General features: G+C 36.9%; 9 protein-coding genes, 1 non-coding gene and 3 pseudogenes across 11 annotated transcripts; 6 read left to right on the forward strand and 7 right to left on the reverse strand.

Moving 5' to 3' along the window:
* Nucleotides 1-12,487: 12,487 nt before the first annotated feature.
* On the forward strand, nucleotides 12,488-14,479 carry LOC125224414 (heat shock cognate 70 kDa protein-like). Its single transcript, XM_048127817.2, has 2 exons — nucleotides 12,488-12,701; nucleotides 12,773-14,479. The coding sequence occupies exons 1-2, from the start codon at nucleotides 12,488-12,490 to the stop codon at nucleotides 14,461-14,463; spliced, it is 1,905 nt and encodes a 634-aa protein (XP_047983774.2). The 3' UTR covers nucleotides 14,464-14,479.
* Nucleotides 14,480-15,909: 1,430 nt separating this feature from the next.
* LOC125224425 (heat shock cognate 70 kDa protein pseudogene) lies at nucleotides 15,910-17,888 on the reverse strand (annotated as a pseudogene).
* Nucleotides 17,889-19,493: 1,605 nt separating this feature from the next.
* On the reverse strand, nucleotides 19,494-21,638 carry LOC148931438 (heat shock cognate 70 kDa protein pseudogene; annotated as a pseudogene).
* Nucleotides 21,639-24,077: 2,439 nt separating this feature from the next.
* On the forward strand, nucleotides 24,078-24,854 carry LOC125224445 (heat shock 70 kDa protein-like). The gene has a single exon (XM_048127846.1). It carries the CDS (start codon nucleotides 24,078-24,080, stop codon nucleotides 24,852-24,854), a length of 777 nt encoding a protein of 258 aa, XP_047983803.1.
* Nucleotides 24,855-27,592: 2,738 nt separating this feature from the next.
* LOC125207815 (heat shock 70 kDa protein 18-like) lies at nucleotides 27,593-37,504 on the reverse strand. The gene is made up of 3 exons (XM_048107316.2): nucleotides 37,459-37,504; nucleotides 37,146-37,378; nucleotides 27,593-30,604 (listed from the first exon to the last, which is right to left on the reverse strand). The coding sequence occupies exons 1-3, from the start codon at nucleotides 37,482-37,484 to the stop codon at nucleotides 27,813-27,815; spliced, it is 3,051 nt and encodes a 1,016-aa protein (XP_047963273.1). The 5' UTR covers nucleotides 37,485-37,504; the 3' UTR covers nucleotides 27,593-27,812.
* A 7,235-nt stretch (nucleotides 37,505-44,739) lies between these two features.
* On the forward strand, nucleotides 44,740-45,281 carry LOC148931439 (uncharacterized). The gene is made up of 2 exons (XM_089064786.1): nucleotides 44,740-45,172; nucleotides 45,274-45,281. Exons 1-2 carry the CDS (start codon nucleotides 44,740-44,742, stop codon nucleotides 45,279-45,281), a joined length of 441 nt encoding a protein of 146 aa, XP_088920912.1.
* Nucleotides 45,282-46,878: 1,597 nt separating this feature from the next.
* On the forward strand, nucleotides 46,879-48,335 carry LOC125202728 (uncharacterized). Its single transcript, XM_048101172.2, has 3 exons — nucleotides 46,879-47,412; nucleotides 47,836-47,937; nucleotides 48,091-48,335. The coding sequence occupies exons 1-3, from the start codon at nucleotides 46,888-46,890 to the stop codon at nucleotides 48,175-48,177; spliced, it is 714 nt and encodes a 237-aa protein (XP_047957129.2). The 5' UTR covers nucleotides 46,879-46,887; the 3' UTR covers nucleotides 48,178-48,335.
* Nucleotides 48,336-58,709: 10,374 nt separating this feature from the next.
* LOC125223431 (heat shock cognate 70 kDa protein-like) lies at nucleotides 58,710-63,645 on the reverse strand. The gene is made up of 2 exons (XM_089064001.1): nucleotides 63,432-63,645; nucleotides 58,710-60,386 (listed from the first exon to the last, which is right to left on the reverse strand). Exons 1-2 carry the CDS (start codon nucleotides 63,643-63,645, stop codon nucleotides 58,756-58,758), a joined length of 1,845 nt encoding a protein of 614 aa, XP_088920127.1. The 3' UTR covers nucleotides 58,710-58,755.
* Nucleotides 63,646-69,716: 6,071 nt separating this feature from the next.
* On the forward strand, nucleotides 69,717-76,740 carry LOC148931440 (uncharacterized). The gene is made up of 4 exons (XM_089064787.1): nucleotides 69,717-70,190; nucleotides 75,789-76,283; nucleotides 76,405-76,503; nucleotides 76,657-76,740. Exons 1-4 carry the CDS (start codon nucleotides 69,717-69,719, stop codon nucleotides 76,738-76,740), a joined length of 1,152 nt encoding a protein of 383 aa, XP_088920913.1.
* A 2,937-nt stretch (nucleotides 76,741-79,677) lies between these two features.
* Nucleotides 79,678-87,161, reverse strand: LOC148931441 (heat shock 70 kDa protein 18-like; annotated as a pseudogene). Its single transcript, XR_016135538.1, has 4 exons — nucleotides 86,948-87,161; nucleotides 81,640-83,157; nucleotides 80,063-80,194; nucleotides 79,678-79,912 (listed from the first exon to the last, which is right to left on the reverse strand). The product of XR_016135538.1 is annotated as a heat shock 70 kDa protein 18-like (transcript).
* LOC125202947 (U6 spliceosomal RNA) lies at nucleotides 85,670-85,770 on the forward strand. Its single transcript, XR_007173273.1, has one exon. It is a non-coding gene; the product is annotated as a U6 spliceosomal RNA (small nuclear RNA).
* A 16,931-nt stretch (nucleotides 87,162-104,092) lies between the features above and the next one.
* On the reverse strand, nucleotides 104,093-108,636 carry LOC148931442 (uncharacterized). The gene is made up of 4 exons (XM_089064424.1): nucleotides 108,118-108,636; nucleotides 105,931-106,425; nucleotides 104,571-104,702; nucleotides 104,093-104,414 (listed from the first exon to the last, which is right to left on the reverse strand). The coding sequence occupies exons 1-4, from the start codon at nucleotides 108,574-108,576 to the stop codon at nucleotides 104,331-104,333; spliced, it is 1,170 nt and encodes a 389-aa protein (XP_088920550.1). The 5' UTR covers nucleotides 108,577-108,636; the 3' UTR covers nucleotides 104,093-104,330.
* Nucleotides 108,637-109,973: 1,337 nt separating this feature from the next.
* On the reverse strand, nucleotides 109,974-112,593 carry LOC125224464 (uncharacterized). Its single transcript, XM_089064675.1, has 4 exons — nucleotides 112,049-112,593; nucleotides 111,011-111,502; nucleotides 110,437-110,478; nucleotides 109,974-110,279 (listed from the first exon to the last, which is right to left on the reverse strand). The coding sequence occupies exons 1-4, from the start codon at nucleotides 112,514-112,516 to the stop codon at nucleotides 110,190-110,192; spliced, it is 1,092 nt and encodes a 363-aa protein (XP_088920801.1). The 5' UTR covers nucleotides 112,517-112,593; the 3' UTR covers nucleotides 109,974-110,189.
* Between the last annotated feature and the right edge of the window lie 7,566 nt (nucleotides 112,594-120,159).

Raw genomic sequence — 120,159 nt, forward strand, 5'->3', positions numbered from 1 at the left:
GTGTGTGTGTGTGTGTGTGTTGTGTAGTGTTGTGCTTGATGGCTAAATATTCTTGTATGACATATGATGATAGATCTAGGGTTGAGATGCTAAGGAATATATGTATGTATGATAAGTGTGACTTGAAGTTAATAAGTTATGAAGATTTAGATGAGTCGATGGGAAAGAGAGAAGTAACGAGACATGCATAAGTTAAGAGTTGTAATTGAACCTAATTTGTGAATATGTACCTATGTGAATTTAAAGGTGAAACCTCGGTTGCGAAGCCAGGTAACGAAAAAGCGAAACTACTTGAAAACTAAGCAGTCGAGGTGGGCTTTACTCTCAAATACTCTCTTTTATTTTGTCAAAAAAAATTATCGAAGCTATAAGGGTGGTTTAACTGTTATGCCATGCCTATGTTTGTTTTATTGTGAGATTGTGTGCCTGATGCCTAGTTTGTGAGTTCGCTCCATTGGGCTATAGGGCTATGGATATGATTATACGAATTCGGGTCTGAGTATGGGCCGCAAATCCTACCAGGCTGTGTACACGAGGGGATCGGGAGCTGTCCTAGCTAGTCGGCCGGTCTCGTGGGTGAAAAGCGTGGCCACGCTTTCGTCGCACCATGGAAATATTGTGATATGTGATTGTGGAATTTGATGAGAAAATGGGGAGTTATTTTGACTGGCTAGTCTATGAAAATATATTTTGTGATACTCGTGATATTTCTCTTATCTGCTTAAAACTCGAGTTCACTTGGTAAGGGTGGCATAACTTATAAAATGTTTTGCCAACGAGCTTACTGAGTATTTCAAAATACTCAGCCCTGCATGTGTTTTTCCTATGTGCAGGTTGAATGATGACGAGCGGTGGCGGGTGTTAAGCAGCTTAATTAATTAATATGGATATGTTGAACTCTAAGTGTAGTTGTGTCACCATACATAGCTATGCTTTTCTCTTGGTCGTTTTCCACTAAGTTTTGATACACTCTGATATTGATTCGGTTGATTGGCACTCTTCTTCGTTTTTGAGGCCTTATACTCTTCTTGTGACTTTATCTTGAAACCTATGTCATACTCTTAAGTTTTGATCGTTGATTTATGAAACTCCCTTTTTGTTTACCTGTTTAAGTTTAGGGTTTTAGGTTAAGTTGTTGCATTAAATACTCTGATATTTCTTCCAATTCTTTTGGTCGGTACTCTTTAAATGGAACCTAGCCTACGTATTGATTTCTTAGAGTCGGTTTTGGGTAACAGCCGCCGCATTTATTGTACCCTAGGAGGGCGGGCTGTTACACTCCAATCCTTGGATTTTCATCTTTTTTCTATACACAACTTTCCTTACTTTTCTCTTTTTTTTTTTTTTTTCTCTTTTGGCATTCTTTCTAGATCAAGCACAATTTTAATTTTTCTATTTCACAAAATGCACTTTTTACAATTTTTCTATTTCACAAAATGCACTTTTTACATTTAAGCAGACTACGTTACTTTATATATTTCCTTCTTATCTCTCTAATTCATTCACAAAATAAAAGAAAACAAGAACTATACTAACCCAATTAATTGTGCCCATTAATTTGGCTACTAAAGAATAGGTTTAAAGGTTCAAAATTGGCTCGAAAAGGTAAACGAGATCTGAAAAGCGTTAAAATTTTGGGTAAAAAGTTGCTATGAAAGATTGCCTAACGTTTTCCCTTATCAACTTAATCACTATGTAAACTTAGACAGACGATGAGCAAGTTCTCGAAACATATACATGCATGTAGATAAATCAGACAAGAATGAATTAAAGCTCAAATCTCACTAGGTATAAGCACGATTCAAGACGAACAAATAATTCACTAATTATGCACATTTTCACCAAACTATCAAACCAACACGTTAAGCCATACTTAATCATAGATGGAAAGAATTTAATATCATTGGCAACTCAATCTATACATGTGTGCATAGATTGAGTTTTTCATGCTAAGTTCAGAACATGTTTTTTTTCACCTATGGATTATTTTTTAAAGCAAAAACAACCTAAACTCACGGTCCACCACGTCATTCCCTAAAAAACTTAATTACAACTAAGTGTAGAATAAGTTTGTAGAGTCGGTTGGGACGTGAGTAATCTACAAAGGCATTAAGGATACCTAGAAATTTCACGTAATTACAAAAATTTGACAAAAGTAAAAAAATTGCGGCTGGAGTGCAGTGAAAGGCCAACAGGCCACCGAGATAGTCCAGCGGCTGCTGGGAAAGAAACAAAACCATTCTAGAGAGATGCTAGAGGATCACTGGAAAAATTCCTGTAGCTACGAAAATTTCAACAACACAAAAACAAAATTAAACAAAAAAAACTGCAACTTAAAGCAAAAAAGTGTTCAAACATAAATATTAAAAATTGTCTCCAACAAAACAAAGTAAAATGATACAATGCTCATTTAAAGTCATAAGCTTGACTCTTTAATCTTCATTCTTAAGGAGAACGGAAACGGGTGCTAAGCTCGTTGAAGGAACCAATCAAATATGCGATATCGCCACTCATGGTTTGGAACTCCATTGGAGCCTCGGTGGCCATCCTTTGGAGCTCGACTATTTGTTGGCGTTGTTGCATTTCTTGAAGCCTTTGAGCCTCCCAAAATTGTTGTTTCCCGTCCGCCAATCACCTTGAGCCGCCCAATATTGACGGTTGAAGGCATTTTCTTGTTGTTGCTCCACCAACGATTGTCCCAAGTGTTGGGCAAGTTTTGCATATAGGAGAATGTCTCTTCTAAGTGGGAAGTGGTGTCATTCTCGAACTCTTGATTGGTCATTAGTTGACCACGACGGCACTGACTCTCAACTTCCGCCTCTTCTCCTTGATGGACTCCACCTCCTTGAGCATTAGATTGCTCGTCCCCCTCTTAATAATTGTCAATTGCATCAAAGATGGGGTCTTCCTTGGGGTCAAAGGCGGCCATGCACGACAGGATGTTCCTTTCCTAAACTGCCCTTGAATAGGAGTTGCTTCAATGGAACGTGTAACACCCTCCACCCGATCGTCCGCCGGCCGAGTAGGCGATGTCGCAATTCTGGTACCATAAAATATGGCGACTTTAAATTTTCATTTTCTGAATCATTCAGAACCAAGTCTTTAAATCAATAATTTTTTTTTTATAATTACAGCGGAAGTAACTTAGAATAATATTCAGTGCCCACATGCCACAACTAACAATTCAAAACATCTATTACTAACCGAGGTTAGTGACCCGCCAAGGATGCAGCGCTAAGACAAACACGAAGAAAAATCGACCGGTGTTCTCCAACGCCGAGTAACCTGTAGCACACTCAACACTTTAGGCAAAATTATCTTCAAGCAAATAATCATACACCTTAAAATTCTAAAATAATTCTTATTATCATTATATTTTCCAATCATTACCAATTATATCATATTATTGTCTTATTAATTTCTAACATAAATTGGACAGCATTTCTCCTATAACCATCATATGCCCAGAAACCAACAAAGAGTAATATCAATCCCGGAACATATCAACAATCATCATTCTTAATTTACCAGATTTATAATCATATATCACTTCATAAACCAATAGGATAGAATACAGCGTAAAATGTCTATCACCAATTATTATTCACACGCTAACACATATATAGATCACCAACATTTTCACATAATCAAATACATAGCCCCATTAAGTGCTCAGTGACATACTAGGATACACGAACCAAATCAGAGACAGAATCAGAATCTCGGAGTCAGATGCAGACGCGGATTTTTTTCCTCGAGAGGACTTCGCACAGACCACCCATTTAGGGTGCAGACAGATAATGATATCAGACATATAAGAACAATCCTCGCTTCGGTTATCTAAAAGACGAGCGATCCCAGATAATGCAGCGCTGATGTCCTATGGCATGCCAATTGTACCCACATAATACACTCAAGCACGGGGCGCATACACAGTCAAGTATACTTTATTTCAGACGGTCTCAAACGTAACACATCATCATAGACAAATCAGACATTATCAAAGACATATCACACATAGATCAGACGTCATCACAGACAGATCAGACATATACACCTCATCAGCATATATAATATATCATATTCACTTTAAAATCTATTTCCACACTTATCACGTCATATTTACAGTCACAATCGCATTTTCCTCTTTTCATAGCTCATTACCAAATTATTCAACGATTAATCTTATTTTCATATTTTACAACCCTAAATCACATTAAAGCACACAAGAAAATTAGGCCATTTAAGTGCAGAGTATGCTACCTGGATGACGTTTATTTTCCAAACCTTTCCATTCGACGTTTCTTCTTTCGCCGATCCATTTTCCTTTCCTTTGCTAACATTTGGGTCTAACTACCTCATAGCATTATGACACACATTAATTTACCGAGAAATAGTAGTACGATAAGTGACTCAACTTTATTTTACCCAAATAATACCCGCAAGTGTACGGGGTTATTGTAGCAATAGCAAGCAAGAGTATATCGTATCCTACAGAGACAATTAAGTGTAAACCTAAGTACCACGAACAAATTTCAACTACTATCCAAACGATCGAGAATTTTGGTTTTAAACTACCAACTACTAAAAGCATATAAAATAAAAGATTAAAATAAAGCACTTAAACAAGAAAACAATTAAGCAAGTTGTAGAAAATGATAGAGAAATATGCAGAATTCAAGGATCCGATGCGCAACTCATAGCCTAACCCAATTGAAACCGATTTACCATTTAAAGTCTCCAGAATTGTTGAATCAATCACAAATATAGATTAAACCCCTCCCGAGGTGAGAAATCCGTAGACTAGGTGTAATAATTGAAGTCCCCTTCTAATTCTTAGACCTAACTCCTAATAGTTCGATTAGATTAAAGATCCCACTCAAAACCTCAACTCTCCCGAGTTTTATTGAATTAAGGTGTGAATTGTTCTTCTTTCAAGGTTAAATATTTCATCTCCCGATTACTCTAAGAAACCCTACACTCCCAATTGGTGATCAAGCAATTGTTAGGAAAAGGCACAAGAATAATTCAAACAATTGCAAGAGCAAGATAAAAACGAAGTCAATTGGATTAAACTATGAATCAATGCATCTTCACCAAGAATTCTACATAAAAGATGTTTAGCTACTCATGTTCATGGTAGAAAACAAATAGAAACAAGGAAAAACAGTGGAAATCATGATGCGAATCGCTTGGCGGAGGAATTGAAGCTTGAATCTTCAATCTTTTTCCAAGAGTTCTTCACAAAGAGAGAGCATGTGTTTTGTCGCTTGTAGAGAATGCCTAGAATTGACCTAATCCTTCCTTCTTATTCCCCTCTTCAAAAATAGCGTTTCTGCTTTGAAAAACGTCAGATTGACGACCCAGCCGGGTGTAATTAATCCACTGGAAATTCACCCGGCCGGGTAAAAGTTTCTGGACTCTCGCAGGCTTAAGAATGCCACCCGGCCGGGTGGAATTATAGGGTAATAATTCACCCGGCCGCGTGAGATTTTCTGGATAGCGCAGTGTTCGTGTAAAACGGCCATAACTTCTTCTATGGAACTCCGATTGAGGCGTGTAAGATACCCACGCGAAGCTCTTTCGAAGACGAAGAGATTGATATGCATTAGAGGCTTATTGGACTTCAAAATCTCCAGTAAAATTGTCTCAAACCAAGGCTGCTGCACATCCACATATTTTGTATCTTTTCCTACACATTCTTAACAAAATGGTCTGCATACCAACATAATAGAGAAGTAGATATAAACACGCCTAATAATAGAAGAAATATGCTCAAATTCATACAAAACTACCCTCTAAAACCATGTAAAATTCAAGTATGTCAATAAGCTAAACTCTTCTCTTTATCCTCGTCTAATATCCTAGATGTAGAATAATTACATGATTCACCAATTAACTTCTAATGTAACAATTACATTGTAATGATATCTCATTAACGTTATATATTCATTCAAAAGGCTTTAGAGGTGTAATCTAGTATTTTCAAATATCCTCGGAAGTCTAGTTTACAATGCAACAGGATTCACTTGAAAATTCCCGATGATTTGAGACATATCAACATTTTCCCCTAAACTACCAAAACTGAATAGTTTCTGGCAACACTATCAAATCAATTGTTATAAATACTAAAAGTACTTGTAAATTTTTCATAAATTTCAGAAAGTGCCTAGACACCTTATAGTCAATTTAGAAATTGCTTCATCAAATTTACCTCTAGTTCAAGCACTCGTTCAAGCACTCTGAAAAATTCAGATAAAACTCAGAAAAACTGGTTGTGTTACGAAGATTTTGACAGTTATAGATGTATTTTTATAACAATTTATTGATGTATTAAGTGAATTCCAAAATTCGCCAAATTATTCAAGGCATTACTAGAATCATCAAAGTTGTTTTAAACATTGTTAAACCAAAGTTTTCACCTTTCTAAACATGCTTAATAATTCAAAATAGAAGGCGGCAGAACAGGGAGTTTCATTCTCCTCAAGATTTTATCTCAAACTCTATCCCAATTCATGTTTAAATCAACTCTTAAATCATTTATTTCATCTATGTCACGACCGCACTTTCTAAGGATAGAAAGCCCGGTTGATCGCGACTAGGGGAGGATGAAAGAAGCGGGGAAGAAAGGGGGAAAACTGTGACACAACTGAACTTGAACTGAAATAACTTGGAATAATATATATCAGAGTGCATAATACAAAGAGTGTAAACTCGACTTTTACATTGCAGCGGAAGAGTCAAGAGCAGATGACATTGTGTATGGAGGCACAACGCATCCAAGTACTATTCCATCGAAGAATCTTCATTTGTCTGTGCTCAACATCGCACGCTGTCATCACCGCTCAACCTGCACATTTTTAAAACATATGCAGGGTTGAGTACTTGGTGTACTCAGTGGACACGTGCTGAAATATATTTTACTGAAAAGAATACTGTTTTTGTCAAGGCACTACTGAGTGAGCTCGGGGTTTTTAACTTAAAAGACCGAGGACACTAACAGCATTTCTATATAAAAACTGTGACTGTAGTCTATTTTTCCTGTATCATATCTGAAACTGAGTGAACCGGGTATGTATGGGCTGACCCCACTTACAAACCCGCATTCACTAATTCCTGGTGAACCGAAATTGACGAACTTCTGGTCTAGTAGGGACGTCGCCCTTGCTAGACAAACAGATAGGCAAAGTTCAAAACAAAACTTGGCAAGACAAAACATACTGATAACTAAAATAGCTGAAAGTATTCGTACTGAGAATGTAAATAACTGGAAGCATTCATACTGCAAAACATACTGTAAACATAAATAGCTGAAAGCATATCATATAAAGCTCACGTAATATCATTTCATAATAGTACTTCTCATAAAAACTGTATAGTAACTAGAAAGCCCACGTAAATACTTCTCGTAAAGAACTGTAAACATACTGTAAAACTATTCTCTGAATTTTAAAGCCCAAAATAATACTCTTCGTAAAAACAGTAAACATACTTTAAACTAAAAGCTAACAAAATACTTCTCATAAAACTGTAACATTAAAAGAAAGTCCGCCTTGTTCGCTTAATTTCCCTAACTTGAATTTCTCGCTCTGATCTCACGGAGATAGTCCTTTGAAAAACATATCATAACAACATACTAATTAGACTCGAAACAATATCTCTTTAGAATGCATGCCTCCTATTAAATTCCTTTTATTCTTTCATTCATCTTTAGAGAATTTCTGAAACTCGCATATTAATTAGATTGAGGAATTTAATTAAAAACACTTCTCTAATAAACTTATTTATTTCTGTGACTTGAGAACGTTGTCTCCCTCTTTCCTTCTATTTCCTTAGCGGCCGCCCATGGCATCGCGGGGCAATGCCGGTCGGCCCTTCGCGTCTCCACTTTAACATTCTCCGTTTCTGGGCTTAATAAATTATCGCGCATTTAACCGGACTTCTAGAAAATTTTCCATAATTTCCAGCCCAAGCATATATTAATCGGCCCAACATCTAAATCCTACTATAACACTAGCCCACTTCCTTTATAACTTGGCCCAACAAAATGAGCAACCCACTTATACTCACTCCATCGGTCCTTCTCCCCCAAAATCACTGAAATCCCTAAGAGCATCTCCAAGGGAGTAAGGTAAATTGAGAAGGTATATTTTTCATTTACCTTCTCAAAAAGGTAATTATACCTTCTTAAGAAGTAATGTACTCCAAGAAAAGAAGGTAAATTAAGAAGGAAACTAAAAATAACTAACATTTTACCCTTTCTATCAATAGTAGGTAAAGATACCTTCTCAAAATGAAAGAAGGTATAATACCTTCCCATTTACCATTACCATTGGAGCATCAATTTTTTTGAAGAAAAGATAAATATGGTAGTTATTTTCCTTTACCTTTCCATTTACCTTCTTCCTTGGAGATGCTCTAACTCCTTCTTTCTTCTCTCCCCTTTCTCTCCGCCGTTGACTTCTCTTCTCCGGCGAACTCTCTCTCCAATCTGAAATTTTTAGATCGGAGAGCCGGAAGGCAGCGCCTCCCTCCTTGCCGCTGTTGCCTCCCGTCCTTTCACGGTGACTCAGCGCCGTCGCTGACATCTCCGGCTGAGGCAGACGCTGCTCGGTCCGCTTCGCCGACCAGCGCCGCCGCCGCTGCTCTCCGTCGCCCTTAAGGTTGTATATTTGTTTGAAACTTGGGCAGTAGCTATGCTGGAGACTTTTGATTATAGTGTTTTAAGGTTGTGATCTTGGAGAGAAAATTTGCTCACTGGAATGAGTCTTTACATATATATGGTACTGTAAATTTTGCATTTTGAACATGGAAAACTGAAGTGCTGGTCTACTTTTCTGTGCTTCTATCGGCTGAAGTTTTGTTGTAAAAACTTATAGTTACTGTGTTGTGGTTTAAAGTCTATCATGATGTGCCTAATATTTGATGTTCTAGAATGGATGTGGTGATTACCTCTTTGAGTGGCTGGCGGATTTGGTTCAAGCTGGTGGTGCAAGAGAGCTCCTTTACTCCTTTCCTTACTATTACTCTTTGCTTACTCTAACTCTCCTTACTCATTGTTAAACTCTCTCCCTAACCTCTATTCTTTGGCTACTGAATTTTGAAGTGGATTTGTGGTGAGAGGATGGAACTGGCTGGCTATGTATTCATATATATAGAGGCCGATACAAATGTTTGTTGGGATTTGGTGTGCCTTAATCTCTGCCAAAGAGGGATCTTGTCCCCTTGGTCTTTGTTGGTTGTTTCTGGTATGGTTAAGGAAGTTTGCCCTTTCTTAGCTTCTTACTAGCTGCCATGACAGCCTTTGTAGAGTGTACTCTTGGCTTTATTGGAGCTGATTAGGTATCACTTTGTTCTCTTCTTGTAGCAAATCCTTTTCATTGTGATTCTGCAGCAAACTTTAACTGGAATTTGGCTCCATATGGGCACCTAGTACTTAGCTAATAACTCCCATTGTTTGATTGTGGCCGGTACATATGCAAGAATGCAAGTGCTAATATATGGTGTGAAGACTTGCAGGATTTGACTTGCTCTCTTTGGTGAGTCTTTGGTCTCCTATTGTTAAAGAAGGGTTGTTTCTTTCCTTGTAATAGTAGTTCTTTAATTTTTCTTGTTCCTTAGCCATTAAATCTTGTTGTTATCTTGTAGGTGAGGGAATGGCTTGGCTGCCACGTTGCTGCCCGACACATGGGCTCGCTGCCCTGGGCTCAACGGGCTGGTCGGACACGGGCCGTGGTTTGGGCTTTGAAGTGGCTGATCTTCTAGTTCTTGGGCCGAGAATAAAAGAATTTGGGCTCAAGAGAAATTAGACAAAGCCCAACACTTGTACTTTACCATTATGGACTTGATTGCTTATTTGGACTTCAATTCTTTTGTACTAAACGAAATTCGAAAGTTTCTCTTGATCGATCTTAAATGTCCAATTCTCCTCTGATCGTCTTAACGGTCACCTGTAAAAAAAAATTTGTCTAGCCATTCGGCGTCCCTTTTAGAAGAGCTTAAAAGATGTAAAAATTCGGGGTGTTACAATCTATCATTAACATCTAACCATCAAAACCATAAACCCTAATATCAAAGTTCATACCATGTCACTTTAACTTTGAATTAAACTATCAAGACATGTTTTACTACGTTAAAATGTTACGTATTCGACAATTTATCGAACATTAAATCACATGATATAGATTTATTACTATGAAGGTTGAAATTTCCAGATTCTATAACTTTAACATACCCCAAATTTCATGCTATAAAAATAGTACGGATAGAAAGAGCTTACTCGATTTATTAAGGCTTATGCGATCGGACGATCGGTACATGAAAATGGGGAACGTGGCTAGAAATTGAACCTCGCGGTTCCTTTCTCTCCAATGGACCGTGAGTTTCTCTCCAAGAATGAGGTTGGGGATGAAGTTTTAAGTATATAAAATAATATCAACTCATCACTTTAATATATGGTATTGATATTGCACAAGTGGCACAATTCCAATTAAACACATTTTACCTTTCCTTTATCTAGAATTTTCCTTTAAATTCAAGGCATATATTGAAGTCAAAACATGTCCAAGATTCTAAAAATTTCGTGCCCTATGATTTAAACAAGATAATTTATTTTATTCCATGTGCAGAGATGATTTTGCCCTTCTACCGTATTATACTTATGATTTCCGATTCAACTCCAATTTTCTTCTCAGTCTCACCACATTATACTTCTAATAGTACTTTATTCCTTATTAAAAAATATAAACTATGTTTCATCACCCCTCATTAATTATTTTACTTAATTGGCCATTTTCGTCGTCGAGACAATCACCGAAAACATAATATACATGTTTTACACTTCTTAATATAATTTCTTCTAAACTCTCCATTTCCAACATTATACTATTTTCTAACACTTAATTTTCATTTAGTCACTTTCTAATCATATACTTTAATATTTCAATTTATTTCCTTCTCGATTTCGAATTAATATGCAAAAACATCTTACAGATAATTTATACTAGTTTCTAATATCTTTTCCATCTTTATAAGTCATGTACTATTTCAAAATCTCTACTCTCACAACATTTTAATCATATCATTAATTCTCACAATTTTCAATATCGAATTATTCGACATGAGTCTTTATTCTCCGGTTTCCTAATCGAAAAATCAATTTCCGACCAAGGTCATTTCTTTGGGGTGTTACAAAACCTCGGTGGGCTTGAGTGTTAAGCTTCCACATGGTTTGGTTATCCCACGTGTTAGTGCTCACATCCTTCTTGGAGATGCGATCGACGTAGGTGGTGAACAAAACTCCAAAGTTGATTCCCCTTTTTGTACGAAGGCACCACATAACATCAAGCTCGGTTTGGGACACTCCACCACCATCTAGCAAACATCAACTATGTCATAGCTTGGTGGAGGTATCGAAGGACGGGGTTGCGAATGGACGTCTACTTGGCATAGCTCGAGTCAAACTCCTCTCCATCTATAGTGAATGTTCTTCAATTATTAGACTAAAATGCTACTACCGCTATCCCACATTAAGTGTCACATTTAGAAGTGGGCACGAGTTTTAAGAAATGTAAAGAAAAGTGGGTTAAATAGGTTAGTGGATTATGAGTCTCACTTATATATATTAGTTTTATAATAAAATGTGAGTAGAATTGGTTGGTGCAATGTGGGGTCTACTTACTATTTATGGTAAAAGTGAAATGTGACTCTTATTGTGAGACGGACCAAAATGGCAAAATGTGACACTTATTGTCGGACGGAGGTAGTACATTAATTTACTAAAATTACTTAGCACTATAAAATAAGTATGAAGAAAGTAAAATGGATTATGCATCGCACGAGTGTGATAATAGTTTCACTAAGGATACGATTCACAGTTGAATTTTTCACTTTACTTCATTTTTCAGCATTTTCACACACAAGTATATCATCACTTATTCTAGTGGTCTACAGATATGTAATTTAGTTTTATTATTATTTAAATTTGAAAAAAATAGATCAAATTTAGGGATTTAGACAAACTATCAATATATTGTATGAAAAATATCAATATAATTCTTTTACTGTGTCAACACAATTTAGCATTGACATTATATAAGTACTACTCTCTCTGTCCGAAATTTATAGTCCCATTTTGACATGGCATGGGTTTTTAAATTATTTGACTGTGTAGTAAAAATTGGAAACGAGTTAGTGGAATCTAGATCCCACTTTTATAGGGAGTATTTGATAAACACTAGCAATTAAAATAAATTTTCGTATTTGTGAATTTATTTGCTTGGCTAGGGCGTCGGTTAGCCTATTGCTGGATTGTGGGAAGTCCGCGCCCATGGTTGATGCTCTAAGGCATTGGGATTTTTTCTTTTTTTATTTATTTTGAATATGAAATAATTAATCCTAATTAAAACTAAAAATCTATTTAACAGGTTCAGAGAAGTCCTAGTTGATTGTTTGACAGTTTCAAAGAGCTTCTAAACGGTTCGCATCAATGGCCGGAAAGGGGGGTGGAAGGGCGATCGGGATCGATTTGGGCACGACGTATTCGTGCGTGGCAGCATGGCAGCACAACCGCGTCGAGGTCATAGCCAACGATCAGGGCAATCACACCACACCCTCTTGTGTCGCTTTCATTGACAACGAGCGTCTCATCGGAGAAGCTGCCAAGAATCAAGTAGCCAGTGCTCCAACTAACACAGTCTTTGGTTTGTTTTTTCTCTTCTGTGCACTTATTATCGCTTCGAATTGACGTATTAATTGTTACTTTGCTTCGCAGATGCAAAGAGGTTGATTGGACGTAAATTCAATGATCCAATGGTTCAGAGTGACATGAAACTCTGGCCATTCAAGGTCATTTCTGGTGCTGACGACAAGCCTATGGTCACGGTAACCTACAAAGGAGAGAAGAAACAATTTTCAGCCGAGGAGATCTCTTCAATGGTGCTCTCCAAGATGAAGGATATCGCCGAGGCCTATCTTGGTTCATCTGTGAAGAATGCTGTCGTGACCGTACCTGCTTATTTCAATGACTCTCAGCGCCAGGCAACCAAGGCTGCTGGAACGATTGCCGGCCTAAATGTTGTAAGGATCATCAATGAGCCTACTGCTGCAGCCATCGCATACGGTCTAGATAAAGGGGGTCTTGTGGCTAAGAATGTGCTGATTTTTGACCTTGGTGGTGGCACGTTCGATGTGTCTCTGACCACTATTGAGACCGATATCATTGAAGTGAAGGCTATTGTGGGCGATACTCATCTTGGGGGGCAAGACTTTGACAGTAGGATGGTGAATCATTTCGTAAAGGAGTTTGAAAGGAAAAATGGTAAGGATATTAGTATGAATCCGAGAGCTATTAGGAGATTGAGAAGTTCTTGTGAAAGAGCCAAGAGAATGCTTTCTTCCACTTGCCAAACTAATATCGAGATTGAATCTTTGTTTGAGGGGATTGATCTATTTTCAACCATCACTCGTGCTAAATTTAATGAGCTCAACATGGATTTGTTCAACAAGTGTATGGAATTGGTTGAGAAATGCATGAGTGATGCAAAGATGAAGCGGAGGAGTGTGGATGAGGTGGTGCTGGTGGGCGGGTCGAGTAGGATTCCGAAGGTGCAGGAGCTGTTGAAGGAGATTTTCAATGGGAAGGAGGCGTGCAAGACTATTAACCCAGATGAAGCTGTGGCGTATGGTGCTGCAGTGCTAGCTGCCAAGTTGAGTGGTGAAGGCAATGAGAAGGTGCAAAATGTGGTATTAGTGGATGTTACTCCTTTGTCTCTTGGTGTTTCAATCTATGGAGATGTGATGAAGGTAATTATTCCAAGGAATACACCAATCCCAACAAGGAAAGAGAGGAAAGATTTCTACACGACATATGACAATCAGACCAGTGGAAAGTTTGGGGTGTATGAGGGAGAAAGAAGCAAGGCAACAGACAACAATCTGCTAGGTGAAATCAGAGTCCAAGGCTTTCCTGCAGTACCCAGAGGCGTTGCTAAAGTCAATGTGTGCTTCGACGTTGATGAGAATGGCATCTTGAATGCGTCAGCGGAGCACATAGAGACTGGATTGAAGAACAACATCAGCATCACCAAGGGCAGGCTTTCTGAGAAAGAAATAGAGAAGATGGTGAAAGATGCAGAGAAGTACAAGAGGGAGGACGAAGAGTATAGCAAGAAAGCTGAAGCGAGGATTGCTTTGGAGGACTACGCCTACAACATGAGGAACAACACCAGATGTGCAGCCGGGATAGGAGCCACCGACAAGAAGAAGATAGAGAAGGCATTCGAGTCTACTATTAAATGGTTGGAGTTGAACAAACTTGCAACGGTTGATGCTTTCAAAGAGAAGATGGAGGAGATTAAGCTGATTTACAATCCCATCGTTGCCAAGATGCACCACAGTCCCAGCCCAAGTATTAAGAAGCAGATTAGTAGTATTAAGAAGTGGATTAGTAGTATTAAGAAGTGAATAACGATCACATCGTGTGCATGGTCTCTTTCTTTTTATTTTACTGTTGAATTCCTTACAATTAGTAAATGATATAATTAAGTATACTTGTTACTTTTAAAATTATTATTATAAATTAAATGCAATAATACTGTGCTTGAAATGGCAACAGATTTCGCACTATTTTCTACAGCCTTAGCTAGGGTTTTATGACTTCTTCGAGGGTTACAAGACTCCACGTTTTCAACCGAGAAAATGGAGGCAAATATGATACTCTCTCCATCCATGAAAAAATAGTTTAAATCCTAACCCCAATCATGGAGAAGTCGCTGCAAGGATCGCTTGCCGCCACCCACGGTTGTCGACTCCGGACCGTCGTTCTCTAAATTGAACCTTTTTTAATCTATTTGTACACAAAAAATTGTCTCATTTTTATATTTTTATTGTTCTCATACTGAAAATCGAAAAGTTACTCTTTAATATATTACTTACTCCACCTTTTATGTTTTTCTTATTTTATCAACATTTCCTGTTTCTTTCTTACTTTATCCACATTTCGTATTTATCTCTCATATTTTATCAATTTTGTATTAAAACTCTGTTGTCCCTACTTTTTTCTTAACTTAGATCCATTATATACTAATACTCTTTTTGTTCCACTCTAAGTGACATTTTCTTTTTTTTTTTATGTCCCACTCTATATGATACAATTCCTAAAATATGTTTATCACAATATAGCCTAATTTATCAAAATCAGATAATTAACTTTTTTTAAATTAAAGGGAATCCAGATAGTAAGAAAGCTCCTTTCAATTTATTGCGTACCTTTTATATGTTTCTCTTATTTTAGACTTTATCCATGTTATCTATTTTCCTTTCATATTTTACTAATTATATACTTACCTAGATCTGTTATATACTAGTACTCCTTTAGTCTCACTCTAAGAGTGATACTTCCTCCGTTCTCGAATAGGAGTCCCATTCCATTCCGGCATGGGTTTTAATAAATGTTAAGAAAAGTGGGTTGAAGAAAGTTAGTGGAATATGGGTCTCACTTGTATATATTAGTTTTAAATGATATATGAATGGAATGAGTTGGTGGAATGTGGGTCTCTTTACCGTATATGGTAATTATGAACCGGAGCTCCTATTCGCGGACGGACCAAAATGGAAAAACGGGACTCCTATTCGTGGACAGAGGGAGTACATATTTTTTTTTTGTGCCATTCTAAATGACAAAATTGCAAAAATAGAAATATCAATCTCTCTTACTTTTATACTTTACTTCTTTTTACTTGACTCATAAAATAACACTATATAAAACATCGTTTTGAATAAAAATATGTCACTTAGAGTTGGACGGAGGAAGTAATAAGTATTTTACTCACAAAAAGAAGAAAAATAAAATTTCTAAAAACAAAGCTTGAATTAACCAGAAAAAAGGAAACCAGCCAAACAAATCTTCCCTTAATCCACTTCTGCAATACTGGGACCACCAGAGTGCACGGTACTTTGGTGCATCTTAGCAACAATGCGATTATAAATCAGCTTAAGTTCCTTCAACTTCTCTTTGAAAGCATCAACCTTTGCAAGTTTGTTTGACTCCAACCACTGTATAGTAGACTCGAAGGCCTTCTCTATCTCCTTCTTGTCGGCTGCTTCAATCCCGGTTGCACTTCTGGTGTTGTTCCTCATGTCGTAGGCGTAGTTCTCCAAAGCACTCCTCATACCAGCCTTCTTCCTAAACTCCTTGTCCTCCCTCTTGTACTTCTCCGCATCCTCAATCATCCTCTTGATTTCTTCCTTAGAGAGCCTGCCCTTGTTGTTGGTGATGGTGATCTTTTTCTTCAACCCAGTACCAATGAGCTCCGCAGATACACTCATGATACAATTTGCATCAATGTCGATGCACTCTTTGATTTTAGGAACACCTCTGGGCGCCGCTGGAATGCCTAGGAGACTGAATACTCCTAGCAGATTGTTGTCTGTTGCCTTGCTTCTTTCACCCTCATACACCTTAACTGTTACACAGGTCTGATTGTCCTTCCCTGTGGTGAAAATTTTCTCCATCCTCGTTGGTATGGGTGTATTCCTCGGAATAATCACGAGCATCTCATCTCCAATGCCTGCAATACCAAGAGACAAAGGAGTAACATCTGAAAGAACCACATTCTGCACCTTTTCGTTGCCTTCACCACTCAACTTGGCAGCCAACACTGCAGCACCATACGCCACGGCTTCGTCTGGATTAATGGTCTTGCACGCCTCCTTCCCATTGAAAAACTCCTTCAACAACTCCTGCACCTTCAGAATTCTACTCGATCCGCCCACCAGCACCACCTCATCCACACTACTCTTATCCACCTTTGCATCACATAGGCATTTATCAACCAGTTCCATACACTTGTTGAACAAATCCGTGTTGAGGTCGTTAAATTTAGCACGACTGATGCGCGAAAACAAATCAATCCCCTCAAATAGCAATTCAATCTCAATTGGGGTTTCCAAACAGGAAGAAAGTATCCTCTTGGCTCTTTCACAAGCTAATACACCTCTTGTCAATAATGGCTATCTCCGTCAATAATGGCTACAGTCACATCAAACGTGCCACCACCAAGGTCGAAAATCAGCACATTCTTAGCCACAGAGCTAATACACCTCTTGTCAAGACCGTATGCGATGGCTGCAGCAGTCGGCTCATTAATGATCCTCATAACATTAAGGCCAGCAATGCCTCCGGCATCCTTGGTGGCCTGGCGCTGAGAGTCGTTGAAATAAGCAGGCACGGTGATGACAACGTCCGTGACAGTTGATCCAAGATATGCTTCGGCAATATCCTTCAACTTAGTGAGCACCATTGAGGAGATCTCCTCGGCAGAAAACTGTTTCTCCTCCCATTTGTAGGTTACCGCGAACATAGGTTTGTCGCCAGCCCCAGGAATGACCTTGAACGGCCAATATGCAATGTCTCTTTGAACCGTTGCATCACTAAATTTGCAACCAATCAATCTCTTCGCATCTGCATAATTCAAGTAGTTGGAATAGGGAGAGAAGAGAACATAACAAAACTAAAGCGCAAAACAAACAATGCATTAAATCAAGAAAATATACTAGTGCTTTGATTTGGTACTCATGACCCAAGATGAAAAGAAGAGAAACAGTATAAACATATGTATAATGATAGGAAGAGTAATGAAAGTCACCAAAAAAGTGTTTAAAAGTATACACTTACCGAAAACAGTGTTGATGGGATTATTGGCGACTTGATTCTTAGCGGCGTCGCCGATGAGACGCTCCTCGGCTGTGAAAGCTACGTAAGAAGGGGTGGTGCGGTTGCCTTGATCGTTTGGTATAATCTCAATGCGGTCATGCTGCCATGCCGCCACACACGAGTATGTCGTCCCCAAATCGATCCCAATTGCCCGTCTATTTCCATTGCCAGCCATTAATGACGGTAGCAGTAAACTGCAGCTCTGCAACTAAAAGAAAGCAAAACGCCTAAAATATTAAAAGGTGTGTGTAACGGAGAAATGTTTTAAAGGAGTGTGAAATCGGATAATAATATTTTATTTATTCATTCTTGTTTCATATTCCATATATATTAAAACAAGGAGTAAGATACCAAAAAAAATCTTCCAAAGAAAATAAAACAAATTTAATGCATATTTATAATACTCCTTCCATTCGATCGTAGTAGAGTCATTTTGCCATTTTGATACATTCCTTAATAATAGACTCATTTCCATTTATAGTAAAAGTCAACACATTTTTCGACACCTGTTTTACTCTCTCTTACTTTTTTCTCTCTTTATCTCTTTACTTTTCATTTTCCACTTTATTCTCCTTTTACTTAACTCAACTAATACATTTTTTCTTAATTTCTGTGTTGAAAAGAAGCACCTCCATTACTATGGTACCGAAAGAGTATATGAGATGAGATAATAAAAGGTATTCTTAAAAAATAAATAAAGTCTAACCAAACTAAATCAATTCAAATCAAATCAAATCAAATCCAATCCTAGAAAAGTAATTCTCGTCCATTTAGTTAGCGCAATGGGAGTTGTACCAATTAATTTTTCTTATCTCTTTTTTAACGCTAAAAGAACAAATTTTACTTTTGTTGATCTCAAAATATTGGAACTGCGTAATTTTCGTTTGAAATAATTAATCTTAATTTTACTAAAATCTAAAAGATTCATGTATATCTTTACTTTTAGAAACTCTATCAATCCCATAATTAATTAATTAATTAATTAATCAACCCTAGGACTCCTTTCAACCTATGCTACTTGACTCTCCTTCTAAAAGCTTATACTTTTAATTTGTTATTGCATTAATTTGTCATACTTCTAATTTGTTATTGCATTTGCATGGATAGTGAGGAATCAATAAATATTAAAGACGCTAAGATCTTCTACTAACGTTTATGTCAGTGGGAGTTGTAGCAATTAATTTTTTCTTTTCCTTGTTCTAGATTTGACGAAGGGTATTGTCTCTTTCCTTTTATTTATCGGTTGGATTCCTTTTTGATAACATGTTGTCAAATGGTAGAGTGGTTAATGCTTGAATTCAAGTCAACCATGGCATGGCTTCGTTCACTTATAATATCATTTTTTTTTCATATTTCCATGATTCAAAATTTTACAAAATTCGTCCATAATTTAGAGAAATAGCACAATGAAATTCAATTAAAAAAGACAAAGAATAAATCTTATAATAGATTTTATTCGATATGTATTATAGATGCTAGAATTTTCTTTCATAATCCTATATCATATTTAAAGCCATGGGAGTTGTTAGCAATTTGTTTTTCATTTTTCTTTAACAGACATACATTTTCGTTTGGAATAATTAATTATAATTAGCACTAAGTAGACGTTGAGACATGACATTGAGCAAATAACTCCTAGAACTCCTTTCAACCTGCGTTACTTAATAAAAATCAATATGATAAAATTAAAGATAACAACACGCAGGATCATCAAACTTCAAGTAAACATGAAATAAAATCTTGATAGATAAAAGTAAAGACACATCATCAATTTAAATTCTTAATCCATATAGGTGATGATGGGACCGAAAACATACTCGAGCTCTTTCATCTTCTTTTTATAATCATCAGCATGTGCATGTTGATTGAAGTGTCGCCACTGTTTAAACGACTCGTAAGCATCCTCTATCTTCTTCCTGTCTGCTGCTCCGCGCTTGGCTGATCTTCTAATGGCTTTCCTCATGTTGTAGGCGTAGTCCTGCAAAGCATTCAACGATGCAACCTTCTTCTTATACTCCTCATCCTCCAACTTGTACTTCCTTGCATCCTGAATCATGCGATCGATTTCAGACTTAGACAACCTACCCGTGCTGTTGGTGATGGTGATCTTGTTCTTCAACCCGGTACCCATGTCCTTTGCTGACACGCTCATGATACCATTCGCATCAATGTCGATGCACACTTTGATTTTAGGAACTCGTCTGGGCGCCACTGGAATGCCTAGGAGATCGAATTGGCCTAATAGGTTGTTGTCTGTTGACCTGCTTCTTTCACCCTCATACACCTTAATTGTTACACAGGTCTGATCGTCCTCACTAGTAGTAAAAATTTCCTCCCTCCTCGTTGGGATACATGTATTCCTCGGAATAATTACTGACATCAGATATCCAGTAACTTGAATACCAAGGGACAAAGGAGTAACATCCAAAAGAACAACATTCTGCACTTTGCCCTTGCCTTCACCATTCAACTTAGCAGCTAGCACTGCCGCGCCATGTGCCACAGCTTCATCTGGATTGATGGTCTTGCACATCTTCTTCCAATTGAACATCTTCTGCAATAGCTCCTGTACCTTTGGAAGTCTACTCGATCCCCCAACCAACACTACCTCATGGATGCGGCTCTTTGCCATCTTTGCATCTCGCAAACACTTCTCCACCTGCTCCACACACTTGCTGAATAAATCAATATTAAGTTCATCAAATTTAGCACGAGTGATAGTAGAAAAAAGATCAATCCCCCCAAACAGGGCTTCAATCTCAATTGTGGTTTGAAAAGAGGATGAAAGGATCCTCTTTGCCTTCTCACAAGCAGTCACCAGTCTCCTAACCGCTCTCGGATTCCCACTTATATCCTTCCCCGTCTTGCGCTTGAACTCTTTTATGAAGTGTTTGACCAATCTGTTGTCAAAGTCCTGGCCTCCAAGATGAGTATCACCGGCAATAGCTTTCACTTCAAAGACTCCCGCCTCAATAGTCACCAAAGACACATCAAAGGTTCCACCACCAAGGTCAAAAATCAGCACATTCTTTGGGACAAATCTAGTAGACTCTATATCAAGACCGTAAGCAATGGCTGCAGCAGTAGGCTCATTGATGATCCTCATAACATTAAGGCCAGCAATAGTTCCGGCATCCTTGGTGGCTTGACGCTGTGAGTCGTTGAAATAAGCAGGCACTGTCACCACTGCATCCGTGACAGTTGTTCCAAGATATGCCTCAGCGATATCCTTCATCTTAGTAAGCACCATTGAGGATATTTCCTCAGCTGAAAACTGTTTCTCTTCCCCTTTGTAGGTTACCGCTATCATAGGCTTGTCACCGGCGCCTGAAATAACCTTGAATGGCCAGAATTTCATGTCACTGCGAACAGTTGGGTCACTAAATTTGCGACCAATCAGCCTCTTTGCATCTGTATAACAGGAGTGTGAAACATTTCAACTAGTTGAATGGAGAGAAGAGAAAACAACAAAATTTAAAGAAATAAAGAAATGTTACATAAAATTAAGAAAATAAAATTGTGTTTCATTGGATTAGTATTGTCTGCTCCTGCCACACACATACACAAACCAATATTGGCTCTTCAATGCTTACAAATTAAACACACAATAAGAAGTTAACACAATTATTATGTATGGCATGATAATCAAGTTGCAATAAGAAACATGTGAAGTTACCATTTACTTTTTTCCAGAGGGAAAAGAAAACTGACCGAAAACAGTGTTGATCGGATTATTGGCAACTTGATTCTTAGCAGCGTCGCCAATCAGGCGCTCAACGTCAGTGAAGGCTACATAAGAAGGCGTTGTTCGGTTACCCTGATCATTCGGTATGATCTCAATGCGGTCGTGCTTCCATGCTGCCACACACGAATACGTCGTCCCCAAATCGATCCCAATTGCACGTCCTTTCCCCTTTCCCGCCATTTCACTACAAGTAAATGAAAATATCAAAACATATACACTTCAATAGTAATCGAAAAACGTGTAGCTCTCACGAATGAAATCAAAATGCAGCATACCGCGAGAGATAAGAACTTAGAAGTGTGTTTTGTAAAGAAGAGTAGATGCAACACCTAATTCGAAAAGAAGCCCTTATCTGATATGTTCGGCTAGAGCACTTAAGTAAGTAGAGTAAGGTCTTCTCTTTGTCTTCCATCGTCTCTCCATCTTCCATTGGATCTTCAAGTCCCCCCCTCTCCCACCATCAGCATCTTCTCTTCATCTTCCCAAGTGTAACTGTAACAATGCACAATAGAAAACATTTTAGGATTAATTTGTATCCCTTTATTTAACACACAAATGAATATGGAGTATATTAGACCAGCGTTAGCAAATTAATTGTTTGCACAATAGAGAATATTTTAGGATTAATTTGCATCCCTTTATTTAACACAGTAATGAATATGGAGTACTCATTATTAGACCAGCGTTAGCAAATTAATTGTTTGCACAATAGAGAACATTTTAGGATTAATTTGAATCCCTTTATTTAACACACTAATGAATACGGAGTATATTAGACCAGCGTTAGCAAATTTATTGTTTACCAAAAATTTATAGCTTTATTTTTAAAACAGTATAGATTGTACTACTTTCGTCTCCTAAAAATAAGAACTTTTGAAAGAGCACCTGTTTTAATGTAAATTGGTTAAGTACTCCCTCCGTCCCGCTTAAGATGACACGTTTTCCTTTTTAGTTTGTCTCAACTAAGATGACACATTTCCTTTTTTTGTAATTTTCTCTCTCCAATAAATACACTCAACTACCTTTTCTCACTCCTATTTAAATATCCATCTTTCTTTATCTCTCTACTTTAATACTTACACCCACCTTTTATCTCTTCAATTAAACACTTTAACCAATAACTCCTAAAATCTCATGCCGGCTAAGCAATGTATCATCTTAGCTGGGACGGAGGGAGGAATAGATATAGAAAGAAAAATACGTTAGTAGAAAATAAGTCTCACCTCGTTAGAGAAAGAAATATCCTAAATATAAAGTTTTAACTTTTAAAGAACGGGCAAGAAAAAGAGTTTCTGTTTTTAGGGACTTATGGAGCATTTCATCGTTGTATAGTTAATTTTATGTTTCAGGTTTGTTTAGATTAGATTTAGATGTCTGCTTTCTTTTTTCTTTTTTTTAGGATGCTTGTTTTAAACCATAAATATATATGATATTTGGATTCGAAAAATAATATTCTCTCGTCTCATAATAGTATCACATTTCCTTTTTTTTAAAAAGGTCTCTTTTACAAAAACATAAATATAATATTTTCTCTTAAAATCCGTGTCGATATTAAACGTAACTCCTATTGTGGGACGGAGTTAATATTAATTTAGTGCCAATATCCACTTTTTAGATTTTGAGTTTAACAAAACCTCATATTAAAATATTAAAGACATAAATTTGGCTTATCAAAGATATATGGAGTTTATGCATGGTTGAGTAATAACATAGGTATCATTGTATAATTATAAAAAAATAATAAACGTACATACAACACATAAAACTTATTTACACTAAAATACATTATGTTTAGCAATAAGAATGTAGGAGTAGTATATTTATGCACTCGCATATATATAATAGAATTAATTAAGATGGAAAAGGTACCGAGTATAAGAAGGCATCAATTAAAGGATTTGTTTTGATATAGAATTCTTTTTTTTTTTTGGACTTTATGTATGTATTGAATACATAAATAAATAAATAACAGATTCGCATTAATTGTTTAATTCTGATCGCGTTACCATGACTAATTTTTCTCTTAACTCATTAACTCATCTAAAGCTCATGGTTGTTGATTAGGAACTCCGAAAAACTTAATATGAGTTGTAATTTCAAAAATTTTGTGATATTATAAAAATACTTAATCAATTATAAATGTAAATCGAAATATTGTCCAAAATCTGTAACTTTTCTTACGATCATAAATGTTGACATCTTGTTCGCGAGAATTATGAAATTTCTATTTTTAAAATTTCTCAAGATTAATGTTTCCATCAAAATCGATTATAACGTGCGTCTTCTTTCATTGTTTGATTTGGGGAGTTATGGTAAAATTGTTTTATTTGTAAATTTATTTTTCGTTTTCTTCAAAATCTACTTGGATTGGTCTGCTAATTGAATATCTTGGAACTACATATACTTTCGTTTGAGATAATTTATTAGAACTTACCTAATTAAAAGATTCAAGTATATCCGCGTTGAGTTATTAAAATCTATCTCTCCCATGATTAACAAATAAATTAAATCTTTAAATATAAATCCTAGGACTCCTTTTTTACATGTGCACTATTTAACTCTCCATTGAATAATATCTAGGTTTTTAGATCCTTGTTCAAATTTTCACGGTTTGCATCAATGGCCGGAAAAGGGGAAGGCGATGAGAAGGTGCGGAATGTGGTTGTTTCGGATGTTACTCCTTTGTCTCTTGGTATCGGAATGAATGACGGTCAGATGTCCGTATACATTCCAAGGAACACACCAATGCCAGCAAGGAAGGAGAAAATCATAAAGACGGTTAAAGACAATCAGACGAGTGCAATGTTTGCTATTTACGAGGGCGAAAGAAGCAAGGCGACCGAGAACAATATGGTAGGCCAATTCTGGCTCAAAGGCATTCCAGCAGCGCCCAGAGGCGCTGCTGAAATCAAAGTGTGCTTCGGCATTGATGAGAATGGCGTCATCAATGTGTCAGCGGAGCACTTAGGGCGTGGAGTGAAGAACAGCATCACCATCGCCAACGACAAGGGCAGGCTGTCTAAGAAAGAAATCGAGAGGATGATTGGGGATGCGGAGAAGTACAAGAGGGAGGACGAGGAGTATAGGAGGAAGGCTTATATGAGGAATGTTTTGGAGAACTACGCCTACGACATGAGGGACACCACCAGATCTGGAGGAGGGAGGATTGGAGCGGGCGAGAAGGAGAAGATAGAGAAGGCTTTCGCGTCTACTATGATATGGTTGAGGTTGCACAAAGCCGCAGAGGCAGAGGCAGAGTGTTTCAATGAGAAGATAAAGGAGCTTAGGAGGATTTACTTGCCCATTGTTGTGAAGATATACCTCAGTCCTAGCAAGCAGAAGTTTGTTACTATTAAGAAGTGGATTAAGAGTTTAAGTAAATGCTTGGCTAAGTAGTAATGGAATTTACTCAAATGATATGTACACTTGTTTGTTTTGAAATTATTAAGATTTAAATGCAATAATATTGTTAAATGAGTAATGATAATGCGAAAAATCCTTAATTACATAAAGAAAGCAATAGAAGGATACAAAATTTATAATGAACTAGGCTCTTTGTGTCTTTCTCAGCCAACTTAACCATTTGAGCTACAGTAGTTCTCTTTTCATTAACCATAATTAAATATAGTCCTTAAAGTATATATTCTGCATCTTTTATTTTCCGTATTTCACTTTCTATTTTTGATGACAAAGCAACGGTGAAATTTTGGGTCCGAATTTCTTTGAAGAAGGCTATAAAGTATTGAAGATGAGTGATAAGAGAGGAGCAAAATATTTCATTGGGAGTGACAAATTTTGTGACGTATCAGATTGGGCCGGTTTAGTTTTGATAAGTCCATTGGCCCAATCTACCATTTCGGCTAGGCCCATTTGACTATCCAAGTAATAAGTTATGTACTACCTCCGTCCCCCAAAATTTGCTACACTTTGACCCGACACGGATTTTAAGAAATGTAATGGAAAGTGAGTTGAAAAAGTTGATGGGATGTGGGTCCTACTTTTAAAGTATTAGTTTTATAATAAAATGTGAGTAGGAATGAGTTAGTGGAATATGAGGTCCACTACCAAAAATGGTAAAAGTGAAGTGTATCAAATTTTCAGGGACGGACCGAAATAGTAATGTGTATCAAATTTTCAGGGACGGAGGTAGTATATATTAGTCCAGCATTGTTTTTACGTGTTTTTCTAGAGAAATTACTATCGACATACTACTTGTTTATAAAAATGATAAGAATATAATGGTGTAAGGTTTAGTATCATTCACAAACAGGCATAAAATTTTATGAATATAAATGAAGTTGCAAGAATTCAAAAGGTATAGTAGATCTACTACTCCTTCCGTATTACTACCTCCGTCCACGAAAATTCGTCCCGGTTTGACCGGGCACGGGTTTTAAGAAATGTAATGGAAAGTGAGTTGAAAAAGTTAGTGGATTGTGGGTCCTACTTTTATATATTAGTTTTATAATAAAATTTGAGTAGGAATGAGTTAGTGGAATGTGGGGTCCACTACCAAATATAGTAAAAGTGAAATGGGACAAATTTTGGGGGACGGACGGAAATGGAAAAGTGGTACAAATTTTCGTGGACGGAGGTAGTAAAAAATAGACACATTTGAAAAGGCACGGATGGTTTTAATGCACAATTGATAAATAAGTGAGAAGAATTGGTAAAGTAAAAGAGAGGATAAGAAAAATTACTAAAACAAGAGAGAAAGAGAAAAAGTAGTGAAAATATAGTTAGTTGATTGTGGGGTCCATGTCCTAAAATAGAAAGATTCTAAAATTTCTATTTTTAAGGAACAATCCAAAATAAAAATAATTGCTATTTTTAAAAAACGGAGGGAGTACTATGTATTACGGCGATATCTATGTAAATATATGCGTGTCGTATTTTACTTTAGAGTGTTAACAAAATATTTCCATGTGTTATAGTTGCTTTGAATAATTATTTATGTTTGAATTTTCTATATCTGACTTAGAAATACATGTATTATGTAACCTTTTACTTTCCGAATGATTTTGATTCCAGGTACAAAATATTTACTTTTCGATATGATTTTGACTTTGATTCCATGTACAAAATATTTATCTAACCAGTTGAGAAATTTTGAAACTTAATGCTAATTTTTTATTCAAATTTTGAAAGGTGCAGGATAAATTAAAATTTGATCGAATTCCGTGATTTGCAGACAATTAACTACTCCCTCCATCCTATAGAAATAGGTCACTTAGGATTGACGGGTATTAATGTATAATTGGTAAAGTGAGACGGAAGAAGAAAAAATAGGTCACTTAGGATTGACACAGGTATTAATGTATAATTTGATACACTTTGACCCGGCACGGGTTTTAAGAAATCTAATAGAAAGTGAGTTGAAAAAGTTGGTGGGATGTGGGTCCTACTTTTAAAGTATTAGTTTTATAATAAAATGTGAGTAGAAATGAGTTAGTGAAATATAAAGTCCACTACCAAAAATGGTAAAAGTGAAATAGGACAAATTATGTGGGACAGCCTGAAATGGAATACTGCGTCGAATTATCTGGGATGAAGGGAGTAAATTTCAGCACCAGCTTTTTTAAGTTTCTTATTCTGTCACTAAACAACCCTGAGGTATAACCACTTTCCGATGGCGTTGTGAGTGCTCTTATCAATATATATACACTAAGGTTGAAATAAGATATTCCCCATATCCCATATAAATAGGCTATTTTTTTTCATCTCTCCCATATAAATAGTCCATATCCATTTTTGGTAATATTTTTTTCATTCTCTTTTACTTTATTATTTATGGACCTATCATCCACTATACAATTTCGATTAAAACCTATGTTAATCCTAAATGGACTGTTTCTATGGGGCAGAGGGAGTATATAAGTTACTATCTTCGACGCACAATAAGAGTCACATTTTATCATTTCGGTCTTTTCCACAATAAGAATCACATTTCACTTTTACCATGAATGGCAAGTAGGACCCACACATCACTAACTTATTCATCTCACTTTTCTTTACATTTTTTATATCCCGGACCTACATAAAATGTGACTCCTATTATGAGACGGATGTAGTATATGACTATGATAATAAAGAATAAATTCCGTATACTCTAAAGTAAAAAGAGGAAAGAAAGATGAAACTAACAAAATAGATGAAATTATAATTAAAAATATAGGAGTATTAAAACAGACGAAAATAAACTATAGTCAAAGCCAATATCGTGGAGTAACACATAAGTCTTAAACCAAACAACCTGGAAATCATCACACAAATACAAATACTGGTATGAAGTAAAGGTAGACAGTCTGGAAACGGTCCAGACCATGTGATCCTGCGAATCGTCACTTTTCATTCTTAATTCATCTCGGCGATGATGGTATTGAAAACAGTCTCAAGCTCTTTCATCATGTTTTCATAATCAGCAACCTCTGCATGTTTGTTGGACTCCAACCACTTCTTAAAAGACTCGAAAGCATCCTCCATCTTCTGCTTGTGTTTTGATTCGAGCTTGGCTGCACTTCTAATGGCGTTTCTCGTTTTGTAGGCGTAGTCCTCCAAGTTAGACCTGGCCTTAACCTTCTCCCTGAACTCCTCATCCTCCTCCTTGTACTTCGTTGCGTCCCGAATCATCCTTTCGATTTCTTTATTAGACAGTCTGCCCTTGTCGTTAGTGATGGTAATGGTGTTCTCCATTCCAGTCTCTATGTGCTCCGCTGACACACTCAAGATACCATTCTCATCGATTCCGAAGTGCACTTTGAATTCAATATCACATCTGGGCGCTGTTGGTAGGCCTTCGAGTCTGGATTCACTTAGCAGGTTATTGTCTGTTGCCTTGCTTCTTTCGTCCTCATACACCGGCTCACATACTAACGTCCGATCTCCATCAACTTCACCACTCAAATTGGCTGCCAACACTGCTGCACTATAAGCCACAACTTCGCCTGGATTAATGGTCTTGCGCACCTCTTTCCCATTAAAAAAATTCTCCAACATCTCCTGCAGCTTCGGAATTCTACTCGACCCCCCCATCAGAAACACTTCATGGACACTGCTTATCTCCATCTTTGCATCACTCACGCATTTCTTAACCTGATACATACATTTTTCGAATAAATCCATGTTTAGGCCCTCAAATGTAAGACGACTTATAGTCGAAAACAGACCAATCCCATCCATCAATGATTCAATCTTAATTTGGGCCTCGGTAGCAGAGGAAAGATCCCTCCTGGCTCTTTCACAAGCCTCCCTCAATCTACTCATAACTGTTGGATTCCTACTAATATTCTTACCAGTCTTGCTTTTAAACTCTTTCATGAAGTAATTCATCATCCTGTTGTCCATGTCCTGGCCTCCGAGATGAGTATCACCAGCGATAGCCTTCACTTCAATGTCATTTGCCACAATCTTGACCACAGACACATTGAGCGTGCCACCACCAAGGTCGAAAATCAGCACATTCTTTGCCACAGAGCGAGTATCCCCATTAACATGACCATACGAAATGGCTGCATCAGTAGGATCATTAATGATCCTCATAACGTTAAGGTCGGCAATGGCTCCAACGGCCATTGTTTGATTGCAATGAGTCTCATGCTCATCCATCTTGTTTTTATTATCAGCAACCTCTGCATGTTTGTTGGGATCCCGCCTCGTTTTCAAATACTCGTAAGCATCCTCCGTTTTCTTGGCTACATTTCTAAGACCGTCTTTCACTTTGTTGGCGCAGTCCCAGTTAGACCTAGTATTAACCTTCTCCCTAGGCTCCTCATCCTTAAACTTGTTCATCTTCTCTATTTCTTTCCCAGACCGCCTGCCCTTTCCTGTGTAGTTGGTTATGCTGATGTTGTTCTTCACTCCAGTCTTTGTGTGTTCCGCTGACACATTCAAGATACCATTCTCATCAATGTCGAAGCAAACTTTGATTTTAGCAACACCTCTGGGCGCTGCAGGAATGCCTTTGAGTTTGAATTCACCTAGCAGATTGTTATCTGTTGCCTTGCTACTTTCACCCTCATACACCAAAAACGACACAGTGGTCTGGTTGTCTTCTGCCGTGCGATAAGTATCCACCCGCCTAGTTGGGATTAGTGTATTCCTTGGAATACATAACATCTGATCTCCATCAACTTCAATACAAAGGGACAATGGAGTAACTTCGAAAAGAATGAGCTTTTGCACATTGTCATTGCCTTCACCACTCAACTTGGCTGCCAGCACTGCCGCACCATGAGCCACAGCTTCATCTGTATTAATGGTCTTGCGCACCTCTTTCCTATTAAAAAACTCCTTCAACATCTCCTGCAGCTTCGGAATTCTACTCGACCCCCCCATTAGCAACACCTCATCAACCTCGCTCTTCTCCATCTTTGCATCACTCACGCATTTCTTAACCTGCTCTATACATTTGCTGAATAAATCCATGTTGAGTTTCTCAAATGTAACACGACTAATAGTCGAAAACAGATCAATCCCATCTATCAATGATTCAATCTCAATTGGGGTTTCGAAAGCAGAGGAAAGACCCCTCTTCGCTCTTTCACAAGCATTCCTCAATTTGCTCATAGCTTTTGGATTCCCACTAATATCCTTTTTATTCTTCCTTTCAAACTCTTCCCTGAAGTGATTCACCATCCTGTTGTCTATGTCCCGGCCTCCGAGATGAGTATCCCCAGCGATAGCCTTTACTTCAATGTCATTTGCCACAATCTTGATCACAGACACATCGAGCGTGCCACCACCAAGGTCGAAAATGAGCACATTCTTTGCCACAGAGCGAGTACCCCCATTATCAAGACCATACGCAATGGCTGCAGCAGTAGGATCACTAATGATCCTCATAACGTTAAGGCCGGCAATGGTTCCGGCATCCTTGGTGGCCTGACGCTGAGAGTCATTGAAATAAGCTGGCACAGAAACAACTGCATCTGTGATAGTTGTTCCAAGATATGCCTCAGCGATATCCTTCATCTTAGAAAGCACCATTGAGGAGATTTCCTCAGCTGAAAACTGTTTCTCCTCCCCTTTGTAGCTAACAACAATCATAGGCTTGTCAGTAGCATCAGTAATGACCTTGAATGGCCAAATTGCCATGTCACTCTGAACAATTGGGTCACTGAATTTACGACCGATCAACCTCTTTGCATCTGTGTAAGAAATAATTGAATTGGATAGAGATGAGAAAACAACAATGTTAATAGCGCAGAACAAACGTAACATAAAACCAATGAAATAAAATTGTCGTCGGATTGGATTAGTAGCATCTGCTTCAAACACATCACACTTATTCAATGCTAATTTAACATTGATAAAAAACTATCGTTCCTCATACATATATACCACTCTATAAAAAAGTCAATATTGAACTTTATTAGAAATGAAATATTCATGATTTCATCCTCTTAAAAGTGAGAATTTAGCACATCCTTTCACGGGTGGGCCAGAATGAACATGGACTTCCACGCGTGGGTTAGACAAGATAGGAGATCTATTATCGATATGGGACGGAAAATGAACATCCGTCGAGCCCACCCAAAGGGTGTTAAGATATGCCAGATTCCACCAAGTATACAAATGGAACCTAGCCATACATGTCCTCTGATATATCTTCTAAATCGTCCACACTAACAAATCCATCCTCCTGCCCAAAAGAGGATTTTAGTAAATAACCAAATATGATACTTGGGCTAAGGGTCAAGTTGGTAATTTTTCTTACATCTCCCCCTCCCGGAGCCCAAGTATCATATACGCCCACAAAATAAAGAGCTTTGAAGACTAGAAGAAAAGCTCCCAGACCTAACAAGATTAAGTGAATACCTAAAATTGTGGTCATTTTATTTTTATCATACTTCCACTCGTGAGGTAGACAAGAAGGTGGGCCGGATTAAAAAATCAGGCGGAATGAATATCGAATATCCACTTGTTCGATAGCCAAGCGTGTAGGTCAGAATGAACATGGACTTCCACTCATGAGGTAGATAAGCGTGTAGGTCGGAATGAACATGAGACTTCAACACGTGGGTGATAAACTCATTATTTTGTAGTTTTTTATTTATAGATTGACAGGGATGTGATCATATCATAACCCATATTTATGGTGATAACCTAATAATCCTCATTTTATGGACGAAAAATATCATTTTATGGAATAAAAGTATCATTTTATGCATGTTGAAAAAATATCATTTTATAGTGTATAAATATCATTTTTAGTAAAATGATACTTTTGACCCATAAAATGATAGGGTTATTAGGTTATCACATACATATGAGTAATGATATGATCGCACCCCTAGATTGACATATATATTGTCGAATTTAATAGCTTGAAACCTTGAAGTCTATTTTTTTGACAATCATGAAACAATTGTTAAATGACGAGTTTGTTGAGTATATGTTAGAGCATCAGCAATGGCGGATGTCACACCGACGTCGGACCGGCGTACCCATCGTCCGTGCGGGACGTCCACTATTAGGTCGGGAGAGATGGACGCGGACGTCCCCGGCAGACGAGCGGTATCCGCAGGCAACCGTTAACGTCCGTCGGGACGTCCGCCATTGCGGTGCCACGACGGACGTCCCGATTTTCTATTTTTTTTAAAACTATATACATACGGCTCGTTGAACTTCATTTCATTCGCACCACTTGTATTAACGAGTTTCTTTTCTCTCTCTCTATGTTTCTATCGGTATATCCAAAATGGCTAGTGGTGATGGTAGTGGTAGTGGTGCGAGTGGCAGTGGTTCGGGTGGTAGTGCTGACAAGGGGGAAAATTAATGAAGAGGTGCGGGCTTATTTAGAAGGAGACTACGGTTTTAAGTTGCAATCTACACGTTGTGTGCTACGGGAGAATGCATGTTTTTATATTTTTGATAGCTTAATAATTCTTGAGACTTGCTAATCTAGATTTTTTTAAAATTTAATTTTGTTTTCGAGCTTAATTTGTGTTTGTGTTCTTTGTGAATAAGAGGACATACACGTTGTTTCTAGAGGAATATTAGAGTCCATTAATTCGAAGCTCTTTTGGTTCTTATAGATAAATCTTGAAATGCAAAAGTGTTTTGCTTTGGGCTGAGATATGTTGTGTTATACTCCTTCCGTCCCGGCTAAGATGACACATTGCTTAGCCGGCATGGGTTTTAGGAGTTATTGGTTAAAGTGTTTAATTGGAGAGAGAAAAGGTGGATGTAAGTATTAAAGTAGAGAGATAAAGAAAGATGAATATTTTAATAAGAGTAAGAAAAAGTGGTTGAGTGTATTAAATGAAGAGAGAAAGTTTCCAAAAAAGGAAATGTGTCATCTTCGTTGGGACAAACTAAAAAGGAAAACGTGTCATCTTAAGCGGGACGGAGGGAGTACTTGTTTATCTTGAGATATGAATGTCTTTAAATGTGATAGTTTTTTTATCTATGGGATGATTAAGTGTGTTGTGAACTTAGAGTGCCTAAAATGTAAGCCTAGTTGACCGCGCGAACCGTAATTCTAAGTTGAAAACTTACCCATTGCTTTTCCGAGCAATGAAAACGTACGAGAATCTAAAAATATGGGGCGAAAGAACGAGGCAAGGGGATCGAGAGTGGAAATGGAGGTCAATGGACAATTAAACTTTTCTATTTCTTGGAATTGCGCGAAACGTTGGAACAAGCTTAATTTGTGAACCATTTTACTATTTCTTATCATTTCCTTGAACGATGAGAACAAAAAGAATACGAGGAAGATCTCAAGAAGAGAAAGATACCAAAGACGAGGTGATGTTCAAACGCGGAAGAGGGTACAAGACGAGAAGAGATGATGCTAAGCGAGGTAGCTATGCAATGACAAGAGATCGTATTCGCAATTTAAATTAGTATAGTGTAATCTTGCGTAAACTAGAACGTGGCGGCATGACGGAGATGATCTTGATACCCTGCTGAGGAGCGCGAGGATGATTACAATGTTTTATGAGAATAATGTTGGTGACGTGACAAGAATACGAGGATGATACTACTTTCAACAAAAGTTATTAATTTTAACGATACGAGGAGGTTACTTTGAAATTGGAAGACGAGATGATGGAGAAATATTATATTGAGGATGTAAGCAAATTTCGGGACGAAATTTTTGTTAAGATGGGTAGATTGTAACACCCCGATTTTTTTCTACCTTTATATTTGTCATCGAAATGACATCGTTGTGCATCTGAATTTTTTTCTCTTTAATTTCTTTCGTCGAGAGAATGACTTTACATTTTGGGCTGAAACAATTATTCTTTCATAGCCCAATTTGAAACCCTTTGTTATGAGCCCAAGACATTTATCAATTTTTCAACTTTGAGCCCACTTTGAATATGCAAGAATTAAACGTGAGATTACTCTCACCCAATTTGTGTTCCATAAAATCCGCTTCTGATCGGTTTCTACCTCCCCATGATCTCATGCAATCTGTTTATACCTATACATATCTCTCTCCATGACTCCACGTTTAATCAGATTCAATCAATTCCAAGAAAAATCAGAGAGTTAGAAATTAGAGAAAGAGAGATGGTAGGCGTTGTGTTTGAGAGAATTGGATGGAGGGAGAAGAGATGACGACGGAGTGGTCCACGGGCTCAGCGACGGCGGGGTGCATACGGAGCCAAAGGCGGCGCGGCGCCAGCTCTGTGCTGGCAGCAGCGACGACGGCTGCACGGCGGCGATTGGTTCAGACGGAGAGGCGACGGCGCTGCAATTTGGAGCGTGGTGCAGCGGCGCAATGGCGACGAGTACAGATCGGAGAAATTGAGAGATGATGAAGGAGGGACGCGAGTTCTCTTTCAATTTTGGATCAGAGATGTCGATAAATCTGAGAGAGAGGTACGCCATGTGTAGCAGCACTGATAGAATAAAGCGAGAGAGAGAACGGAGAGTGAACCGGAAATGGAGAGAGAGATCGGCTACGCAGCGGGTGGCGCGATGGTCTGCGTGTAGGCGACGAACACGGAGAGAACGGCGATGGCAGCAGCCCTGTGTGGAGGAGCTGCTCAACGGAGAGCTGTAGAAGAGTGAGCAGAGAGGGGAAGACGTTCAGCGACGCTGCGTCTAACCAAGGAGAGAGAGTAAGGAGTGCGGGCTGCCGGCGATGGAGATCGAGCAGCAGCGTATCTGTCGGTATACAGTGACAGCAGCAACGGTGGGGGCCAGTAGCGGCTGTTCTCGTCAGCCCCGACGATGGAAGTACCAGCAGGCAGTAGGAGACGGTGCTGATTAGTGACAGAAAGAGAGATGAGAAAGATGAGAGCTGATTTGGAGGTTTGATAGAGAGAGATCGAGAAGAAGAGAGAAAGACATAGAGCTGAAGAAGAGGGAGAAGCCAGACGGAGGGGGAGCTGAGTGAAATGAGAAGCAAGGGGACTTAAAATCCCATTTTGGGAGTTCACTGATCGTAAGGCCTATTGTTTGAGATGGATTGGAGCTAACCTAGTCTTTGGGCCGGAGTGTATTAAATCAATGGGTGGCTTCACGCACGTTTTTCGAGAACGGAATGGAACGCAAATTACGGTGTTAAACGAACGAGGTGGGCTTTATTTTTAAATAAGGGCAGTGCCCTAAGTATATTTTTATGTAAAAATGAATATTTGTCATGCCGTGTTTTGTTTTATCTATGGAACCTATCTTATGTGGCTTTTGCCATCTATGGATAATCGAATTCGGGTCTGACTAGGGCCTGAGTCCCTACTCAGGCTAGTGTACACCAATGGGGATCGTGAGCCGTCTTTTGGGTCGGCCGGTCTAGTGACTTGGAATATGGCCACATTCCTTGTTATCAATGGATCAGATATGGTAGACATCTATGGGAAAATGGTTGATCAACCGACTTTTATAATGGAAATGATTTTAGTGTCTCGGGCATTTTCAAAGTTAAAACCCCGAGGGCACTCAATGGTGGCATAATAAATACTTTTTATAAAATATTTTCGGCATGAGTCCACTGAGTGCATCAAGTACTCAGCCCTGGATTTCTTTTTTTAAAAATGTGCAGGTTGAGCTATGACGAGCGCGGTGGGTGTTGAGCATAAAAGTGAAGAAGATAATAAATAAAAGATTCTGAATATATTATGTCTTCATACATAGTATAATTCTTCTCTCGAATGCTTCCGCTGAATGTTGTTTCTTTTGAATTCATTCATTGATGAGATATTGTTAATTTAAGGCTAGAAGGAGACTTCAGTTTTAAGTTGCAATCTACAAATTGTGAGGAGGCAAGATTTGACTTTCCTGATAGCATTTTATGAATGAATGTTGATTGTACCACACTAATCGGGAGATTGGTAGTTTAATTTGATGGAGGAGAATTTAACACCTTAACCAACGATACTCGAGAGATTTGAGCTTATTAGCACTTGTTCATTAAATTATGGAAGGAGAATCTATAAACTGAGGAAATTGATTGAACTTATATGTGTTTTCGAATCCATAGGATTATGCTTCAACTGTTCTTTTATTTGCTTATGCTCAAAATCTTAGTGAGTTAGGAAACAAATTCTTTTATTTATGTAGATAGTGAAAACAATTGAGTTGTAGTAATTTGGTTTAATTCATTAGGCAATATTGTTGGGTATAGATCTAATCGAAATAGGGATCGCTCTTATGCTATATTACAAATGAGCCACTCAGTCCTTTAAAAAATCTCGTAAGGGGAAGGGTTAATATTGGATAAAATTTAGAGAGATTTTAACAAAGCACAATCCTTTTACTACATCTAGAGAAAGGTTTTATTGGGTAAGGGGCTTAGGGCTCCCAACTTGTGTAAAAAAGACCCATATTGTATTTGCTCATTTATTTACTTATATGGGTCGATGGAAAACTTATAAATACTCCCTCCGTCCCTGAATAGGAGTCCCATTTTTACATTTTGGTCCGTCCACGAATAGGAATTCCGGTTCTTAATCACTATAAAGGGTAAGTAGACCCCACATTCTACTAATTCATTCCACTCACATATCATTTAAAACTAATATATACTAGTGGGACTCATATTTCACTAACTTTATTCCACCTACATTCCTTAACATTTCTTAAAACCAGTGCCAGAAAGAAATGAGACTCCTATTGGGACAGAGAAAGGGAAGAGAGAAAAACGTGTTGATGGAAAGTTGAGAGAGAAGAGTGTTCTCCCAAGTTTCTGCATTGCAAAGTCTCGGTTATTTTTCCTGATAGGAGGTCCAAACGTTGTCTGATCCACTTGAAATTTTAACTAGAGGTATAAGACTCGTAGCTCTTCATTCTGACTGAAGAAAATTAAATCTGAACGGTTAGATCTTCACTTATAAATTTCTGAATGTGACTGCAGTTTCTTGAGGATGTTTATTTCATATTTTTTAAATTGTATTGATTATCTATTCCCTTCATTATGTTGTTAAGGATTAGATATCATTGTAACTTCTTGGTTGTATTCTCTCCTCGGTTATAGTGGATTTGATAGATCGGTGGGTCTCGTGGTTTTTATCTCTTCACATTGAAGAGACTTTTGTGTTGATATTTTCTATTATCGCTTCTCATTATCATAGGTGCTATTATATTCTGCACCTATCATATTCTTGCAACTGGGGATGTTTGTTTATCCGTTGCGGCCATTCCTCCCAACAGGTTTACCTCTCCTAATATCTATATCTGACGAACAGAACAAACACAATATGATGACAGCGATGGAAAATAGAAGAGAAATCTGACCGAAAACAGTGTTCAAGGGATTATAGGCGAATTGAGTCTTGGCGGCGTCACCAATGAGCCGATGGGAGTCGGTGAAAGCGACGTGAGACGGCGTGGTGCGGTTGCCCTGTTCGTTTGGTATAATCTCAATGCGGTTGTTCTTCCACGCAGCCACACACGAATATGACGTCCCCAAATCAATCCCAATAGACCGCCCTTTCCCCTTTTCCGCCATTAATGATTCTAAAACAGAGCTGCAGTAAAAAATAAAACAGAAATATCAAAACGAGTGCTACAAATGGCTGTCGTGAAAATTTCAAGAGGTACATAATACCGAGAGCCGCTCGGTGAGAATGGCATCCTAGGAATCGTTGTGGATGTTCCAACAAGTGTGTTTTGGAAATTGGATAAATGAATTGAGAATAGCTCTATAAATTAGAGAAAAAGTAGAGGGAACATGTCGCCTGCCATACCATTATCCTGTTTAAAAAGTACAACTAGTGAGTAAATTTTTTTAATGAACAATAACGTTGGTGAATAAATTTTTAAAATAATAGAGTAATTCTAAATCTCAAATGTTTTCATATAAATGTAAATGCAAATATGCGGAAATTACCGATTCATTAGTACTCCCTCCGTTGTACTCCCTCTGTCCCACTTTAAGAGTCCCGGTTTACTATTTTTAGGTATCCCACTTTAAGAGTCCCGGTTGAAATATTTCATAATTGGTAATAGGCCTCACATTCCACTCACCTTTTTCCACTCACATATTATTATAAAACTAATTAATTATAAAACTAGGACTCACATTCCACTTTCTTTTTTTCACCAACTTTGTTTTATATTTCTTAAAACTCGTGTCTAACTCAACCGGGACTCCAAAAGTGGGACGGAGGGAATATTAAAGATGACTCATTTTCTTTTTGGTTTGTCCCAATTAGGATGATCCATTACTTAAAATAAAAACACATTTATCTCTCTATTTTATTCCTTCTCTCTTACTTTACTCTCTCCACTCAACTCATAAAATAAAACTACATAAAATCTCGTGCCGTCCAAGGAAGCGGTCATCTTCCTTAGGTCGGAAGGGGGAGTAAGAGAAAGGGAGTCGATTTTAACCGTCTTTCTCAACCAATTAAATAAGTGATGTTATATTTCAGCACTTATCTCTATTTTCAGTTGTCTTACATTTATTGGGGTAGTAATTTTATTTTTCTATCTAAATAATATTAGAGCTGGACTTGAATCCAGAGGCGAATTAATAAAAATAAGATATTTCCATAAAATAAATATTAGTATTAGAGGATAGAGGAAAATGATCTATATAAAAATGCATCTTAATACAAAATTACATACCACATCGTAATCCTAGGTAGGCGATCTGATGGTTAATAATTAACCAAAAACACAGAAGATCATTATTAATTAGTTTTAAGTAATTTTATAAAATACGAATTAAAAGTTATTTTTAGATCATTTCGGGTCATCTTTACTAAAAATGACCTAAACATGCTCTCCGTACATTTTGGTTCTGCGTTTTGTATTTAAGGTCTCGTTTTGCATAGATCAAAATCCATATATAACATTTTTATAAAAAACTACTACTCCGTCCACAACAAGAGTCACATTTTGCTATTTCAGACTGTCCTATAATAAGAGTCACATTTTGCTATTTAAGTCTGTCCCACAATAACAATCACATTTTATCGTTATTATAAATGGTAAGTAGGTCTCACATTCCACTAACTCACTTCACTTATATTTTATTATAAAATTAATAAAAAAAGTGAATCACATTCTACGTAATCTTTTCTAATCCACTAGTTTTACATTTCTTAGAACTCGTACCTATACCATACATGAATCCTATTTTGGGACGAGGATAGTAACGTAACACTAAAATTGCATTTACCATTTCAAGCTTCAACTATTTAATTAGTCACTTGCAAAGTCTTGCGGAAAGAATAATTAATTGGTGATAGCTTCGGAATTGACATGCAAATTAATAAAATTAGTTAGTGATGTCAAATAGACTTAAAAAAGAAAAAACAAATAAGTCACCAAGCTCGATCGACCAATCACACAATAGCACCAAGTTGGACGGTTTCAAATTTCAATAATATAATTATAATTGCCCGGTGACTTATTTGTTTTTTTTTTTTTAAGCCTATTTGACATCACTAACTAATTTTATTAATTTGCATGTCAATTCCGAAGCTATCACCAATTAATTATTCTTTCCACAAGACTTTGCAAGTGACTAATTAAAGACTTTGCAAGTGACTAATTAAATAGATGAAGCTTGAAATGGTACATGCAATTTTAGTGTTACGTTACTGTCTTTTTCCCACGATAGGAGTTATGTATGGTATAGGTACGAGTTCTAAGAAATATAAAAATTAGTGAAATAGAAAAGTTAATATAGGATGAGACTCACTTTTTTATATTCGTGTTATAATAAAATGTAAGTGAAGTGAGTTAGTGGACTGTAAGATCTACTTATCATTTATGGTAAATGTAAAATGTGACTGTTATTGTAGGACAGACTGAAATAAAAAATGTGACTCTTATTATGGGACGAAGGTAGTAATTTTTTATAAAAATGTTATATGTGGATTTTGATCTATACAAAACTAGACCTTAAATATAAAACGCAGAACCAAAATGTACGGAGAGCATGTTTAGGTCATTTATAAGTTTATTTGTAGGTCATTTTTAGTAAACATGACCTGAAATGGTCTAAAAATAACCTTTAATTCAAATTTTATAAATGACCTAAAACTGATTAATAAAGATCTTCTGTGTTTTTGGTTAATTATTGACCATCAGATCACCTAATCCTAGGGTTACGATTTGGTCTGCATTTCGATATTAAGATGCATTTTTGTATTGATCATTGTCATATATGCTCTAATAGTAATACTACCTCTGTCCCTGAAAATTTGATACATATTACCATTTTGGTCCGTCCCTGAAAATTTGATACACTTCACTTTTACCATTTTTGGTAGTGGACTTCATATTCCACTAACTCATTCCTACTCACATTTTATTATAAAACTAATACTTTAAAAATAGGACCCACATCCCACCAACTTTTTCAACTCACTTTCCATTACATTTCTTAAAATCCGTGTCGGGTCAGAGTGTAGCAAATTTTGAGGGACGGAGGTAGTATTTAATTTATGGAAATATCTTATTTCTGTTAATTCGCCTCTAGATTTTAGTCCAGCTCTAATATTATGTAGATAGAGAAATAAAATTACTACCCTAATAAGTGTAAGACAACTGAAAATAGAGAAGTGCTGAAACATAACATCACTTGTTTAATTAGTCGAGAAAGACGGTTAAAATCGACTCCCTTTCTCTAACTATCTTAATCGGTCATTTCCGTATATTTGCATTTACATCTATAGGGATGGTATTCAAATTCTTTTCATATCTTTTGTCTTTTTTCCTTCTTAATTCTAGCCCCACAATCATTAGAAAAAATTAAACTAGTTGATTGGGGTATTTTAAAGAAATCTTATCCATTAACCAATGAGGTACCCGTACCACAATCATAGTCTGAATAAACAAATTGATACAATCGAATAGGAGTATTATGCAACACTTGGTCAAACTTCTCACTATAATCACCCTATCAATCACTAATATGCATTGAATCCTACAAAGTCAACATTTAATTTTTAGCTTTTCAATATTCTGTCCTTTTCACTAGTGTATGTAATCTCTCCGTCTCCTAACAGATATCACACTTCAGTGCACAAGATTTTAGGAGATATTATTTTGTGCTCCCTCCATTCTGAGGTAGTTGAGTCATTCATTTTTGCACTCGTTTAGAAAAAAATGATAATACATAGTTAAAAATGAGAGAGAATAAAGCATGAGAGAGAATACCTGAAGAGAAGAATCTTATCTACATTATTCTTTCTCTTACTATACTATTTCTTAACTTTAAATATTTATTACTCCTATCATTTTTTCAAAACGATTGTAGAAATTGAAATATCTCAACTACCATGGAACAAAGGGAATACTGTGGAAGTGATGAGACAAAATATAATTTTATAAAATATTACTCCCTCCGTCCCAGAGAAGTTGGCTCACTTTCCTTTTTAGTTTGTCCCACAAAAGATGTCACATTTCCCTTTTTGAAAAAAGTTCTCTCTCACATGAATATAAAAATTATATTTTCTCTCTCCATTTAACACACAAAATAAAACCTCCTAAAATCCCGTGCCATTTTCAAAGTATGCCAACTTCTCTGGGACGGAGGGAGTAATTTAAAAGAGAATTTAAAAAAAAAATAAAATTGTAACATTTTTTTTAGATAAACTAAAAAAGAAAAGTATTACGTATATTATGGATAATATGGGACAGAGAGTATTTAATTGCACAAAAATAAGACAGAAATGAGACGAGCACCAAATTGCCGGTTGTGGAAGTGGCAACATAATCAATCTAAAAGGTTTATTTTTAAAGGACCAGTGCTAAATTTTAAAATTACATGCAAGGTGGTGTTGGATCTAAACTCTAAAGTCTGCCTATTGGTAGTTATTACACCCCAAACGTTGATTGTGTCAATTTAGTGTCATTAATATTTCTCATATACTATTATTTTAACTTCTAAAATTTCAATTTGTATTCCAAAGTTATTATAAGTGGGTTTTTGAATGAATTTAACGTATAGAATATATTGTCACTTCTATTATTTATTATTGACCACCATTAGAGTTGATCAATTCAAAAGTAGGATATACTATAATTTCTTTAAAAAGTTGTTTCTGATTCCCGAAACCCATTTGTCTGTAATTTTACTTTTTCCGCCATGACATAAGAATAAGTCGACAGCATTTTCATGATTATTCGTCGAAACTCGAAAGGAACTAACAAGCTCAATACTCGGAAAATTAACAACTTAAAACTTAATTCGTGTCATTTAAATTTTAATGATGAATATATAAATAGATGGAGAGATCTGAATACACCGCTCCCCTTCTCCTAAGAATATAGAAATAAATTGCTAAAAAATATCATGAAATTTTAGTCAATTTCTTACCCATTTTGCAACTTTTTAAAAATTGTTAAAGATGGTACATGTATAATACTAATTAAATACATAATCAACTAAGTTCATTAAATGACATCGTTTAAGTAATCAAACAGTTTGTTTGCATAATATTTATCATCTGCACGATCATATATAATTTCTCCAAAATTATACTAAATTATTAAATAATTAAGAAAAATGTCAATATTCTGATATAATTATTTTTTTGAAATTATAAATATACCAAACACAAAATTTAGTTTTTCTTTTTTCAATTTGCCCTAAAAATGTCATTTTCAATTTCTTTACCTTGCCGATTTCTGGCTTCAGCCAATTACCTACTACAAAGTTTTCAGTGACTCGGTGTATATAATAATTAACTGACGACAGCTTCGGAGTTGAGAAAATTAATAATTCATGTCAACTACAACTACGCTTAATAAAGCTTTTTCTTATTAGTCTCACTTATGCAATTATAACTATTCGTTGAAATCGTCTATATATGTGTTTGCTCGATCGAGCTTATAAAAAATAAAGTGACCCTTCATTTGTTAGTAATTTTTTTCTCACAAAATCGATGACCGTTCCCTGTTTATATCTTACGGTCTATAGTGACTTAGTCCTATTCAGAATGTCCTAGAAACTAAATTCTATTATTAAAAAGTCTAATTATTTACGCTAGTAATATTTTTAAAATATTTACAACAATTTTGGATTGTTTAAAACTAAAAATTTTCTCTCACTTATTATCTCTTTTACAGCCCTTAATAATGAATTAAAACAACACTACTCCCTCCGTCCCATAGTAGATGTCACACTTTCTTTTTTAGTTTGTCGTACAAAATATATCACATTTCCTCTTTTGGAAAAAGTTCCCTCTCACATCAATTATTAAATTATATTTTCTCTCATCACTTAACACAAAATAACATCTCCTAAAGTCATATGTCATCTCCTAAGTGTGACATCTACTCTGAGACGGAGGGAGTAATTATTGTTGGTTATACACAGTGTTTCAAAAACTGGACCGGACCGGCCGGTTGGACTGGTTCGGTCGCGAACCGGTGCCTGTCCGGTCCGGTTGAGCATGTAAAACCGTTGGAATGTCGAGCCTTTTTGGACCGGTAAAACTGGGCGGTTTGGCCGGAAACCGCTAGCCGGTTTGACCGGTCAAGACAACAATTCCTACTTTTTTTTTTCCTTAAACTCGCCGGAAGCAACGCCGTCGGTTCACCCCTGCACCAACTTTGTTCCGCACAGAGCCCCCTACCCCCACAGGCCCACTGAACCCTACAATAGGTGAGGCCGAGGCAGATTCGTGGTGACGTATGCCCAAAAGAAAGAGCTTGAGGTATGTCATGCATGGAAGAAGAGGTGAAAGGGAGATGAAAAAATTCTGAAAATTGTGATTTCAATAGTTACTAAGACGTGGAAGGCGGTTTATCAGAATAGGAGTGGATGGTAGGTTGGCAGGTGCGTCAGTGGTTTGGAGGGGAGCTAGGATATTTTTATTTGGAAATTTATCATTTTTCTCACTTCTAATGCACCATTTATTTATTTTTAAATACTGATCTTATTGGTTTATTGATAAATTTTTAAACTTCTTTTAATAATAATAATAAGTTTATCTATATTTTAAACTTATAGTTTACTGGTAGTACATTTTAATTAATTATATATTTTTTAATATTTATAATAGTATTTTCGTTGGATCAGTGGTTCGACCGGTTGGACCAGTTGAACCGTGAACCAGTAGTCTCGTCGGTTCACTCACCGGTCCGGGTTTTAAAACATATCACTCTAATACTTCTTCCGTTTCTTAAAAATAACAACTCTTTTCTTTTTAGTCCGTTTCTTAAAAATAGCAACTTTCAAACTTTTCATTTTTGGAAATCTTTACACACTTATACATCAATTTATTTACCACTTATACCATTTACACTCTCTAATAGAGTGGATCCCATAATCCACTAACATTAATTCCATTACTTTTTTCTCTCCCTTTCTCCTACTTAACCAGTTTTTTCTTCATATCTCTTATTTTACCAATTTTTTTTTCTCTCTCTCTCTCTTTTACTTTATTAAATTTTGCATTAATACGTGTTACTCCCTCCGTTCCCTCATAGTTGAGGCGGAACTTTTCGGCAGGGAGTTTAAGAAATGAATGTTGAGTGTGTTAAATAAATAGATAAAAAAGTAAGAAAGAGAAAAAGGTAGAGAGAATAAAGTAAAAAGTGAATAAAGTAGAGAGAATAAAGTAAGAGAGAGTAAAGTAAGAGAGGGGGAAAAATTACTATAAATGGAAATGACTCAACTATGAGGAAACTTTCCGAAATGGAAAAATGACTCAACTATGAAGGAACAGAGGGAGTATTTCAAATATCCTTGTTTTTAAGAAACAGAGTAGAAGAGAAACGGCTTAGTTTATCAAATTTTTATATATCAGTCTTAGTATCTTCGCATATCATTCCAGCTAGTGGACAAATTTTGTAGGTCAGTTTAGATAATTATTTTCTATCACACATTCATTTTAACAGAGAGAGAGAGAGAGATATGGAAGGAATGAGAGAAATCGCGAGATCCTACTACGACAGAGCAAGCGACGCCGAGAAGATATCGATCGAACAATCCTTCGCAAAACTCGACGTCGACAGCGACGGGAAGATAAGCCTGGCGGAGTTCAAGAAGTCGGTGAGCTTGTGGCTATGCGCGGATGCCGTGTTCCAGAAACTTGACAAGAACGGCGACGGGTGCCTCGATTTCGATGAGTTTCTGTGCCTTTACTACATGGAGAAGAAGGTGGCCATAGGCAAATGCAGCGGCTGCTCGGAGCTGCTGGTGGGGCCCTACTTCTCTTGCTCGCTTTGCTTGGGAAGAGGCGAAGATACGTACGACCTCTGCTGCTCTTGCTACCGCCGTGGCGCTGAGTTGCCGCATGAGCACTCTGTGCAGAACATGATGGATCATCACTCTCTGCTCACGCTCCTCAGGAATCGTACGGCTGAGGATGAAAAAGTCCAAAAAAAGGTATTCATACACAAAATAATGTCTCACGAGATCCTTAAAGTCTCATTTATTTTTTTTTTATCTATTTAGAATTATAGGACCTCACATCAAATCACTACACTTATATAACACGTGTTTTAATGTGCAATCGATAAATGATAGACAAAAAATTAACAAAGTAAGAGAGGATAAAAGAAAAAAATAGCTAAAATAAGAGAGAAAAAAAAATAATTGAAATAGTGAAAGTGGATTATGGGGTCCACTTCTTAAAATAGAAAATTTAGAAAGTTTTTACTCCCTCCGTCTCAGATAATTTGTCCCAGTTTTCCATTTCAGTCCGTCTCACATAATTTGTCCCACTTCACTTTTACCATTTTTGGTAGTGGACCCCATATTCCACTAACTCATTCTTACTCACATTTTATTATAAAACTAATATATAAAAGTAGGACCCACATTCCACTAACTTTTTCAACCCATTTTTCATTACAATTCTTAAAACCCGTACCCGGTCAAAGTGACCCGAATTATCCGGGACGGAGGGAGTATATTTTAGGGACGGACCGAAATTGAATTAGTTTCTATTTTTAAAGGACAGAGATAGTTTAAAGACACATTTATAAAAAATGAGACTCACGTGGGTGTGTCATTTTAAATCCACTAATACTTCCATCGTCCACCAACATCTGATAAATTTTGTCATTTTAGATTGTCCGTTATTTAAAGACACATTTACCTTTTTTCTATTTTTGATAAATGCTCCACTAACTCATTACACATATATAAAAAATGAGACTCACATGGGTGTGTTAATTTCAAAACCAATCTTACATATACAGACTAGTAATGTACATTATACTCTCTCCGTCTCACTTTAGGAGACCTGGTTGAGTTCGGCACGGGTTTTAAAAAATACAAAGGAAAGTTGGTGAAGAAAGATAGTGCAATGTGGGTCTTACTTTTATATATTAGTTTTATAATAAAACGTGAGTGGAATGTGGGGCCGATTACCAATTATGGAATAATCCAACCGGGACTCCTAAAGTGGGACACCCAAAAATAGTAAACCGGGACTCCTAAAGTGGGACGGAGGGACTCCTAAATGTACTCCCTCCGTCCCTGATTAAGAGTCACACTTTTCCATTTCGGTTCGTCCCCAATTAAGAGTCACACTTTATTTTTACCATAAATAGTAAGTTGGTCTCACATTCTACTAACACAATTCACTCACATTTTATTATAAAACCAATATAAAAAAATAGATCCAACATTCCACTAACTTTTTCAACCAACTTTTCTTTGATATTTTTTAAAACTCGTGTCCGGTCAAAGTGTGACGCTTAATCAGGAACGGAGGGAGTAATATTTTTAATAATGTACATAATTCATATATTTTTTACGTATATTTATTTATGGTACACAAAATGTACATGGTTTGATGTTTAGACAAAAGATATGATTTTGATAGACACACATTCATTAACTTTTTCATTCATTTATTTTATAAATCAAATAATTTATGCGTCTTTAATTGCCGGAAACAGAGGGAGTATTTTTCTATCACTTCACTTCACATTTCTTAAGACCATACTGATATGCCCAACAGCCCAAACACATAATGAAACTTAATCAGAGCTGAGGTCATAAACTATGGTGTAACTAACACAGTACTAATGTAGTCTCAACATTTGTGTGAGAATATTAATGATGTTGTTGGAACATGAATTAAAACAGAAAGGAATGGAAGAACTACACGTAATCGCAAAAGCCCATTACCGAGCAGGATCTCCACAGGTCAAAAAATTAGCAAGAGAATTTTACAAATCCATGGACACAGATGGAGACGGTCAAGTCGATCTTTCCGAGTTCATAGCCTTCATGAAGCACGAAGGCTATTCCTTCATGCAAAACCGTTCTTTCTTCGACAAGCTTGACCTAGACAACAGAGGCACCCTAGACTTCTATGATGTCATGACATTGTATTACATCATTAGGAGTGGCCGCCCCTTCTGCGACTGCTGCGCTGAATTCATCCCCGGAATATTCTTCTCCTGTGTCGACTGCTTTAAGAATCCGAAAACCTCATTCCATCTGTGTTGTGATTGCTATCAGATGCGGAAATGCAATCATAATCACGACGGCCGGTCTCAGTTTCTGGACAATTATGCATTTTTGCAAGCTATGAGAGATCCGGAGCTTGCACATGCGTCGGGGGTAAATTCTAATGAGGTAATGTTGATCTTATTGCTGGAAATTGAAACTAGAAATAAAGATATAACTATCTCATGTTAGTGTAAAGAGAATCTAAAATCACAATATAAGTCTTATGGTTTCTCCTCATATCACAAATTGATTTTAGGATGGAATCTATGCATTTCTATCATGGTATCATAGTTGATCGTAGACTATGGATTAAATTAAACTGACCATGCATAGATAGGTTTTCAATTTGGGATCACTAATTGGTTTTTGTGTTCCTATCACTTATATACTCTTTCTGTCCATTAAAAATAGTCTCATTTTGCTGTTTTGGAATGTCCATAAAAATAATTAAAATATGAGTATACAGTACGTAATATTCGATTCGAATTTATGAATAATGCAGTTCGCTTTTCCCTTTATAGTCGGTAAATCTCTTGTTTGTGGCTGCAGGCTAGGAATAGACCCACAAATTCCATGTTTCCATTACAACATGAAGGCACTGTAGTTATGATAGAAAATGCAATTGTTCAAGCACCACCAAAACCAAAGTGGGTAAGTACGCATAATTTGTTTTTATTTGAATTTTGGAACGAGAAATATTATAGATATGAAAATTAGTTTTATGAAAATGATATAGTATATGCAAGCAAAGATAAAATGAAACTCAATTTGATTAACACATTGCTCTTTGTTGATGCATCTCAGAATAAAAGGAAGGCTGCATATTATTTACTTGACACAGCAGTCAAATTCGGGGCCTTTTCCACCTTCAGCTCCTGCACTATTTTGTGAATATATGAGAGAGCAAAATAAATTCATAAGGAAGAAAAAGGTGAAAAGTCTACGGTGATCTTTGGTACCGATGACATCCTTTGGGCTTTTTATGTTTGCTTTGTTATATCATTTTTCTTTTTTTGTTTTTAATTTGCATTCATGAACTACCTGCTAGCTGCTAGCTGCTGTTGTTTGTTCTCGTTGCTTTTGGAATTTTTTGTTATGAGACTGATGTCTTGTGAACTATTTCTTAAATCTGCATCGGGCCAAATTGGGACAAACTTTGGGGGACGGAGGGAGTATAAAGGAAAATGGATAGAAAAAGTTAATGGAATGTGAGTCTTACTTTTTTATACTCCCTCCGTCCCGGCTAAGATGACACATTGCTTAGCCGGCACGGGATTTTAGGAGTTATTGGTTAAAGTGTGGAGAGAGAGAAGGTGGGTGTAGGTATTAAAGTAGAGAGATGAAGATAGATGAATATTTTAATAGGAGTGAGAAAAAGTGGTTGAGTGTATTAATTGGAGAGAGAAAGTTACCAAAAAGGGAAATGTGTCATCTTAGTTGAAACAAACTAAAAAGGAAAACGTGTCATCTTAAGTGGGACGGAGGGAGTACTAGTTTTGTTGTGAGTGAAAATGAATTAATCGAATGTGGGTCCATTACCAAAAATAGTCTAACGTAAGTGTGACAAGAATTGGCCGATGGACCGAAAATGAAAGTAGTGACAAGTAATGGCGGATGGAGAGAACATTTATCATGGCCTTTAAACATAATTAAATGTTAATCAAAGTTGAGGTCATAAACTATCATTAACACGTATTGTAGTCTCAACAGTGGCTGATATTACACAAGTGTTACAGATTTTAATGCAAGAACAAGAAACCCTAGCTCTTGAAAGGATCTAAGCTATCAAGTCTTGTAGTCTCCACAACCTGCACACTTAAAGCACAAATTAGCAACAACAAGTAAGATCCTCTCGGATCTAAAGGAAATTACTAATAAGAAACAAGAACATCAAATAGATTAAAGAGATTGGCTCAGAACCCGCCAAACCACACAGCTGGACTGGTTAGAGTGCACCCTCACACCACCGATGCCTTCACCACAAGACCCCTTCACACCGGATCAAGTTCAACCGAACACAACTCGAAGCAGAACACTCAATCACCACAAATCCTAGGTTTTTCCAGAACACAAGCAATCGAAAGGATTGCTTTCCCCAACACTCACAAGAGGTTAATCACTCCAAGAAACAGTGATAAACCACATAAATCAACCGGAGAACTCGTCGGAGAAGAGAGGGAAACAAGAGAGAATTCGGCACGCGTCGAGAGAGAGAAGTCAATGAACAGTGAGGAGCCTAACCGGCTCCCTCTCGTATATCAACCACAGCCCTAGATCCAACGGTGTAGAAGCAAGAGCCGAGAGAAGGGACACATGGCAGCATCTAGAGGGTGTGAGTAAGTAATTGGGCTCAACCCAAATAATTTCACCCGGGCCTAAATAAAAGATGCAACCCAAATAGAAGTCCACAATTATCCAATATACTCTACCTTGGACTTTATTCTGATAAACCAATCATGTATGACAGGCTAAGGTACAACTTATCACAACCTACAAGGTAGTTCCCTTAGCACCCAGGTTCATTAGCATTTTGGAAAACCACCAGGTTGCCTTTAAACACCAGAGGGGCTGACACCCATTTGTCTAAAGGACTTCATGCTTTCAGCTACCTACCACCCTTACCACAGCTGATAAGGTGGCTAAGGTCTTTCCCCGGGACATGCAACCTATCCTAGATCAAAGTGCAAGTATTTAATGTAGAAAAGAAGTTTTTCTAATGGTAAGGGCTTGGTTCCCATGTCAGCTAGGTTTTTATATGTATGTACCTTTTGAAGAAAAACCTCATGTTTTTCTACAATATCTTTTATGTTATGAAATCTTACATCTATATTCTTTGTCCTATCATGGAATACATGATTTTTACAAAACTGAATTGCAGATTGAGAATCGGAAAACACAACAGGAGAAGATTTCATAAACTTAAGTTCAGAAAGCACTCCCTTTAACCATACTGCCTCTTTCATTGCTTCAGTGATAGCAATATACTCTGAGTCAGTAGTAGACAAGGCCACTATGTGCTGCAATTGGGATTTCCAACTCATACAAGATCTACAAACTATAAACACATAGGAAATAGGTGACTTCCTCTTGGCCCTATCATTAGCATAATTGGAATCCACAAAACCAGTTAGTAAAATACCTTCATCACACTTAGAATAGCATAAACCATACTTAGCAGTTAGCTTCAAGTATCTCAGAAGCCATTTCAGAGCTTCCCAGTGAACAGGACCAGAATTAGACATATATCTACTAAGACAAGAAACTGATGAATACACTAAACATTAAACCCCCCCAAAAGTGATAATTAAACGGGGATGGAGGGAGTAGTATATAAATTGATGAATATACTAAACTTTAAAGCCCCCAAAAAATTGAATAAACCATGCTGTTATACGCTTATTACGAAATTGGTGTATACGCATGAATGTTTAGAAATGAACAAGCAAGACAAATCAAAATGTGTATAAATTGATTGAACATAAGCACCATAAAGACAATTAGTCTCCACTAAAAATATAGCAAAAGTCATTTTTTAATACGATTAAGTGTCGTATTCTTTTTTATCCTAAATTATATTTATAAAAAAATTTAAACACAAGTAATTGTGTCTATTTTTTGTATTTTTAAATGATAATTCACCCATCTCATAAAAATAAGGACTTTGAGGATGAATGTGTTTTAATGCGAAATTTGTAAAGCACGCCTCATAAAAGAAAAAAACTAGCCAAAAGTTTAAGTGAACTATTTAATTTTATGGAACTTACAAAAATTGAAAAAAAAAAAAGATTCGGAAGGAACGTTTTTTGGAACATTTTTCGATACATTTGTATTTCCTATGTCTGTTAGCTCTCATGAAGTCTTCGATCGTCAAGTGTATAACCAAAAAAATGTACTACTATAAAATACAATTTGTATTTGAATTGGTAGCTCTAAAGCGATACATTTAAATTTTCTGTCTGATAGCTCTCACGAGGTCTTCGTCAAATGTATAATGAAGAAAAGTGTAAAACACAATTATTTGTGATATTTGAATTGGTAGCTCTCAACTTGATACATTAGTATTTGCTATGTCTGGTAGCAAATGTTGGAAACAGAGAGTAGAGTACAGCAAGAAGAAAGAAATAAACGTAGCCTTTGTGTATTAGAAGAATGACTCAAAAGACTTATTTATTCGATTGAAATGAGGTGCTATTTATAGGCACTCTACACAAGAAAAATGCAACTGCTAAACTGAATATAGCTAAGAAATAGGACCACTACGGAAACAGAAAATAGCTAAACATTAGGAATTTTGAAAACTAACAAAGACTAAGTCTAGATAAGTCTTGAGCTGTGAATTAATGAGTCAACGATCTTCATTCAACACTCCCCCTTATTCATAATTGCACACTCCGAGCATATTTCTGAACTTGACGTGCTTCTCCAAAGACAACGACTTGGTGAAAATATCAGCCAAGTTCTCAATGCTGCTGCAAAACTTCAAAGAGATGACCCCTTCATTAATCAAATCTCTTATGAAGTGAAACTTAATATCGATGTGCTTCGTTCTCCCGTGCATAACTGGATTCTTTACTATCGCAACAGCTGATTGATTATCACAGAAAATTCCAGTAGCCTTCTTCTGCTCCTGCTCGAAATCAGCCAATAACCTTCTCAACCACACTCCTTGACAAGCTGAAGAAGTAGCAGCCACATACTCTGTTCTGCAGTCGAAAGCGTTGTTACTCCTTGCTTCTTCGAACTCCATGTCACAGCTCCTGACCCGAGATTGAATACGTAGCCTGAAGTACTTCGCCTATCATCCACCGAACCTGCCCAATCACTGTCCGTGAACCCAACCAACTCAAAATCAGCAACATTTGAGTACCAAATACCAAAATTTTGAGTTCCAGCTATGTAGCGAAGAATCCTTTTTGCAGCTCCAAAATGTTGACGTGTTGGATTGTGCATAAATCTGGAAACCATACCAACGGCAAAGGCAATATCGGGCCTCGTATGCGTTAAATAAATCAAACCTCCAACTAGACTCCGAAAGCTTACTGCATCAGCTTCCTCCGTACCATCTTTGAGCTGCAACTTTTCAATCATATTCATGGGAGTAACTGCAGCTCTGCAATTCGTCATGTTGAAGCGTTTGAGAAGATCATCGGCATACTTTTTCTGGAAAACGAACACTCCATCTTCTCCTTGCTTAATTTCCAATCCAAGAAAATAATTAAGCAAACCCAAATCTGTCATCTCAAACATATTCATCATACTCTCTTTGAACTCAGTAATAAGAGAGTTAGAAGATCCCATATATATTATATCATCAACATATACACAAACAAGGAGCAAGCTACCGTTACTTCCCTTCTTTGCATACAACGTAGGCTCATTAGCACTTCGTTCAAATCCATTTTGCTAGAAAAACGAATCCAGCTTGTTGTACCACGCTTGCGGAGCCTGCTTCAAGCCATATAAAGCTTTCTTCAACCTATAGACCTTATCCTCCATGCCTTCAACAACAAATCCTTCCGGCTGCATGACATAGACTTCCTCCTCCAAGTGTCCGTTCAGAAACGCAGACTTGACATCAAGTTGATAGATAGGCCACTTAAGATGAGCAGCCAAAGACAAGAACATTCTCACGATTTTGAAGCGAGCAACCGGAGAGAACGTTTCCTCGTAGTCGATGCCCTGCTTCTGCGCATAGCCCTTGACAACCAAACGAGCCTTGTATTTCTGCACACTCCCATCTGCATTATACTTCGTCTTGAACACCCACTTCAAACCAATAGCACTCTTATTTTCCGGCAAGTCTTCCAGCATCCAAGTTCCATTCTTTTCAATTGCTACAATCTCCTCATTCATTGCATTCTGCAACTTCTCTTCTCCAGCAGCATCATGGAACCGATTTGGATCCGCAACCATAAGAGCAAAAGTACATCTATCATAAAGTTCAGTTAGAGACCTATAGCCTCGTGGAGGGGGTGTTTCGAGAGATGAACAACTACTTAATGAAGGTGGTGTATTTAAGTTTGGAGGATTTATAGGGCTGGTATGAGGCGTATTTGGAGAAGTAGTGTTTGGAGTAATATTTGGTGAGTTTATGGGGCTGTTTTGTGGTGAATTCGGAGGGCTGCTGTGCAGCGAATTCACACCAGAATCTGCATCACTCGTGTCCAGCGGGAAGAGAGTATATGGATCATCTTGCTTGCTCTCCCAATCCCACCAGCATCTTCATGAAAAACAACGTCTCTGCTGATAATAACTTTTCCACTAAGAGGTTTATATAACTTGTATGTTTTAGATTGAGAAGAGTACCCAATGAAGATACACTTTTCAGATTTCACGTCAAGCTTTCGACGATGTTGAGAGCTCACCAAAGCATAAGCTACGCATCCAAAAACCTTTAGATGGCTCACCGTCGGCTTCGTACCTCCCCAAGCTTCATATGGTGTGCGATTTTGAACAGCTTTTGTAGGAGATAAATTCAGCAAGAATACGGCAGTAGCAACAGCTTCTGCCTACAAGGAGTTGGGGAGATGCTTCGCCTTCAACACGCTTCTCGCCATCTCTACAATGGTGCGATTTTTCCTCTCCGCCACACCATTCTGCTCCGGCGTATAAGGTGCTGTCAACTCTCTGCGTATTCCATTAGTCTCGCAAAAATGATTAAATTCATTAGAGCAAAACTCACCACCCCTATCTGTACGAAGAACCTTGATGCTCTTCTCACTTTGCTTCTCCACCATAGCCTTGAAATTCTTGAAGTTCTCAAAGGCTTCGGATTTATTTTTCATAAAATAAACCCAACTCATGCGACTATAATCATCGGTAATTAGAAAGAAATACCGACTTCCACCAATCGACTCCGTATTTATAGGCCCGCACAAATCAGCATGAATGAGCTCAAGACAATTAGAAGCTCTCCACGATACACCACTAGGAAAGAATTTCCTCCTCTGTTTCCCATAGATACATCCTTCACATAAATCAAAATCATCAAATTTAGGCATCCCATGAATCATACCTTTCTCGCGTAGAAGCTTTAATCCATTGGTGTTGAGATGCCCATATCGTAAATGCCACAGCCTCTACGCCTCTTGCGTGCTAGAAACAAGAGCGTATTTCTCCACATTTGATATTCGCAGTGGAAACATTCTATTCTCCATCATGCAAACCTTTGCAATTATTTGCCCAGATTTTTTTTCTTTGACGACACAAACGATCATCAAACACCACCATATATCCAGTAGATATCAATTGCCCAACACTCAACAAAATATGTGCCAAGTGTGGAATAAAATAGACATTATAAATGAGTTTGGTGTTACCATGGCCATCCTTTACTGCAACAGTACCTTTCCCCTCAACTTGAATAGATTTGTCATCACCTAGCCTGACTTGAATCTTGTGAGATTCATCGAGCTCTTTGAACATCTCCTTGTTGGAACACATGTGATTCGAGCAACCACTATCCACGAACCACGCATCATTCGGCACATCCACGGCGTCTGCAACCGCCATGAATAACTTGTTATCATTCGCCTCTTCTTGGACGCAATTTGCTTGTTTTTCCTTCGACCAACAATCTGCTTTCACGTGCCCATATTTGCCACAATTATGACATTGAATTTGGCTCTTATCGCCTTGCTGTCCACCAAAATATTGCTTTGCATCAGATCGACTGCCACGACCTCGACCTTGGCCACGCCCGCAACCTCGGAAACCTCCTTTGCCTCGTCCTCTTACTGTAGAGAACTCCTTTTGATTGGAAAATTCACCTTTCACTTGAAAAGCTTTTTCATCAGACTTTTCAAACGATCAGTTAATCCTTGACTCACGAGCTTGAAGAGATCCCATCAGTTCTTCATATGAAAAAACCGATAGGTCCTTTGATTCTTCAATTGCAGCTACAACATGATCAAACTTTGGAGTCAAGCTTCTGAGCACCTTCTCAATGATGGTCTGATCCGTGATCTTATCTCCACAAGATCGCATTTGACTGACAGTTGCCATTGCCCTCGACAAAAAATCAGCCACAGATTCTCCATTCTTCATGATCAGCGTTTCAAAGTCACGTCGAAGTGATTGCAATCTCACGACGATGACTTTTGAATCTCCCTTGAATTCTTTCTGCAAAGTTGACCAAGCTTGCTTCGAGGTGGTCGCCGTTGCAATTCTGGAGAAGACGCTGTCGTGCACCGCTTGCTGGATGATCGCCAACGCCTTTGAGTCTTTCTTCTTATTCTCCTGCAATCTGTTCACCTCATCGGGATCTGCATATCCCTGCTCCACGAAGTCCCATAGATCTTGAGACCTCTGCATCCGAATACTCCAATATTTATAGCTTCTCTTTTGAAGACTGGAATGAGTGGTTGTGTAGCACTCATCGAACTTCCGTTGCTGGCCATCGTAATTGAAACCAGCTCTAGATGCCACAAATGTTGGAAACAGAGAGTAGAGCAAGAAGAAAGAAATAAACGTAGCATTTGTGTATTAGAAGAATGACTCAAAAGACTTATTTATTCCACTAATATGAGGTGCTATTTATAGGCACTCTACACAAGAAAAATGCAACTGCTAAACTGAATATAGCTAAGAAATAGGACCACTACGAAAACAGAAAATAGCTAAACATTAGGAATTTTGAAAACTAACAAAGACTAAGTCTACATAAGTCTTGAGCTGTGAATTAATGAGTCAACTATCTTCATTCAACAGCTCTATCATGAGGTGTTCGTCAAGTGTATAGTGAACAAAAGTATAAAATACAATTTGTGATATTTGAATAATTGAATTGGTAGCTCTCAAGTCGATACATTTGTATTTGCTATGTTTGTTAGCTCTAGGTCTTCATCCAGTTATAATGATAAAACATAATTTGTGATTGTTGTAGCTCTTGTTGAGTTAATTAAACTCAATTACTTCAAGATTAAGAAAAATGATGAAGCTGCTGCATCACCACCTCATAATAAATAGTAGTGAAAATTTTGTGACTTCTCATGGCTGAAAAATACCAGATTTGCAGCAGGGAGGATTGCAGCGGGCGAGAAGGAGAAGATAGAGAAGGCTTGGTTGAGGTTGCACAAAGCGGCAGAGGCGGAGGCAGAGTGTTTCAATGAGAAGATAAAGGAGCTTAGGAGGATTTACTTGCCCATTGTTGTGAAGATATACCTCAGTCCTAGCAAGCAGAAGTTTGTTAGTATTAAGAAGTGGATTAAGAGTTTAAGTAAATGCTTGGCTAAGTAGTAACGGGATTTACTCAAATGATATGTACACTTGTTTGTTTTGAAATTATTAAGATTTAAATGCAACAATATTGTGAAATGAGTGATAATAATGTGAAAATTCCTTAATTACATAAAGGAAGCAATAGAAGGATACAAAATTTATAATGAACTAGGCTCTTTGTTTCTTTCGCAGCCAACTTAACCATTTGAGCTACAGTAGTTCTCTTTTCATTAACTATAATTAAATATAGTCGTTAAAGTATATACTCTGCATCTTTTATTTTCCGTATTTCACTTTCTATTTTCGATCACAAAGCAACGGTGAAATTTTGGGTCCGAATTTCTTAGAAGGCTATAAGTATGGAAGATGAGTGATGATGGAATTTTTAAAGGAGCAAAATATTTGGAAGGGAGTGACAAATTTTGTTACGTATCAGATTGGGCCGGTTTAGTTTTGTTAAGTCCATTGGCCCATATTTAATCTACCATTTCGGCTCGGCCAATTTGACCTATCCAAGTAATAAGTTATACAATGGTTCAGCCTTGTTTTCACGTGTTTTTCTAGTGAAATTACTATTGATATAGTATTTGGTATAAAAATGATAAGAATATAAATAAGGTTTCATTTCATTAACAAGCAGGGATAACAATTTATGAATATAAATGAATGAGGTTGCAAGAATTCAAAAGGTATAGTAGTACTACTACTATTTATTATGCCGATATCTATGTAAATATATTAGTGTCGTTTTTACTTTAAAGTGTTGCTTTGAATAATTATTTATGTTTGAATTTTCTATATCAGATTTATTATGTCTCTATTTGTTTTCTAAGCACCTGTAACCTTTTACTTTCCGATATGATTTTAATTCCATGTACAAAATATCTACTTTCCGATATGATTTTGATTCCATGTACAAAATCTTTATCTAACCAATTGAAAATTTGTGAAATTTTCTAATTCGTTATTCAAATTTTAAAAGATACATGATAAATTATAATTTGATACAATTTATAATATTACCTTCGAACTCATAAATTGAAAATCATGGATATGTTAATAGGGGTGCGTTAAAATGACAACACTTCTTAAAGTAACACTATATCACCATTTATAGTCAATCATTTGTACACGTGGACGAATAATCAGTTGCCATGTGTCAATCATAAAAAATGATCAAGGGTAAATTTTCTCGGCCAACAATATCCAATACACTAGACAACAATTTACAGGAATTTTTTCTTGCCCAGCAATATCCAATACGCTAGACCGCAATCTATAGATTGTTGTCTAGCATTTATACTCTTGTTGTGTAATGTTTATAATATTGCTGGATACGTGGTGTCACAGTGTCACTTTAAGAAGTGTTGTCATTTTTACACAAACCTATGTTAATATGGACAACTAGAAAAGCCTAGCCGCTCCATGAGATAACATGGACGTCTCGCCATGCGACTACATTATTTCAACACCGCTTCTTTAAGTTTCTAGTTATGTCACCGAACAACCCTAAGATATAACCACTTTTCCGATGGCGTTGTGAGTGCTCTAATCAATGTATATACACTGTGCTTGAAATAAGATACTTCCTTCGTTCTATAGAAATAGGCTTTATTTATTTTTTCGTCTGTCCCATAAAAATAGTCCACACCAATTTATGTTAACCTTTTTTTCATCCTCTTTTACTTTATATTTATGGTTCATCATCCACTACACAATTTCAATTATTTTTCCTCCTTCTCTCTTACTTAACCAATAACGCATTAAAATCTGTGTCAACCTTAAATAGAGACATAATAAGAGTTACATTTTACTATTTCGGTTCGTCCCACAATAAGAGTCACATTTCACTTTTACCATAAAAGACAAGTATAACTCATAAACCACTAACTTATTCATCTCACTTTTCTTTAAATTTTTTATATTTCTGACCCATACCAAATGTGACTCCTATTGTGGAACGGACGTAGTGTTTAACTATGATAATAAAAAATAAATTCGGTTGAACTTATATACTCTAAAGTAAAAAGAGCAGAAAGAAGAAACTAGCAAAATAGATGAAAATATAATTAAAAATATAAAGTATAAAACAGACAAACATAAACTATAGTCAAGCCGATATAGTGGAGTAACACTTAAACCAAACAACTTGGGAATCATCACACAAACACAAATACTGGTATGAAGTAATGATAGACAGTCAGGAATCGATCCAGACCATGTGATCCTGCCAATCATCACTTTTCATTCTTATTTCGTCTTGGCGATGATGGGATTGAAAACAGTCTCAAGCTCTTTCATCTTGTTTTTATAATCAGCAACCTCTGCATTTTTGTTGGACTCCAACCACTTCTTGAAGGACTCGAAAGTATCCTCCATCTTCTTCTTGTGTTTTGATTTGAGCTTGGCTGCACTTCTAATGGCGTTTCTCATTTTGTAGGCGTAGTCCTCCAAGTTAGACCTGGCCTTAACCTTCCCCTTAAACTCCTCATCCTCCAACTTGTACCTCATAGCATCCTTGATCATCCTCTCTATTTCTTTATTAGACAGCCTGCCCTTGTCATTGGTGATGGTGATCTCATTTTTTAACCCAGTACCCAAGTGCTCTGCTGACACATTTAAGATACCATTTTCATCAATGTCGAAGCACACTTTGAATTTAGCGTCACCTCTGGGCGCTGCTGGAATGCCATGGAGTGTGAATTCACCTAGCAGATTGTTTTCTTTTGACTTGCTTCTTTCACCCTCGTAGACTGGAAAGCTCACACTGGTTTGATTGTCATACAACGTGAGGTGAATTTTCTCCTTCCTTGTTGGGATTGGTGTGTTCCTTGGAATAAATACTGACATCACATCTCCTACAACTTCAACGCCAAGTGACAGCGGAGTAACTTCGAAAAGAATGAGCTTTTGCACATTCTCATTGCCTTCACCACTCAACTTGGCAGCCAGCACTGCAGCACCATACGCCACAGCTTCGTCTGGATTAATGGTCTTGCGAACCTCTTTACCATCAAAAAACTCCTTCAACATCTCCTGCAGCTTAGGAATTCTACTCGAGCCCCCCACCAGCAATACCTCATCAACACTGCTTTTCTCCATCTTTGCATCACTCACGCATTTCTCAACGAGCTCCATACACTTTTTGAATAAATCCATGTTGAGGTCCTCAAATGTAACACGACTAATTGTCGAAAACATATCAATCCCATCTATCAATGATTCAATCTCAATTGGAGTTTCGAAAGCAGAGGAAAGACACCTCTTGGCTCTTTCACAAGCATTCCTCAATCTCCTCATAGCTTTTGCATTCCCACTAATATCCTTACCAGTCTTCCTTTCAAACTCTTTGCTGAAGTAATTCACCATCCTATTGTCCATGTCCTGGCCTCCAAGATGAGTATCGCCGGCGATAGCCTTAGATACAATGTCAGTTGCCTCAATCGTGGCCACAGTCACATCAAACGTGCCACCACCAAGGTCGAAAATCAGCACATTCTTTGCCACAGATCTAGTAACCCCATTATCAAGACCGTACGCAATGGCTGCAGCAGTAGGCTCATTGATGATCCTCAAAATATTAAGGCCGGCAATGGCTCCAGCGGCCATGGTGGCCTGTCGTTGAGAGTCGTTAAAATAAGCTGGCACCGTTACAACAGCGTTCTTCACAGTTGATCCAAGATATGCCTCAGCAATATCCTTCATTTTAATGAGCACCATTGAGGAGATCTCCTCTGGAGAAAGCTGTTTCTCTTCTCCTTTGTAGGTTACCGATATCATAGGCTTGTCATCCGTGCCAGGAACGACCTTAAATGGCCAATATTTCATGTCACTCTGTACCGTTGGGTCACTGAATTTGCAACCGATCAACCTCTTTGCATCTGTGTGAGAAATAATTGAATTAGATAGAGATAAGAAAACAACAATGTTTACAGTGCAGAACAAACGAAACATGAAACCAAGAAAGTAAAATTGTGGTTGGATAGGATTAGTAGCATTTGCTTCAAACACAACACAGTTATTCAACCGTCGCTTGCTAATTTAACTTTGATAAAAAAAAACTATTGTTCATCTTACATATATACCACTATATAAAAAAGTCAATATTGAACTTGAAATGAGTCATTTATTGATAGAGACCCCAACATGGCGACACCGCTACCAGACTACGAGCAACTCAGCCATGCAGATGACGGCAGCATTGAACAAGAGGCAACGATTGACCAAGTCAAGAGGAAGAGCTGAAAGCACCATTCGCAACAAGAAGGACCGTCCGAAGCGTGTGACATCGAGGCCAGCGCATTTCAAGCAGTGGCGGATCTAGGGGGGTAGGAGGGGGCGGTCGCCCCCTCCGTGCCACTAATTTCTTCTTATCAGGACGTAAAATTACCATGTCCGCCCCCTCCATTAGCCCCGACGTTGCCCCGAAAATGAAAAAAAAATTGTCATTTTCTCCCTAAACCAACCTACTAATATATATTTCGCCCCCTCCATTTATCAATCCTGGATCCGCGACTGATTTCAAGGATTACACGACTTATTTTGAAGATAGAGATGAATTAGTTGTTGAGTTATTTTATTTTATTATTTGTTATGATTTTATTTCCCTTTTGAACGCTTAATTATTTAGGATAGATATTGATAAATCTTTTCGGGTTTTCTTCTTAATTCTTTCCCGAATTGTAGAGTCGAATCAAGCAGGGTCCGATCACTATAAATACTAGAGATCATTAGAGAGTCAAAATATCGAGAATTGAGAAATAAAATATCTTCTTTCTCGAAACCCTAGATCTTCTCAAACCCTAGCGCGACTTGGGTGTTGATTTTTCGTTTCTTTTCACAAACAAAGCATGTGCTCGATCTCCAATAGGCTCTCAGTGCCCATTATTCATTCCTTTAAATATGAGATTTTAACACGCTCTTACGCATAAGGGCCCGAATGAACATGGAACTTCCACACATGGGGTAGAAAAAATTAGAGATCCATTATCGATATGGGTCAGAATGAACATCAGACGGAATAATCATTAGACTCCCACTCGTGAGATAGAAAAGCATTTGGGTCGTAATGAACATCGAACTTCCACCCATGAGACTTCAACACGTGGGGTAGACAAGTTAAGAGATACTCCCTCCGTCCCAAGGAAGATGACCCCTTCCTTGAGCGGCACGGGAATTCATGCGACTTTATTTTGTGTGTTTAATGGAGATAGTAAGTAAGAGATAGGGAATAAAGTAGCGATAGAAGTGTTTCTATTTTTAGTAATGAGTCATCTTGATTGGGACAAACCAAAAAACAAAGTGGGTCATCTTCAATGGGACGGAGGGAGTAGATACAGATAAGAGATACACGCCCTTGCACACGTGGGCCGGATTGAGTATGAGACTTTCAAAACGTAGAATTGGTCAGTTTTGATTATTTTTCATGCAATTCCATCCCTTAAAAGTAAGAACATTTGGTTCGGCGCGGGGTTTAAGCATAATTGGTAAAGCAAGAGATAGATAGATAGAAAATGATTCTTAAGTATTGTTAGTGGAGAATGAGGCTCACCTTGTTAGAGAGAAAAATGTTTCCAAAATTATAATGTTCATACTTTTTCAGGGACGAACTAAAAAGGAAAGAGTTCATATTTTCCATGGACAGAGGAAGTATATTTTTTTAATCGTACGTATATTTCTACATTTTAGTATTTTGACGTGTTCTGTTAGATATATGCAAAAATAGACTTGGAAAATGAAAGAAAGAAGGTCGAAAAATGAAGATTGGATCAAATGAATCAAGTCAGCGGACCGCTGAGTTGTTAATTTAATTCTAGGAGACTTCACTTTTAAGTTGCAATCCACAAATCGTGAGGAGACAAGATTTTACCTTCTAAATAGCATTTTATGAATGAACGTTGATTGTACTACTCTAATAAAAAGATGAGTAATTTAATTTGATTGGAGATGAAATTGACACCTCAATCAATAATACTTGAGTTTATTAGGAGTTGTTAATTTAATTCTAGAATGAGACTTCAGTGAGTTGCAATCTATAAATGAACATAGAATAGATGTTATCGAACCCGTAATGTTTTTCTTCTACTGTTCTGGGTTTTCATATTTTATTTGCTTAATCTATGATTTATCAGAGTTAGAAAATGGATTCTATTCCCTCCGCTGAGAAGTATCACTATTTTCTTTTTAGTCCGTCCCTGAAAAGTATGAATATTCTAATTTTAGAAATTCTCTTCTATCTAATGAGTTGGGGCTCATTTTCCACTAACAATACTTAAATAACTTTCTTTATCTATCTCTCTTACTTTACCAATCATGTATTAAAATCCGTGCCGAACACTACTCTTTAGGAACGGAGGGAATATTAATGATTATCTAGATATAGTGAAAATAATTGAGTTGTGGAAATTAGGTTTAATTCATTGAGTACTCCCTTCGTCCCACAAAAGATGTCACACTTGTGAGATGACACGGGATTTTAGGAGGTTTTGTTTTGTGTGTTAAATGGAGAGAAAATATAATTTTTATATTAATGTGAGAGAGAACTTTTTTCAAAAATGGAAATATGACATTTTTTGTGGGACAAACTAAAAAGGAAAGTGTGACATCTTTTGTGGGACGGGGGGAGTAGTAGTATATTTGCAGGTAAATCTAATCCAAATACCATATTAAAAATAAGTCACTTACCCTCTTGAAAGGTCTGAAAGGTCTTATAAAGGAAGAGTTACTCACACTTACACGTAGATGAGACACTATCATTACCAAGTGAATGACAGAAAAAAATTTGGAGAGATTTTAACAAAGTTTGTAACTACTTCTGCTCAATCTTTTTACTACATTTAAAGAAAGCTTTACCTAGCCTAATATATCTGTCTGACGCAAAGAACAAAACAACATGGCAGCAATGGAAAATAGAAGAGAAAACTGACCGAAAATAGTGTTGGAGACATTATTGGCGACTTGAGTCTTGGCGGCGTCACCAATGAGACGACGGGAGTCAGAGAAAGCAACGTAAGACGGCGTGGTGCGGTTGCCCTGTTCATTTGGTATAATCTCAATGCGGTCGTGCTTCCACGCTGCCACACACGAATATGACGTCCCCAAATCGATGCCGATACACAGCCCTTTCCCCTCTCCCGCCATTAATGGTTCTAAATTAGCGCTGCTACAAAAAAAAAACAGATATGTCAAAACGAGTTGTTCAAATGACTGTTGTGAACATTTCAAGAGGTACACAATACCGAGAGCTGCTCGGTGCGAATGGCATCCTAGGGATCGTTGTGGATGTTCCAACAAGTGTGTTTTGGAAAATTGGATAAATGAATTGAGAATAGCTCTATAAATTAGAGCAAAAATAGAAGGAACATGTCGCTTCCACCCACCTGCTGCATACCATTCTCCGGTTTAAAATTACAACTAGTGAGTAATTTTTTTTAATGAACAATAACGTTGGTGACTAAATTTTTAAAATAATAGATTAATTCTATATCTCAAATATTTTCATATAAATGTAAATGCAAATATTCGGAAATGACCGATTAAGAGCTGGACTTAAATCGAGAGGTGAATTAAATAAGTGATCAATACAAATGTATCTTATTATAGAAATGCAGCTCAAATTATAATCCTACGATTAGGCGATCTGATGGTCAATAATTAATCAAATACACAAAAATTCATTATTAATCAATTTTAGGTTATTTTATAAAATTTAAATTAAATATCATTTTTAAATCAATTTAGGTCCTCCTTCCTAAAAATACCTACAAATAAATTAATTATGACCAAAATATGCCCTTCGTGCATTTTGATTTTATATTTTGTATTTAAAATCTAGTTTTGCATATATAAAAAACTATCATAGCACAAAAATTGCATTTACGATTTCAAGCTTCAACTATTTAATTAGTCACTTGCAAAGTCTTGTGAAAAAGAATAATTAATTGGTGATAGCTTCGGAATTGACATGTAAATTAATAAAATTAATTAGTGATGTCAAATAGACTTTTAGAAAAGGAAAAACAAGTAAGTCACCGGGCAGTTATAATTAATCATTGAAAGCGTCCAACTTGGTGCTTTTTAGTGGTTGGTCGATCGAGCTTAGTAAAATGGAAGTGTCCCTAATATTTGTTCGAAAGTCTAAATATGCAAAAACTCAAGAGTTATTTAAATTTGTGAGCTAGCCTGATCAATCAGCTGAAATTGGAGGGTAAGAGCTGAAAATTTATAATTTGGTTGGAAATTGGACTGAATGTTTGGATTGATAAGAGCTGAAAATTTATAAGGTTTTTTTATTTGTTTTCCGTTTGACATTTATTACACCCGCACATTCAAACCAATCCTCCATATATTATTTCTTTTTCCTCTGATAAATATATATTCTTATTAACTCGTTTTTATTTTACCATAAAAACTATCTACAATATACGAGATTATTGAAATAAAAACAAGTAAAAGTATATATTGTGTCTCACAAAGACTAATTGAATCAATTTAATTAGTAAAAGTATATACGAGATTATTGAAATAAAAACAAGTAAAAGTATATATTGTGTCTCACAAAGACTAATTGAATCAATTTAACTACCATAAAACTAGTTTTAATTACTATTTAGACAATCAAAAAGGATTTTTAGTTGTAACTACTTTAACGCAAATGAAAATAAATTCATATAAAATAAGAATAAATAAACAATGATGGGATGTGATAATATTAAGAAAATATAGAATTTAAGGATCTGATACACAATTCCTAGCTTATATCCATTTAATTCCCCACTTCATTTTTGTGTCCCTAGAGCTATTAGGTTAGTCACTTAGCTAGATTAAACCCCTACCTCCCCAAAGGTGAGAAATTCGTAGATTAGAAGTTATGATCAAAGTCCCTTTTAAATCTCTATCTAACTCTCAAAAACAATTAAGACTCAAGACCTCACATGTAACCTCAACTCTCCCGAATGGGATACTAAATTTTTATTAATATAATAATAGATAAAAAAATTAAAAAACCTTCAAATTTATTAAAAAATATTAAAATTTTATATTTAGTCAATATAACTAATTTTCATCATTATTTATTATATTGATAGCTTATTAATTTCATCGGTAGCAACCTTGATTAGCTGGCCTAGCTAGCCTGAAACCAGAACTTTTAGAGTTAGGGTCCAATTTTTATAACCAGAAAAGATCCCATCCCGATTACCGCACCGATTGACTCCAATCTGAGTAGGGTTGACACGAAACCCAATGGACCCAATTGACATCTCTAGGCATAGCCACCGCTCTAGTGGGGGTTTGGCCGGTGTCATCCTCCTAGATTAGACAAGAGTAGTTTTGTGGGTTTTTTTTTTTCTTCTGATAAAGCGTTAGTCCACTAGAGAGGCTAATATTTATTGCAAAAAAATTTATTGATGGTTTAAAAAGTATCGTTGATGGTATGCCAAATCAAAATAAGGATGCAAAATGAAAGTGCAGGTAAATTATTTTTTGTTGGCGCATGTTAAAAAGCGTCTAATAAATTATTTTTTTACGCTTTTTAAAAGGAGGCTCTGCAAACTAGAATTGGGTAAAAAATCACTCTTCATCCCCTACTCGTAAGTTTTTGTTTCCATGAATTTACACCATTGTAGAAACAATAATTGAAACACCACCACGAAAAAGGATTATAATTATGTCAACTATGTCTTGCTAAAATTGGATAAACCAACTGTTTGTCTTATGTAAAAATGAGAGTATAAAAATTGGATAAACTAGCTGTTACTCTTCTACAAGAGTGATTTACTATAACCAACAATTCATCCAACTCCATTTTATAATTAACAATTGGATAAACTAGCTGTTTATGATATAGTAAAAAAAATGAATGATTTTATCATTGTAAACAAGTAGTAATGTATGATTCATTACCAAGGGCTGTAAAAGAAATAATAAGTGAGATAATTTTTTTAGTTTAAACAATCCAAAATTGTTGTAAATATTTTTAAAATATTACTGATGTAAATAATTAGACTTTTTAAAAATAGAATTTAGTTTCTAAAACATTCTGAATAGGTCTAAGTCACTGTAGACCGTAGATGTAAACGGGAATGGTTATCGATTTTGTGAAAAAAAAAATTAGTACTAACAAATAAAAGAGTCGCCTTATTTTTTATAAGCTCGATCATCGAGCAAACACATATTTAATTGGACGATTTCAACGAATAGTTATAATTGCTTAAGTGAGACTAGTAATAACAAAAGCTTTATTAAGCGTAGTTGTAGTTGACACGAATTATTAATTTTGTTCACTCCGAAGCTGTCGTCAGTTAATTTTTATATACACCGAATACTTTGTATGTAATTGGCTGAAGCCTGAAATCGGCAAGGTTGCATATATAACTCCATGTTTCTTACGTAAACTTCCAATGAAAAATTTGAAAATGACATTTTTAGGGCAAATTGTCATAAAAAATAACTGAATTTGGTGAAATTTTGATATATTTATAATATTAAGACAATAATTATATCAAAATTTTGATGTTTTCAGAATTACTTAATAATTTAGTTAATATTATGCAGAAAAATTGTTTGACGATGTCATTTAATACACTTAGTTAGTTAATTATGTATTTAATTATTAGTATACATGTATCATTTTTACAAAGTAGCAAAATGGGTAAGAAATTGACTAAAATTTCATGATATTTTTTAGCAATTTATTTCTATATTCTTAGGAGAAGGGGAACGGTGTATTCAGATCTCTCCACCTATTTATATATTCATCATTAAAAATTACTCCCTCTATTCCCTTATAGTTGGATCATTTTTTCATTTCGGAAAGTTCCCTCATAGTTGAGTCATTTTCATATATAATAACTTTTTTGCTCTCTCTTATTTACTCTCTCTTACTTTATTTTTTACTTTATGCTCTCTACTTTATTCATTTTTTACTTTATTCTCTCTCTTATTTTTAATCTATTTATTTAACACACTCAACATTCATTTCTTAAACTCCGTGCCGAAAAGTTTCGCCTCAACTATAAGGGAACGAAGGGAATAAATGACATTGATAGGATCCTATATTGTAGGATCTCCAATAGTTATCTTTTAATTCACCAATTCTTTCCATATATTGTTATTTTGTTCAATAAGTTAGCGTATTAGTATACTAGTATTATAAATAAGATAGATTGTTATCATTTTATCATTTTATCAATTAATGAAATATTTTCTCCACTAAAGATAACGTGTGTTTTCCAATCCTAATTTTGGCTCTCTGTCTGACAGAAGAACCGGCACACAGAGACACTCGAAATTCCCTCCGCTGATCCTAATTAGACACCGGAGTATTCTATCAGCTGCCGAGTTATCTACCCGACGGGAGAGACTCCCGCGCGCAGAAAGTCCGCCATCGCCCGCCGAGCCTGTTGGCCGCCGGAAATTTATTTCCACCGTCGAGAAACTCGCCGCCGGTGCTTGTTCAAGGAAACACCCTTAACAGACACGAATAACACTATTAAGTTGTTAATTTTCCGAGTATTGAGCTCGTGAGTTCCTTCGAGTTTCGACGAATAATCATGGAAATGCTGTCGACTTATTCTTATGTCAACGATGAAAAAGTAAAAGTTACAGACAAATGGGGATTCGGGAATCAGAAACATAGTAATTTTTTAAGAAATTATAGTATGTCCTACTTTTGAATTGATCATATCTAATGGTCAATAATAAATAATAGAAGTGACAATATATTCTATACGTTAATTCCTTCGAAGACCCATTGATAATAAATATAAAATACAAATTTTAATTTAGAAGTTAAAATAATAGTATGTGAAAAATATTAATGACACTAAATTGACACAATCAACTTTAGGAGTGTAATAACTATCAATAGGCAGACTTTAGACCCAACCCCACCTTACATGTAATTTTAAAATGTAGCACTTGTCCTTTAAAATAGTCCATCTTCTTAAAACCTTTTAGATTGATTATTATTGCCAGTTCCACAACAGATAATATTGTGCTCGTCTCATTTAAGACTTAAGAGAGTACACATGCATTTGTGAAAAGGAAAAAAAATATTGAAAAGCTAAAATTAAATATTGACTTAGTAGGATTCAATGCATGTATATTACTAATTGTTAGGGTGATTATAGTTATAAATTTGACCAGGTGTTGCATAATATTCAATTGTATCAATTTGTTTATTCAAACTATGAATTTTTCCAGAATAATGATTGTGGTACCTCATAGGTCAATGGATAAGATTTCTTTAAAATACCCCAATCTTTATCATTTTTTCTTGTGATAGTTGAACACAAGTCATTCGATTGTCTATATGTTGCAATTGTCTAATTGATAACAATTTAGACAAAATTTAAATTGACACTGTATGCTACGGGGCAGTGATAAAATGTAAACTTTTATATTATATAAACTCAAAACCCTTCAACACAGCTTCAATACAGTTTCGATGCAATATCAACATAGTGTAAAATTTTAAGATTTTAATGTCAACACTATATCAACACAATATTAACACAACATCAATCATTGACTACTGTTGAAATTCTGTTGACATTTTCATGTCAATACTTTTTACTGTTGACATCTTTCAATAGATCAGATCATAGTTTTAAGTTTGTACAATATTTAGAGTTTTCATTTAATCACATTCCACATATGTAGATTATACGGAGTAATATGTTTTATAAAACTATATGTTTAAATATTATTTTATCACTCGTCCCACCCAGAAGATCAATTTCTAGATCCGTCGTTATGAGGAATTATTGTTTTTCGGTTATTGGTCTTTGTAAATATACTCTGTATAATGGTTCGATACAAATATCACAAAATATGTTGATTACGCAAGTTAATTTCAATTGATAATAAAATAATATTAGCAGAAAATATTAATACTTCGTTGACCTCGTATTAATATTATGTTGACATTTTTGTTACCTTATAGAAAGTTATATTGACATTTTAAATATAAATATATAAATGTCAATATAAAGATATAATTATTAACATTTTTAATATACTAAATTAATTAGTTTGCAAATTAGCATAATATTTAGAGTTAAAATTTGATTAGATCCCTATTATATTAAATTAACTAACACTAGTTATATTCGCATTCTATCAAGTGGGCTAATATTGTAAGTCGAATCAGAAAATGCTGATATACCCTATTAAATAATGTTCTTCATCACACATCGTTTGAGAGAGACATGGATGGAATGAGAGAGATCTCAAGATCCTACTACGTGAGGGCAAGCGAGGCTGACAAGATATCGATAGATCGATCCTTCGCAAAACTCGACATCGACGGCAGTGGCAAGATAAATCTGGTGGAATTCAAGAAATCGGTGAGCTCGTGGCTGAGCGCTGACGCTGTGTTCGAGAAACTCGACGAGAACGGCGACGGAAGCCTCGATTTCGAGGAGTTTCTGTGCCTTCACTACATGGAGAAGAAGGTTGACATAGGCAAATGCAGCGGTTGCTTGGACCTGCTGGTGGGGCCCTACTTCTCTTGCTTGCTCTGCTTGAGAAGAGGCGCCGATACTTACGACCTCTGCTGCACTTGCTACCGCCGCCGGCGCGGTTCGTCGCATGAGCACTCCTCTCAGTACATGGTGGATCATCACTCTCTGCTCATGCTCTTCAGGCATCACATCGCTGACGACGAAAAAGCTCGGAACAAGGTAATCTCAGTAATAATCACCAACTAAGCCCACTTTTCATTTTTCCTCGTAACCTTAGGAAATACTCCTTCTGTCCTCAAACAAGAGACTCACTTTGACTTGTCACGAAATTATTTTTTGAATATTTAAAAATTTAAGCGAAGAGAAAATAAAGTATTTCATGAGAGATAAAAATGGTAAAGGAGTGAGACCATCTCCAATCATACACCAAAATTTATTTTTGATATAGACAATTTATTCAATCTTACACCAAACTAAAATCCATTTTTTAGTTTTTCAATGGAATAACAACAAATTTGGTGTTACTGCAAAATTTTTATGAGATAAACACTAAAAAATGGTGTAAATTTTAAATATAGTGTAAATGGCAGGAGCAAAACAACTCTTTGGTGTGATATATAATCAAAAACGGGTTTAAGTTTAACGTAAATGGTAGGAGATGACCTTCGAAAAAAAATAAAGTAGATGAGAAAATAAAGTAAGACAAATGATACTATGTACATTAATTTTTGCTAAAAAGATATTCCCTCCGTCAGTGAATAAGAGTCCCGTTTTTCCATTTTAGTCCGTCTGTGAATAGGAGTCCCGGTTACTTTTACTATAAATGGGAATAGGGTCCCACCTTTCACTAACTCATTCCACTCACATTTCATTTAAAACTAATACTCCCTCTGCCATAGTAATAGAGTCATTTTCTCATTTTGATACTTTCTATAGTAATAGAGTCATTTCTCTTTTTAGTAAAACTCAACACATGTTGGGAAATAAACATAGGCAATCACGAATATGAAAGATGAATGAACACAAGAAATTGTTTACCCAGTTCGATACGATGTGTATCTACGTCTGCGAGTGATGCCAAGCCAGGAATTTCACTATATAATTTCAGGATGAATTTACAATGACGGAACACCTCTGTTTATAAGCAAAATAGAGAACCCTAATTCTAGTCAAACTAGGCACCATATCTCACAAGGAAATGCACTTCAAGGAAACAAATCCTAAATATGTTAGGAGATATTTTAGGCTCCATATTTAACAATCTCCCACTTGGAGACTAACAACTCCTAAACAACCATATCCTCGTGATCTCCTCCTTGCATCCGCTTAGCATCGCCTAACCTTCTCTTCAAGTTCCAAGGCCAATTGAAGCTATGCATAGCTTCAATTTCTCTAAGGTCACCACCTTAGTAAATATGTCTGTTGGATTCTCACTTTCAAGTATCTTCTCATGTTGCAAGATTTTCATTTTCACTAGGTATCGAATGTAATGATACTTCAACTCCACATGCTTTGTTCTAGAATGACACGCTGGATTCTTTGCCAAGAAGATAACACTCTGACTATCATTGTAGAGTATGCTACTCTTGTTCTCCTTCCCAAGTTCGTCTAAGAAACTCTACAACCACACCATCTCCTTGTTTGCCTTCATCGCAACTTCATTCAGCCTCCGTAGTAGACAAAGCAACGGTATTCTACAACTTAGAAGTCCATGAAATAGCAGTACCACCATAAGTAAACACATACACGGTTGTGCTTCTTCTCCTAACCTGCTAGCTCGACATTCTTGCCATTGAAACATAAGACTCCTTTTGTAGTACCTCTCAAGTATCGAAGGATCCATTTAACTGCTTCCCAATGTTGCTTGCCCGGATCACCCATGAACCGACGCACTACTCCCACTGCTTGTGCAATATCAGGCCTCGTACACACCATTGCATACATAATACTGCCAATTGCTGAAGCATAAGGACCTTTCTTCATTTCAGCACATTCTTCTTTTGTACTCGGCGACTCCTTCTTCGACAGCTTGAAGTGACTGCCCCCAGAGACACAATTACTGGCTTCGAATTATCCATGGTGAATCTTTCCAAAACCTTACCAATGTAAGCAGCTTGTGAAAGATACAATTTTCATGCCGCCTTGACATGCTCGATTCTCATGCCCAAAATTTGATTAGCCTCTCCAAGATCTTTCATGGAGAATCGTTCAGACAATTACTTTTTCAACTTATCCATCTCCTTTGGATCACCTCATGCGATTAACATATCATCAACATATAATACAAGAAAATATAGCTCTTGTCAAACCTCTTGTAGTAACAACAATGGTCAGCGTAACATCTTTTATAGTCAATCTGCATCATGAATCCATCAAACTTCTTGTACCACTGCTTTGGAGCTTGCTTGAAACCATACAAGCTCTTTTTCAACTTGCACACAAGATTTTCCTTTCCTTTTACCACGAATCCCCCAGGCTATGTCATGTACAACTCAAACTCCAAATCACCATGAAGGAATGCCGTCTTTACATCCAACTGATGTCACAATAGTTTTTCTGCAACTACCATACTCAACACTAAACGAGTAGTAGTCAGTTTCATAACAGGAGTGAAAACATATGTATAATCAATACCGTATCGTTGTTCAAATCCCTTGACAATCAGCCTAGCCTTGTAGCGCTTGCTACCATCAACTTCACATTTGATTCGATAGACCCACTTGCAATGCAATGCCTTTTTCCCTTTTGGAAGTTCTACAAGCTCCCATGTGCCATTCAGGAGAAGAGAGGAAAACTCATCATCCATGGCAATTTTCCACCTTCGTTTATCAGGGCCTTCTCCTGCCTCTGCATTACACTCAGGTTCACCACCATCAGTAAGTAACAAATAGTAGTTAGAGGGCGAATACCTATCAAATGCACGCCGCTCTCTAGTATGTTTAGGCAGCGGAATAATCGGTGGTTGAGTGCTTGGTTCTTCTTCAAGCACCTCTTCAGCATTCTAACTCTCCTTGCTCCCACTCGAGTTGGAGATGTCTAGCTCGACTACTTGGGGCTCAAAACTGCTGGAACTCGGCACCTCCAATCTATCCTTGTATAATACCTGTTCATTGAAAACGACATCTCTACTGCAAATAACCTTACGGTTATGCTCATCCCAGAGTCTATAACCGAAGTCATCGCCTCCATAACCAATGAACGTACACTTAACAGATTTAGCATCCAACTTACTTGTCTCAACAAAACTAACATGAGCATAAGCAACACAACCAAAGATACGTAGGTAAGATAGATTCAACTCTTTTCCTGTCCAAACCTCCTCAGGTATCCGAAACTCCGACGGAACTGATGGACCTCTATTGATTAGGAATGTAGCTGTGTTGACTGCATCTGCCCAAAAATTCTTTGACAATCTACTTTTCAACCTCATGCATCTTGCTTTCTCATTCAACGTTCTGTTCATGCGTTCGGCGATTCCATTCTGCTGTGGAGTTCCTTTCACTGTCTTCTCCATTCGAATTCCATTCTTGGCGCAAAACTCCTTGAACTTTGCAAGTTCATATTCTCCTCCGTTATCGGATCTTAGACACTTCACCTTTAGCCCGGTTTCAGTTTCAACAAGGGCTTTCCACTTCCTGAAAGCATCAAACGCATCGGATTTACTCTTCGGAAAATAAACCTATACCTTTCGAGTGGAGTCGTCAATGAATGTCATATAATATTCAGAGCCTCCTAGGGACTTCACAGGTGCTAGTACCCATAGACCAACTTTTCTGTTTCCCAAACACGCAATCTTCGCATAGGCCAACTTCAACAGTTTTCAAGCCAGACAGTAAACCTTTTGAACACATTATCTTCATCCCTTTCTCGCTCATGTGGCCAAGATGACAATGCCACAAATCTGCATTATTTGCTTCACTTGCAAGATCAATGCAATCTTTGGAGTTAATTGTGGTATACAACGTACCCTCCTTCTTACCTCGAGCTACTATCATTGGTCCCTTAGCAATCTTCCAATTGTTGTAGCCAAATGTCACCGTGTACCCACCCGCATCAAGCTGCCCAATCGAAATCAAAATTCTCTGTAATCCAGGAATGTGTCTGATTCCATTCAGTTTAATCACGGATCCATTAGATGTTACTACCTTCACGTTTCCCTTTCCCACGATATCTAAGGGCTCGTCATCAGCCAGATGTACTTTCCAAAAATTGCCATAAACGTAGTCTTCCATTATCTCCACATTGCTGCAGGAATGGAACGACGCTCCAGAATTCAATACCCATGATTCTATCGGACTACTCACACTCAAGCTCAACGTCTCGCCTTCTTCATCAGACATGGTAGTGTTTGTTGTCTTCTTATCTTTCTGATCATTATTCTTATATTTCTTCGGTGCTTCACACTAATCTCTAAAATGTTCAAACTCATCACAATTCCAACATTTAACTTGATCTAAATCCTTCTTGGATTGGCTCCTTCCTCTGGATTTTGATCTTCCACGATTTTGCCTTCCCTTCGATCTGCCTCTCTGTTCTGTATTCAATACTGAACCAGAAGTAGAAGATGCTGATTCTTTCTGGTGAACTTCCTCACCATTCATCAGATTTCTTACTCTGTCAACTGTCAGGTCTGTCTCTACAGCAGTAACTGTTGTCACTATGTCAGCCCAACTCTCAGGCAGGGACGATAGTAAAATTAGGGAACAAATTTCATCAGCGAATTTTATATCAACCAAGTTCAGTTGCTAAGTAATCATGTTGAACTCGTTGAGATGTTTTTGCACCTGCTTTCCCTCTTGCATTATAAAATTAAACAATCGTCTAATCAAATGTACCTTGTTTGTCGTTGATGGTTTCTGATACATATCCTCCAAGATCTTCAACATCTCATTCGTTGACTTTGCTGCAGTCGTGTGATAAGCCACCTCCTTGGACAACGATAGTATAATCGCGCTCATCGCTTTTCTGACCAGCAGCTCCCACTCATCCTGTTCCATCTTTTCGGGTTTGATTTTTAAAGGTTTCCACATATCTTTACCGTACAAGTAATCCTCAATCTTCATCTTTCAAAATCCGAAATCAGATTCGTCGAACTTCTCTACACCAATCTTTCCATCGATCCCCATCGTGATTTCTGCCTCCTCTTAAACCTTAGGCTCTGATACCAGTTGTTGGGAAATAAACATAGCAATCACGAATATGAAAGAGGAATGAACACAAGAAATTGTTTACCCAGTTCGATACGATATGTATCTACGTCTGGGGGTGATGCCAAGCCAGGGATTTCACTATATAATTTCAAGATGAATTTACAATGAGGGAGCACCTCTATTTATAAGTAAAACAAATCCTAAATATGTTTGGAGATATTTTAGGTTCCATAATTAACATTTTCACACCTACTATACTCTCTCATACTTTATTCTCTCTTCATTTGTCTACCTTTTTCATTTTCCACTTTACTCTCCCTTTACTTAACTCACATAACTCAATTTTTCTAATCTCCGTGCCGAACCGAAAAGAAACGCCTTCATTACTATGGAACGGAGAGAGTATATACAAGTGAGACCCCTATTCCACTAACTTTTTTTGCTCACTTTTCTTAACCTTTCTTAAAATCTGTGCTGAAAAAAATGAGATTCTAATTGACGGACGGAGGAAGTTAATGACTTACTTTGAAGGGACATCCCAAAAAAAATATGACTCTGCTTATGCTGGATGGAAGCAGTATTAGTTTTATGTTTTCTTCACAGTTCACACAATGAGATTTAAACCATGATATTAGATCTGATGTTGTTGAAACATTAATCCATGCAGAAAGAAATGGAGGAACTGCGCAAAGTCACAAAAGCCTATTACCGAGCCGCATCTCCACAGGTGAAAGAATTAGCATATGAGTTCTTCCAATCAATGGACACAGATAGAGACGGACGAGTCGATCTATCCGAGTTCATAGCCTTCATGAGGCACGAAGGCTATCCCTTCATGCAAAACCGTTTTTTCTTCGAACAGCTCGACCTAGACAGTGATGGCACCCTCAACTTCTTCGAGGTCATGACGCTTTACTACATCATTAAGAGCGGCCGCCCCTTCTGCGACTGCTGCGCCAAATTCATCGCCGGTATATTCTTCTCCTGCGTCGAGTGCTTTAACAATCCTAATACCTCGTTCCATCTGTGTAGTGATTGCTACCAGATGGCGAAATGCAATCATAATCACGACGGCCGGTCTCAGTTCTTGGACAATTATGCGTTTTTGCAAGCTATGAGAGATCCGGGGTTTACACGTGCATCGGGTGCAAATTCAAATGAGGTAATGTGCGTTTTATATAGTGATAGAACTACTCTATCTGTCTGCATTAAAATGTCTCATTTTTCTTTTTTTTTTTCAATTCACCAATAAATGTCTCATTTCGCTCTTTTCTTGTCTGCAGGCACGTGATGAACCCACAGATGCCATAGTTCCAGTACATCATGATAGCACTGCACATACTCAAAATGCAAATGATCCAGCACCATCAGATTCAAAATGGGTAATAAGTATGCTTGTTCGTATTAATTTGATTTTTTTTTAATGAGAAATTATACATATGGGAAAATATTTTATGTGAATGATGCATTATACATGTAAAGATAAAATGAAATTTCATATGATTAATACTTAGCTCTTTCTTGATGCATCCCAGAGTAAATTCAAAACGACACTTGAGGCCTTGGAAGTAGCAGTCAGCGTTGGGAACCTTTCCAGCACCTTCTGCACAATCATGTGACTATATGTAATATTTTGTGCAATTTAGAGTCGGATAATTTTGATTGTATTCAGTGACAGATTTAAGATGGGAGTTTAACTTTCCCTTATTATTGGGGCGTAAAATACTATGTCTGCCCCTCCACTTGTCTAAATATATATATTGTTATTCAATACATGTCATAAAAATTTGGAGGAATTGATATTGCTAGAGATTGATTTGGCTTATGAGGAGCAGATTATGGAGTAGAGTGAACTCTTTCGCATTAAGAGGCGTAATTGAGACTTTATTGGCTAATTGAAAATGTGAACTTTTGATTGCAGATTATTTGAAGAAGAAAAAGAAAACGCTGATCTTTGGAGGCTGGGGATTATTTCGGCTCATACAAGAAATAAATTCTATTGGCCCGTTTTTATATCTTGTTTGAATTGCTATGGCCCAAAATGTTTACATTGAGCATTTGGACTTTGACTTTATTTACTTGGGTAGGCCCAAGTTTAATTTGTTTAGTTATATCCTCGTTCTCTTTCTAAAGTCCAACGATAGACTTGAGAAGATGCTTTCGTAGTTTCTTTCACAACTTGCTTTCGTTCCCACATTATCTTTGTACTTTCGTGTTATCCAAAGCATTAAACAAAAATCAAAACTCCTCTTCATTGATCATCAACATCCGTAGCTCCTTAAATTGTACTCCCTCCGTCCCGGCTAAGATGACACATTGCTTAGCCGGCACGGAGTTTTAGGAGGTATTGGTTAAAGTGTTTAATTGGAGAGAGAGAAGGTGGGTGTAAGTATTAAAGTAGAGAGATAAAGAAAGATGAATATTTTAATAAGAGTGAGAAAAAGTGGTTGAGTGTATTAATTGGAGAGAGAAAGTTACCAAAAAAGGAAATGTGTCATCTTAGTTGGGACAAACTAAAAAGGAAAACGTGTCATCTTAAGCGGGACGGAGGGAGTAGTACTAATGAAAAAAAAATTCTGCTCTTAAAAATCAATATCATTTCGAGCTCAATTAAAAAGTAGAAAAAGTCAGAATGTTATGATCCATTATTATAACTTTTCGTTTCACTTTTCATTTATAAAGTTAAATAACTTTTTTAAAATATACTGAATTTAAATAACTCTTTAAATGACATTAGAGGAACGATAGTTTTTTTTAATCAATGTTAAAATAGTATGTCATGTGATGTGACAGATGCTACTAATCCAATCCCACCAAAATTTTATTTTCTTGGTTTTATGTTTCACAGTTTATCAAAATATACTCTTTTTTTTAAGTTTTGAATACATAAATGAAGAGGAAGAAATATTTTAAAAGTAAAGCCAACAGTTTATCAATAAGTCAAAAACATAAAATAGAATCCAGAAATATGAAAATAATAATAATAATTCAATACCTAAACACCCAAAAATCTCAACGTAGAATTTAATTAGATCATAAAAAATCTAAATGGAAACCAAATGGAGTATTTCTTAACTGAAGTTGGATTCTTTTATATCAAGGTTTCCTGATTGAAGTTAGATTCTTTTTACATCTATACAAATAAAGCCTTGATTAAACCATTGTCTCGCACAAAATCTCCCAAAAAAAAACATTGGTTTGTTGAAATCAATGAGCATGGATTCTCAGTACTGTTGTCACACCAGATTCAGAATAAGCAGCACACCCCACACCACTATTTCCCTCATCTCGAATTCAAATTCAACTTTTCCCTCCACAAAGAATACGTCAACTATCTCATACATCCAAATTCCGACCCCGCAATCTTCCCCTCACCCTGCGCCACCGCCCGCTCCATCGTTAGAATTCATTCATTTAGGTAAATTAGTACAAGTTATAATACAACTGTGTGCATCAAAATAATACTCCCTCCGGTCCACCCTGGAAGGGATCACAATATATAAATAGAACTAAGTAATTTATTATCTAGAAAACAAAATGTACATGTACAGCACCATGCCTATTCCATGCCTGCATCCTCAAACTAGAAATTTACCAACTACTGTCTCTGTCTTCCAATAATTGTCTGCTTTGATTACGACACGAGTTTTAAGAAATATAAAAAAAAGGTTGAAAAAGTTAGTGGAATATATGTCTCATTTTTATTTAGAGTACTAAAATGTGACTGAAATTAGTTAGTGAAATGTAAGACCTGTTACTATTTATGGTAAAAAGTGAAAGTGGACAATTAACGAGGGACGGAAGGAGTATAAGGGAAAAAGGACAGCATTATTCAATAATTAACATTGTGCATTAGTAAATCTTGTGTATTTAAATTAAATTTTCCCAAGACTATATCATTTTCCAAACGAAAATACCAAAATATATTTGTTAATTATGTTGCATAAATCATTTTTAAAGCGGTATCATTGGGTTATAACCCAAAAATTTAATCATTGCAGCAAATTAAAGCAGCCATTTTAGAGTGAAAAACTGTAACCCTACCTTTTCTCAGGTTAGAGAATTTATGATGTTATAGAAGATAAGACTTGGAGGCTAAACAAGTTACTCCATCCATCCCTTATATTTTGTCACACTTTAACTAGATACGAATGTAAAAGAAAGTTAGTTGAAAAAGTTAGTATAGAGTGGATCCTACTTTTATATATTAGTAGACTTTGATTAGTAATTTTATATTGATTTTTATACTCTTAGTTCTCAGTTCGTTGAATTCTTTATTTAACAGTTCAGTCATTCTTCATATGTTTCTGCATAACACACTTTCTTTTTTAGTTGGTCTCATAAAAGATGTCGCATTTCATTTTTTAGAAAATGCTCATTCACAATAATATAAATAAAATATTTTCTCGATCTACCCAATACACAAAACAACATCTTCGCATATCATTATACAAGTGCACCATCCATTATGAAAATGAGGGAATACGTAATAAAAAAGTACATATCCTTTGAAAGTGAAATACCAAATGTTATAGGATTTGAAATGAGGTATGTCACACACAACAGCAACATACGCCAATATTCCAGTCAAAATTCTCCCGACTATGCAAATTACAAATTCGCACTAATAAAGAAAAGCAGATTTTTCGTTTAAGAAAAATGCTTGTAACTTTGTATTCATTTCCCTCTTTGATCACATTGTCACAATCACAAAATAGTGCAGACGGTGCTGGCAATGCCCCCAATGCTGAGTCCTGCTTCAAGAGCTGAAAGTGCATACTTCCAATTGTTCTGAGATGTATCAATTGAAAGAGATCTGTATTAATAATACTATAAAAATTCATTTTATTGATATACATGTAACACCTTACACAAAATAATTTTCCATACCTATAATTTCTCGATCCAAAAAATCATATTAAAACGAAATATTGAACTTACCCAGTTTGAATTTGGTGGTGCTGGAACAATTGCATTTTGGTGATATATGTATGAATTGTATTGGTTCATGTGCGAATTATACACGTGGACATGTTGCAATGGAGGTATGCCATGTGTTGGTCTAATCCATGCCTGCAGCCACAAACAAGATGTTTACCAACTACTAGAAATATAAGTTCACTGTCTATGAGAAAGGGACAAAAAAGAAAGGGAAAGGGAAAGGGAAAGGGAAAGGAAAGGAAAGGAAAGGATAATTTATTACTCCCTCCATTTCATAGTAGTAGAGATATTTTTTTTCTGATACAGAGATTAAAGAAAAAGTGTGTAAAGTATTAAATAAAAGATGATAAAGTAGGAGAGAGAAAAAAATAGAAAGAATAAAATAAGAGAGAGAAAAGTAAGAGTGAGAAAATGTATACTAAAAAGGAAAAATTATTCTATTACTATGGAACATCCAAAATGAAAAGTGACTCTACTAATGTGGAACGGAAAATGTACTATACAATCCAATTGAATATTACATGTTGTGTAATTTACATGTGTAATTTTCCCAATCAAATGTGTGTGCCGGCCTGTTATTATGTGAACATGATAACAACATTACACAATAAGATTGAAAATATGATGTGGTAAAAATCCATTGGTTCAGACACACACGGGATAACAACAAGATTTAATTCATGCTGACACGACAAGATATAATAAAAAATTTATGTCACATACTCCTACGGAGCCCAAATTCTAAAAGTTTAAAATTAAAACTCAAATAAACCACAGTTGAGTAAACTAAGAACTGGAATAATTAAGTAATTGAAATATTAATATTAATGATAATAGTCACGCGAATTTGACACGACCACGACATGAATCGACACGTAATATTGTGTATGCGTAGTGTCGACAAGATAAGAGAAGGGATCTTAAACGGTTTACACTAAACTACATGTTCATGTCGTATTTTTATGTCATGTTCCACATTAACCGTTACAAATATTTAGAGTGACATCTAAATTATTGGTAATATTTATAAGGGGCCGTGATAAAATACAAACTTATATATTGTACAAACTCAAAACTCCTCAACAAAATTATAACACTGTTTCAATATAATATCAACACAGTGTAAAATTTTAAGATTTTAATGTCAGCACAGTATCAATACAATATCAACACAACATCAATCTTTGACTACCGTTGAAATTCTGTTGACATTTTCCTATTCATGTTTATTTGTGATCTGTTGACATTTTTCAATGGTTCAGATCATAGTTTTGAGTGAATTTGTACAATATTTAGAATTTTCATTTGATCACATTCTTATTTAGAAGGTACACATTTTTTTAGATGAATCACTCCAATTATGCATTTTTAAAAATGAAAATACTAGTCTTTCTTTTTTTGTTTGGGGAAACACTACTCTTTTGTTTTATTTGGCTCTATTTTTCTCTTTTTACTATATATAATATACTTAATACTATATTTTCTTTTTTTGTTAGGAAAAAAGTTTCATTTTAAACAGGATACGGGAATATAACATCACTATGTAATGTGGAGTAATTAAATAAAACCAACATTACCTCATGAAATGGAACCCCGGACGCATGTGCAAGCGTCGGATCTCTTTTAGCTTGCAACAACGTATAATTGTCCAAAAATTGAGTCCGCCCGCCGTGGTTATGGTCGCACCGGCCCGTCCGGTAGCAAGCCCGGCACAGATAGTACGAGTTTCTGGGATTCTTAAAGCACTCGACGCAGGAGAAGAAAACCCCGGGGATGAATTTGGTACAGCAGTTGCAGAAGGGGCGGCCGCTCTTAATGATGTAGTACAACGTCATGACCTCAAAGAAGTCGAGGGAGCCGTTGCGATCAACGTCGAGCATGTTGAAGAAACAAGAGTTATCCATGTAGGGATAGCCTTCGTGGCTCATGAAGGCTAGGAACTCGGACAGGTTGACTCGGCCGTCTCTGTCTGAGTCCATGGATCGGAAGAACTCGGAAGCTAATGCTTGGACTTGTGGAGAGCCGGCGCGGTAATGGGCTCTTGCGATGTCACGCAGTACCTCCATTTCTCCATCAACTTCAATACCATGGGACAATGGAGTAACTTTGGAATGAATGAGCTTTTCCACGTTGTCATTGCCTTCACCACTCAACTTGGCTGCCAGCACTGCCGCACCATGAGCCACAACTTCATCTGGATTAATGGTGTTGCGCACCTCTTTACCATCAAAAAACTCCTTCAACATCTCCTGCAGCTTCGGAATTCTACTCGACCCCCCCCACCAGCAACACCTCATCAACACTGCTCTTCTCCATCTTTGCATCACTCACGCATTTCTCAACCTGCTTCATACACTTGTTGTATAAATCCATGTTGAGGCCATCAAATGTAACACGATTAATAGTCGAAAACATATCAATCCCATCTATCAATGATTCAATCTCAATTGGAGTTTCAAAAGCAGAGGAAAGACCCCGCTTGGCCCTTTCACAAGCATTCCTCAATCTCCTCATAGCTTTTGCATTCCCACTAATATCCTTACCGGTCCTTCTTTCAAACTCTTTGCTGAAGTAATTCACCATCCTGTTTTCCATGTCCTGGCCTCCGAGATGAATATCGCCGGCGATAGCCTTAACTACAATGGCATTTGCCTCAATCGTGGCCACAGACACATCAAACGTGTCACCACCAAGGTCGAAAATCAGCACATTCTTTGGCACAGATCTGGTGACCCCATTATCAAGACAGTACGCAATGGCTGCAGCAGTAGGCTCATTGATGATCCTCAAATTATTAAGGCCGGCAATGGCTCCAGCGGCCATTGTGGCCTGTCGTTGAGAATCGTTAAAATAAGCTGGCACCGTTACAACAGCGTTCTTCACAGTTGATCCAAGATATGCCTCAGCGATATCCTTCATTTTAATGAGCACCATTGAGGAGATCTCCTCAGGAGAAAACTGTTTCTCTTCTCCTTTGTAGGTTACCGCGATCATAGGCTTGTCATCAGTGCCAGGAACGACCTTAAATGGCCAATAATTCATGTAACTCTGAACCGTAGGGTCACTGAATTTGCAACCGATCAACCTCTTTGCATCTGTGTGAGAAATAATTGAATTACATAGAGATGAGAAAACAACAATGTTTACACTGCAGAAAACGAAACATGAAACCAAGGAAGTAAAATTGTGGTTGGATAGGATTAGTAGCATCTGCTTCAAACACATCACAGTTATTCAACCGTCGCTTGCTAATTTAACATTGATAAAAAGTTATGGTTCCTGTTACATATATACCACTATATAATAAACTCAATATTGAACTTGAAATGAGTTATTCATTCCCTTAAAAGTGAGATTTTAACACGCTCTTACACATAAGGGCCAGAATGAACATGGAACTTCCACACATGGGGTAGAAAAAATTAGAGATCCTTTATCGATATGGGTCGGAATGAACATCAAACGATAGAGGTGAGTAATTAAATTTAATTAGAGATGAAATTGATACCTTAATCAATAATACTTGAGCTTAATAGGAGTTGTTAACTTAATTCTAGAATGAGACTTCAGTGAGTTGCAATTTATAAATTGGGGAAATTGATTGAACATAGAATAGAGGTTATGGAACCCGTAATGTTTTTCTTCTACCGTTCTTGGTTTTCATATTTTGTTTGCTTAAGCTATGATTTAGTAGAGTTTAGAAAATGGATTCTAAAGGGTGCACTATTTTCTTTTTAATTCGTCCCCGAAAAGTATGATCATTCTAATTTTGAAAATTATCTTCTCTCTATTGAGGTGAGACTCATTTTCCACAAGTAATACTTAAAATTTTATTTATCTATCTCTCTTACTTTACATATTATGCAATAAAATCCGTACCGAAGACAAAGTTCATATTCTTTAGGAATGGAGGAAGTATTAATAATTATCTAGATAGTGAATATAATTGAGTTGTGGTAATTAGGTTTAATTCATTGGGCAGTATATTTGCGGTTAAATCTAATCTAAATATCATATTAGAAATGAGTAACTTATCCTTTTAAAAGGTCTAAAAGGTTTTATAAGGGAAGGGTACACTATCATTACCAGAGTCGAACCTACCAAGAGGCATGGGGAACCCTTAGAACCCCACCCATTTTAGATTAGTCTATGTATATACTCCCTCCGTCCTACATATGGAGTCACTTATTGTTATGGCTCGGATTTTAAGAAAGAGTTGAAGTGTGTAATAAATGAAGTGAGATGGTGGAGTGTGTAATAAATGAAATGAGATGGTAGAGTGTGTAATAAATGAAGTGAGATGATAGAGTTGGTTGAAGGTGGGTCCCTTTTGACTTTAGATTTTTGTTTTGGTTTATTTTAATGTAGATAATGGTATTTTGATGAAGAATGGGGTAAAATTGTATGACCAAATATGGAAAATTCTAAAAGTGAATCTTAAACTGGAACAGACTTTTATGACAAAAAGTGACTCTTAATCTGGGACGGAGGGAGTATATTTCATTCAACATTTACTACTCCCTTCGTCGCTGAAAATTTGTCACCTATTTCATTTTTCGTCCGTCTCTAAAAATTTGTCACCTTTCACTTTTACCAATTTTGGTAGTGGACCACATATTCCACTGACTCATTCTCACTCATATTTTATTATAAAACTAATATATAAAAGTAGGACCCACATACCATTAACTTTTTCAACCCACTTTCTATTACATTTCTTAAAACCCGTGCCGGATTAAATGATGATAAATTATGGGGGACGGATGGAGTATATCCTACTGTAGCCCAGTTGGTCCAGCTGTTGGCCTAGTATCACTGATGTCACAGGTTTGACTCCAGCTGGTAGCAAATACTTCTTGATTTTTTGTTCTTATAATTAACTTATTAATCTTTTTTCACATTAATAATTTCATATAACTTTGTTTATTTTTCATTTAGTAAATTATTGTTATTGTTAATAGAGATGTCAAATGGGTTGGACCAACCAGTCTAGCATGGGCCCGCCTATATTGAGGTACAGCCCGGCCTATGTCTGAGACGGGCTGGGCTGGGCCGGTCCTTTTCTAATTTTGCTAAGTCCGGCCCGGCCCAGGCCCACTTGCCACATGGGCCTGGCCTATGCTTTGTTTGAATATTTTTTAAAAGTATTTTAAAGATATCCTAAATGTATTATTTGCAAAAATAAAATATATAACTTCTATTTTTATATCACATTAACTAAATCTTAATCTAATGATGTGTTTAAGTTCATTAATTGACTTTGTGTCAATAATATTTTTCTCATGTTCTTTATTCTATTTAAAAGTAAGTGTATAACTAAAGTATAACCAATATAGTTAGTTTTGTTTTGTTAGTGATGATGATATATGGGTTGATGTATTTTTAAAACCACAAGTATATGAACTAACTAACACATTTAAAGAATTCTATAATTATCATCGTATATTAAGGTTTGAATACTTAATATTTTTAAAATTAAACTTCAAAATCATCATTTTTACATATTTGATAAACAAATTATAAAAAAATCAGATAGTAATCAAGATTGAATGTTTCATTCATGATTTATTTGGAAACTTATGTTGATATTCAACTATTATTGTTCAAGTTCATTCGGAGACATCCAAAATATTGGAATGATATAGACAAAATTAACATGTCTCGTGCACAAGATGACATGCATAAATAGAGAAATATATTATTATTAGTGATAAATCACCTAATTATATTAAAAAAACACTAATTTTAGAAGGTGGGCCTCTGATGGGCCTGGGCCCAGGCCTAGCCTGGCCTGGGCTTCGGGTGGTCCTGGGCCTGGGTTTACAAAATGCCCCAATTGGAACCCATCTCAACTGATGAGCCCAGCCCAGGCCCGTTTCGTTTCACTGGTGGGCCGGGCCGGGCCGAGCTGGGCCGGCCCAGCTCGGCCCAGTTGACAACTCTAATTGTAACGTCACAAAATAATACTCCATCTGTTCCATAGTAATAGAGTCATTTTGCCATTTTGGTACATTTCATTGTAATAGAGTCACTTCCATTTTTAGTAAAAGTCAACACATTTTTCCACACCTACTTTACTCTCTTACTTTTTTCTCTCTTCATCTCTCTATCTTTTTCATTTCTCTTTTCATTCTACCCTTTACTTTAACTCACCTAACACAATTTTTCTTAATCCCCGTGTCGAAAAGAAACGACTTCATTTCTATGGAACGGAGGTAGTAGTAATTTTTACTGTAATCTAAAAATAAAAATAATTATTTAGTTTCATTATATGCATATATATCATATTAGTAAATTTTATTATATTAGTAAATTTTATTTAGTGACATTGTAATCATATGTACTTTAATTTACATTACTCACTTTAAATTATTTATCTTACATTATGTATATTGTTCATGTCGTGATTATTTCTGGGGTTATTGATATTAAAATTACACAATAATTGTTAGCATAAGTTTTCACCCCAGTATCAAAATTGGAAAAAATTTGGAGAGATTTTAAGAAAAGTTTGTAATTACTAGTACTTCTCTTTACTACATTTAAAGAAAGGTTTACCTAGCCTAATAAGTACTCCCTCCGTCCTAGATAATTCGTCTCAGTTTTTCATTTCGGTCCGTCCCACATAATTTGTCCCACTTCACTTTTACCATTTTTGGTAGTGGACCCCATATTCCACTAACTCATTCCTACTCACATTTTATTATAAAACTAATATATAAAAGTAGGACCCACGTTCCACTAACTTTTTCAACCCACTTTTCATTACAATTCTTAAAACTCGTGCCCGGTCAAAGTGACCCGAATTATCCGGGACGGAGGGAGTATATCAATATGAGGCAAAGACCAAAAACAAAATGGTGGAAAATAGGAGAGAAAACTGACCGAAAACAGTGTTTAAAGGATTATAGGCGAATTGAGTCTTGGCGGCGTCACCAATGAGACGATAGGAGTCAGTGAAAGCGACGTAAGACGGTGTGGTGCGGTTGCCCTGTTCATTTGGTATAATCTCAACGCGGTCGTCCTTCAACGCTGCTACACACGAATATGACGTTCCCAAATCGATCCCAATAGACCGCCCTTCCCTCTTTCCCGCCATTAATGATTCTGAATTAGCGACGCGGTAAAAAAGAAAACGGATATGTCAAAACGACTTCTTCAAATGGCTGTCGTGAAAATTTCAATACCGAGAGCTGCCCGGTGAGAAAGGCATCCTAGGAAGCGTTGTGGATGTTCCAACAAGTGTGTTTTGGAAAATTGGATAAATGAATTGAGAATAGCTCTATAAATTAGAGCAGAAATAGAAGGAACCTGTCGCTTCCACCCACCTGCTGCATACCATTATCCGGTTTAAAAAGTACAACTAGTAATTTTTTTTAATGAAAAATAATGTTGGTCAATAAATTTTTTAGTAATTCTCTATCTCATATATTTTCATATAGAATGTAAATGCAAATATACGGAAATGACCGATCAAAGAGAAAGGGAGTCGATTTTAACCGTCGACTAATTAAACAAGTTATGTTGTGTTTCAGCATTCAACTATTTTCAGTTATCTTTCACTTATTAAGGTAGTAATTTTATTTCTCTATCTAAATAATATTAGAGCTGGACTTAAATCTAGAGGCGAATTAACAAAAATAAGATATTTCCATAAAATAAATATTAGTATTAGAGCATATAGGACAATAATCAATAATTAACCAAAAACACGGACGATCATTATTAATCAGTTTTTGGTCATTTATAAAATTTTAATTAAGGTTATTTTTAGATCATTTTAGGTTATATTTACTAAAAATGACCTACAAATAAACTTATAATGACCTAAACATGCTTTCCGTACATTTTAGTTCTGCATTTTGTATTTAAGGTCTAGTTTTGCATAGATCCAAATCCATGTATAACATTTTTATAAAAAAACTACTACCTCCTCCCATAATAAGAATCACATTATGCTATTTTAGTCCGTCCCACAATAACAGTCACATTTTACTTTTACCATAAATAGTAAGTAGGTTTCACATTCCACTAACTCACTTCACTTACATTTTATTATAAAACTAATATAAATAAATAAACTTAATATTACATTAACTTTTCTAATTTACTATTTTTTATATTTCTTAAAACTCGTACCTACGCCATACCCAACTCCTATTGTGGTATAGTAACGTAACACTAAATTGCATTTTGCGATTTCAAGCTTCAACTATTTAATTAGTCACTTGCAAAGTCTTTAATTAGTCACTTGAAAAGTCTTCTGGAAAGAATAATTAATTGGTGATAGCTTCGGAATTGACATGTAAATTAATAAAATCAGTTAGTGATGTCAAATAGACTTCAAAAAAGAAAAAACAAGTAAGTCACCGGGCACTTATATATAATTATATAAGGACGCAAACTGAAAGCCTAGTTGAATTATTTTTCTTGGCGCCTGTTATATACGTCTAATAAATTGTTTTTTTGACGCTTTTAAAAGGCGGCCCTGATAGCTAGAATTGGGTGAAAAATTACACTTCATCCCCTAATAAGCTTTTGTTTGCATGAATTTACACGACTTTAGTAGAAATAATAATTGAAACACCACCTCAAAAAAGTATAATTATGTCAACTATATCTTGCTAAAATTGGATAAACTAGCTGTTTCTCTTCTGTAAGAGTGATATATAACCAAATTTCATCCAACTCCATGTATAATCAACAATTGGGCTGTTTATGATATATCATTACATGAAAAAAAATTAATGATTTTATAACTGTAAACTAGTATTGTTTTAATTCATTATCAAGGCCAGTAAAATAAATAATAAGTGAGAGAAATTTTTTAGTTTAAACAATTCAAAATTGTTGTAAATATTTTTAAAATATTACTAGTGTAAATAATTTGACTTTTTAAAAATAGAAATTAGTTTCTAAGACATTCTGAATAGATCTAAGTCACTATAGACCGTAGATATAAACAGGGAACGGTTATCGATTTTGTGAGGAAAAAATTATTAGCAAAAAGGGTCACCTTATTTTTTATAAGCTCGATCGAGCAAACACATATTTAGACGATTTCAACGAATAGTTATAATTGGTTGACATAAATTATTAACTTTGTTAACTCCGAAGTTGTCGTCAGTTAATTATTATATACACCGAAGACTTTGTATGTAATTGACTTTGTATGTAATTATTTATAATTTTAGAAAATATTATATCAGAATTTTGATATATTTTTTTAATTATTTAATAATTGTACTCACTCCATCCAAAAAAATAGAATATATTTGCCATATTTGGTTGTCCATGAAAAATAGAGAACAAAAAAATGAAAGTTTTCAACATTTTTTCTCTTACTTTTTTTCATTCTCTCTTACTAATAATATGAATTCCACCTTCCACTAACACTACTTATCTCTTTCTTTTTTCCTTCTCTCTTACTTTACCAATTCCACATTAAAACACATGTCATTCACAATGTATCATATTTTTCATAGACAAAGGGAGTACTAGAAATATGTATGATCGCGCAAATGAAAAATATTATGAGAGACAAATTGTTTAATTACTAAAACAATGTCATTTAATACACTTAGTCAATTATGTAGTACTTAATTATTATACATGTACCATTTTTAACCATTTTTAAAAATTTGCAAAATGGATAAGAAATTGACTAAAATTTCATGACACGAATTACAGTGTTAAGTTGTTGGTTTTCCGAGTATTGAGCACGTGAGTTCCTTTCGAGTTTCGACGAATAATCATGAAAATGCTGTCGACTTATTCTTAGGTCATGACGGAAAAAGTAAAATTACAGACAAATGAGATTCGGGAATCAGAAACATATATTTTTTAAGAAATTATAGTATATCCTACTTTTGAATTGATCAACTGTAATGGTCAATAATAAATAATAGAAGTGACAATATATTCTATACGTTAATTCATTCAAAAACCCACTATAATAAATTTAGAATACAAATTGAAATTTTAGAAGTTAAAATAATAGTATATGAAAAATATTAATGACACTAAATTGAAAAAATCAACTTTAGGGGTGTAATAACTACCAATAGGCAGACTTTAGACACAACCCCACCTTACATGTAATTTTCAAATTTAACACTTGTCCTTTAAAATAAACGTTTTAAATTGATTATTGTTGCCAGTTCCACAGCCGATAATATGGTGCTCGTCTCATTTCTGTCTGATTTTTTGTGCAATTAAATACTCTCTGTCCCATAATATCCATAATATATGTAACACTTAACTTTTTTAGTTTATCTAAAAAAAACGTTACAATTTTATTTTTAAAAAGATTTCTATTAAATTAATATTTTATAAAAATATATTTTATCTCACCAATTACACAGTATAAAATAATATCTTCTAAAAACTTGTGTCAATAACCACTTAAAAGGAAAAAAGAATATTCAAAAGCTAAAAATCAAATATTGACTTAGTAGGATTAAATGCATATTAGTGATTGTTAGGGGCTAGGGTGATTATAGTTAGAAATATGACCAAGTGTTGCATAAATTCAATTGTATCAATTTGTTTATTAAAAGTTTCAAACTATGAATTTTTCAAGAGTAATGATTGTGGTACCCATAGGTTAATGAATAAGATTTATTTAAAATACCCCAATCAACTATCATTTTTTCTAATGATAGTTGAACAAAAATCATTATGGTTGTCAGATTTAAATTGAGAGTAAGCAACATAGATTATAATATGTTTTTTTAAAGCTATATATTTAAATATTACTCTATCCGTCTCTTAAATTTTGTTATCCTTTGATCGGGAACAGATTTAGTGGTATGTGAATCATACTTTTACATATTATTTTATAATAAAATATGAATGTGAATCAGTTATAGTGGAATATGAGGTCCACTATAAAAAATGAAAAAAAGTAAAATGTGATAAATTTCGTGAGACAGATAAAAATAGAAAAATGTGACAAACTTTCATGGACAGAGGAAGTATATTTATCATTCATCCGACCCAGAAAATCAATTTCTAGATCTGTTGTTACAAAGAATTATTGTTTTTCAGTTATTGGTCTTTGTTAATATACTCCGTATAAAAGTCTAATACAAATATCACAAAATTTGTTGATTACACACTTGATTTTCAATACCTAACAAAATAACATCAACATAAAATATTTATAACAACCCAAAAATAGGCTTGGACGGAATTCACTATCATCTAATTATGATTGAGTAATGGAAATCTCAAAACTAAGTTATATAAGAATAGTCAAATCAATAAATTAGTAATTTGACACAAAATATGAAACTTTTCCTTAATTTTAATAATTAGTAGTAGTATATGATAGAGGGGAATTAGTGAAATAGGGTACTATCTAAATCAGGAAAATTACTATTGATTAATATACGAATGAGATGCATTCTTATATTGTGTGTCATCTAATTGATAGTGCTAGATATTGATTTGGCTTATGAGGAGCAGATTAGAAAATTCTTTGGACTCTTTTGAAAAGTGGGCGGGATAGTCATGCCTTTAGAGAGAACTCTTTTGCATTAAGAGGCGTAATTGAGACTTTATTGGCTAATTGAAAGTGTGAACTTTTGATTGCAGATTATTTGAAGAAAAAAAAAGGAAACGCTGATCTTTGGAGGCTGGGGATTTCGGCTCATACAAGAAATAAATTGTATTGGCCCGTTTCTATATCTTGTTTGAATTGCTAAGAGCGTCCACAGTGGGGGAGCCGCGGCTCTCGGCCCGGGCTTTGGCAGCCCGCGGCCCCCCACTATTGAGGCGAGGGATGCCCGCGGCTCGGGGGGTGGACGAGGAAGAGCCGAGCGCTCGGCCAGGCCGATTTTTTTTTTTTTTTAATTCAAAAATTAAATTTATAAATACTATATTCACTCCATTTTTTTATCTTCCTCAATTCTAAACCCTAAAAATTTCAATATCTACCATTTTCAAAGTCTACAAAATGCAAGGTGGAAATGATTCTCCCGGCTATGGAGAATCGGGATTTGGCGCATTTTCATCTTCCCAACCGTGGAGATCGAGCCCGACCCCCCCTCCAACGAACATGTGGAGTCCACAATCGCCGCCGCCGTGGCAACAGACACCCCAACTCCGGAGTCAGTCCTCCTCTCAGCCGCAGAGGAACGTGGTGTTGGTGCACGCAGCGGAAGAGCATGTAAATAAATCACATAATAATCAGATCTATTTAGCAGATTATTTAGACAAAATCTATTCGCGTAATTATCACATGTATCATGCTCATAACTTGAATTAATCATGCTTTAAGAATATTGAAAACCTAAAACATGTTTTTCTACGGAGTAGAATAATACCTAATTAATTCTCCAAAGAATTGAAGATGGCTAGCGACTTCTCCACGTGTAGCTTTAAGTACTAGACCACAAATCTTCTCTCTGGTTCCCGAACTGTACTCTAATATCAGTGTGGGCTGATCTTACTAGAATACTAGGACTTAAATAAAGAAGACAGAAGAAATCCTTTTTGGAATAGGACTCAAATTCGAAATCTCCTACAGCTGGGAGAGATCGAAATTTTCGAAAATTGCAATATGAGATATTGTGTATTTTCTGTCTCCTTTATTCTCCTATTTATATTAAGTTCCTTTTGGGCCCAGACAGGGATCTATGGAAGGCTTTGGATATGGGCTCATCCAATTTACTTTTTACTAATTAAATTGAACCCACAATTTAATATAAGTTATAATTGGAATATTACGAGCAGCCACTACAGAAGTAATATTGAACTCTCCCCATCCAAATCCGAAATTATAAGTAATCCGGGTTTCCGTTTATCTTTCATTTCCCGTGCTTAAGATTAATATGTCCATTAATTAATTAATGTCTGCTATTGACTTAATTAATTAACTTCTTATTAATTCCAAGAGTGGACTTAGCATGAAACACTCATTTATTATTCATAGAGTAATCATACTCCAACTAGCTAGGTTCCGAATAATAAAACTTAGTTTCGCGCTCCTCTTGAGGACATTATCAAACGAGACTCACCTCGTGCACGATTCAATATAATAGCAATCCTAGCACCGCTAGATATCGATCACCACTGCCCAATATATCAGGATAATTGGGCTACGAAAAACCCGCACCATTTGATAAGTCAAAGCAATGCATAATCAATACCGTATGCTCAATGCTAACCTACATTGATTAAGAAATAAATATTTATCAAGACCTCGCCTTTCAGTAGATAGCCCAAGGCAAGTCTTGCTGTTAGATCCGTTCAGTGCTATACCACACCAATGTCATCTTATTTCAGTAAGGCTTAGAAATATACGGACTGACATTGCAACCTTTCTCGATGGGTAGTCTAATTCCATCTAGGTTGTGAAATTCATATTTTTCTTTGTTTAGAACTGACCGTATTACCTTAAAGTGGACGACGCCCACAACCGGTCTACTAAAACAAAGACTTAGACTTTGTTAAGTTAACTTATACATTTAAACATGCATTAACATCCATTAAATGTAAAACATAACAACATTATGACAAAAATAATCTGTTTTATTCATTGGAAAATAAAATAAGAGTTTTACAGTATTCAATCACTCGAAACGTGATTTCTAGTATACAAACTCTAACAATCTCCCACTTATACTCAAAACACTTTCGAGTATACAAAATGTGCTAACGTCTAAATCTCCCACTTATACTGAAAGCGGATTGAGGTCTTGAATTAGTCGAACTCCCATTCCTTCAACATGGCTTTCATACGGCTTTACCGCTAACGCCTTCGTGAAAGGATCTGCCAGGTTGTTTTCTGACTCAATCTTGACCACTTGTATGTCTCCTCTCTGCACTATATCTCGAATGATATGATACTTCCTCTCTATGTGCTTGCTCGCCTTATGAGCCCGTGGTTCCCTCGAATTTGCCACAGCACCAGAGTTATCACAATAAACGGTGATGCGCTTGGGCATATTCGTAACCACACCTAAGTCCAGAAGGAAGTTCTTAAGCCATACAGCCTCCTTTGCAGCCTCCGAAGCGGCTACATACTCGGCTTCCATGGTAGAGTCTGCAATGCATTTCTGCTTTACACTCTTCCAAACTATAGCTCCACCTCCTAAGGTAAACACATATCCGGAAGTTGATTTTCTCGAATCCAGATCAGCCTGAAAGTCTGAATCTGTATATCCTAAAGGACAGAGCTCGGCTGCATTGTAAACTAGAACATAGTCCTTAGTCCGATTAAGGTACTTGAGTATGTTCTTTACGGCAGTCCAATGTCCTTGGCCGGGATTTGATTGATATCTTGCTACCATGCCAACAGCAAAGCAGATATCGGGTCTAGTACAAAGCATAGCATACATGAGACTACCAACTGCCGAGGCATATGGTATTCTTCTCATCTCTGCTATCTCAGATGCTGTCTTAGGACACATCTCTTGAGACAACTGGATGCCATGTCTAAAAGGTAGGAAACCTTTCTTGGCATCTTGCATGCTAAAGCGTCTAAGTACCGTTTCGATGTAAGATTCTTGGGATAAGCACAACATTTTCTTACCTCGGTTCCTAAGAACCTTGATACCGAGAATGTGTCCCGCATCACCCATATCTTTCATCTCGAACTGGCTGGACAACCAAGTTCGCACTGATGACAACATCTTTTTATTGTTTCCAATTAGAAGAATGTCATCTACATACAAAACTAAGAACACAACATTTCCTTTTTCAACCTTCTTATACACGCAGCTTTCATTAGGGCATTTTTCGAATCCAAACTTTTGAACAGTTTGATCGAAACACTGGTTCCATGATCTAGATGCTTGCTTGAGACCATAAATGGCCTTCTTAAGCTTCCAAACCATGTGTTCCTTGCCCTTCACTACATAGCCTTCGGGTTGTTCCATGTAGATGGTCTCCTCAAGACTCCCGTTTAGAAACGCAGTCTTAACGTCCATCTGCCATACTTCCCAATCCATGTAAGCTGCTATAGACAAAAGTATACGGATCGATTTGAGCATGGCCACTGGGGAGAAGGTCTCATCGTAATCGATACCTTCCTTTTGGGTATACCCCTTAGCCACTAGTCTTGCCTTGAAGACTTTAACTCGTCCATCGGGTCCACGTTTACGTTTGTATATCCACTTGCTCCCAATGGCAGTACAGCCTTCGGGTAGGACAGACAAATCGTAGACGTCTTTGTCTAACATAGATTGTAGTTCCGAATCCATTGCTTTCACCCATTCGCAATGATCGACATCAGCCTGCGCCTCTGCAAAATTCCAGGGATCCAGTACATTGCTGTCCGAGGAGTGATCCATACACTCACCCAAACCAATGTATCTATCGGGCTCATGAGAGACCCTCCCACTGCGGCGCGGCACTACAATATCTGGAGTATTAGTTGAAGTTTCTGGAATTGTTGTTACACTTGGTAATTGTTCTTGGTTAATGGAAGTTGAAACTTGAGTTAGCTCTTCTAGAGCAATCTCACTGCTGGACTTATGATTCATTACATAGTCTTCCTCTAAGAATGTGGCATGAGTGCTCACAATCACTTTCTGATCTCTGAGACTATAGAATTCATAAGCTTTCGTTCCTCTAGGGTATCCTATAAACACGCAAACCTCAGTCCTAGATTCCAGCTTAGTTGGATCCTTTTCCAATACATGAGCCGGACACCCCCATACTCTGAGATGTTCTAGATTGGGCTTACGCCCATTCCACAACTCATATGGGGTAGTAGGAACAGATTTAGAAGGTAAGACGTCTAAGAGATAGTTTGCAGAAAGCAAAGCATGACCCCAAAACGAAACAGGTAACCGTGCATAACTCATCATCGATCTGACCATATTTAATAAGGTCCTATTCCTTCTTTCAGCCACGCCATTCTGCTGGGGTGTGCCCGGCGCAGTCGTTTGGGATTCAATCCCAGCTACCGATAAATAGTCCAAAAACTCGGCACTTAGGTATTCGCCTCCGCGATCAGATCGCAGGCATTTGATACTCTTACCATGTTGCGTCTCTACTTTAGCCTTAAACTCCTTGAACTTGTCAAAAGTTTCAGACTTGTAGCGCATCAAATAGATGTATCCGATTTTCGAGTAGTCATCTGTAAAGGTGACGAAATATCGAAAACCGCCCCTTGCCTCGGTTGACATTGGTCCACACACATCAGTATGAATGAGCTCAAGTACTTCTTTGGCCCTATTCCCCTTTGATCTAAAAGATCTCTTAGTCATCTTGCCTTCGAGACAGGACTCACACTTCGAAAACGGTTCCTTTTCAAGACCTTTAATAAGATCTTGATCAACCATCGCATGAATCCTTCTTTCGTTGGCATGACCAAGTCTAAGGTGCCATAAGTACGTTTCATTCATTGAAGTTGAAGGTTCTTTTCTTTTCTTAGAAATTTTCGATGTAGCATTGAGTTCTGATTTACGTTGATTAAATTGTGTAGAAGTGATCGTGTACAGATTGTTTTCCATGATACCGCGACAGATATAAGAACCATCTTTCTTAATAACGCAATTGTCATTAAAAGAAATCGAATATCCATCATAAGACAATTTAGAAACTGAAATTAAATTTCTTCTAAAAGAGGGTATCAACAAAACATTCTTCAAAATCAAAAATCTATCACTAGAAAAACGTAAATAAACGTCTCCCACTGCAACGGCCGCCACTTTCGTAGCGTCGCCCAGCTGGACCTCTATCTCACGATCATGTAGCCGTCTTGTCACCTGCATCAAGTCAGGATCAAAACATATATGATCAGTTGCTCCAGTATCAATAACCCAAGTATGAGTAGATGTCAAAGCCAAACATGACTCGACTACTAGAGCATGGTGCATACCTGTAGCCTTGCCCTTTTTAGGACAATCTGGCTTCCAATGACCTTTCTCTCCACACTTGAAGCATTTTCCAGTTTGCTTCTTGTCACCCCGCTGTTTCTTCTTTCCCTTAGCATTGTTGACTGCTACTTGGTTCGGTGCCTTTTTCTTTCCTCTTCTAGCCTTAGAGCCAGAGGAATTAGGCGCGATACTCATCATAGCTACTTTAGCTTGAACCATAAGGTCCTCCGCCGACTGAAGTTCAGTCAGCAACTCTGCTAAAGTATAATTCCGTTTGTTCATCTCAAAGTTGAGCTTGAACTGCTGGAAGCTAGGGGGAAGACTCTGAAGGATTATAGTAACCTGGGACTCGGGATCGATCGTCCCTCCCAATACCTCAATCTGGTTGAGGTGACTCATCATCTCGAGGACGTGTTGCCTCACAGACGAGCCTTCCTTCATAGACTTCGTCATGATACTCCGAAAGGCTTGAGACTTAGCCGTTCGATTCTGAGTACCAAAAAGATTTGCGAGATTTGTCATGATCTCGGCGGCAGTTTCCATGGCAGAATGCTGATGCTTGAGTACTGATGACATAGAAGCCAACATGTAGCACTTAGCCATCTCATTCGCCTTATGCCACCGTCTATGCGCATCTCGCAATGCTTGGCTGGCACTAGCAGCCGGGACAGCTGGGCGTGGAGTAGTGAGTACGAACTTGTACTCTTCTGCTGTGAGAACGATATCCAAGTTTTGTTTCCATTCGATGTAATTTTGGCCTTCGAGTTTGTTTTCTTTGAGAATGGCAGAAAGAGGATTAAAAGACATCTTGACGAATTTTATTGCACTGCAAACAGAAGATTTTACTATTTGTCATAAACTTATGTAAGGAAATTGAGTAGATTAACCATAAAACTTTTCAAAATCTTACAACAGCAAAATTAATAAATTGTATCCTCCTCAGGAGGTTAATACGCATTATAATTTCGACAATTTACTGGTCACAACACCGACATATCAATAGCTTCCTCCTCTGGAGGTTGACATGTCAAATGCTTCCTAAGCACGACCACCTGGTTTAGCATTACAGTATTTTATTTCTACAACACACTCCCATAACAATGTTCATGTGTTGATAACAAAATCAAGCTATCTCATAAATTCCGATTGAACCCTGAAACTCGCAATTCCTTAGGATTATTGTCCCTACTCTGTAGGTGGCGATAATATTAGGAATCACTTTCTAGTTCACTCTATTCATTATTTGAGAAGTCCGCCCTTATGAACTTACTGTTTTCGTAGGATTATTGTCCCTACTCTGTAGGTGGCGATAATATTAGAAAATCAGCTTCACAAAATTTGGCAGTCCAACCGATGGAGACCATATATAAACCATTAGTTCATAATTATCGCTTAGATATTTGGGTTATGGTTTTAATTAATTATCCTTTAGCCTTAAGGCAGATTAAGACTAATTAAATTCTGTTGGTATTTAATTTACTGGATAATTAAATCTTTTATAATCTTTAATATCTTAATATAGAAACTATTAATCTAGAATTTAATTCTCATTCATGTCTTACTATAAGATATATCTAAAATAAAATACATTATTTATAATCTTAATTAGACATGAAAAATCAAATTCATATAATTTCCAAGTTCAAGATTAGGAAGAATATCAATTATATTATTTAATGTATTCTTATATATATCATATCTTATAATAGATTCTAGATATATATTATAATTAGGAAACTATTAAATTATTCTTATCTATATCATCTAGGATATAAAATATTCATAGATATAGAAAATAATCCAAATATTCCTAAAATCTAGGGAAATCTTCCCAAAATGTTTTATTTCATTAAATAATATTATTTTTAATGATATCTATTAATTAAACAATTAAATAATCATTAAAATAATCTTTCGTCAATTTCTAGAGATTCGAGGTTGGCACGAATCTACACAACGAAGATACGAAGATATCCCCGGAGATTCTCGCCGGGACGGCGTGTTCGCCCCCCGACGACCGCCGGAAAACCCGCGCCTTACGGCGCGCTCTTCCTTCTCCCTTCTTCCTCCCGGCGGACAACCGCCGAGATTTCACCCTCCGTCGTCGTCGAGCCAGAAGGCGCAGCCAGAGCCACGACCTCCCGGCGATCTCCCACTGCCCGACGAGCTCGCGCGCACCAGCAGCCGGCGGCTGCTCTCGGTTGCGCCTCGCTAGGGCTGGGTCGGCTAGGGTTTCGGTATTAGGGTTAGGGTTAGGGTTTTGCGAAGAAGACCGGCGCCTCGGTGGTTCTCGGACGAGCCACCGTGCCAGGCTTCCTCCGTCCGACGCGTCTGGTGCCGCCTGGGCTCGCGGTCTCGATCGGCGGCGCGCGCGAGCCCCTGCTCGCATGCGCGTCGCCGCGTGATCGCACGTCCTCGGCTCCTGTCGCGTCGCATCGCGTTTGATCGGGGCCGGCTAGGGTTTGGCGGGCTTGGCCGGTGGCGCGCGCGAGCCCTTGCTCGCCGGCGCGTCGCCCCATGCCCGTCGCCCTCGGCTCCCACTCGATTGGCAACCCTCTTCGATCGATCATAGCGCAATTCGTCCCGGCGCAAGCGCCGACGAATCGCACATCTAGTTCGTTCGAATAATTCAAGTTCTATGATTCGAATGTTCTTGAGTTCAACATGCATAAACATAAAAAATAAAAACACAAGAACATGCTTCGTAATCAATCAAGACATGCATACATGAATTTCGCGAAATTTAAATCCAAATAATCAGAGCCAAAGACTGGCTCTGATACCAATTGTTGGTGCACGCAGCGGAAGAGCATGTAAATAAATCACATAATAATCAGATCTATTTAGCAGATTATTTAGACAAAATCTATTCGCGTAATTATCACATGTATCATGCTCATAACTTGAATTAATCATGCTTTAAGAATATTGAAAACCTAAAACATGCTTTTCTACGGAGTAGAATAATACCTAATTAATTCTCCAAAGAATTGAAGATGGCTAGCGACTTCTCCACGTGTAGCTTTAAGTACTAGACCACAAATCTTCTCTCTGGTTCCCGAACTGTACTCTAATATCAGTGTGGGCTGATCTTACTAGAATACTAGGACTTAAATAAAGAAGACAGAAGAAATCCTTTTTGGAATAGGACTCAAATTCGAAATCTCCTACAGCTGGGAGAGATCGAAATTTTCGAAAATTGCAATATGAGATATTGTGTATTTTCTGTCTCCTTTATTCTCCTATTTATATTAAGTTCCTTTTGGGCCCAGACAGGGATCTATGGAAGGCTTTGGATATGGGCTCATCCAATTTACTTTTTACTAATTAAATTGAACCCACAATTTAATATAAGTTATAATTGGAATATTACGAGCAGCCACTACAGAAGTAATATTGAACTCTCCCCATCCAAATCCGAAATTATAAGTAATCCGGGTTTCCGTTTATCTTTCATTTCCCGTGCTTAAGATTAATATGTCCATTAATTAATTAATGTCTGCTATTGACTTAATTAATTAACTTCTTATTAATTCCAAGAGTGGACTTAGCATGAAACACTCATTTATTATTCATAGAGTAATCATACTCCAACTAGCTAGGTTCCGAATAATAAAACTTAGTTTCGCGCTCCTCTTGAGGACATTATCAAACGAGACTCACCTCGTGCACGATTCAATATAATAGCAATCCTAGCACCGCTAGATATCGATCACCACTGCCCAATATATCAGGATAATTGGGCTACGAAAAACCCGCACCATTTGATAAGTCAAAGCAATGCATAATCAATACCGTATGCTCAATGCTAACCTACATTGATTAAGAAATAAATATTTATCAAGACCTCGCCTTTCAGTAGATAGCCCAAGGCAAGTCTTGCTGTTAGATCCGTTCAGTGCTATACCACACCAATGTCATCTTATTTCAGTAAGGCTTAGAAATATACGGACTGACATTGCAACCTTTCTCGATGGGTAGTCTAATTCCATCTAGGTTGTGAAATTCATATTTTTCTTTGTTTAGAACTGACCGTATTACCTTAAAGTGGACGACGCCCACAACCGGTCTACTAAAACAAAGACTTAGACTTTGTTAAGTTAACTTATACATTTAAACATGCATTAACATCCATTAAATGTAAAACATAACAACATTATGACAAAAATAATCTGTTTTATTCATTGGAAAATAAAATAAGAGTTTTACAGTATTCAATCACTCGAAACGTGATTTCTAGTATACAAACTCTAACACGTGGGTCGTCCCCAATCGGGGTTCGGCGACTACCGGCCCAATATGGACGCGATCAACAACCCTTCTCAGCAATATCAATCCTCCCAATTTCAATACACCCAATCCCCTCTATCTGAATATGATAGATTCACGTGGGAACAGTTGATGGGAACACTACCAGAGACCCCGGTGTCTGGTACTCAAGGTGGCCGCGGGCGAAATCAAGGCGTTGAGGGGCGAAACGGCGGCGGAGGTGGGCGAAATGGCGGAAATGGTGGGGGGCGAAGCGGCGGCGGTGGTCGAAGCGCCGGCCGCTGAGGAGAGCAGGGCACCGGAGGAGGTGGCGGCGAAAGTGGTTGGCGAGGCGGCGGACGCGGCGGCGGCGGTGACGGTGGCGACGGCGGCGATGGCGGTGGCGGTGGAAGCCGACGGTCGACCTACTATTGCTATGAAGAATCCATTGTTGTAGCCAGAGCCTGGTATGCGGTCACGACCGATTCTATAGTCGGTACGGATCAGACCGGCGTTTGCTTTTGGAATCGCGTTCTCGATGTGTACAACGAATTAAAACCAGATGGGAGCGTCGAACGTACAGCTAGCCAGGTCCGGAAGAAGTTCGGAAGGATTACTAAAGCGTTGAAGAGGTTCAATGGCATATACGAGACCCAACTCCGCCTTGCTGAGAGCGGCCGCACAGAAGCCGACGTACGAGCGTTGTCGTATCAGTTGTACAATACTGAATCGTGGCCGAAGTTTACCTACTGGGACGAATACCTCGTTCTGGGTGACTGCCCGAAATTCAGGGTCCTCGTCGACAAAGATCCTGTCTCTGGGCCGAAGCGGACTAGACTGGGCGTCACCGGCAACTACAGCAGTAGTAGTGACTCACGCGCCTTCGACCTGAACGATGATGCTTCGGAGGAGGAGCCCCCCTCCAGACTCTCTCGGCGCCCACGTCCGCAGGGCCAGCGTGCCGCAATCCGGGAATCTAGAACCGGCTCTCAGTTCTCCGCTGCGACCTCTATTGCAATGCCCTCAACACCGCGGGCGGCTTTGGCTCATACCCTAGAGGTGCAGATGATGAAGCAACTTCAGGAGAATTTGGCCTTGTACGAGAAGTCAACTGAACCGGAGACCAGGAGATTCTACTACGACCTCATTATTCGACTGAGGTCGAAATTGGGATGGTCCGAAGGGTCGCAGTCGGGCGGTGCCAGCGGCAGTGGGGTCGGTGCAAGTGGCGGTGGCGGTGCCGATGATGTGATGGATGACGATGATGACACCGAGTAGTCGGGCGGTGTGCGTCATTTTTTTTATTGTATTTAAACATTGCCGTTGTATAATTTTACCCTATCTATAATACTACGACAATTTGGTTTTAATTTTTTTTAGTAATTTTTAAAGTATGCATTTTTTTTAAGTATGCATTTTTTACTTATTATATGCATATAATTTTTATTCTAGGAATATTAAAATATTCCAAAAATGTATAAAAATAATTTTAATTGTTGAAATAGAAAAAAAAAAAAAAATGGTGGCCCGGAGGGCCACCATTGTAGTGGCCAAGTTTTAAGGACAAGGACCAAGTTTGTTGGGCATGTCCAAGAAATAGTGGCTTGGGCATGCCAAGAGAGCCACCATTGTGGACACTCTAAGGCCCAACATTGAACATTTGGACTTTGACTTTATTAACTTGGGTAGGCCCTAGTTTGTTTAGTTATATCCTCAATTCTTTTTCCGAAGTCCAACGATAGACTTGAGATTTGAGAAGATGCTTTCGTAATTTCTTTCACAACTTGCTGTCGTTCCCACATTATCTTTATACTTTCGTGTTAACCAAAGCATTAAATGAAAATCAAAACTCCTCTTCATTGTCATCAACACCCATAGCTCCTTTAATTGTACTAATGATAAAAAAATTCTGCACCTGAAAATCAATATCATTTCGAGCTCAATTAAAAAGTAGAAAAAGTCAAAATATTATGATCCATTATTATAACTTTTCGTTTCACTTTTTATTTATAAAATCAAATAATTTTTTAAAATAGTACCGAATTAAAATAACTCTTTAAATGATAGAGGAACGATAGTTTTTTTTTAATCAATGTTAAAATAGTATGTGATGTGATGTGACAGATGCTACTAATCCAATCCAACCACAATTGTATTTTCTTGGTTTCATGTTTCACATTTTATCAAAATATACTCTCTCCGTCTCCTAAAAGATGTCATACTTTTCTTTTTAGTTTGTCCTAAAAAAAAATGTCACATTTCCTCTTTTGGAAAAAGTTCCTTCTCACATCAATTATAAAGTTATATTTTTTCTCAATCACTTAATACACAAAATAACATCTCCCAAGTATGACATCTTCTCAGGGACGGAGGAAGTATCTTTTTTTTTTATTTTTAAAAAAGTTTTGAATACCAAAAATGAAGAGGAAGAAATATTTTAAAAGTAAAGCCAACAGTTTATCAATAAGTCAAAAACATAAAATAGAATCCAGAAAAATGAAAATAACAATAATTCAATACCTTAACACCCAAAAAATCTCAACGTAGAATTTATTTAGATCACAAAATATCTAAATGGAAACCAAAATTAGTCTAAAGGTAATATATTTCCTAACTGAAGTTGGATTCTTTTATATCAAGGTTTCCTAATTGAAGTTGGATACTTTTTACATCAATGATCCCAACATGTACAAATAAAGCCTTGATTAAACCATTGATTAAACCAATGATCCCCAGAAAAAAACATTGGTTTGTTGAATCAATGAGCATGGATTCTCAATACTGTTCTCAATGAGCATGAATCAACGAGCAAGGATTCACTCATTCTACATATGTTTGTACATCACACACTTTTCTTTTTAGCTTATCTCACGAAAGACGTCACATTTCATTTTTTTAGAAAATGTTCCCTCACACTATTAATATAAATAAAATATTTTCTCTCTCCATCAAACGCACAAAACAACATTTCATAAAATTTCATTTCAGTATACTAAGTGTGCCATCCAACATCCATTTTTGGGAAGGAGTGAATACGTAATAAAAAAGTATATATCCGTTGAAAGTGAAATACCAGTCAAAATTCTCCCGAAAATGCAAATTACAAAATCGCACTTATAAAGAAATGCAGATTTTTCGATTAAGTCAAATGCTTGTAGCTTTATATTCATTATCCCTCTTTCACATTTTCACAAAATAGTGCAGAGGGTGCTGGCAATGCCCCCAATGCTGAGTCCTGCTTCAAGAGCTGTAAGTGCATACTTCCAATTGCTCTGAGATGTATCAATTGAAAGAGAAATGTATTAATAATACTATAAAAATTCATTTTATTGATATACATGCAAGTGTAACACCTTACATAAAATAATTTTCTATACCTATAATTTCTCGATCCAAAAAATCATATTAAAACGAAATATTGTACTTACCCAGTTTGAATTTGGTGGTTCTGGATCAATTGCATTTTGGTGATATATGTATGAATTGTATTGGGTCATGTGCGAATTATACACGTGGACATGTTGCAATGGAGGTATGCCATGTGTTGGTCTAATCCATGCCTGCAGCCACAAACAAGATACTTACCAACTACTCTACTAGTAATATATGTTCACTATCTATGAGAAAGGAACAAAATAAAATATAAGGAGAGGAGAGGATAATCTATCACTCCCTCATTCCAATATTCCATAGTGTTTCATAGTAGTGGAAACATTTCTTTCCGGTACGGTAATTAAGACAAAAATGTGTAATGTATTAAAAAAATAATAATAAAGTAGGAGAGAGAGTAAAATAAGAGAGAAAGAAAAGTAAGAGTGAAAAAGGAGAAATTACTCTATTATTATAGAATGCCCAAAATAAATAAAAAAAATGACTCTACTACTATGAAACGAAGAGAGTAGTATAAAATTCAAATTGAATATTAGTAGTACATGTTGTGTAAGTTACATGTGTAATTTTCCCAATCAAATGTGTGTGCCGGACTGTTATTACTACATCAACACGAAAATAACATGACACAATAAGGTCGAACCCAGATATGATGTGGTAAAAATCCATTGGTACGGACACAGACGTGATAACAACAAGATTTAATTCGTGCTGACACGAGAAGATGTAATAAAATTTTCATATGACACATACTCCTACGGAGCCCAAATTCTAAAAGTTCTAAACTAATACTCGAATAAAGCACAGTTGATGAGTAAACTAAGAATTGAAATAATTAAGTAATTGACATAATAATATTAATGATGATAGTCACACGAATTTGACACGACCACAACATGAATCGACACGTAAAATTGTGTCTTCATCGTGTCGACAAGCTAGATAAGGGAAAGGATCTTAAAAGGTTTACACTAAACTACATGTTCATGTCGTATTTTTGTGTCATGTTCAAGATGATTAAACAATTCTTTTGTGAGTAATTTTTACAACCCCAGTTCTATCAAATAGTCCGATTTCTCTCCTGAGACCGTTACAAATTTTTAGAGTGGCATCTAAATTATTGGTATATTTAAAGTTACATGTTTTTTTAGATGAATCATTCCAATTATGCATTTTCAAAAATGAAAATACTAGTCTTTCTTTTTTGTTTGAGGAAATATACTTTTTATATATTTTTTTTTTGTTTGCTCTATTTTCTTTTTTAATATATTTTCTCTACACTTAATACATAAAATAAATCTGGATGAAATTTTGTACTAATAATAAAATGCTTCATTTAAAATGGGACGCGGGAATATAACATCACTATGTAATGTAATCAATTAAAACCAACATTACCTCATGAATTGGAACCCCCGGCGCATGTGCAAGCGCCGGATCTCTCACGGCCTGCAATAGCGTATGATTGTCCAAAAACTGAGTCCGGCCGCCATGGTTATGCTGGCACCGGCCCGTCTGGTAGCAAGCCCGGCACAGATAGTACGAGTATCTGGGATTCTTAAAGCACTCGACGCAGGAGAAGAATGTTCCGGGGATGAATTTGTTGCAGCAGTTGCAGAAGGGGCGGCCGCTCTTAATGATGTAGTACAACGTCATGACCTCAAAGAAGTCGAGAGTGCCGTTGCAATCAACGTCGAGCATGTTGAAGAAACAATCGTTTTGCATGTAGGGATAGCCTAAGTGCCTCATGAAGTTGAGGAACTCGGACAGGTTGACTCGTTCGTCTCCGTCTGAGTCCATGGATCGGAAGAAGTCGGAGGCTAATGCTTGGACTTGTGGAGAGCCGGCATCGTAATGGGCTCTTGCGATGTCACGCAGTTCCTTCATTTCTCTCTGTTTGGATCACGAATATAAAATTTATGTTTATTTGCCAATATCTAGAAAGAAGATTGACTTACAAAATCAACAACTAAAGTGTATTTTATTTTTAACTGACTAGTTATATTCTTAAGTCATGGTAAATAAGCTACATTAAAACCTAGAATGCATATAGTCATATTCACACAACTATTGAGACTAAAATATGCATTTGGGATAAGAGTTCATTAGTACAATTTATAAGTTTGGTTAAGAGTGTTTTATAGATATATTGAATTTTGAGAAAAGTTTCAATAAATTAGTTTAATTTAGAGCTGGGCTTTTATCAAAAGTTTTACTTAATTATATTATGAACTTTGAGAAATTGTTTTAATTAATTGTATAAAAGGCTAAATTTCAATTACTTTATGAGAAGATTGACGTACACAATCCATAGAGCTTTCATTTGCAGGCATTGGGTTTGACTAATGTATTTCATAGGTCATGTAAGAAAGAAGATTTTGGTGTAACTATAGTAGATGTGTAATAATGACAAATTTTACCAAAGAGAAAGTATAACTATTGTCATTTGTTATCGGTCAATAAAGTTATTGAATAATATCTCAAAATCTTCATATTGACGTGATCGCTAAAATTCATGTATCAGTGAAATGAATCTTGTTATAAAACGATCGAAAATTAACTATAAACTTGATATTAATACTGTTGATGACTATAATTAAACAAAATTTCAAAGTTTAAGGAATAAAATTAAAGAATTTCTCAAAATCCGGATTATAATATTAACTAAACAAATTCCGGGCTATAATTGAAAGCATTCTCAAAATTCAGCCCATAAAACAAATTAAATGAAAGTTGATGCTTTAAATTACCCCCCAATACTTGTCACTAGTTTTCTTTTAGATCTGTACACCAATACTTGTTGCACTTATTTGCACTTATTTTTATTAATCGACCTCACATTCTTTTAACTTTATTCAATTCATAATTAATTGATTATAAAACTAGTAGTACGTGAATGTATGACCATATTTCATTAACTTTTTCTATCTTCTTTCTTTTACAATTTTTTTAAATTTGCTGAGTCAACTTTGTTTTTTAAAATTTATGCTGAGTCAACTTGTGACGTACATTTTATGGAAGACGGAATGAGTAATAAAAATCCAGGCTAAAAATAAAATGGAACACATCAATAGTGCTGTCAATGCATATTAACAGCACTATAAGGGCCCACAATTTTAAAACTTTTAGATGTATATTAACTAAATTTAAGAATTTGAATTAACGCATGCTGAAATTTAACCAATTTACCTTATCCATAATTCATTCTCTTCATTTCTACATTTGAAAATTACATATATTAATAAAAATTACTCCCTATGTCTATGAATAAATGTCTCATATTTGACTGGCTCGGGGTTTAAAAATTGTTCGATTTTGTAAAGAAAAATGGATAGAAAAAATTTATAAAATATGAATCTCACTTTTATATATAAATTTTACAATAAAATATTAGTGAAATGAGTTACTGGAACGAGGGTTGCACATACCAAAAGTAAAATAAGACATTTATTAGAGGACGGATGAAAAAGGAAAAATAGGTCAATTAATGGTGGAGGAAGGGAGTAAAATATTTAAAATTTGTTAGGTTTTATTCATATTTCGTCACTAACAAAAATATCGAATGAACATAACAAGATTGATTACCTTATCTTCAGCCGAGCCATCCCTGAAGTGCATGAGCAGCGTGTGATGATCCATCATGTGCTGCACCTCGTGCTCATGCCACGGGCCGGCGCCACTGCGATGGCAAGCGCAGCAGAGATCATACGTGTCTTCGCCTCTTCCCAGGCAAAGGAAGCAAGAGAAGTAGGGCCCCACCAGCAGCTCCTTGCAGCCGCTGCATTCGGAGATGTTCACCTTCTTCTCCATGTAGTGAAGGCACAGAAACTCCTCGAAATCGAGGTATCCGTCGCCGTTCTTGTCGAGCTTCTCGAACACGCCCTTCCTGCGCAGCCACGGGTCCACCGCCTTCTCGAACTCCCTAAGGCTTATCTTCCCGTCGCCGTCGACGTCGAGTTTTGCGAAGGATTGTTTGATCGAGTTCTGCTCGGCCGGGCTTGCTCTGTCGTAGAAGGATCTCGCTATCTCTGTCATTCCTTCCATCTCTCTCTCTCTCTATAATTGGTTGGGTGGTGGAGAATATCTAGTCCTCATTTACTACTACAAATTAGTCTACTTGATTGAAAATTTGCAATGATATTTTGTCTGAACTAGTACAAAACATTAATGCAATTTGCCTTCTTGTCTAAGGTCTTCGTCGTCACTCGTCAAGTGTATAAATCAAGTACTATAATGAAGAAAAGTATGAAACACAATTTGTGATATTTGAATTGGTAATTGAATTTGCTATGTCTGGTAGCTCTTATGAGGTCTTCGTCAACGTCAAATGTAATATGCATGAACAAAATAAATACCTAGTATTTCCTCTGTTCCATAGTTATGGAGGCATTTCTTTTCAGTACGGAGATTAAAAAAATTATTTTAGGTGAATTAAGTAAAGGGAGAATAAAGTAGAAAATGAAAAAGGTAGAGAGATGAAAAGAGAAAAAAGTAAGAAAGAGTAAAGTAGGTGCGGAAAAATATGTTGACTTTTACTAAAAAGGTAAGTAACTTTATTATTATGGGACGTACCAAATTGGCAAAATGAGTATAAAACACAATTTGTGATATTTGTATTGGTAGCTCTCAGGAGTCAAGTCGATTCACGTTGACACGTTGACCAGTCCGCCAAGCCCACATGCTCCGCCTCCAACCAGCCCAACTCCAGATGATGGGCCACATCATGCCCTAGAGCCCATCGACCACCCACAACACGCACACCCGTTGCCAAAAAACCATCTGAACTGCCTTTGAGATTATGTCTAAAGGCAACTGCTATGGTGTGAATGACGGATACACACAAAAATAACGAGTACAAGGCAAAACATAAACAAGATCCGCAATTAAACTCAATGTAGTAGAACAATTCTCCGAAGATGTCTAATAATCCTCTCAACGAGCTCTATGGTTTGCACTGATTACAAATTATCTCTAAATACATATTAGTACTATCTTTTTGGATGCTATTAAGTTGCTAACTAGCTTAATTTGCAAATTTTGGCATGCAAACTGTATTACATAAATTTAGTTCACTCATATTTTATTATAAAATTAATATATAAAAGTAAGAGTCATTTCACTAGAGTTTTCTAGCTAATTTCTCTTTTACAAAGTCAAAGCATTTTTTAAAATATAAGCTGATAAAAATAGAACATTTATTGCCGAACTAGATGAATATAATGGTGTAAGGTTTGATCACACAAGGAAATTGGATATGATTTTTATGAATGTAAAAGAAGTTGTAAGAATTTAGAAGGAAGTATTATTCACTCCGTTCATCCACGGTTAAGTGTCTAAGTTTCTTGTTTCGTCCGTCCACGATTAAGGGTCGCAAGTTTTCTTTTTCGACTTTAATGACGGTCAGGGAGATATTAAATATTTAAAGCGGAAAGAGGATAAAGTAAAAAAAAAATAATACTATAATAAAGAGTCGTCTCTTACTTTAATTAAAATGATGTCTTTCACACTAAACATACGCATCAGAAATAAAAGATAAAGATTACATGAACAAGAAACGAAGTAGTCCAATCAACATTCACGTACAATATCATTAATATAAAGAAATGCACTTTTTTTTAGCCCTTTTCTATTTGAATTTATCTGGCTCTCACATATTGTTACATAATAGTGCAGAGGCCTACGGCGTTGGAAAAGGTCCCGACTTTGCATGCTATGTCAAATGCAGTATATGCAGCCTTCCTTTTGCTCTGAGATGCATCAAGAAAGAGCAATGTGTTAATCAAGTTGAGTTTCATTTTTTATATTATGCTTGCATATTTTGATGTATCATTTTCATAAATCTAATTTTCAATATGTATAATTTCTCGTACCAAAATTCACATAAAACAAATTTTGCACACTTACCCACTTTGGGTTTGATATGGCATCTGTGGATCTATTCCCTGCCTGCAGCCACAAACAAAAGATATATAATTACCGCCTATAAAGTGGGAAAATGACAGCATTATTCACTAATTAATTCGAATTGAATATTACTCCCTCCGTCCCAGATAATTCGGGACATTTTGACTCGACACGGGTGTTAAGAAATGTAATGGAAAGTGAGTTGAAAAAGTTGGTGGGATGTGGGTCCTACTTTTAAAGTATTAGTTTTAATATAAAATGTGAGTAGGAATGAGTTAGTGGAATATGGGGTCCACTACCAAAAATGGTAAAAGTGAAGTGGGACAAATTATGTGGGACAGTCCGAAATGGAATACTTGATCGAATTATCCGGGACGGAGGGAGTATATCTTGTGTGTTTTATTATTTTTTCTCTAATGAATTCAAGACTAATATCATATTCGAAATGAATACACCAAATATATTGTTGATTACGTATTTCATTTTATTGCAAGTCATTATCTATATTCATTGGTAACAAAATTATTATTTGGAATGGAATTTTTGCAAAAATAAAATAAAATAAAAAAATCACCTCATCAATTGTTACGCGTGACATATCTGCAATCGGACATCTCATAGCCTGCAACAACGTATGACTGTCCAAAAACTGAGCCCGGCCGCCGTGTTTATGGTGGTACCTCCCCGTCCCGTAGCAATCCTTGCAGAGATCGAACGAGGTTTTGGGATTCATAAAACACTCAACGCAGGAGAAGAATACACCGGGGATGATTTTTCCACAACAGTCGCATTGAGGGCAGCCGCTCTTGATGATGTAGAGGAGCGTCATGACCTCGGTGAAGTCGAGGGTGCCATTGCCGTCTATGTCGAGCACGTCGAATAAACTAGATGTTTTCTTGTAGGAAAGGCCTACTTCCGTCATGAAGGCTAGGAACTCTGACAGATCGACTCGGCCGTCTCCGTCCGAGTCCATGGCTTGGAAAAACACGGTTGCTAATTCTTGGACTTCAGGAGAGCTGCCTCGGTGAAGGGCTATTGCGATTTCGCGAATTTCCTCTATTTCTTTCTGTTTGGATTCATGTTACAACAACTTCATTAATATCCTCACACAATTAATGGAGTATGTGTTAATTTAATGGTACGTGAGTTTTATTTTTATATGTTACTCTCTCTGTCTACTAATACAAGGGCCTAGTTTGATTCGGCATGAATTTTAAGAAAAAATGCGAGTGATATAAATATAGTAGCATAATAGGTCCATTGCAAAAATAGAATTTCTTCTATCTAAAAAAAAATCTCATTTTATCATTCTGGGATGTCCATAAAAAAATAGCCTCAGAGCTAAAAATAGAAAGTTTATCTCTTATACTTTATCCATCTTTTAATCCTTTTTTCTTATATTACCGATTTTTCATTGAAACTCGTGTCATAAAAAATGAGACTATTTTTTATAGACAGATGGAGTATAAAAGCAAATGAGACATTAGAATGATTATTCATGGAATGAGGAAGTACTTACTAGTTTTAAAATAAAATCTGTAATCCTAAGTAGAAAAGCGTAAAAAAAGCTTCTCGAAATGGTAATATGAAACATTAATTTGTGCATGAGTACCTTGTTTTTAGCTTTTTCATCCTTGAAGAGCTTGATGATACAGTGATGATCCACCATGTCCTCAAGCGAGTGCTCATGCGACAACTCAGCGCCACTGCGATAGCACGAACAACATAAGTCGTACGAATTGGCGCCTCTTCCAACGCAACGCAAGCAAGAGAAGTAAGGGCCCGCCGGAAACTCACGGCAACCGTCGCATAAGGGTATCGGCACCTTTTTATTTACGATGTAGTAAAGGCACAGAAACTCGTCAAAATCGAGGCACCCGTCGTCGTTCAAGTCGAGCTTATTAAAAAAGAACAAGGCCACCACACCGTCAGTCGAGCTCATCGCCTTCTTGAACTCTGCCAGGCTTATATTTCCGTCGCCGTTGACGTCTATTTCGGTGAAGGATTGTTTGATTGATTTCTTATCGGCCTCGCTTTCCCTCGCGTAGTAGGATCTCACGATCTCTCTCATTTCTTCCATCTCTCTCTCAATCTTACTCTTTTCACTTACTCACTCACTTTTGAATGAATGTGTGGTGAAGAACATTTTTTAATAGACTTACAAAATTTGTCCACTTGCTGGAAAAATATGCGGGTATACTCGTTCCAGTTCACATTGAATGTCTTATACTCCATCCGTTCAATAGTAATAGAGTCATTTTGCCATTTTGGTACGTTCCATAGTAATAGAGTCATTTCCCTTTTTAGTAAAATTCAACACATTTTTCTACACCTACTTTGCTCTCTCTTACTTTATTCTCTCCTCATCTCTCTACCTTTTTCAATTTTCACTTACTTTTGTCTTTACTTAACTCACCTAACACAATTTTTCTTAATCTCCATGCCGAAAAGAAACGCCTCCATTACTATGGAATGGAAGAGGTATTTAACTGGTGCGAATTTTGAGAAATTATTTGATTTATATAAAAAAAAAAGTTAGCTTAGTGTAGATCTATTTTTATAAGTAAAATCATAAAAATGAAAAGAAAGATATTTAGGCCATCCGCGACGCTGTTTCTTATCCATCTCTTAACTCCTCTCATCTCTTAACTATTCATGGGCCCCACTGTACTTTTTCAGTCCATCTCTTAACTAAAAGACAGCACATACATCCCTACATCTCTTAACCACCTCATTTCTTAACTATTCATTAAATTTCATTTTTTATTTTTATTTTCAACAAATCCAATTAATAAAAAACAAACTTCATTAAATAAAATAAAATTACAATCTAAAATCCTAAAAATATAAAAGACACATAATTAAAATTCTAAAAAAAATAAAAACACATAATTAAAATCATAAAAAAATAAAAAAGCACACCATTAAAAAAAATGGAGGCAAAGAAGCAGAAGAAAGAGTTGTCTAATGAAGATCATATGCGTCTACTGGTTGCCAAGTTTTGTCCAAATATGCTCCATTAGATCCTCCTGGTGTTGGGCGTGGGCGGTAGAATCATGTGTACTAGCCCGCACACACAGCCGCTCTTCCAAAGACGGATGCACTCCACTGCGAGGCGGACTACTTGCGGTAGAGCTTCCCGGGGTCTCAGGGTCGAACCAATTTTCCGCCTCAGGTCCTTCATCGGCGACAATCATGTTGTGCAAGATTATGCACGTATACATGATGTCGACCATATTCTCCATAAACCACTGTCGGTCGGGGCTTTGATAATGTTGAATCGAGCTTAGAGAACCCCGAACGCTCTCTCCACATCCTTGCGAGCAGCCTCTTGCTTCTGTGCAAAAAGAACCTGTTTTTCGTTTGCATGCCTGTTGAACGTCTTCACGAAGGTTGACCACTTCGGATAGATGTCGTCGGCAAGATAGTAACCCATTTTATACTGGTGATTGTTAGCGATGAAGTTAATGGCCGGCGCTTTATCATTCAGAACTCCGCTAAAGAAGTCGGAATGGTTGAGCACGTTGACGTCGTTGTTTGAGCTGGAGACCCCGAAATACGCATGGCAAATCCATAGCCGATTGTCGGCGACGGCCTCGAGTATAACGGTGGGGTGGGTGCCTTTGTGGCCGCTCGTGTATGACCTCATCCACGCCACAGGGCAATTCTTCCATTGCCAATGCATGCAATCGACGCTGCCAAGCATCCCGGGGAATCCGTGCGCTTGTTCTGAAGTTGGAGCAGAAACTTACAATCTGCGGTGTTTGGCTTCTTCAGAAATTCGTCGGTGAAGGCTGCCCGGACGCCTTTGCAGAAGTTCACCAAACAAAGTCACCTAGTGGTTTATCCGATGTGTAGGTATTCGTCGAACAAATCTGCCGTTTGTCCAGTAGCAAGCTGACGGATTGCTGCAGTACATTTCTGGAGCGTCGTGTGACTGGGACGGCCAATAGCGTCGAACCCTTCTTGGAAGTACTCTTCCCAGGCCGCCAATGTATTTGCGATGTGCAGAAATAGCTCCAGCCGCATGCGGAAACGGCGATGGAAGTAGGTATCTCCCCATATTGGGTCCCTCGAGAAGTAATCGCATACCAACCATGCAGCGGCTTGCTCCCGCACGATGGATGTATTACCGGGTTCGCTTTTGACGCGCCGCGGCTTCCTCCTCCTCCCTACGTCGATCTTCTTCTAGCGATTGTTCCATTATTAGACGCATTTGCTCAAATAGATCCATGAATTGATTCAGTTTGGGAGAAGAAAAATGTTTTGAGATGATGAATGTAGAGTGTTTGAGTGAGAATAGAGAGTGTTTCATGGTGGATAATTTGTGGGAATGATTTGGTATTTATAGAAGTGATTGGAGGCTTTAAAAAAATTGAAAAAAAATTACCAATTTTAAAAAAACGGCTATAAACGGCTAGTATAATTTTTGGAATTTTTTTTATATACCTTTTTTTAATTTTTGAATTTTTTCTGGATTTTTAAAAAAATAAAAAAAATCAATTTTAACCTATATAAATGACGACCACTCGCCGGCCCACGAGTGAGCGTCACACACGAACCACAACTCGCCACGTCGCCTTGGCGACGTGGCGAGATGTCTTGCCAGCTGCCTCTTCGGAAGGAGACGTGGGACGCGACGGAGACGAGACGGAGCTTGCATCGCTGTCTCGCTGATGGAGACACCCACGCGATGCATTGTGGGTGCCCTTATGGATAGTCTAAATAAAAAAAATAATGAATATTTAATGGGGACTAGTGGGAGTATTGACTAGAGTTAATTTGATCTTTCAACGCGCTTTATACACAATTCGTGATGTTTGTATTTTGACCAAATCAATGCACCCGTCGCCATTCTTGTCGAGCTTCTCGAACACGGCTTCCCAGCACAGACTCTAGCCCACCGTGTTCTCGAACTCCCTAAAACTTATCTTCCTGTCGCCGTCGACGTCGAGTTCTGCGAAGAATTGTTGGATCGATTTATTCTCGGCCTCGCTTGCTCTCTCGTAGTAGGATCTAGCTATCTCTCTCATTCCTTCCATCTCTCTCTCTCTTTCTCTCTCTCTCTAATTGGAAATTTGCGAAGATATTTTGTTTGAACTAGCACAAAACATTAATGCAATTAGCTGTCTGGTTTCAGGTCTTCGTCGTCAAGCTAAGTGTATAAATCAAGTAGTACTATAATGAAGAAAAATATGAAACACAATTTGTGATATTTGAATTGGTAATTGAATTAGCTATGTCTGGTAGCTCTCATGAGTCTTCGTCAACGTCAACTGTAATATGCATGAACAAAAGAAATACTAGTATAAAACACAATTATTTGTGATATTTGTATCGGTAGCTCTCAGGAGTCAAGTCGATTCACGTTGACACGTTTACCAGTCCGCCAAGCCCACATGCTCCGCCTCCAACCAGCCCAACTCCAGATGATGGGCCACATCAAGCCCTAGAGCCCATTGACCAGCCACAACACGCACACCCGTTGCCAAAAAAACATCTGAACTGCCTTTGAGATTATGTCTAAAGGCAACTGCTATGGTGTGAATGACGGATACACACAAAAATAACGAGTACAAGGCAAAATAAAAATCAAGATCAATTCTCCGAAGATGTCTAATAATCCTCTCACCAAACTCTATGGTTTGCACTGATTACAAATTATCTCTAATTACATATTACTAGCTATCTTTTTGGATGCTATTAGGTTGCTAACTAGCTTAATTTGCTATTTTTGGCATGCAAACTTTATATTTCATAAATTAATTTCATTCGTATTTTATTATAAAATTAATAGTATATAAAAGTAAGAGTCATTCCACTAGCGTTTTCTAGTTAATTATTCTTTTACAAAGTTAAAGAACTTCTTAAAATATGAGCTGATAAAATTAGGACAATTAATGCCAAACAGGATGAATATAATGGTGTAAGGTTTGATCACACAAGGAAAGGGTCAATGATTTTTAAGAATATAAAAGTGTAGGGATCAGATCACTTAGGTTTCGCTAACAAACCGGGACCTCTTTTATTACTTAGAGACTGAGATGGCTAATCTCAGAGATAGAAGCCAATTACACCGTAATCAATCACAAGATTACAAGAGAACTAACTAAGTAACAATTACAAGGATATAACCCAAGAAATCAGAAACCCTAGCACTCAACCGATCCTTGACCAGATCTTGAGTCCAGGCGACCACTGGTTCGGGAAACCCTGTACACTTGAAAACACAAGTTAGTAATACAAGCAAATGATCCTCACGGATCTATACTAAAAGGAACAGAGGACAAAAGATCAGAAGATTCAGGATATGGCTCAGGTCGCACACACACGACTTCACAGGGCCAAGGACCTCCTCTATCTTCACCAACAAATCTCAAGGGAGCACCGCGAAGTAACTAAACCCTAACCCTAGGGATACTCCGACTGCTACAACACAGGAGACAACCTCAGTAGCCTTAATCTCACAACCGATCTCAACAACACTGCTTCGCAACACAAGAACTCTCAAAGAACCCTCAATCTCACCCAAATCCAACAAGGAAGTTGGATTAACCCTAGATCTGAGAAGGAACGCTCAAGCACTCTCTTCACACAGAATCAAACCGAGGAATCTCTCTAAAACCGAGATACCACGGTGGAAACAAGAGATTGAAGCAGATGACCGGCGAACGAAGCCGGAAACGAGAGAGAGAGTAGAGAGAAGCGAGAGCAGACGGCCAGAGAGAGAGAGAGAGATTAAAACTGAAACTGATGGAGTGATATGAGTCATAAGACTCATAACAAACACAACGCAAGATCCAACGGCCACCAGCCGTGATCCGCGTGAGTCTCCACGTGGCAGCCATCGGAGTATCCTATCAAGTTATCGGGCCAAAGCCAAACATGGGTCACCGAAGTCACTTGGGCCTCTGAATTAATTCGGCCCAGCCGTATTAATCAAGCCCAAATACAATTAGAGTCCATTACACTTCACATACTCCACCTTGGACTAAATTGGGTAAACGGAGGAGAGCCACGGTCATGTGTTGCTTTCATCATAGCCTACAAGGCCCTCTCAAGACACCTAAGAGTTTTAAGGCTCATTAGTCAAGAGATAAGACCAGGTTGCCTAACAAGACACCAAATGGCAAGCCAATTAGTCTTGTAGGACTTTGGTTGCCTTGTGATCTCAAATAAGTCAAGACTTAATAGAATCATCAAGGTCTTCCCCCGGGACATGCATATGCACATGCTAACCACAATCAAAATGCAATTTTTTAATGCAAGAAAGCAGTTTCTCCACAGGTAAGCACTTAGTGCCCATGTCTGCAGGGTTTTTATCAGTATGCACTTTATGCAACAAAACCTCACCTTTTTCAACAACATCTCTAATGAAATGGAACCTAACATCTATATGCTTAGTTCTATCATGAAAAACAGGATTTTTGCACAGTTGTATAGCAGACTGACTATCAGAATAAACAGCAGGAGTATTATGCAAGAATTTAAGTTCAGAGAGAACTCCCTTTAACCAAATAGCCTCCTTCATAGCCTCTGTGATGGCTATATATTCTGACTCAGTAGTGGAGAGGGCAACTATGTGCTGCAATTGTGATTTCCAACTAATACAAGACCTACACACAGTAAACACATACGAAGTAGTGGACTTTCTCTTGTCCTTGTCATTAGCATAGTTAGAATCAACATAACCACATAGCTCAACACCATCATCACACTTAGTGAAACACAGACCATACTTGGAAGTATGTTTAAGATATCTGAGCAACCATTTAAGAGCCTCCCAATGCACAGGTCCAGGATTAGACATGTATCTACTTAAGCAAGAAACAGCATAGGCAATATCAGGCCTAGTACTTACCATGAGATACATCACAGAACCTATAGCATTAGAATAAGGGACCTTTTTCATAGCTTTCATATCAGACTCAGTCTTAGGACACAAATCCTTACTTAGCAAGAAATGAGCAGCTAGAGGAACAGACGCGGTTTTAGCACCAAGCATATTAAACTTTTCAAGAATTTTTTGCACATAAGGTTCTTGATGAAGAATCAGAGATGAGGACTTCCTATCCCTTAGGATATTGATCCCCAAAATCTTTTTTGCATCACCAAGGTCTTTCATGTCAAAATTATCACAGAGAGCAGATTGCACATGTTTAATAGACTTGATGCAAGGACCCATAATAAGCATATCATCCACATACAGCAGCAAGAACACAGGTATCTTATCAAGGTCTTTCACATACAAACAAGCATCAAAGGAGCTCCTAACAAAGCCTAACTTCTGCATGCATGTATTAAACTTGATGTTCCACTGCCTAGGGGACTGTTTAAGACCATACAGAGCTTTCTTAAGTAAACACACATGATTGGGAAAGTTTGGATCCACAAAACCCTCAGGTTGTTTCATGTAAATGGGTTTATCCAAGTCACCATGAAGAAAAGCAGTTTTGACATCCATTTGCTTTAATTCCCAATTAAAATGAGCACATAAGGCAAGCATAACTCTCACAGTAGTAAACTTAACCACAGGAGCAAAAATTTCTGTATAATCTACCCCCTCTTGCTGTGTAAAACCCTTCGCAACCAACCTAGCCTTGTACCTCAACCCCTCAATCTCATCTTTCAACTTAAACAGCCACCTGCAGTCAACCACAGAGGCACCAGGGGGCAGAGGCACAAGAATCCAGGTTTTATTGACAAATAGAGAGTGGATTTCCTCTTGCATCGCTTTAAACCACAAATCCCAGAACTTGGACTTCTGAGCCTGCTTAAAAGATTGAGGCTCATTTCCATCAGACTCAAACACATTAAAAGCAAGATTAACCAAGTTAACAAGGCCTAAATACCTAACAGGAGGATTAGGATTTCTTCTGACTCTATCTCTAGCCAGGAGGTAATCCCTCAAATCTGGACCAGGGTTAGGAACATGTTCAGGCTCAACAACTTGGTCATCATGAAGAGTCACATTTTGGGGTTCAGGTTCAAGCTGAGGCTCAAGCTCAGGTTCAGGTTCAGGGTTATGGGCTATAGGATTTGTATTCCAGAAGTGCTCCACCTCACTTGGAGTATCGTTAGATAGCTCCACCTCAGTGAGAGTGTCAGTGGACTCCACCTCATTGAGAGTCTCATTGTCAGCACTTAAAGGAGAGGTATTAGGGTCAGGCTTAAGGCAGGGGAACTCATCCTCGTTAAAGACCACATCCCTACTTATTATGACCCTAAAACCTGGTTCACTTCTATTCCAAATCCTATAACCCTTAACTCCTTCTGGATATCCAAGAAATACCCCTTTCTTGGATCTGGGATCCAGCTTATCAGTTTTAGAGTGAATGAAAGCACTACATCCAAAAACCTTTAAATGGGATAAAGAGATTTTTCTCCCAGTGAATATTGACTCAGGACATTTACCCTTTAAAGGGACTGAGGGTGACCTATTCACCAGGTATGCTGAAGTCAGAAGGGCTTCACCCCAAAATTTTTTAGAAAGACCACTTTTAGACAAAAGACACCTTACTTTTTCCAAAAGGGTTCTGTTCATCCTTTCAGCAACACCATTTTGCTGAGGGGTATAAGGAGTGGTCTTGTGTCTTTTAATTCCAAACTTGGAGCACAAAGCATCCATTTGAGAATTACAAAACTCAAGACCATTATCTGTTCTAATCACTTTAATGGTTTTTCCAGTTTGATTTTCAACAAGATTTTTCCATGTTAAAAACT

The sequence above is a fragment of the Salvia hispanica genome, chromosome 2 (assembly GCF_029641045.1).
Source record: "Salvia hispanica isolate PSC_SH4W2 chromosome 2, Shi_PSC_v1, whole genome shotgun sequence".
NCBI lineage: Eukaryota > Viridiplantae > Streptophyta > Magnoliopsida > Lamiales > Lamiaceae > Salvia > Salvia hispanica.

What these genes read in the sequence shown, in the direction of transcription:
- LOC148931439 (XM_089064786.1), top strand. Translation starts at nt 44,740, where the DNA reads ATGAGAGAAATCGCGAGATCCTACTACGACAGAGCAAGCGACGCCGAG.
- LOC148931442 (XM_089064424.1), bottom strand. Translation starts at nt 108,576, where the DNA reads ATGGAAGGAATGACAGAGATAGCGAGATCCTTCTACGACAGAGCAAGC. An exon ending in ATGGCTCGGCTGAAGATAAG is followed by an intron (nt 106,426 to 108,117) that starts GTAATCAATCTT and finishes TGATCCAAACAG; the next exon opens with AGAGAAATGAAGGAACTGCG. An exon ending in CGGGGGTTCCAATTCATGAG is followed by an intron (nt 104,703 to 105,930) that starts GTAATGTTGGTT and finishes TTGTGGCTGCAG; the next exon opens with GCATGGATTAGACCAACACA.
- LOC125224464 (XM_089064675.1), bottom strand. Translation starts at nt 112,516, where the DNA reads ATGGAAGAAATGAGAGAGATCGTGAGATCCTACTACGCGAGGGAAAGC. An exon ending in ATGAAAAAGCTAAAAACAAG is followed by an intron (nt 111,503 to 112,048) that starts GTACTCATGCAC and finishes GAATCCAAACAG; the next exon opens with AAAGAAATAGAGGAAATTCG. An exon ending in CACGCGTAACAATTGATGAG is followed by an intron (nt 110,479 to 111,010) that starts GTGATTTTTTTA and finishes TTGTGGCTGCAG; the next exon opens with GCAGGGAATAGATCCACAGA.
- LOC125207815 (XM_048107316.2), bottom strand. Translation starts at nt 37,484, where the DNA reads ATGCCATTCTCACCGAGCGGCTCTCG. An exon ending in TTCTCACCGAGCGGCTCTCG is followed by an intron (nt 37,379 to 37,458) that starts GTATTATGTACC and finishes TTTTTACTGCAG; the next exon opens with CTCTGTTTTAGAATCATTAA. An exon ending in TCCCTTGAACACTGTTTTCG is followed by an intron (nt 30,605 to 37,145) that starts GTCAGATTTCTC and finishes TTTCTTACACAG; the next exon opens with ATGCAAAGAGGTTGATCGGT.
- LOC125224414 (XM_048127817.2), top strand. Translation starts at nt 12,488, where the DNA reads ATGGCCGGAAAGGGGGGTGGAAGGGCGATCGGGATCGATTTGGGCACG. An exon ending in TCCAACTAACACAGTCTTTG is followed by an intron (nt 12,702 to 12,772) that starts GTTTGTTTTTTC and finishes TTTGCTTCGCAG; the next exon opens with ATGCAAAGAGGTTGATTGGA.
- LOC125202728 (XM_048101172.2), top strand. Translation starts at nt 46,888, where the DNA reads ATGATGTTGTTGGAACATGAATTAAAACAGAAAGGAATGGAAGAACTA. An exon ending in CGGGGGTAAATTCTAATGAG is followed by an intron (nt 47,413 to 47,835) that starts GTAATGTTGATC and finishes TTGTGGCTGCAG; the next exon opens with GCTAGGAATAGACCCACAAA. An exon ending in CACCACCAAAACCAAAGTGG is followed by an intron (nt 47,938 to 48,090) that starts GTAAGTACGCAT and finishes GATGCATCTCAG; the next exon opens with AATAAAAGGAAGGCTGCATA.
- LOC148931440 (XM_089064787.1), top strand. Translation starts at nt 69,717, where the DNA reads ATGGATGGAATGAGAGAGATCTCAAGATCCTACTACGTGAGGGCAAGC. An exon ending in CGGGTGCAAATTCAAATGAG is followed by an intron (nt 76,284 to 76,404) that starts GTAATGTGCGTT and finishes TCTTGTCTGCAG; the next exon opens with GCACGTGATGAACCCACAGA. An exon ending in CACCATCAGATTCAAAATGG is followed by an intron (nt 76,504 to 76,656) that starts GTAATAAGTATG and finishes GATGCATCCCAG; the next exon opens with AGTAAATTCAAAACGACACT.
- LOC125224445 (XM_048127846.1), top strand. Translation starts at nt 24,078, where the DNA reads ATGGCCGGAAAAGGGGAAGGCGATGAGAAGGTGCGGAATGTGGTTGTT.
- LOC125223431 (XM_089064001.1), bottom strand. Translation starts at nt 63,645, where the DNA reads ATGGCGGGAGAGGGGAAAGGGCTGTGTATCGGCATCGATTTGGGGACG. An exon ending in TGTCTCCAACACTATTTTCG is followed by an intron (nt 60,387 to 63,431) that starts GTCAGTTTTCTC and finishes TTTCTCACACAG; the next exon opens with ATGCAAAGAGGTTGATCGGT.